General features: G+C 40.9%; 2 protein-coding genes across 2 annotated transcripts; one reads left to right on the forward strand and one right to left on the reverse strand.

The window, feature by feature from the left end:
• Positions 1 to 818: 818 nt before the first annotated feature.
• Positions 819 to 25,123, forward strand: LOC146324132 (cortexin-1-like). Its single transcript, XM_084722260.1, has 2 exons — positions 819 to 953; positions 22,481 to 25,123. The coding sequence occupies exon 2, from the start codon at positions 23,588 to 23,590 to the stop codon at positions 23,966 to 23,968; it is 381 nt and encodes a 126-aa protein (XP_084578386.1). The 5' UTR covers positions 819 to 953; positions 22,481 to 23,587; the 3' UTR covers positions 23,969 to 25,123.
• A 1,010-nt stretch (positions 25,124 to 26,133) lies between these two features.
• fbn3 (fibrillin 3) lies at positions 26,134 to 113,147 on the reverse strand. The gene is made up of 65 exons (XM_084723422.1): positions 113,015 to 113,147; positions 108,283 to 108,607; positions 97,655 to 97,737; positions 97,388 to 97,489; positions 87,373 to 87,468; positions 86,331 to 86,426; positions 73,528 to 73,725; positions 68,317 to 68,442; positions 61,749 to 61,874; positions 55,180 to 55,332; positions 53,390 to 53,620; positions 52,973 to 53,116; positions 52,594 to 52,713; positions 51,668 to 51,793; positions 51,453 to 51,575; positions 50,198 to 50,473; positions 50,007 to 50,060; positions 49,799 to 49,924; positions 48,477 to 48,602; positions 48,080 to 48,199; positions 46,844 to 46,981; positions 46,592 to 46,642; positions 46,265 to 46,390; positions 45,936 to 46,163; positions 45,530 to 45,655; positions 45,286 to 45,414; positions 45,018 to 45,143; positions 44,700 to 44,825; positions 44,412 to 44,534; positions 44,173 to 44,298; positions 43,330 to 43,455; positions 42,809 to 42,931; positions 42,421 to 42,543; positions 42,209 to 42,334; positions 41,985 to 42,107; positions 41,606 to 41,728; positions 40,927 to 41,088; positions 40,707 to 40,775; positions 40,478 to 40,603; positions 40,236 to 40,361; positions 39,965 to 40,114; positions 39,775 to 39,846; positions 39,546 to 39,671; positions 38,760 to 38,885; positions 38,083 to 38,208; positions 37,823 to 37,939; positions 37,350 to 37,478; positions 36,818 to 36,937; positions 36,496 to 36,621; positions 36,163 to 36,315; positions 35,985 to 36,050; positions 35,438 to 35,563; positions 34,985 to 35,104; positions 34,778 to 34,900; positions 34,086 to 34,217; positions 33,859 to 33,984; positions 33,505 to 33,711; positions 32,533 to 32,658; positions 32,294 to 32,416; positions 31,904 to 32,020; positions 31,638 to 31,766; positions 30,911 to 31,030; positions 29,668 to 29,899; positions 29,353 to 29,509; positions 26,134 to 28,980 (listed from the first exon to the last, which is right to left on the reverse strand). Exons 2-65 carry the CDS (start codon positions 108,459 to 108,461, stop codon positions 28,603 to 28,605), a joined length of 8,658 nt encoding a protein of 2,885 aa, XP_084579548.1. The 5' UTR covers positions 108,462 to 108,607; positions 113,015 to 113,147; the 3' UTR covers positions 26,134 to 28,602.
• Positions 113,148 to 144,179: the final 31,032 nt, after the last annotated feature.

Here is a 144,179-nt window from a genome sequence, read left to right on the forward strand (position 1 = left end):
AATAATCATGCACCCTTTTTAACTATTCCAGTACAATCATAGAGCTGATTTTCTGCAAATAATACTGAACAACACAGACGAAATATCTGTTTCAATTGCCGTATTTTTGCTTTCCCGAATAATTTGACTTTGGGTTCATCCCTGCTAGTTACATCATATAGTTAATGGTAGCGAAACATTAGCTAACTAGCCAGCTAATCTACAAAAATAATTAGCTAGCTAGTTCATGTTAATTAGTCAGCTAATCTACATAAATTGATCTTTTGATAAAGTTAATTGAGGTTTTGCTGGGTACCAAGCTCACTGAACTGAACTGTTACCCCGAGAAGCACCTGCTATTTGTGTGTCTGTGAAGGGCAGGTGACCTTTTTCACAGCAGCCATCTTGACAGGAAATAGTAAGGTGAACACAGGTGTCAACAATTACACTAATAAAGGTTTCATTCTATCAGGTCAAACAGAGCCCAGTATGTTGGTTGACTGGAAAGGCTCAGGGATGGAACAGGACAGTAATTGTATCACTGGTAACACCTGTGTTTACTCTAATATTTCATATCAATATGGCTGCCATGAAAAAGGTCTATATTGAGACAGGCAGTTCTATAGTGACAGACAAATATTTGTTTAATATCATGCAAAATTTGCCACAGGCTTTGTGCAGATGTTTGGGTGACAATAAGCGGGCAAGTGTGTTATGTATCATTTATTTATGTATTGTTGTGGTGAGGGCACCTTTATGATTGGCTGTGCGCCCTGGGGGAGGCCGGAGTGGGTGGGGAGCTTTAAGAGTCTCTGCCTGCGTCCCGTCGCGTCTCCCAGCAAACCACCGCTCAGCAGCAACAGCAGCAGCAGCAGCAGCGGAGCAGCAGCAGCAGGAGGAGGAGGAGGACAGACGACAGAGCGCATCACAAAGTTTGAGGCTGCAGCGGACACACGTACGGGACACCTTATCAGGTTTGTGCCATATCCTGACCAGTATTTGCAGTCTCGCCGCTTATAATGCATGCCTTTTTTTAAAAAATCAGCACAATGAAAGCAAGATAAGTCAGCATCTGACAGGATTTTTAGGACATTGCGATGCGAAATACTGTAGAGAATGACTTGCATGTCTTTTAGTGCTGTTTAGGATGCTGTATTGTAAGTTTAAAGCTTCGTCAGCGATTGATGGGTCGCAGAAATTGGTGCAACTCCGGTTTTAATTGTCAAACTTTCGAAGTTATCCTCTCGCTACAGATGCTTTATTGTCTTTGCAGTCCAGTGCATACCGAGCCAATTTAAATTAATGCAAAACCACAGCTGATCACAGGAGTCCTATTGCCAAAGAGCAGCAGTAAATGCTTCTGTTTATTGGTCTGGAAATGAAACAGGAGAGCTAGAGATGAGACAAACTTAAAAGTCCAAATAAAAATGCCAGAGCACCTTTAAATTTTTTACCAAGAGGAGTCAAGTAGGCATATTTTCCCTGTTGCAAATCTTGTAGCCTATAATAAATGTTATATCATGCTGATTAGAGCTGCAACTAATGGTTATTTTCATCATCAATTAGTCTGTGGATCAATTTCTTAATTAACCAATTAGTTGATTGGTCTATAAATATTAGAAAATAGTGGAAAAAATTGCTTCCCAAAGCTCAATGTGACATCCTTAAATATTTTGTCTTGTCCCCAACCTAAAGAAATTCAATTTACCACAACCACAAACCACAAAATATTCACATTTAAGAAGATGAAATCAGAGATCTTTGACATTTTTTCTTGAAAAAAAAAAAAGACTCAAAATCATCTGTTGTTTATCAAAATAGCTGGTGATTAATGTTTGTTGCCAACTAATTAATTGACTAATTGATGCAGCTCTAATGCTGATTATTTGTCACAGTTTAAAGAGGTACTAGCAAAAAATTCACATTCACTTCCTGACATGGGTACATCCTGCTTACTTTGATTTATTTGAAACCACCAGGTTACCACATTATGGACCAATGTGCCATGAAATTACTATGGCAGTGCTTGTGTGGCAAGACAGAATTCCTTCTCCCCTTTTAGCCCCAAGCAAGGCGCCTCCAGGAAATGTGGATTGAATTATCATGCTGAGATAAAGTGTACGAATGAACCCCCCACAGGTCAGTAGGATAGCACAGATGCATACATCCTAAACAGCTGGTGAATATAATTTAGATCTGTCACTCAGAGTAAAAATCTAATTTTCCTGAGTAATGTGTTTTGAATTTGCGCTTTCAGGTTTGCAATTGATGCTGATAGGGAAAAACTCTATAAGCACTGTATTGTCAGTGCATCTATGATTGACTCCTGTCCATTATTGTGTAATTTGATCCAGTTCCTGGCCATGGAGGTGTGGGCTCTGGCCCTGTCCTCCACCCTTATCATTTACCCCACAGGACTCTGAAATCTGTGCCAGGCGTTGGACGCAGCCCTCCTGCCTTTTCCATCCGTATAGTCTCACATTACCGTGACAACTGCTGAATAATTAACCACGTGTTGTTAACAGTAATGAGTAATCTGAGTTTTTGCTATCTGGAATCTGATGGGGGTCGTCGAGCAGAGGACAGTGGGACAGTGTTGTTCTTAGACCCAGTTTGAGCTTTCAGATTAAAATGTAAGAGATACCCCGAGTAGAGAGCAGCTCGACTGTCTCAGCTTGAATGAAAAGTAGGGATGCTCACCCAAGTATGTACAGTATACTGCTGAGGGCTACATTTCAATAAGGTGAAGTAGCTGCACACTGTGTTCTCATTTTCATGAGCTTTCATTAAAACAAAACTGCAAAAGACAGACTTCACAAGCATGTTTCATTAATTCTGTCTTTTATTTTGTCCTGATCAAAGCTATTTGCTTAAATGCTACTGATACTGTAATATCCCATTGCCACTCATTACAAACACATGCTGTGCATTTTAACATTGTTCAAACCCATAAAACCCAACCCAAACTCAAAATTCTTAAAGACATAATATGCAAAATTTTCTGGGGGAAAAACACAAAACACGTAGACAATGCATGGAAACATAATGCCTCTAAATCAACACTTATGTGTGTGCTGGAGTTTGTATCTGCAGAGAAGCTGCCCTCTGCCTCTGTTTTCTTATTTTCTCATGTTTTGCTCCACTCAGGTTGCCTTTGGGCTTCAGCCTCTTTGACAGCAGTGTGTAGCCCCCAGCGTGCAGGTTGAGGTCGGAACACTATAAAAGCATAGCAACCCATGTAGGACCTGACCAGTAGATTTTGGGGGTAATGCCAATATTATGGAGTAAAAAAAAATCTGATATTGATATAGTGTCTGATATTCTTCTTCTTTAGAATAAAGTATACATAATATAGCATTTATACATGAGCACAAATTCTTTCTAATGATCCCTCAAAAGTGATTAACACTTGTAATGATGGCAGGATATTTTACAGTTTAATAATAAATTTTATTGTCCAAAAGTATATCAATGCACAGAAACAGTAAGTTTTCACCAGTATTTTTAACAATTATAGCTGTGACAGACAAATATCAGCCCAGTAACTATCAGTTGACCTATGGGGCTCCAGGGAACAGTTGGTGTTCTCTGTCTGTGAGAGCTGCAGAGAGAGTTTTACACACACACACACACACACACACACACACACACACACACACACACACACACACACACACACACACACACACACACAAGCAGAGCAGGGTGAGGATTATTTCGACTGCATTCATACAGAATCCTGTGTTGTGTGCAGGTATGGGCCTGTTTGTTTGTGCTTTAGAAAGAAATCACTTTGAAACAATCAGAAAAGAATATTTTACTTCACTGCTTCACTTCTTTTCTCCCATTTGCTCTCCTAAGGGGCCAACTTTGAATAGTGCATTTACAAACAGTATTGCAGATTCTACCTTTAACTTCCAAGATTTTTTAGAACCTCAAAATTTAGATACCAAATATGTCACGCTGAATTTTGGGGACAGTATGCATGAAATTACCCAAATGAGAAAATCTAGTATATTCTCAGTTAAGGGAACAGTCTTGGATTTTAATTTTCTCTCGGTTTAAAAGAGGAAAAGAAGGAAGAGTCGAAATCTTCTGTACATGTGATACTGTCACAAGAAGTAAAACAAGGGTGGGGGTCAGGGGTATACATTAGGCGTTTGATAAATAAACATGAAAATGAGAGTATACAGCGGTTTGTGGCTACTTTACTTTATTGACCACTCTCATTTTACCACTTCTGATAAATGCACGGCACGGTAACGCTGATCGGCAGGAAGCTGTCGATGTCATCATGTAATGACCTGTAATGAGAGGAGAGATGGAAAAGAAAGAGAAAACCTGAGTGGGTTTACCCACAAAGCCATCCTAACACCCTTTCAGGATATACAGTATTACACGGAGCACATTAGTGAATCAGGTTCTCCAGCACACAGCTGTCTCACTGTGTCACTGCCAGTCTGTGTTATTGGTTTGATATCTTATATCATTTATTCTCTGTTGCTTTATTACATTGTTCAGGTTGGTTGACAGCAGCTGAGTGAGGTGGTAAAGTCACTAAAGTGTCTTTGCGGCATCGTTCTGATAGCCAGAATAAAAATTGCATGCTGTAGTGCGGTTCAGCTCAGAAATGACTTTTTCACACTGAAGCATAGAGCAAGAAATCACCTGAGCATTTTGTGGCACTTGAGTGTATTGCCCCTGAAATAATAGCAATGTCACACTGCGCCTGATTCAATTTGGCTGTATGTAATGTGGCAACATAGCACATAGTGGGTCATAAACATCCTATTTGCTCTCGCGTAAAGAGCCACCTCCTGCTCACACGAGCACCAGCTGGAAGGTGGAGCGGCTTCTGTTAAAAACGACTTGTGTCTCAGTGCGGCGGAGACGCAACAGAGTCATCGAGACTGACAGAGCAGGTTTTGATTTTCTGTCGAAGATCGGCCATCAAATATTCATCAGGCCCATAATCTATAGCCCTTTGATAACCAACACAGAGATTTATTATCCCTGCTCCACCTGAGCTCAAAGCCCCCAGGACCCCAGAGCAGCTCCCAGTCTATTAAAGGAACAGTTCATTATAATTGAATTGGGGTTGTATGTGGTATTTGTCGATGGTCAGTTTATTACCTACAGTAAATGGAAGTCGGCATGCCACCAGTTTGGAGAAGCACCACTTTACTTTGGCATCAGACAACCTTTTCAGATGGGAAACCATGGTTATATAAACCAAACACCACTTTCTCCAAACCAACTAGACTCCATTGATGAAATCAGTCATTTTGCCTTGCAGAACATGAGAGTTGCTGGTCCACTGCTGCCTTGATCTGTTAGTTTGTTTTTATTACTGTCAGACTTAAGTGTATCTGACATATACTTTAAAAACACCAAAGTTCACACAATAACACAAACAAACTTACAGATCAATGCAACTCCTGTGTTCTGCAAGGTGAAATTACTGATTTCATCTACGCAGTTTGGTTTGTTTGGAGAGAGTGATATTTGGCTTGTATAATGATGGCTGTGCATCTGAAAAGGCTGTGTGACAGTAAGGTAAACCAGTGAAAATATTCTAAATATAGCATGCATTTAATCTGATATTGATTATTTTAACTGGACCTTTTTAAAGTGTTTGTACCTTTTTTAATGTGTTGTTGCTGACCCTGTGCACAGCAGTACATTGCCTAGTTTTCATATTGTTACTCCTCTCTGCTTCTCCTAACTGCATCTACCGTATGTAGATACCGACTATGGATAAGTAGCTCACACAACCCCACTTCAAATAATTCAAACTATCCCTTTAACTCATCTGGTAATACGAGAAGAGAGCCAATTCACCTATCGGAATGAAATCTGCTGATGGACCGTGAAGTAAAATGGGCAGTTAAGCTCTCCTTTCTTCTGCCCTAGATGCATTTGGCCTTTCATTTTCTGGTCCATCCTTCTATCTCCACCCTGCTGTGAGCTCAGTAATCAAATCAGCTGTGAACAGGCTACCTTCACTTCAGCAAGGTGATATGCCCATGTCTTTGCGGTGACTTCTCTTCTGTGTTTAATCCGTGCTTAAGAGTCCAACTGGTGGCTTCAATTGTCAGTGGGGATCAGAGCACTGAGCAGCGCCCTGCTGAGCAAAGTTATTTCAGCTTCGCTGTTTGAGTCAGCACTTTGCCATTGTCGAGTATTTAAAGCTCCTCTTTTTCTTAAAAGGTGGGCCGGATTTGCCGGACATTGCACCCTGATCTTGTAATTTTCACATTCCTGGGTGTGGGCCGTGTGTGTGTTCTTGCATTGCTGACTGAAATGTATTGTTTTACATCCTGGCTCACAGTTGCTCTGACGTCTCAGGTCATTTCTTTTTACCGTCGCAGGGGTGTCAAACTCATTACAGCCAAATTCCATCTCAACAGAACTGGATCAGTAAAACCACTGCATACGGAGAAAAGTGCACTCAGTAGAGAGCAGATCTCCACCAGACAACCCGAAAAGGATATTTGGATGGAACCCCTTTGTAATCACCAACATGTCGATTAATAACTGCAATTTAATCCCATATTGTTTTTTCACAGTAACTGTAATGGATTGCAATTACATTTGTTTTGTAATTTAATTACATGTAACTAGTTACATATAAGTAGAAGTAGGTAAAATCCTATTAGACATTTATTTGCAATGTGTTCATCATTAGCAGATGAACTCTTTTTGGCCATAAATTATGGCCATAAATGTGTTTCCTGAGGTAACATTGACCTTTGACCACCAAAATTTAATGACTTCATCTTTAAGTTCAAGTTGTCATTTGTACCAATCTTGAAGAAATTGCCTCAAGGCATTCTTGAGATATCACCTTCATAAGAAAGGGATGATCTGAAAACATAAGCTGTGGCATGGAGCCATAAGAAAAGGTTTTCCAAGGTTTTTCAAAAATTGTGAATGACAGAGGTTTTTCAACATACAGTCATGAATGTGCCCAAAAAGTAGGCAGAGATAATGACCTAATTTTTTTATTTTTTTTAATACAATTTATTCTGAAGTGACATCTCCTCTTTTAAATGTCTCTGCCCATTCCTACCCCTACCCCATCCGAGGTCATTGTGCATACATGTACAGGTACATGTAAGTTTAACAAACATTACATCTGAACAGTGGTAATTATATATGTAAATTGCATAAATCATATAAATTGCTACATGACCCACTGCAGCTTTCAAATTGCAAAAGGGTGCAACGCTCATCAAAGACAAAATGCATGTCAAAACACTACTGCAAGTTAAATATGACCACACTGAAAATGGCAGCGATGGGGTTGGAGCATTTTTCCCTTTGTTTTAGTGTAATGACATATAACTACATTCTGAAAACATTCACAATTAATTAATTATCCATTTACAAAACAGATGATGAAAGCCAGAGATGTCTTAAGAAGATATCAGCAATTTCATATCTCAGTTTTTTTTCTCAGTGACTGCATTCCACTCCTGTGTAGTAATGCCATCGTCACCACACAACAGCAGGTGGAAGCTAGTGAGGAAGAAAGTTACTTATCTCCTGTCAGAAGCAACAGGATTCCACCAATATTATGTCAAAATAAAGGTCTAATCCAGATTATTTTCAACTGAATCTGGCAACTGACAATATTTTGCATGATGTTTAATATCGTTAAATATGTATATAACTGTGGTCTGGTCTGGAATTAGCCATTGCTCTGCAATTTTTATTTTGCAAAGTCATCCAGAGGGCTGGATCAGAGCCTTTGATGGGATGGTTCTGTCCCACAGGCCGTATGTTTGACACCCCTGGTCTACAACAAAGTTTCTGACTTTTCCAATGCTGACTCTAAGCCCGGACACCTTGGTTTTGAGCAAGTGTTGTGTGGACAGGGCATGTAATATATATGGCCTTCATCGTGGCTGGCACAGGCTCTGCTCTGTCCCTGTGGACGTGACAGAATGGCTGCCTGATGGAAGGAAAGTGCTGTCCTCTGACTTTAAGAGTGCTGACATCTCCATACTGCCCCACACCCACACTCATCCCCAAATCTCATCTCTGTTTTTTTCCTTCCTCCTGTTTTTTTTTTTTTTTCTCTTCCTCCTCGTCCATATGTATCTGATTGATGCCACCCAGCCCTCAGCTCTCCCTGGGCAGCACTAGACCTCTGCTCTGTCTGAATGCAGATGTGAATCATAGGGATTACCGTTTTGCTCTCCACCTTTCTCTCGGTCTGTCGGTGCTCCTCTTCTGCCTTACCTCATCGTTCATCTGACATCCTCTCACCTCACCACCAGGTCCCTCCCAGTGGTGTGTGTTCGCTGTGACAGCAGCATTGGGTCTATTCAGTCTGAATTACAGGGTTAGATTGGCCTTGTCACCTGCTCTCATGCTCACTTACACCCTCACACTGTCCTCTCTATTGACCTTTTTTTTCCCTCTTTAATATAGAATAATTCAAAACTTTACCTTCACTTTCTGACTCACTCATCATGATGCACTCATCCACCCATTCATGACCTCTCAGCTAACACATAAAGTTCCCTTAACATTCTCAGAACGTTCCTTACAGGTTTCTGTTTTATATCCCTCCCACAACATTCTAAGAATTTTGTGCAAATGTTGTTGTTCAGCTTAACATTCCCAAAATATTCTAATGACCCTTGAACATTCAGTTAGCCTTCCCAGAACATTCTGGAAACGTTACCAAAATATTAGTGTAATGGAAGGCAAACCTACAAGCATAACTTCGACGTAACTTTAAGGGGAAACGTTCAAATAACCTTCTAGGAACATTTAGCTTCCAGGAATGTTGCAATTTTAACTTTTAGGGAATGTAATTGGGAATGTTCAAGTAACCTTCCTGTAACAATCAGGTAACATTTTTGGGTATGTTCTAACGATAAAGTATAGCATAGTTTTAACAACTAGGGAACATCATGGGGAAATGTGCTATTTTAGTAACCTTTCCAGAATGATCTAGAAATTTTACCAGACTGTTTTGTGTCAGGCAAACTTACCATTATACCTTTGAGGAAACATAAAGGGGAAATCTTCAAGTAACCTTCCTGAAACATTCAACTAACCTTCCCAGAACATACTAGGAACACAACAATAATGTTGCTTCTACATCAGATTTTTTTTTTAATATCCAGGGAACATTTTGCAGGAATGTAATGCCAGAAATGTTTCCAGAACCTAGAAGGTATGGTTTTTTTTTAGCAAAGGAGAACATTCTGGGCAGGTCAAGGGACTGTTTAAGGGGACCCTTTCCAGAACATTCAACTAACCCTCCCAGATGTTCTTGAAACATTACTTAAATGTTTTAGCTAACTGACGATTATACCCCTGAAGGAACATTAAGGGGAAATATTCAAGTAACCTTCTTAGAACATTCAGATAACCTCCCAAAAATGTTCTAAAAATACGACAGTAACAATGGTTTTACATAATAAAAACTTGCCTTTAAGAATTTTCAAGCAGCCTCCCTGTAACATTCAGCTAACCTTTCAGGAATGTTCTAATAATCTAACAATAACAGTGGTTTACGTCGGCAAAACTCGCCGTTTTAACTTTCTAATGTTAAAGTAATCTTCTGGAACATTCAACTAACTTTATGAGAACATTCTCAGAGTGCAACTAGAGAGAGAAACTAGCCATTTTCATATGCAGATAACGTTCAATCAATGTTCCAGGAACCAAAAACAAATGTTCCCAGAATGTCTTTGGAACCAAATTTTTCTAGCTGGGCTGTCACCACCTGTGGACAAGTAACCCTCCGTCCTCATTACTGCGTGAATATTTTATGACTGTAATTTAAATGAGAGTTAAATGTAGGATGTAGGTGGATATGGTTGGGCTGACATTTATTCAGCCTGACTTAGAGGAGATTTTTGGAGAAAGAAGGAGGATTGGGGGGGGGGGGGGGTGTTCAAAAAGGGAAGCAGGTGACAGCAGAGGGATTGATGGGAATGATGGTCAGATATGACAGAGTTGATTAAAGTGGTGAACAGGCAGGAAAAGGTAGTTTCTTTTGCTGCCTGTCAGCATGCCAGGTTCAGTGAGTTAGATGGCTGGAAGCGACAAATATGTTTCTGGAGTCTCTCCTGCCTTTGAGTCAGTCCCTGAGGTGCTTCATAACGGCAAAAAAAAAAAATCACATTTAGAGCTTATAGAGTCATGACTGGGTGATATAAAATTCACAAATAGATTCGCTCTGTGAGAGTGTGCATTTAGTCTTTTTTATTATATTTTTTATTGCCATTTTTTGCGACTTGCCCACTTTATTGAACAGGGCGCAGCAGAGCCAGTGAATATTGGACATGATGTTCTTAGATTTCAAATAAAGGGCCTTTGAGTCTGAGAAATGAATCGTTTTAAACCTGTGCTTTTTAGATTTGTGATATGAATGAATCATAGAAACAAATTATTTGAACCTTTAGGTGACACAAAATTGATTGAGATATAAACTGCAAACTGTTTCTAGTATTTAAAAACAAATTTAAAGCAGGGAAATAATTATAGGTTTTATGTTTTAACATCATACCTTTGTTTTAGCTCTTTATAACAAATATCTTTTTGGATATCTTGAAGCATGTTTTTCATGAGAATTGAAATACAATACAAAGAGCTCTACATATACCAGATATACACACATATATAGAACATACTGTATTTTATAGTCAGACACCTATATAATGTACAGCGTGTGTACATGCATATACTAGACATGAACCACCTACTGTATGTATAGAAAGTAACTAATTACATCACAATACAGTATTAATTACAGCACTCTTTGTACTACTTGTATTCTGTTACAGTTTGAGTTGATATTGCATGTTGCTGTTTATTCTTGTTTAAGCTCAGTCTGGTTCTGAGACATCAATTAAATTAAATGGCTATGTCAGATTTTGAATGAAATATCATTGGCACATGTTGTGAGTCAGTGGTCTACTCATGCATGTACACACTCATACATACAGGTTTGCATCTGAACATCTTTCTATGTACGGTATGTTTGTCTTTAGGAGTGACAAGTTGGAAAAACTCAAGTTTTAGTAGTTCTGATCTGTCCAGCATCCACTAGGGATGAGGGGGAAAGTTGATATATCATAGTATTGCAATATTTTGTGTGGTAATACTGTAGCCACACACAGATGACAAGTACCGATCATTTAATATATAATGTAATTCAACATTTTGGAATTAGAATGATAAAACCAATGCTGAGGTTTTTTCTGGTGGTCATCAGGATTGGTAGGTTTTTATGACAGTGTTGTAAAGTCTGTCTGCTTGACAATCCCATTTTGCTGCAATAAAAACAACTGAAGTGAGATGAGCAGACTGAAATCTTCGTGGCAGATGCTATTAGCACCCAGCTGTCACTAGCCAACAATGCTATTTGCAGCTGGGGTGTAAGTAGCCAATGCAGCTATTTACACCCACATGGCGGGGATAAACTTCCTAGACTTAACAAAGTGGTTTTGGTGCCTAAACCTAACCAAAACTGAGACTGAAAACTACAATAAAACAAAACGAAATGAAAATAATAAATCAGCTAAGTCTGAAAATGAAAAGTTAACACTCACTTCTAGTTTCACATGGGATTCAAAGCCCATTCTCCCAGGGGAGAGTCATGTGTATAATCCCTTCATCCACTAGAACCTCCTCTTATCACAGACTTTGTCTTTCTTTATAGCGAATCTGCGTGGCTGTGTGTAAATAGCCAAATAGCTGCATCGTGACTTTTCTCACCAGGGTGCAAACTGACGTTCTCAAACTTCAAATTATTAAAATTACAAAATGTTTCAAAATAACAGTAATATTGTATATCATGGTTTATATATCATGATGATATCGTATCGTGGCACCTCTCTTGATTTGCCCGCCGAGCATCCAGCCCTGCTTCTCCACAGAGATATTGAACTGGCTCCCTCAGAGCGTTCCCCTGGTCGCACTCAGACACACCGGTTCTTCAGGCTGTCAGAGAGAGTGACACAAACAACCCGGAGAGAGGACGGACCAGATTGGAGACTAAATAGAGGGGAGCTTCTCCCCCCACCACCACCCCAACCCCAACCTCCTCCTCCTCCTGCCTGATGTCTAGAGATCTGATCCCGCTTGGCATTTTTGGGGGAGGAAACCTGCAGTCCGTCATGCAGCAGATGACCCTATCAGAGGAGACTGCTTAGCAGCTGTATCTAAATCAGGCCTCATTGTGTTTAGGTGAAACAGAATGCTCGTCTTGTACAAAATGAATACCGATCTGGAATCTTTGAATACTTTGAATATTGATGCAGGAGTGACCTTGAAAACCCTAAATATGCTGATAGAGAAAATAGACTGCGTGTTCATCTGGGCTGGTGATAAAATGATAGATTGTAGGCAGCTTGGAAGATGGAATTGCTCAGCTGCATTGAGAATCAAAGAGGGCTTGTTTTTTTCCTTTTGCTCCTTCATCTGTGTACAACTCCATTTGTCTTTCTCTCTGTATTTCCATCCCTTGTTCATTTCTCCTGCTTCACTACAATATAAGTTTCTCTGGGAGCTGATGTGAACAGTTTTTTTTTTTAACAGTTTTTCCCCTGGCAGTAAGATCCATACTTCAAACTGATGAGGAGTGAGTCGTGGGAACATACGCGTGCTTATGACAATGGACAGCTTCTTGAAGAATACATCAATATAAAGTGTACTGCCCTCACTGTTGTGTCGCTGTACCATTTTTGTTTTAAAAGGTCAGCAGTCTTGAGTGCTTTTCTCATTTGCATGTACGCTCAGTGAAAGAACAGGGTGCTCTCTCCCTCACTGTGTCTTTATATCTGTCTCTCACACGCAAATACACACCTTTTTGTGCATAAGCAAGTATATGTGTGTGAGGAGCTCAATGGCTGGCTGTGTTGGAACAGCAGAATATTTAATTGCCCGACTTTATCACCATTACTGTAGCTACTGAGTGTCTGCCAGCCTAATTATGACGGGGGCTATCTGAGGAGCTGGCTGATCGTGAGCTGAGCTGCAAGCCAAGTGTAAAGAGAAACGACTCCACAGACACTTTGTCCCGCTCAGGTACTAAAAATACCTTTAAGACGGGCATTTTTTGGTCTGTGAATTTGAGTGTCTGCTTTTGTGTAAATGCGTGTGAATCCCTCCTTACCAAAAGTGTATTAAAAAAAAGGCAGATACTATTTGCATCTAGGGTGGAATTGCCAATGTGGCTATTTGCACCTAGGGTGGAATAGCTAATGTGGCTATCTGCACCTAGAGTACAAAAGCCAATGTGCCTAATTACACCCAGGGTAGAAAAGTCAATGTGGATATTTGCACCCAGGGTGGAATAGCTAATGTGGCTATTTGCACCTGGGGTGGAATATTCAATGTGACTATTTTACCAAGGGTAAAATGGCCAATGTGGCTATTTACACCCATGTATATATAGCGTAGCATGCCAGAGGCAAGCACCCAGCCAACAATGCTATTTGCAGTCAAATGTAAATAGACTATGTGGCTATTTGCACCTGGGGTAGAAAAAACAATGTGGCTATATACAAGCAGTTGGAATAGCCAATGTATCTATTTGCACCCAGGGTGGAACAACTAATTGGCTATTTACCACTGGGCTGGAATAGCTGATGAGGCTATTTGCACCCGGGATGGAATAGTCAATGTGGCTATTTGCACCCAGGATGGAATAACTAATGTGGCTATTTAGGGCCTGGCTGGAATAGGTAATGTGGCTATTTATACCCAGGATGAATTGGCCAATGTGCCTATTTGCACGCAGGGGGGAATAACTAATGTGGCTATTTGGACTCAGGGTAGAAAAGCCAATGTGGCTATATACACCTGAGCTGGAATAGCTAATGTGGCTATTTGTATCCAGGGAGGAGTAGACAATGTTTATATTTACGCATATGTGTATGTAACCTAGCATGGCAGATACAAGCACCCAGCCAACAATGCTATTTGCGCCTGAGTGTAAATAGACAATGTGGCTATTTGCACCCATGTGGCAGAGAAGAACCATGATCTTTTTTATCCAAACTGCCACTGAAAACTGAAAAATGATAATATAAAAAATATAATAAAAAATAAATAAATAAAGTCTTGTGTTTTACTTGTTCATCCACTATAACTTCCTACCATAGCAATTTTTAAATGCTATTTATAGCTAAATCAATTGTGTTGGTTATGAAGAGCCAAACAGCTGCCTGGATTTTCACCTGGGTGTGAAAAGAGACACTATAAAAAAACAAAAAGCAAGCTTTAAACTACACATGTTAAAGTCAGATAAAGTTGGTATTTGGAGATCGTTTGTTGTTGCACACATATCAAGGTGACCTGGTCCCCAACGTCCTCATTAGCCACAGGCACACAGCAGGAATCAGCTCCCCGAGGTGACGAATGAACCCAGACAAACACCCACAGATCACAGCAAAAAAAGAAAATCAAAGGTTTCAATATGGCTTAATGATGGATGGTATCAATACATTCTCCCGTGCCCCCCACCATTTGACAATACGTGTGTTTATGTGCGCGTGCAGTTCATGCTGTATCCTGCAATGCTGTATATGTTTGATTTGAAAACTGATGTGAAGGGGGATGCCCACCTGAGCTCGTGGCTCTCATGCTGCTCCCCCTTGCCTTTTTTTCAGGTCCACTTTATCTTTATAAGTAGCAAATTGGAAAGGGTTAATTCAATTCCCAGCAGGCTGTGGCTGAGACTGGGAACATTTACCATCTCTCTCTTTCTCTCTCTCTCTCTCTCTCTCTCTCTCTCTCTCTCTCTCTCTCTCTCTCTCTCTCTCTCTCTCTCTATCTCTTCTCCCTTTCTCGTTGTTTCTGAAGTCTAATTACTTTTAGAGAGTGGCTTTACTCGGGCTATAAATAATGACAAATCAAGGCTGTCTCTGTGCTGAACCCTGTGGAGGAGGCTGGCTCGGTTGGCTATCTGTGTGCTTGGAAGGGGGGAGGACAGGACAGCGGTGGTCTGTGGTTTCCCTGTTGAAAAGATCACACTTGTCCTTTTTTGATGTGGAACTTGAATGACTTTGGATATTTGTGTGGGTGCATGAGAGACAAGAGAGCGAGCAGACACCCAAAAGGAGCCAAACAGCTAGGAAAACAAGTAGTGAGGCCAACTGGCAAGAATATTTCATACTTTTGTTCCCAAAGGTGCATGTGTTCTTTATTTGTGACTGCTTTGAAACCATAACTTGGAACAGAAACCACAACAACAAAAAAAATAAACATAAACTTTACTTGGCTTCAAAATTCAGTATTCATTCATTTGCATCTCACATTTGGGAGCCACAAGAATGTTTTGGTGTTTTGGAAAATACTTTAATTTAAAGGTATAGTTCACCCCAAAATCAAAAATTTCTCTTACCTCAAAGTGCACAGGTGCAGACAAGCTCAAGCCTGGACCTGACTGAGGGAAAATATGAGGAAATAAATAACCACACACTTCTAGTACTGTACTTTACATTGTCCTCAGGACAATGCTGCATAGTATTCATTTAAAGTAAAGTGTTACCAAAGTTTTCAAACCTGCACTGCAGCTGTGGAGTAATTTAACTTGATTGTAGAGGGTAAAGCACTGACTCTGTGTGTGGGTGTGTGTGTGCGTGTGTGTGTGATAGTGGGAGGTGGATAGAGGAGGTAAAAGGTGACACTCTGGTCACCTGAGAGGTAACTAAATTATTTTCAGCTCTCTTCATTTCATTTACCCTGATGAGTTCTGTCAACGTTAGCTTGACCGATGGCTCTGTGAGGAGGTGATGAAAGTGGTGCTTTGCGTTTGTGTGTGTGTGTGTGTGTGTGTGTGTGTGTGTGTGTGTGTGTGTGTGTGTGTGTGTGTGTAAGTGAACCTCCCTCCGTCTATGTACTGTAAGCAAATGAGCCTAACTGTGCCTACTTTTGCATCCATTCCATTGTGTGTGTGTGTGTGTGTGTGTGTGTGTGTGTGTATGCGTATGAGACAGGTGTCCATTTAAGGGCTTTTCGATGAAGACTGACGAGTGTCCGCTTCACTTGCCTTCATCTCAGGGGTCTTGCCGGTGCTTTGAGGAAGTGTCCTGGCGGAGAAATGGAGTGGGCGAGAACTAATGCGAGTCGAGCGAGACGAGGCTGATGGACGACAGTGTGTGCATGTGCGTGGTTGTGTATGTGTGTGAGTGTGAGGCTGATGGAGGGTGATGGTGGGAGTGAGACTTAACGAGGAGGAAAATAAGCTGAGCAATCTCTGTCTGTCCTCCCCTCTACCTCCCATGACTTATTCACACACATACACACACACACACTCACACTTACACACACACCTTGGGAGCCCACAGCTGAACTATTTGACCACTAAGGCTTGTTGCAAAGGCAGAAAATACAGTATCTTTGCCATTTTAGGTGCTGTGTACAACAGTTTAACACCCAAAGCTCTTCATGACTACACCAAATGGCTTAAATAAATCAATATATAATATGCAGAAATAATAGTATATCTGTTGTTTTAAATATGATCAATTTCACTATTTCAAAGGGAACAGATGCTTTGTCACTCCCTCAGTCTATTCATCACCCTCTGCCTCTCAGTGATGAATTAGTGAGAGTTAATGGAGAAACAAGTGATTACAGGGTGTACAGGATCAGATGAGGAGGTGATGTTTCTACCTTTTACATTCAAAATGGAAATTATCCCTGTGTGTGGGTTTCATCTGCAGTTTTCTTTTTTGCATGTGTTTTTGCACCCACTTGTTGGCCTATTTCAAGTGTGAGTGTGCGTGATTATGTGTGTTAAATGCCAGTGTGTGTGTCTGTGTGAGTGTGTCTCTTTATGAGCGGGACACAACAGGAACAGACCAATCGTGTGTTTTTACATGTTACAGTAGAGTTTTTCCTTTACAGTGACCATCTGTCCAGAGCATGACTTGGTGTTGAACCTCAATATTTTTTGAGCATAGATTAAAAGCAGTTAAGTATCATATTTTTGGCCAGATTAATAGTTGTACTGACATATTCTTTGATCAGTACACATGCCTGACACTTATTTGCCTGATGTGACCTCTTCTCTGAACAGACTGTGTCAGACTGACATTTCTCTGACCCGTCTATTAGTGCTGTTGCACCTGTTAGTGATGGAAGTTATCCTTTTATAATGCTTATTATCTCTGCCAGGCATAAGCTGGGAAATCATAATAATAATCTTTATTGTCCACAAATGTGGAAACTTGCCCTTGGCTTCACTGGTTTATTAACAACACATCACATTAATTTACAATACACAGAATAATAACAGAACATGTACGGTGCAGACAGCAATAATGGGCACAGTTCCAGTCTGAATCATGTTTATGAGTTTAGCAAAGTTAATGCATTTGGTTTGAAAGAGTTTTAAGAAATGTTCTTGGTTGCTGCAGCGGCTCTATAAAGTCTTCCTGAGGGCAGTTTTATGAATAAAGACCTCTTGTGGTTACGGTAATTCACATTTGAAAAACTTATATAAAATCTATATATAACCTGTGGTGACTGCTGACTCCTCACTAATTAATCATCCCGTAGAGGCCATAAGTCATCAACAACTGCAACGGTAAAAATAAGCCTTACATAGTCTGTTACAGACCACAGGCTCAAGAACTGACATCCATAGACATCCATGGTTTCATTTCATCTTAAACTGGTGCATCTGCAGATTCATTCCATACCTGATATGTTATAGCCCACTAAAGTTAGGCATGGTACAAGATTAATACTAATAAATCCCCGCCATTTTGACTATACCTCATTATCCACTGCTGTATTTCAACACTATGAATTTGCACAGTCACCATATTCAAGAGTTCACTGTCTGCTAGTAAGCAACTTACAGATGGAGACTTCACTGCAAAATCAACTATAAAACACTTGATTTTGAAATGACTTTTCATGAAATTTGGTTTGTTGTGAACCTGAAATTTATGCAGGCTGAGACTCTTGAATCCTTGAATAGGCGACCTTCAGGGCAAATTATTTAGAATTTCACCATTTTACATTCCTCTGAACATATAGATTTCTATATCTACTGTTATAAAGCTGCCTGGTTTCTTGACATGTTCTGAATACATATCAAAAACACATAACATTTGCATACATCAAGACAAGAAAATACTATAATATATTTTAAAAAATCATATTACAGCATGACGCTCCAACTTCAGTCTGACCACTAGTCCAAATTAACCACACATTTGTGGGTGTGCAGAGTCTTTAACTGCATTTAATTTAAGAAAAAGTTTTGTATCACTGCTCATATTGGTACGCTACATTAAACAATGACGCACTGAGAAGTTTGACATATTTTAAATTAAATTAAAAAAGGGAAAGAAAACCATTTACATCCCTCAACAGTGTTGAGAAACAAGTTGCAGCAACACAGCCCTACATCCTGGATCACATGGTCCTGCTGGTATTGACTGACTTTTCCATTGATCAGTTTTACAAAGACCTAGCTTATCTTAAACAAACCTCACGACAACTTGGCAATTAGCAGATCTTTCTTAATGCCACTGGCAACTTTAACAACCCAAAGGAATAGTGTTAGAATAACAACATTATCCCATATAAGTCTAAACATTTGGTATAAGCTGTAAGTGTGGTTAGAAACCAATCAATAAAATTGTCTCCCAGCACTCTATAACCGTTGGAAAGCTTTTCTGATCTGGAGCTGCAGATGTGTGACAGTGTCTGTCGTAATAATGTCCTTGAAAACAGTTTCAAGGTTTCTCACCTATTTTTGGGTTTTGCAGTGAGCTGCACACACACACACACACACACAAACACAGGTCTGTTTGTACACACACAGAAATGCACATTGATTCACAGTGTGAGAGCCACCTCCCAGGTGTGTCGTCCTGCTGCCAGCCCGAGTCTGGTGTACCAACCACCCTGGAGACAGCGGCTGATGAAGTAGCAGATAGAAAACCTTTGAACTGAAAGCGACAGACACACAGAGGGAGAGTATATGGAAAAGGCATTTTGCCATGGTCATGCAGAGGAAAGTCAGCCCAGTTTGTGCCAGCAAACCTCTCGTCTCTCCTCTGTACTGCTGCCCGTTTACCACTGGAACGTCTGCTCTATTCATCCTCTTTACCTCCTCTATCAATCTTCATAATTTGCTTTTCATCTTCCCCTGTTTTCTGTTCACCCTACCTTACTATTTCTATCTGGATACACTGAGTCACTCATCTGTCTGTCTTTATCTCTCTGTCCTTTAATGCTCTCTCCACAGGGACAATAACTAAATCACTCTAAATTTATCAAAAATTCAAATCTAATCTCTGCACCTCTGTTCATTGTCTCAGCTTAATACATTAACTTTAAGATTTAAAAACACGTCACCTCTTCTAAAGTTAAATTACAAGCACTTTTCAAGACTTTTTAAGGTGTAGTTTCAAGCTTTACCACCTTGTGGTAAATACATACATATTGTACATACACAAAATATTTTTTTCACTTCTCCTTCACATTAAGTTAGCAATTACTGGGATAAAAAGACAAAATTATGTTTTGTGACAGCATTTTATAGAAGGATGACATCTGTTATCTGTTAGTACAAATGGACATGTTGCGCCTGCGCCAAAGTTTTGAGCCATCCTCTACGTGGCTGCATGCCCAACCAGCAGAGTGTCAGAAGAAGAGCATTTTGCCTGCCTGACTATGTTCACTGGCTAAGATTTAGTTGATTTTGTCCTCTTTACTTGATTGTTGTACTACTACCAGGCTACACAGTTAAAAAAAAAAAAAAAGTCTGTTTTTATGATCATGACTCTGCATGTGGTGTTTCATTTTGAAAATTGTCTGGTCACTGCCAGCTTCCCTTCCACTCAATCTGCTATGTGCAGCTTGATGCAGCATCCATGGTAGAATAACAAGTGTTGTGTAGAATAGCCACAATCGGCTTGAGTGGACATGGTGCAGCCGTAATGCAACGCAGCTGTCCCCGGTTGCATCAAATCATAACTGATAACACTGTCATTTTAAGGTAATGTTAGCTTATAGATCTCATATTCCATAAATAAACGTGCCATAATTTTCATACAATTATCGTACTGCTATTTTGCATCAACCTCAGTCCCTGTAACATTCGGGTTTTCATCATGTCATTTCCTGTTTTATTTTGTAACTCTACCTCTTGTGTCTTTTCAGTTTCCTGTGTTTTCCCGCCTCTCATCAACCACACCTGAGGCCACTTACTCACCTGTCCCTGATTACCCTCCTTGCCTTCCCTGTGTATTTATACCCCCACCAGCTCCACATGTCTTTGCCAGATTGTCTTTGTTGTCAGTGGTGCTGCTTCTTGTTTTGCTGTGTTTGGCTCCATGACTTTGTTTGGACTTTGCCTTTTTATGGGATTCTAGTTTTGTGCCCTTTTTCCTGTCTGTTTTTGTTTGGCTTTTGAACTCTAGTAAAGACAGTGATTTTTATTTGAACCTCACTTTGCCTCCTGTGTGTTCTCTGCGCCTGAGTCTCAACCTTCCAGAGCTGTTACAGTCCCTCCTATAAATCGTCTAACATCCAGCCAACTTTAGTGTAACATTAGCTAAATCAAATATTCCCTACTATGGCTTACGTGGCTCCAAAGCACAGACTCTCCTGTGGTGAAAATGTGTATGTAATTTTTGCAGACTTTTTTAATGAGGCTTCTTGTTTTTACCATGATTTGTATTTCAACACTCAGTGAAACTACAACCTTGTGGCATGTTGCTGTCTGTCATCACTAACTGTTCCATCAGAGGTCACACAACAAAAAACCTGGGAAATGAGCCTCAAGCAGAGTTTTCCTCATTTTGTGCAAAAGCAGTTAAGCAATCAGGGTCCCTCTGGCTTATTTTTATTCCTATATCTAAAAAGTGAACTATTCAGTCACATAGCAATTTATTATGAAAGTAATGCAATCACAATTTTAAGCAGCACACTTTATCCACAATACAAGCAGTTTTCAAACCATGAAAACACTACATTAAAATTCAAGCATTTTTCAAGGACTTCTAGCACCCGTACGGACGCTGCTATTAAAGTCTCTTAATGTTTCCAACCATCTCTCTTTGTCCCTGTTCATCCTGCCGTCTTTGTCTCTCATAAGTACCCCCCTACACACACACACACACACACACACACACACACACACACACACACACACAGTGCACTACATATCTCTCGGTATCACGTTTGTCGAAGCAAATAGTCCAGTCACCGCTCTATTCAGATGGGTGAGCAAGTAAAAATGGTTTGCGTATCGCGTGTCCTCCATGATTTGAAACCTGGTCCACCGCAGGAGATGTGATTTTAGATTATTAATGAGGCTCCACAACACTTTGTCTTTCCTTCCATCATGTGAGCAAATGAATGACGGGGGTCAACAAGTGAACAAATGGCCCGCTGTAACACTGCACTGACAAATGAGGGTGATGTAATGCAGTATCAGTGTTTATAATCTTGCATTCATTACTGCTAATGTGGCCCTAATGACACCATAATCAGCTTGCTAATTGAGTGTCATTACAGGGGGATGCTGGTGCTGTGTTCTCCCCACAGATGCCTAATGTTACTGTCACTGTTACTTATTGAGTAAAGGGCGGTAATAATCACGTCTTATGATGAAATTAGAAAGGAATGACTTAATATGCTCCTTATGCTCCACATTAGAAACTATCAGTCCTAATGGAAAAGTTGCACAATGTTTTATTTCGAGGGATTTGACTGTATATGGATATACAGACTAAAAGTCCTCATTAGAGGTTTATTAGTGACATTTTTAGACAATTATATCAATGCTTTTCTTTCCAGGTGCCTCTTCTTTCTTTCTTTCTTTTTCTTTTTTTTTTTTTAAGTCACTCCAACTTGAAATAACTATGTTTACTTTTAGTTTCACGCAGGACTTTCATCTTGGCCCCCTGGGTGAAAGCCCTGTGCTTGTTTGAGCCATCCATCCGGCCCACGTCCTTCAAATGTGGACTTTCTCGCTCCTTGTATTTCTCCTGTTATACTGACTGTGTCCACTCGGGAGTGCTGCCTAACAATAAGTGGGCAGATCAGTCGGAATAAGCTGCGTGCATATTTAGCCAACTTGCACGTTTTTCTGGTGAGGATGGACTGTTTCCAATGGAGACTCATAAAACTCAGATGAAACTGTGATCAAGGTTATGATACCACATTACCTATTTCTCACCTAAAATGTTTTCAGACATTTTCGTGCAATGGTTAGCTGTAATATGAGAAAGGCCACAATGTTAAAAAACAGATGTACACGCAAGTGCACACTCATGCACACGCACAAACACGTGCTGCTGTCCTGGTTAAACAAAGGAGCTTGGATAACAACACACTGAGAGGAAGTGTGACATCATTCTCTGCTCAGGATGCCATTACTCCATTATATCTTTACATAGTAAATAGTTGTTTGTTGACATGCAGTGAAGCTGAATGTTGCATATTGCACGTTTAAAAACTCAAACTCTTTTCTTTCTTTCTTGTTTCTTTCTTTCAGGTGGTGAGTTAAAAGGGGTTGCAGCTGGTTGCTCGCCACAAACCACGAACATCCGATGACGCCACGTCTGTACCGACCCTTTGTCATGTCTACTGAAGACTGCTGGAACAGCTTGTAAACAGATCCTGCGCTCAGTAGACTGAAGATCAAACTGGATGAAGCAACTTTTCGTTTAAGATTTATTAACAAACACAAACTCCTCTTTGCAAAACTCATTTCTACCTCTTGTTGCTGCTGTGCTTGTCACAAGAGACGGTTTTTGAAGTGATCATCCCGACTTATTTGAACACTTGACAGCTCTGACCTACTTTCATTTAGCAGGCAACAGCAACAAAGGTGATGCACTGTTTTATATTCAAGGCCATTGATCCACTGACCTATTAGCCACACACGGACACACACCTGGTGTTGCTTGCCCCTGCAGATGCTTCAAATAGTCTTACGTGTTTAACACCTCGGCCTGGCTCACACAGTCGAAGAGCTCTTCCCAATTGGGTGTCAGAAGTCCATCTGCACACCATTAACTCCCATCGAGAGCACCGACCTTGACTGCAATCAGACGCGTGTTTGCGTGTTTGTGTTCACAGGAGGCCGTGTCACGTCCTGTCTGCTCTGATTGAGAGCGAGAATGAGAGCTGATGTGGCAGAGCGGCCCTGATAAATACTCTAAAAACGTTACCGCCTGAGGGTCGACCGCTCAAATAAGAACGCCATTGAGCTTCATTACACTGTTTAGTCAGTTCCTCAAAATGCGTGACACTGAAAAGTAGTCCATATTAATTGAAAAGTGTGTGCATGTGTGTCTGACACATTGTCAGAACAGATTAGGGCCAGGCCTTTCTGGGTCATGTCACTTTGACTGACCTAGATTTGACAAAATCAACTGGCCAGCTGAGGAAGACGTGTGTTGAAGTCCTGGAGTGACACACACTTCATCACACTCTCTGACCTTGAGATTGCTCTGTAGTCTTATTACTTGTGAACTACCTGCTAACTTGGGTGACCGAACTTAATGCTCTTCACCCAACAGCCAGGGTCTACAATACAACCCTTGTAAACCGCCTTCTTATTAAGCCTCGTAGTCAGTTTCCTTCCACACCACCCCTCATGAACACCTTTCCGTCCTTCTCCACACCTCCTCCAAATACACCAACCATCCAGTCAGTGTGTAAGCCGTGCCTTCGGGCCCCTTGGAGGATGAACGATGTGCCCACACTTGACTACGAGTTGCTGCTGTCCCCGGCCAGCTCCTCGCTCCCCGGCAGCCCTGGCGGGGGCAGCAGCAGCCCCCCTCTGGCTTTGGTTGGGGTGGACAATGAGCAGCGCACCGCCTTGGCCTTCGTAGGCCTCCTCATGCTCTTCCTGGTCTTCCTGCTGGTCAGGTGCTTCAGGATCCTGCTGGACCCCTACAGCCGCATGCCTGCATCATCCTGGACTGACCACAAGGAGGGGCTGGAGAGGGGCCAGTTTGATTATGCACTGGTGTAAAGAGGGGGTCATTGCACAGAGGCGGAATCTTTAAGAGCATTGGCAAGATGTGGGAATGGACTGCACCAATGCACTCTTAGAGGGGGTTTGCCTGATGTTGGAGTATGCCCGGTATGTATTAGTGTATTACAGCCTGTGTACTGGTGTAAATATTAGGCTGCAGGATGCTATGTAAACATAAAAAGTCTGGTCCCTGTGAGCCAAACACTCACCCAAACCCAGATGTTGGACCATAAAGGACAGAAATATCGAGCTGCACAGCTGCCTTAACCTTACTTACTGTACTAGTCAAACATGCTACCACATCACATCACTTTAGGGCTAGGTTTTCCAAACCCCAGAGCTTGCCAGTATTAAAACACAATGATGATTTTTTTTTTTTTGGAAAGACCACTTCATTTCACTCACAGCATAGTTAGGCTCATTTTTGATGAGAACACAGGCTAAATGAAGGAGTTTACACTTACGCAGACGGCCCTTTAATGAACCAACATCCATTGTAAAGCATCCAAGTGTTAAGTGCTGATCAAGGAGCACAAAGTCTCACATTTTCTTTCATTTTGGACACCAGTCCTCGAGCAGCACTGCAGTTTCAGATGCTTTCTAAAGCCCCAGCAGGTAGTTTGTGTCTCCATAAAGTTTTGTCTGTGTACGTTTTGTGTGTTACTGTGTCTATAACTGAGAAGCCATATTGAAACTATATAATCTCTTATTACTGCGAGTAGAGTTTGTGTTCACTGGTTGTGTCCTTTGCTTTAGTCAGCCTGCCAAGTGTGGTGATGAAGCAAACAGCAACCTTTAGGCAAAAGAAAGCTTTATTTTTCTATTCTCGACTCAAGTTTGGGAGTCTCCTTTTTGCTATCTTTCTGTCTTCTTCCTCTTACTGTATTGATCTTTAGACTGTGGATTTTTGAGGTAGTCATGCAGCCACGTCTTAGGAGGCAAAGCAGGTAGCTTTGCTTTTTTGTGTGTTTTTTAATTACATATTTTTCTGACTGATCTGCTTTGTTTTGATACACTGGGTTGAATCAGTGAAAATTGAAAGAAAAAGGGTTTTTGTTCTTCAGTTACTCTTCTAAATTTCCACTGATAGCTGGACTGGGTGGGAAGTCCACATTGTTCATGTTGGAGATGAAATAAAACGATTACTACGTATATGTCACCATGTGTCACTTTTGTTAACAGCGGACATTTACATGCCAGCTTAAATAGCTACTGCATGGTTTAAAGTGTTTTTAAGCTGTAAACTACATTATGACTGTACTGTGATGAAACACATCAATGCTAGTTTCTTACCAAATTTTTAAAAAATCTGCATTTAATCTATTGTTTCAAATTATTCTGAACCTTGCAAGGCCAATGCTGACATATAGCTGAGCGCTTAGGACTAATTAATGTAGAAAAAAAAGAAAAGAAAAGAAATGTTTAAGTCCTCAAATCACAGGTAGGTGGTCCACCTGGGCAACTCCTGCCTCACACAACCACCCCGCCTCCCTCCTCAGTCCCTTGACCACCTTTTTTACTTAGATTTTAACATTGTAACTTGTAAAGTGTGCTCACTAGCTAGCCCTATTTTGTACCACCACTTTGTACCTCAACAGGCAATGCCCACAGACCATTGGTGGGAGAAGTTCACCTTCAAGGCTGTCTGACAGAAAGATATTCTTGATTGAGTTTAGGGGGAGGAAAAAAATCATTGTTGGGTTAAAACAGCAAGATTTCTGCCAGAAAGGGCTTTCTCCTCCCATATGCCCTCAGTCCAACATGAGAGGATGAAGAAGTAGTGATGTGTTGAGGGTAAGAAACCACATTTGTCATCAGAGAAAGAAGTGATAGAAGAGCATTACTTTCCAGTTTCATACTGAACATGTACCATTTCATCTAGACTGGTAAGTAAACAGCTGTTAATGCTGTTTAATGCTGGACCCAGTGTTTGGTTTGTCTGTTCTGGGCTACCGTAGAAGCATGGTGGGAGAGGACCTGTGCCCTCAGTAAATGTAATACTCACTATAAGGTAAGAAAAACTCAGTGACTCTTATTTTCATGTGATACACTACTGAAAACATATGAATTAATATTATGCTCTATTTCTGCCGCATTCTGTCAATAAACTACTGGAAATCTTAAACACTGGTGAGAGAAAATGAAGACTCAGGACACAAGAATTAAAAATATAACCCACAATACTTTATTGCCATTAATGTCACTGGACAAAAGTTTACAATATTATGTGAATCACTCTAATTTTACAGACTGCCATTTGGTGTCATAAATCTTTGGTTTTTGTCTTTGCACAAAGATGATGATCATTTAGCAAATTAAAAGATGTTCCATGATGGCTGATTTATTTACCAATGTGGTGTAACTGGATGATTGTCATTTCAGCTTTCAGCTGGACTCTGGTAGCAACAAGTGTTAGGCTTATGGTGAACATTCGAACAAGTGAAACAGGCTCCTTATTTCTTTAAGTATAAAGCACATATTTCAATGCAAGCAGATGATGATTACAGTATTGTTTCAAGTTTGACACTGAAGCTGAGATACAGTACGCACACGCAACACACTGCCTTTTTTTTTAAACATAGTGGCAAATAAAAGACAAATTACAAACTGACAATAAAGATAAAAAGTATACAAAGGTTCCCAGGTTAGAAAAATGGTTATGTATTATAAACATTGCCTAGGCTGTGGTACAGTACAGCAACCTCGACTGTTGAGAGAAAAATCGTTAAGCACCATAGATCCTAGCTGGAGATGGTCGAGTTTGCATTGATCCTTATGGCATTGTACAGACAGTGTAAGGTTGTATGAGATAATAGATGATGGGAATGTTAATTATCTTTACATCTGTTTTGATTTCTTTTTGCTAATGGCTAATTTGACAGTGGTTTCAAACAATGCAGTCAGTAATCAACAAATACAACGCTCCATTTGCTTTTCGCGGGGGGTTTGCTTCTTTCTTTTTTTCTCCACAAAACAAAGTCAACAGCACTTAAGGCCTTCAATTTTGGGTTTACTGTGAGTATTTGTTTTGGCAGCCTTGACATTTAAAAAAAAACATCTACATTTCACTTAAAAATATACAATTTAATTTTCAAGAAGCAAGTTTGGTAATATTGGTTTTTCAGCACTGAGACAATACAAAAGACAGACATACACAACAACAATAAATCCTAGCAAAAAAAAAAAAAAAAAAAAAGTCACTTTTGCAATCCAGATTCAAGACTGCACTTTCTTTGTACAGCGAAAGAGATGGTATTATCTAGCACCTTTTTTCTCTTTGAGAGAAAAAAATTATGAGAAATGAAAGATGACCTGACATATTTGTGTTATTTCTTTGTGAGGTTTCGTGTTCACCTGTGCGTGTAAAACACTACCTTTAGTTACAGCTCAGGTAATGTTAACGTGTCATGTACCTTTTGAGACTGTGTGTGTCTTTTTACGTTGTAAACGAGGCTCAGACCTCAGACATCGAGCTCATGGTCAAGTCAAAAAGAAGTCAGGTTCAGAAGTCAGCTTATTGTCAAATTCAGCCTCCCGACGAGGGAAACAGACTTCGGACTTAATGAAAAAAGCTGGCTCTCAGGTCCAAAATCAGTGCACCTGAAGTCTTAAGATAAATAAAAACATGACCTGATCTTCTTTGAAGTCTAACTAACTGGTGTACTCCCTGCTCATGACGGATGCTGAGCAACACTAGCACCCTCTTTTGTTTTAACGCCCGCATCACAGCATGATGTCCGTACTCGGTGAGAGGCACTGAGGTAACCAAACATGACAGCACACACACGCAAACACGCGAATCCCTGCTTGCCGCTGCCCGCAGACAGGACAAAAGTCAGTCACATCAGAGCAGAACACAGCTTACTGTTTTCTCATCTGAAAGAAAGTTGGTTGGCATCCAGCTATAATAAGACAGACCGCCGCTATGGACTAAAGAACCTGAAATGCTGTGTAAATGTTGCAGTCCTTCGTGTTATAACATTATTCAAACAGCACAAATACATTAAATGACACTACAATACTGAGAGGGGCAGACGTGATAAACCTTGTTCCCCAGTGTTGTGATTTTTTTTACCAAGATCACAGAGAGGTGAGGAAGCCCTTGGACCACCATGATGGTACCCAGCCCCTCATCTTCATCATTTCTTTATGAAACTAAACAAAAAGGCGCCACTGTGATTTAAATACTACCATACACGCTGCATAAAAAGCACTTAGTTTCCAATAAAAACTAAAAAACTAAAAGTGCTTCATGGACTTGTGAACCAGCCGTCTGCCTGTTTGTCTTTATTAGGGGGGTGATGGTCCAAGCACTGCGTCACCTCTCTGCCACCTCCTCCACTGGCGCTCTCAGTGGAGAATGAGTGCTGGGTCGGGTACAAGTGGAGGGGCGCGAGAGGAAGAAGTGTAGTCAGGGTAAAAAAAAACAAAAAAAAAAAAACACAAAACATGAACATATAATAACATAAACAGTAACAAAGTGGTGGTAGAGTTGGGCTGATTGACTCAGTCTTTCGTAGCCCTTGATGACCCCCTGTTGGTGGGGATAATCCTGGAGGGGAGGAGTTACTGGATAAAAGGGCAGGTTAAAACTCAAAGGCTTTAGGAATCAGTCCAAGCGCACTCTGAGCTCAGTGCAGGTGGATGTTGAGCTTGATGCGCAAGGCGTCTCCTATTTCCCCTTGTAGGTAGTCAATGTCGTGCTGCTCCTCCAGCTGGTGTAGTCTTCTGGGCCCGAACAGTCGCAGGCTGGCGATCTCCACCCGGTAGGCTCCCGGTGGAGGCGGCCTCTTGCCGAGCCGGAGCACACTCTTTCCATCGCGGCGTTCCAGCAGGCGGAAGTGTTCATTAGAGTTGCCGTGGGTGATGACGTAGCGTACGTGGTTCTCCAGGGGCTGCAAGGCAGGCAGGAGCTCCAGTAGAGGCTCCTTGTTGAGCAGTGAGGACAGAGAAATGTTCAGGGGGATGGTGTCCTGGGTGTCCACACTGGCCATGCTCACGGCTGAATCCTGTAGAGAGGGTGAGGACAGAGGGAGGGACGTGAAAAATGAGGGAGCAGAAACTTTACTCACTTAAATGTCATGTAGACTTTGCAATCATACCACTTATCAGGGATGTACATAGCCTTAACAAAGCTTTCAAAAAGTGGAAACAGCTGCAGAGATTAAAATGAAAGCGTATCTGTATGCAAGTAAAAACAGCTTCTGAGATGCTTGCAGTCTAGACATGCGCCGGGTTGATGGGAATAACTGAAACATCTTTCCAGGCTCTTTAGACCCCCTACTTCTAACATCCCTGGATCTCAACAGATTATTTTTTATTACAGCATTACACACTGAGTGACCCAGTCCTGACCCGAATCAACTTGTCACCACACGTACCTGATTGATCTCATTTTCGTCTGCATTGCGTCTGTGTCGTGCCTTCTTTCCTCCTCCTCCATTGATCTTACACTCGTAGCAGGCCTCAGGAGACAGACTGTCTTCGTCGTCACCTTCTCCAAACTGGCCGGGGAAACCCGAGCCTGTTATACAGTGACTGGAAGGAAACAACAAGAGAGGTTAGCATGCTGAGTAATAATATATTGACAAATACTCTCAGCACGTGAAACAGTCAAATATTTTGCTGATGACACTACTTCTCTTTTTAGAAACGTCAGTCATTCAAGCCAGATCTGTCATTAAGTGTTCCCTCACCCCTGTCCGGCTCTGTAGAAACCTCCAGGACAGCCACACAGGTAGCCTCCGTCAGTGTTGGAGCAGCCGTAGATACAGGGGTTGTTGCCTGTGCTACATTCGTTCACATCTTGGCAGCCACCAGCGTTCTGCTCAAAGTCAAAGCCAGAGGGACACACACACTTGAAGCTGCCCAGTGTGTTGTAGCAGGAGGCCGAGCCACACACCGTTCCTGCCTGACACTCGTTCTCGTCTGCAGAGGAAGGAGAAGGTGAGTGTGTTAGGAGGTGATGCAGGATGGTGCAATGCCTAGAAACTCTTGTTTTGCATGTTAAGGATGATATCAATGGCCAATATTGTCATTATGTGCAGTACTTCAGAGGAGTATCAAGTTTTACAAATATAGTCACCCTGACATGTATTTCTTTTATTGCTCACATCAACAATATAGAGCATAGTGATATCACTTTCTGCAAAACAGTAAACTCGTATGGCTATGGTTAATATAATGATTATGATCATTCTACTTTTTAAATGGTCTTTGTTGGCATTTTGTACAAATAAAGTAACACAGTACAGTACATACAAACCGCTGCACACTTACATGCACACGTGTAAAAACAAAGTACAGTAACACCAATATAAGAGACATAAATAAGAGAAAAAAGAGGGAGGGAAGCATTGGAAGATGGAAATAATAATTTAAAAAAGGTCATGACACATTTTTATATATGATATATGTCAAAAATGGCATCAGTGTCAAAATAAAATTTGACATCATTATCAGTTTCCAGTCTCCCTACTTGACCACTCTTTGTTTCTCTTAAGAAGAAAGTGGTTTCTGTAGATTCTACGGCAGAAAGAAAGTAGTTCCTACAGGAAACTGCTCACAACAAAGTCTGTGGATTATTTTGAGCTACCCGGTCATGATTTCTGGGAAGAGACATCGCTGTTGTTGTTTTTCAGATGTATTTTTTGGTGCTTTGAGCCCCACATGACTTGTGCCATTTAGTTCCATTATATTGGAGAGAAGGCAGAAATATCAATAGCTGATATCTCCAAAACTTGGCAACTCACACCAGAACAGTATAGATGGATAAAAAGCACTACAGGTATTTTTGATTTTGGGGTGAACTGCACCTTTACCGTGTTGTTGCAATAATAACACCAGAAATCAACACATGACCATAATGACTATACTACTGTGTACTGATACTTTTAATGTTCATTACAGTCGTTCGCAGACAGAGTCAGTGTAACTCACCCACGCACTGGTTCCACTGGTAGTGCTGCACGTAGCCCTGCGGACAGCCACAGCGGTAACCTCCCAGCATGTTCTGACAGCCGTGCTGACAGCGGTGGTTACTGCCACATTCATCCACATCTGAGGGGAAAAAAAAAGACACGGGTTGTTGTATTGTCAAAATAATACAAAGACCTCCTCCTCTAAATCCATCCTGTCAGCGCGGACAGACGCTGGTTTCATTAGTATACAAGTTTTGCAACTTTCCAAGTATCGTTAATTATTGATCTATTTAAAACAGACAAAAAGACAAAGTTTATAGAGAGAAAGCAGCTATGATGGCACTGTCGAACCATATAGTATGACACTTTGTTAGCATGACCAATCAATGAGATTAACTTAAAACAGAAACACCCACCAGCCAACTTAACTGCTGACAGATGTGATGAAGAAAAAAAGTTTTCACTGATAGGAAAGTTGGACATGTTCTGTTTGATATTGTAACCTTTTATAGACTGTTTCAGTAAAATAAACCCATGAATGGTAATCGATAGCATGGTGATATCTGTGAAATCATTTTTTTGTTCTTGTTTGAGTTTGGAGAGGGGGGTTATTTTCCTGTGTTTGATCTTTTTTATTTCTTCTTTGCACAAATAAATAAGCAAAATATAAGTGCATATAAGATATGTAATGTTTTCAAAAACACCTAATATGCAGAAGTTTTAAAACAGTTACTGTGTCTGCTCACCTTCACACTCGATGCCTGTGCTGTCCAAGGAGAAACCTTTAGAGCATTCACAGTTGAAGCTACCAGGCGTGTTGACACAAGAAGCCCGGGAACCACATGCACTGTTCTGGGCTGCACATTCATTGTTGTCTGAGAGAGAAGAGAAACTGATTATTGAGATTTTATTTGAATTAAAGATGTTTTTTTTTTCCTGTTTTTGTTCTTCATTAAGACAAAACATTTTCTCAGTGCAGGCTAACACTGATCTTCTCCTGTCTGGTACTCACCGATACAGGCAGTCTGGTGCTGAGTGAAGCCTGGGGGACACTTGCAGGTGAAGCCTCCGATGGTGTTGACGCACAGGAACTGGCAGTTATGCTGCTTAGTCGAACATTCATCCAGATCTTAGAGGGAAAAAAGAAAACACTTAATGTCCATCAAACCAAATTACAAACAGGGATGAAACCTCAAAGACATGAAGTTTGTTTCTGAAAGTGATATGAGAGCAATATTCAATTATATACAATAATAATAATTATTAACATTATAAATATAATGCAAAACTGGCAGTGTGTTGAGGGCAACAATATTATTAACATGTTTAAACATCCAAAAGAGCATTAAACGGTATCTTGTGTTTTTTATGAAATAAACAAAGAAATGAAGAGTCTACCTACCTTTGCAAGTCTTTCCATCAGGCTGCAGGCTGTATCCTCTGGGGCAGGAGCAGAGGTAGCTGCCCTCAGTGTTTTTACACAGGAAGTTGCAGGGCTTCGGAGACAGAGCGCACTCATCCATATCTGGAATATGCAGACGGGGAAAATGAGGAATACAGGCAGGGATGCTGTGGAAAATGTTTGTACACTGACACCAGTGTTATATTCAGTATCTATAACACATGACAGGTGAGCCATACCAACGCAGGAGGTTGCAGTGAAGTCAGTCTTGTAGCCCACGTTACAGTGACAGCGGAAGGATCCGATGGTGTTGATGCACTGACCGTTCTTGCACAGATCTGGCATCACCTGGCACTCGTTGATGTCTGGAAGTACAGAGACATTTTAGAGAGCGATCTGGATTAGAGCGGCGTTTACACTGCCAAACGCATAATTCAATAAGTGCTTCCTGTCTTATTAAGATTCTTTATGACAGTGTGAGCTCTGTTTCTTGTAGCTGCAACTTGATGCACCTCAACTTGCTTGGTTTTCTTCCCAAATTTAAATTTAAATAATTTTTATTTAGGTATTGTAACTACAACTACGATTGTGCCGATTAAGTTAAATTAAAACAAGAGAAATAAAATTGAGCTATTGTGTGTCTGCTATACTTTATAACAGGGATTGTCAACTGGTGGTCACAACATTTCCTACTCCTGCAAGACTTAAAAGGAACAAGAAGCAGTAGCAACAATGAGCTGTTGGATGCAGAGCTGCAGTTGACAGGTAGCACACCTACAACTATCTTCTCAGCGATGTAAAAACTCCTTTCACTGCTGTCAGACTCATGCTGTGTGTAGAATAAACTCACAGTCACGTAATGTAGCTCACATAATGATGGGAAGAGGCCAGTTATTACCTGACCTCTTTATTAAAGTTTGTTTTGCTGCCCCCAGAATCCTGAGATCTGTACTATTAAAACACACTTGCTGTTACCACCAGGTGTCACATAATAAAGGTGCAAATGCATAATAAAGTTGATTGATATTTCCCACCAAGCTGCATTCTACAATTACATTTCTGGTATTAGGCCAAAATAAAGGTAATTTGTTTTATTTGAATGTCTGGCTCCCACAGTGTCTGCTTCTGAAAAAGATTGTGGCCTGTGTGATAAATATAGTTGAACAGCCCTGCTTTATAATGTCACTCAGTCTTATTGCTGTGTTACTCACCTCTACCGTCTGTGGTGTAGCCAGGTCCGAGTGGGCACATCTTCTTGTACTGTACGGTGCCAGGCAGCGGGCAGAGCTCACACTGTGATCCCCAGCCTCGGCCGGTGTTGCAGCAGCACTCGGACTTGGTCACACTGTTCCTGTTGGTGGAAGACTGCTGGCACATCGTCTGCAGGACCTCTGTGTAACAGTAGCCCTTTCTGTTGTCTGAAGGAAAGGAGGAGGACATGATGTGTGTTTGTTGTTAGAGATTTAGGAACTTGTTGCTGAGCTAAAGCAGCATGGAATTTAAAACACGAGTATAAACACGATTTCAGTGCGTGACAATATGTTCTTCAGCAGCGGTGATCTTACCAATACATTCAGTTCCAGTGGAGCTCGGCTCAAAACCATCGTTGCACTCACAGCGGTAGCTTCCCACTGTGTTGACACAGCGGCCGTTCTTACAGATGCCAGGCTTGGCACGGCACTCGTTCAGGTCTGCCAGTATACAGAGCAAAATGATGGGAGGATGACGAGATTGAAGAGGCAGATACATCCAGTCGAAACAGCGGATACTGTCTGAAACATTTCTTACTCACCCATACATCCCTCTCCATCTGGTCTGCGCTGCATGCCAGTAGGACAGATACACATGAAGGTGCCGATCAGGTTCTTGCAGGTCATACCCTTTGAGTCACAATCGTCCAGACCCTCAGAGCACTCGTCCTGGTCTGGTGAGGGACAATGAGAGATGGCCAATTAGCAAAACTACAACAACCAGTGATTTCAAAGAACAGCAGACAAAAGAAGATAAAAGTGACATAAATGTGCATTTTGTAAAACAGAGACAGAAACAACTGAACATCTTATGATCTCTTGTAATGTGTCTAATTTGTTTTGGGTGAGGATTTGCACAATTATGTGTTGAATAATAAAAAGATTTTACCAGCCCTGACCCTATATTGGTAATATTTCCTTTGATCTCATTAAAACTGGTTAGATTGAGGAAAGCCCTATTTCTATGTGGATTTTTCTCACTTGTATCATTTAACTGGACCCTGGGCAGAAGACAAAATATATTTAGTTTGCATTGCAATTTATTTTATGTATTTTATTTTTTCTGTTTTCTTACTTTATGATTTTTGCATTTGTACATGTTAATCCTTTCTCTTGACTGTATTTGTTTGATCTTGAATTGTATTTGTCTTGGAAGTTATCATGCTGGTTAAGTTTGCATTTTGCAAGAAAGAATGGAAAAAAAGATAAAAGACACTTGACTGTGCCCTCTCACCTCTGCACATGCGTTGGTCGTCTCGCAGAACGTAGCCAGAAGGACACATACACTCATAAGAACCGAAGGTGTTGACGCACCGGAAGGCGCACAGCAGAGGATTCTGGGAGCACTCATTAATGTCTGGAGTCAAGAAGAGAGAGTCTAATTAACTGTCCTTTTAAATAAGAATACCTGTGCAAATGTGTTACTGTGTGAATGACCGACCTTCACAGGTCATCATGGGTCCAGGTTCGAAGCCCTCCTGGCACGAACACTCGAAGCCTCCCACCACGTTGGTGCAGGTTCCATTTCCACACGGGTTTCCTATGGAGCACTCGTCAGTGTCTGGAGAAGAGCAGGAAAACAGAGAACAGAGCAATTAAAACCAATGAAATGTTAATACAAAAATAGATAAGGCTGTAATGCACTTTGGTGCCACTGGTGCCAGTAAAATGAGCTCAGACCTGGAGGATAATAAAGATCTCAGAGGTCATAGTTCATAAAAAGTCGTCCTGCAGCCATTGATTTTTCTCTGTTTGCTCAACTGCTGCTGTTTCATGATAAATATTCAAAATACTGAGTTCTTCTTCTATAACTCCCGGGCTCATTTGGCTATTAAGCATATAAAGAATTATAAGAAAATGTTGCAGATTTTTTTAGCTTAAATTTCAATCTCACCAACACAGGTGACTCCAGTGTAATCCAGGTTGTATCCGAAGGGACATTCACAGCGGAACGAGCCATCTGTGTTGATGCAGATACCGTTGTGACAGACTCCAGGGTTATCCAGACATTCATTTGTATCTGCAGAGCAAGAGAAATTTTATTTTTAAAAAAATATACAAGACCTGCCCACTAAATTCAAGAGATTAGACAATAATAATAATAATAATAACTTTATGTAGCACCTTCAAAAAGAGAGTTTACAAAGTGCTTTAGCAGACAGATCCGGATACCCAGGAGGCAATATAACAACAGAAAGTCAAAACAGTAAAGCCAGATGAATGCAGGTCGAATTAAAAAACAAAGCAAAAGATGCAAAAACATAACAGAAAGCAGACCAAATGATAAAAGAGATAAGATCGAGAAAAGCAAGAAAAAAACATTACAGGATAAATAAATAGAAGAAGACAAATAAAGACAATGTCAAATAAAAGCAAGTCTATAAAAATGGGTTTTAAGAAGTCATTTAAAAGATGTCTAAGACCTACACTGTAGAACTCACCTTCACGAGTGTCTCCTGCTCCAGGCACGGCTCCGTGGCCGTAGGGACACAGAGTGTCAAAAGCAGCTAGAGACGCAAGAAAAAAGGTCAGCTTCATTATTTTACAAATTTCTTTCTTGTGCATGTCTTAATTAAAGCTGTGTGCATGTGTGTGTGTGGATGTGTGTGTGTTACATACCCTCGGTCTCCCGTGGGCACAGTTCACAGGGGAGTCCCCAGCCCTCTCCAGCCATCTTGCTGCAACAGCACTTGGCCTTGGTGGTATTTAAAGCTTTGGGGACGGAGCATTTTCCTGCCTCGAACTTGGTGAAACAGAAGCTTTCTCTGGTATCTGTCAGACAAAAAAATTCATTAAATCTTCTCTTTTATTGTTGATGGACAGTTATTTGTGGGCTAAACAAAGTCCTCCACCACTTGAGTGATGGAGATAAAATATGTCAGATCACCACATTCACTCCAGATCGTCAGCGCTGTCTGCTGTGTCCTACTGTTAATTAATAGCTTCTCTCACCGTAGCAGCGCCGTTTGTTGTCAGAGAGGACGAAGCCCGGCTGGCAGGTGCACTGGAAGCTGCCAGGGGTGTTGGTGCAGGTGCCAAACTGGCAGATGTTGGGCTCCACCTCGCACTCGTTGATATCTGGGAAGGGAGGATAAAAGTGTGCAGGGAGGAGGAGAGGAGGTGAGAAGATTTGTGAATGTGTGTGTGCTCGAGCAGATGGCTCAGTCGCCCTCGCTGGTCTCAGTATATGTGAAGCATTTAGTCTGTACTTAAGTGTGTCTGTGTGTGTGTGTGTGTGTGTGTGTGTGTGTGTGTGTGTGCGCGAGTGTCTTACCTATACACTGGTCATTTTGCACTTCATATCCTGGAGGGCAGATACATCTGAAAGATCCATCCAGGTTCTGACAGGTTCCTGGAGAGCAGGTGCCAGGCAGACTCACACACTCATTGATATCTGCGGAAAATGGGACAATGTATAAATTAGAGAATGTGTGTTTATGTGTGTGTGTATGCCAGACAAACTGTACTGCCATAAAGTCTATAAATACCGCACAGTGTTATTACTTTTCTTGCATATTATTTAATAGCGTTGCAGTACTCAGTCATGGTCTCAAGAACATTTTTTGAATGTCTCATCTTGGAACTGACTGCATTTTTACTCTGTCTTGTCTCTGTCTCAGACAAAGAGGACTCTGGGCAATACCACAAATGCGGGGATTTCACAAATTTACAGGACTTGCAGTGTGCGCTGTGTATCCGGTGTGTCACCACGACTTGTTCTGATCCTCTCGATACCCTCTGGTCTTGCGCATGTCTTGGTCTCAGTTTAGGTGGTCTTATACAACACTATAAAATCAATGACTTACCAACACAGTTCTTCCCATCCGCAGTATTCTCATAACCCTCGTGGCAGAGACACTGGAAGGAACCGAGTCCATTGATACACTGTCCGTTCCTGCACACTTGGCCCTGAAGAGCACTGCACTCATCTATGTCTGTAAGGTAAACATTGAGAGGATAATGACTTTTAAGAAAAAAATCATGTTTTTTCCTGGCATCATGAGTTTCTTAAAAGGCTGACTTGTATATCATTTTTCTTGTTACACAGCCCAAGTTCAAATGTATTTCCCTATAAAGCCAAAGAATAAACTGTCAAATTTACGACTTAATTTTATTTCATGTCTGTCCAAATCTAATACTTCTGCCGAAAAGGTCAGCTTGTTTTTATTGGAATTTATAGGTTTAATCTTTAACGGCATGACATGTAAACCTGTGTCAAGACTTTGACCTTTGAAACAGCTGTTGACCTTTGCAGAGCATATCAGTAAGTGATTCTCACCCATGCAGTCATTGTTGTGTGTGAGCTCAAATCCAGGGAAGCAGAGGCAGTTGTAGGATCCCACTGTGTTTTTACAGGTACCGTTACCACACGGCTGTCTGTCACACTCGTCGATGTCTAAAACAGACACAAACAGAACAACATTTAGAATGAGAGAGACAGTAAAAACATTCAAATATATAAAAAATATGAAGACTATTGACTTATTCTGCAGGTTTACATGCAACACACTGAGTATTAGTTGAGTTTTAGATTCTCACCCATGCACATAGTGTGGTCAGCAGTGGCCTTGAAGCCGTTGTGGCAGAGACAGCGATAGCTTCCCTGAGTATCAATACACTCTCCATGGCTACACACATTAGGAATCTCCTGGCACTCATTACGGTCTGAAAGAGAAAGAGAAGGCAAATAATTATTTTGAGGTAGAATGCTATTTGCACCCAGGCCAGTCTGACTATTTGCATCCAGAGCCCCATAGCCAATGTGGCTAGTTGCACTCAGGTGTATATAGGCAAACATGGCAGAGACAAGCATCCAGGAGTCTGTAGCCAACTATGTGTTTCAGCTCTAATATCCAACTTTATATACAGTCCATGCCATTTGCACCTTGTGTGTTTGTTTTATTTCATTTGTTTCTGCACCTTGTATTGAATGTGTTTTTCATTTTGTAAATATCTGGACATGTGTTATGTCTAAGTAGTTTATGACAGAGTCAAGCCAGACATAAACTACTGTTGTGTTTAATCTAAGACTGGAGTCAATTAACATGCTTCAGCAGATTTTCCCTTATAATAACTTTCCCTCAACAGTGGACGTCCATGTTTTACATTTGCCTCACGTCACCAACACAATCAATCCATCTGTCCACCCCCCCCCCCCCCCCGGTGTTTTAAGATGGGAAACCCCCGGTCAGACCTGTCAGACAGGCTGGACTCACCCAAGCAGGCCCCACTAGGGGACAGTTTGAAGCCTGGCGAGCACTCGCAGCGGTAGCTGCCTGGAATGTTGATACAGTTGGCGTTGCGTTGGCACAGGTTGTCCCCGCTGTTACACTCATCGATATCTACACAGGAGGAAGAAAGAGAGAAACAGTGGGCATCAATCACAGGCTCCATGACTGTCTGGTCAGTGCAGGTAGTCAGCTTGTGGACAGCGGGAGAGAAAACACAGTGGCTCCATTTTGGCTCAAGTACAGTTCAGCCAGCTTCTGGATGATTGAAGGTCCAGGCAGGTGCTCCATTCAGAGCCACTAGACTTGTCTTTACAAGGACATAATTCATGTGGGAAAAGGCAGCATTAACTCCCCTGAGCGGACTGCTGTAAAAGTGCCTCGCAGACACTGGGTAAGTGTAACTGTATGTATGTGTGTGTGTGTGTGTGTGTGTGTGTGTTCCTGGTTCTTATATCCCTTTAGGGACTTTAACCTGAATACACAGTAACCATGGCGACTTGAGGTCCCCATGGGTACGGGCTGCTTCCTGAGGGTAAAGACTTAGTACCTTGAGGTAAGGTAAAAGTGCATGTGCCTACTTTTTGTGTGTACAGAGTGACAGAGAGACAGTAAACAAAACAAGCAAAAGAGCAGGAAACCTATGCAACACCACCCTGTGCATGTTATCTCATAATAAATGGCTTTCAAATCATAGGTAGTTACCTTTTTGCAACATATACAGTAGAAGGAATACAAAAAGTGAGACAGCAGAAAGAGAGGCCTGAGTTTTACCTTCACAAATGAGCAGAATGTTGTTGTAGCTGAAGCCCATCGGACATTCACAGCGGAAGCTCCCGATCTGGTTGATACAAACTCCACTGGCACAGATACCAGGGATCTCCCTGCACTCATCAATATCTGCACAAAACAACACCACAAAATGTTAGAATGTAAAGTGGACTTTGCACCAGCACCTCTTTTGCACAGCGCTGCACCAGCTTTGACCTCGCAATGTCCTTACCAATGGGTTTGCCGGTGTGGATGTCAATGATGAAGCCAGGAGCCTGGTTACCACACAGTAATTGGTACTCAGCTGAAAAAGACAGGACAGGACACACTCAGTGATAAAATCAGCTCATATAGCAATGTGTTCACAGTTGTTTTCAGAGTATGTTTCAGTCTATTTTTTGTTTTATTTTGTTGACACTCACAAGTAGCGGGAGTTGGACAGGCCTCACATGGCTTGTTCCAGGCTTTACCCACGTTGTAGGCGCAGCAGCACATCTTCTTGGTCATGTTGAAGGACAGCTCGTTCTCACACGTGTCATTGAAGTTACGGTAACACACACTCTTCCTCATGTCTGCAGGAGGAAGATAGTCGACACGTTTAATCCAAAAGGTAAAAGCACTCAAAAATGTTTGCGTTCTCAAACTGTCTTTTTAGAAGACATGATGAGAGTAAATATTTTCTCTCCCACTCACCCATGCAGTTGTTTCCTCCATTGACCTGCATGTATTCAGGAGGACACACACAGGTGTAGTTGCCCAGAGTGTTGTAGCAAGTACCAGGTCCACAGATCCCAATGTGGGTGGTGCACTCATCGATATCTGCACGCAAAAATATGATGGCACATAATAAAAAAATCCATCTATATAATGTAACTGGATGGCAAAAACATGGCATAAACATGTTTGTCAGTAATGTATTTCTCAGTTCTTCTTACCCTCACAGATGCGAGTCTCCTCATTGAGATAATATCCTGCTGGACACTCACACTGGAAGCTACCAAAGGTGTTCACACAGTTTCCACCCTGGCAGAGACCTGGCAGCTCCTGGCACTCATCAATATCTAGACAATAATTCACATTGTTAGATTTGATCTCATGTTACATTTAATTTTTTTTAAAATCTGAAATAAAAGCCAAAGTTAAATGTTTTGCTGGATGGTTTACCTTCCAGGATAACAGTGATGGGGTTGGGTCTGAATCCCTCTCCTCCAGGACAAAGAGTCTTATATTCCGCTACAGACAAGATAGAAAAACAAACAGAAAGTTAATGTGGCTTTTCATGTCATGGTAGGAAAAAACAGTAATAAAACACTTTTGTTATGACATAAGTTTATGTGGATGTGCATTTTGCAGTAAACAATAAGTCATCAGCTGAGGTGCATACTGGAGTTGGGCGCAGGGCACAGTTCACAGGGGTTTCCCCAGGCTCCTCCCAGGGAGCAGCAACATGAAGCTCGGGTCACGCCCACTCCAATCTCGGCACTGCAGGAGATTCCTCCATCACCACGTGCGAGGATATCCAGGAAGCAGTTGCCAACACGGGTATCTGAGAAAGACACAAATTCACTTAAGAATACACAGTCTTCACTTTCATCCAACAGGACAATGAGTGAGTGTATGAAATCAAGTGTCCTCAGACTTATATGCAATCAAATATATATAACTTGAATTGTTATTTGTCATCTGTCAACAATGGCTCCATTTTGGAGGAGTCTTGTCAGTACGTCCTCTGATTAACAATAATGCATTTTGTCCGTATTTGATAATCAAACTGGTGTGGGTGCTGTAAGTAAAGGACACAATTTTAAACTCACAAAAGATGCTAATTTGCCTCATGAGGATGCCTAAGTCTTTTTTTCTTATTTGATTGGATGTCTATAAGCCAATCACAGCATTGTACATCATCTAAAGTGGATTGCAGTGGAGCCAAAACCCCCTTTTCCTTGATATATTATAAGAATTGTCTAATTATAAGTCACCAAAGTTTTTTTTTCATTAAAACCTACTAATTTTTAAAGGGTTTGTCCTATTTAAGCTTTGCTGCAGCTTTGCGTGCAACTCACCCACGCAGCCCACTCCTGTGGGGTTGAGCTCAAAGTCAGCAGGGCAGTTGCACAGGTAGCTCCCTGGAGTGTTCACACACAGCCCGTTGATGCAGTTTACTGGGTCGGCACACTCGTTGATGTCTGAGGTACAAAGAGACACACACAAGCTCAGCAACAGACGACAGACATCTTTCTGACATGTATGAACTTGTGTTTACATGCTGCTGTAAATACAGAAACCAGGGATGCTTTGTTTATCTTGAATATCTTTTGGTGAAATAATTTTGAATGGTAACACCATGCATGAATGAAGGCTGTTATTGTTGCGGAAACTCAGCTGAGCTCTGTGAGTCTGTTCTGTGTCTAAACTCAGTGGTTTTAGGCAAGTGACACTCACCAGTGCAGTTTCCTCCACTGCGGTCCAGTTCGTAACCATCATCACACACGCAGCGGAACATCCCTGGAAGGTTCTGGCACGTTCCAAACACACAGATGTTCTGGAAATTACACTCATCGATGTCTGCGGCAAAGACGACAGCGAGAGAAGAGAGAAAATGTTAGTTACACCACCTGAACGGCGAAGAGAAGAGAGAATAAGATGTGACAGAATGAGTGCGGCACCTTGACAGGCCTTGCTGTCTTCTGTGGGAGTGAAGCCCATCTCACACTCGCAGCGGTATCCACCTGGAGCGTTCAGACACTGGCCGTTCTCACATAGGTTCACGTTGTCTGCACACTCATCCATGTCTGGAACAGAAGGGACCAGTGTGTTATAAACCTACTGTACTGTAGCAGGTATTCAACTAAGATTTATCTAGTTTCAGTCGTCTTACCAGAGCAGGAGAATCCATCTCCATTAAAACCTTCCTTGCAGGTACACCTGTAGGATCCTGGTGTGTTGACGCAGTCTGCGTTGGGGTTACAGTTGTGGTCCTCCGCAGAGCACTCATCCTGATCTGCAGGAAGAGAAAGAAAAAGCGTGAGAAAAAAGAACTGGGTTGCAGAACTCAATAAAAACAGTCCAAAAAAACAAATATTCTCTTCATTTATTCTCATAAATGACAAAGAAAAGCGGCAAATCCTCACATTTATGAAGCTGGAACCAGCAAATGTAATCAATTATCAAAATAGTTGGCAACTAATTTTCTTTTTATCAACTGATCGATTAATCGACTAATCGCTGCAGCTACAAACCACATCACAGCTGAGACATGTACTCACCCACACACTTGATGCCGTCTCCAATCCAGCCATCCCGACAGCGACATTTGAAGCTTCCAGGAACGTTGATGCAGGCAGCGTGCATGTCGCAGTTATGAGCCCCGATCTCACACTCATCAACGTCTGGAGAGATATGGAGATCAGTTAGCCAAAGAACAGGCAGTAACAGACATTTTTGTACTGCCTATTTCTCTTTGAACATTAAACAAAAAAAAATAAAGAGTAAAATGCTCCTGTATTAATGGTATGCAAGAAGTATGCGACATTTTGCTTTTTGCTTAGTTTTTAAGTCTATAAGTAGTGAGTCATGAATAAATTATAATTTTTAAAACTGTAGACCTGCTGGAACTACTGTATGCATGGGTGAACTGTCCGAACTCTCGACTCAGATGTGGACACACACAGGCCCAGACGTCCCAGCAAGAGCTCAGCCCCTGATGTGTGTGAGTGCGTGTGTGTGTGTGTGTGTGTGTGTGTGTGTGTGTGTGTGTGTGTGTGTGTGTGTGTGTGTGTGTGTGTACCTGTGCAGCCTGTGGATCCCTTCTTGACAAAGTATCCCAGCTGACAGTGGCAGATGAAGGAGCCTTTGGTGTTCTCGCAGTCGCCGTGGAGGCAGATGTTTGGGTTCAAGTCACACTCGTTCACATCTGGGGCAGACAGGGATGGACAGACGCAGATAACATGTGAGCGTTGTGGTCTTAAGAGATTAGAGAGACGGAAAATAAGACTGACAGAGGAAAGTCCCCGAGATCAGGTCGGAGAGGCTGAATGAATAAATTAATGTGGCAGAAAGAGTTGTTAACAAAAAACACAAGTGAGGTTAAAAGACTCAAAAGTAACACATTACAGTTTTAAAAGGGTTTAAGTTTAGTTTTGTTTATTTGATTTATGAATGAACTAAACTAACTGCTAACTAATATGTTGTTCTAACCTGATTACTTATGATGTTACAACTTGATAACTTCTGTTGTTATAACCTGATAACTGATGTTGTTATAACCTGGTAATTGATGTTGTTATAACCTCATAACATATTTTTAAAGGTTATATTATAACAATAATTGTAAATGTGAAACATAACAAGCCATTATAACATTATAACATTGTTTTTTACTTTATATCAGAAAATGTTTCATATTAAAACAAGACAAGTTTCTTGTTATAATGTTATAAGTTTGTATGTTGTAATAACATGAAAACATCTTATTATAATGATAAACATTTTATGTTTTAACATGATACTGATCTGTTTGCCTTTTTCTGGCATGGAAGCAACATGCTTCCGTATAAATAATAGATACATGTGCAAAATTAGAGAAACTGTAACATGTTTGGCAAAATGTAAGTATTGTTTTTCCCCTCACCGATACATGTCCTCATGTCCATCGAAGCCATGAAGCCATCGTAACACAAACAGCGATATTCCCCAGGAATGTTGGTACACTGGCCTCCGTCACAGATGTCTGGAGTCTCCTCACACTCATCAATATCTGATGAAAAGAGCAGAAGCTCATTTCAGAGTGTGATAGGTGAAGAGCACCAGACAGAAAAAGGATCTTTTTTATTTTTACAGATATGCTGCATATATCCTGTGTTTTATTACCTGCACAGGTCCTGAGGTCAGGCATAAGAGCGTAGCCCTCACTGCAGCTGCACTCATAGCTGCCCTCTGAGTTGGTGCAGTGGGTCTCACAGCCTCCGTTCATGATGGTACATTCATCAATATCTGCAAAGAAAGGTCACAATTACAGTTAAGCATCTAAGTCTCATTAGACTGGAATTACTAAAGTGAGTGCAAATAAGTCACTCAGACTTTGCACAAAAAGATCAATGCATCTAATTTCCTCCTTCCTAATTATCCTACACTGGAGTAAATTTGTTTTCCACTCACCAACGCAGCCCTGTCGGTCTGGTGTAGCTTGGTAACCGGTGTCACAGGAGCACTGGTAGGTTCCCGGCATGTTCACACACTGGCCGTTCTTACACAAGTTGTCACTCAGCTGACACTCATTCACATCTGACAGGAACAGACATCAAGGATGCACAATTAGCCATTACACAGTATGCAGTTTATTGTACCTCAGGTTATGAATAACAATTATAACACTACTGTAAAGAAAATAAGTTTTACTGTTCTTTTTTCAGAACGTTACTGAGTTTTCAAGTGCACTAGCTTGTGTGTGTGTGTGCTGTATGATGTATGACCGACCTTCACAGGCAGATCCATCAGTGCTGAGCGAGTGTCCAGTGGGACATTCACACTCATAACTCCCTTCAGTGTTCAGGCAAGTTCCTCCACGACACAGCAGGGGGTTCCTCTCACACTCATCAATGTCTGCCAGCAGAGAAGAGGAGAGGGAGGGAAGAAGAGGAAGGAAAGAATAAGAAAGAACATGGAAGTAATGGAAAGATTACATTGTGGAAATTGCAACATTTGAAATTGTTTATTTGCGTGTATGAATTTGTTTCTAACTTACCCATGCAGTTCTTCATCATCATGAAGCCGCTCTCGTAGCCCTCGAAACATTCACACTCGAAGCTGCCGGGTGTGTTGACACAGGTACCGTGACCGCACAGGTCCGGGGAGATGCGGCACTCATCGATGTCTGAAACACAAAGTCATTTAAAAAAAAAGAACACTCACTAACTGCTTTACTAATCGTGATAGAAATGTTTCATCCAAACGTAATAAATCCGACACCCTCTGCCTCTCTCCCGTACCTGTGCAGTTCCTCTCTTCTGCAGTCAGAGCGAAGCCACTGTTGCAGCGACACTTGAAACTGCCGATGGTGTTTCGGCAATTTCCATGAGTACAAAGACCCTGGAACACCTTACACTCATTCACATCTGGGGAGAAAGACATACATTTAAAATATTGTTAATATGACAAACAAATTTGATGCAGTTGTGATGTTCATGGGTGGCCTAGGCAAGAAAAAAAATTCAATTAGGATAGACAGCTCTAGAGTTCTACCAGTAGCTAATATTTCAACATATCAATGACAAACTATCTATTTCAAGTCACTACTGTTTTGCTTTTGCACCATGAAAGCCCTCATGGCAGCCTGACATGGTCACTTTGGTGATTCAGGGTGCACATTCATGGTGCCACACGGCCCTCTGGTACCTTTGTAGAATGGTCTGCCGGTCAGAATATCTCCTCTGTTGGCGAAGCCGGGACCTCTGGGACAGATGGCTCTATATTCATTAGAGCCCGGTTTGGGACACTCCTCACAGTCGATACCCCAGGCGGCACCCACTGAACAGCAGCACATGTCCACACGGTACCTCCCTGGCAGTGGTGCACCGCACTCATCCTCGTGCCACTTCATGTAGCACTGCTCACTGCGCATGTCTGGGAAAAACATGTTATAAAATCAGGTTTTGGCCACTGTAGTGAAATAATAAACACTGGAAATAACAGTTTCACTGGATGTTGTTGTGCTGTCCTCTTACCCACACATGTGCGTCCAGTGCTGTCCAAGGTGAGACCCTCGGCACACTCACAGCGGAACGAGCCCTGTGTGTTCACACACCGGCCGTTTGTACACACCCCGGGGAATACCTCACACTCATTAATGTCTGCAGGGACGGGGACATTTTAAGGACCATGATCACAAGGTGAAACACACACAAACATGCACGCATTTTTTTCACAAGAAATCTGCAGGGAAAACATTAGGGAACGTTACAAGGACACAAAGATACAATGATTTAATGTGTGTTGGATGAAGGGAACGCTGCAGGCTTGTCACCATTCATTAAGTTATCAAATGTTCTTACCTTCACAGACAAGGCCCTTCATACGAGCAAAACCTCGAGAGCAAGCAGTGTCTGAGGAGACATGAGAAGATTGAGAGATGTGATAAAGACACTCGATGCGTGTACAGCACACAGTTTCAGACGCTTCTCTACTCAAGTCAAGAGGACTCCTGAAACTATGGCAAGTTTTAGTCTAAAAATGATCAGAATTACAAACATCAAACACTGCTGGCCCCAAAAAAATTAGCAGCTTCTGCTTGTGTGTGAACTGACCGATTTCGCAGGGTTCACAGGGGCTGCCCCAGGCGGCTCCCAGTGTGGAGCAGCACTCAGACTTCAGCGTGGCTCCGTTGATGTTGACCTCACAGCGGTTGTCTTGTATCGTCAGCCAGCACGTACTCTTCATACTGTCTGTGGAGCCGAAGTAACAACAGGGAAGACCTGATTATAGATACCACCTGGGGTTCTTTTGCAAACACAGTTAACGCTGAGAGAAAATGTGTGCTTTCTTCAGGCCCATGAAATGTGTTGGGTTCAGCTCCCTCATCATAAAATGTTGAATTTTCCTTGCGCACGTGCTACTAGAGTGAAAAATGCAAACAAAACAGTTATCTCCTCATTCAAACATTACCCCACAGTACCACTAGTGGTCAAAATCTCCACGGGGTACATTTCACTACGGCAACAAAATGCCCCACAAAAACAATCAGTATGTCACCTTCAGATCCACTGCCATAAAACTTGTGTCTTTGGCTCCACGCTGAGCTTAGTAAACCCCATGCATCATTACATTTAATCCAATGCTACTGCATTCCTAATGAACTGAAAGAGCGTACAGTCATAACAGTGACACCTTTCCTCCAAAACCACATGGCCACCCAAACACCGAACCACAATTTACTTTCCTTTTCTTCCCCTGCTGAGTGATGGGCTCTGAAACATAAAACAGAACCAAACCAGAGGAATTTGTAGCCCTCTGAAGGAGCCAGCTCATGCAATATGTATGAGTATTTATTTAATGACTCACTCTCCCTTCCAGTTACAATAACATCTGTATTCTGTATTAGCATGTAGCTTTCTCAGAATGATTTCCCAAAAGAAACAAACCTCCAAACAAGTGGAAGATTTAACCTCAGTAGAGTCTTACATACCACATGTCATTCTGAATCTGCGGCCGATCTCTACGAAGTAAAGCAATCTCCATGAGAACCAAGGCCGTGCGTGCAAATATTTATCTAATAAATCATCTGTGTGTGCCATTTTGCCCAACATCTGAGGATGATAATGTGTCTGGATGGCTCCTGGAAATATGAACCACCTAAGTGTTTGTTTACAACATTGGACCGTAAACCTTGATTAGAATGATTAGACAAAAATGCGCTCGCACTAATTATTTCCCATTGACACTCGTGTCTCAGTGTGTAATCATTATCTCGCGCAAGCTGTTTCTGGGACCCTGCGGTGCTGCACTAATTTGCGTCAGGCACTTGGGGAGGACGGATATCTTACCCACGCAGATGGTGTTGGTGGAGTCCAGCTTGCTGCCGTGTGTGCATTCGCAGTTGAAGGACCCGGCCACGTTTCGACACACTCCGTTGATGCACGGGCTGGAGAGGCACTCGTTGATATCTGAAACATGTGCGAACACACACCTGAGGTCAGGGCTGAGAGACTGATTCAAATGGATCATCATCACTGTTTGGCAGTCACGAACACAATGTGTGTGTCTTCTTTCCATGAGCCACATATTTACTGGAAACTAAAGGCAACACATCTGGTAATAATGTCACCTCACAATGACCTTGATTGTTGGTAAAAAAAAAAACGACAAAACACATGTGGGTGCGAGGCTGCGCAAACAAGAGTGTGTTTGTGTGTCAGAGAGATTTTGTGTGTGAGCACTCACCTTCGCAGGTCTCGGAGTCGGGTTTGAAGACATATCCCTTGGGACAGGAGCAGGTGTAGGAACCGGGAGTGTTTCTGCACAGACCGTTGTCACACAGCAGACGGTTCACCAGACACTCGTTGATGTCTACAAGGAGACGAGACAAGGAAGTGGTTAGAAAAAAAAGCAATACCAAGGCTTTTTTTAACTTGGTCATGGTTTCAGTTTAATACAGATGGATCAGATCCTCCATGAAATCAGATGAAACAAGCCCGTGTTTACATTTTCCCAGCCAAAGTTAAAAGGGAAGAATTTTACTTTTGAAGTTATACTTTGTGGTTATAGTGATGAAAACACTGCTGCTTTTGTCCACAGGGGGCTCCAAAATCAACACAATATGAATGTTTCTTGTAGTAACTTTAAGGTTTTTGATTAATTTCAGATTGGAGGGCTATCGAGCACATCAACTGTTGTGCCCTTTACAGAGAGATAATGTAACTTCTGACAAAAGAAATAATTCACTCACAAAATCAATAAGCAATGTAACACACTTCCTTAGTTCAATACATTCATTTTTGCTATTGCAGCAGTTACTTGGTCTGGTTTGACCAGTCACTTGTGGTGGCTATGTTAGCAAACTTGCCATACAATTTAATAATTCTCGCTGTTACACTGTGTGGAGCTAATTTCCTGCAAAAACTTAACAAACAAACCAAAACATGTTTTACAAATGCCCCACGATTAACACTAACAAACACAGTGTGGTTTGCAAAATGAAAACAAAGGTTTCAACAAGTTTACAAGTTTTCAATCACAGCTGAAAAACTGTGCCAAAACCCTCTTTCTTTTGTCTTTGTAGAATATTTTTTGTACTTCCAAGACATGCTGTATTTGTTTCTGAAGCATCATCAACAAGTAAGTACTGTTGCACGTAGTATACACACAGTTGAGACATGCTACTTCGTTATAATATGACATACATCCGTTGCAGTCCGTAGCATGAAATTTGAAGTAAAAGAAAAAGTATGCGATTTGGAAGGCAGTTTTCGTCTGTCTGTGCTCACTCAGTGGCTCAGTCAATGTGATGTATCTTCTGCTGCAGAGAAGATTGTGGGTCAGAAGAGCCAGAAACGCATGCTGACTCACAGATGGCAAAATGCGACTGAATGCAGGAGGACATCTGAGTATTTTGGCATACAGCATTTGACATACTATGTAATGAGACATACTAAATCTTTTTTCTGGCACACTAAAAGTGGCTGCTAATAACAGAAAAGTGCATAGTTTCACTGTAAGACAGAAACATGACAAACTGAGTAAAAATGTGAAAATAATCCACTCACCAACACAGTTTTTGCCGCTGGAGTCAGACTCGTAGCCGATGTTACAGATGCAGCGGTAGCTTCCTCTCAGGTTCTCACAGATGCCGTTCTGGCAAATGTCCGGGTCCAGGGCACACTCATTGATGTCTGTGAAAGGACACATATTATGTAGATGAATATTCATATGAGTGTTTCTAAACTCAGTCACAATCATGAACAACATGCTCACCTCTTCCATCAGTTGTAATGCCAATACCACTGCTGCACACAGCCTGGAACTCAGCTGAAAGATTCATAAGGAAAAAAAACAAACAAATGAGATGAGATAACGTTTCTTTTCTTCTCTTTGTAACTTTAACAAGATGAAATATAATTTCCATGACCTGAAATAAAGAGTGTAAAGCAAATCAAAGATTTTACCTGAGTTTCTGGAGGGACAGGGATGGCAAGGCTCTCCAAAGCCGTGTTCAGGATTGGCACAGCAGCACTCAGACTTGGTCACTGCACCAGGGAACGGTCGCGAGCAGGTGCCCATCTTTATGGCACCGTAGCACGTGGTCCTCATGTGTGTGTCCACACACACTCTCCCATCCACATCGATGGCCAGGCCTGGTGGGCACTCGCAGCGGAAGGAGCCCTCGGAGTTGATGCAGCGGCCGTTCATACAAATACCAGGCGTCTGACACTCATCGATGTCTGCAAAGAAAAGAGAGGGAACATTATATGTCACACGTCAGCTTCAGTTTATGTACAAAATGGTCTATTTCAGTTGGTAAGTTGTCTAAAAAAACAAATTTTAACCTTCTTGGATTGTGTAAGTAAGTAGAAGTAGTTCAAAGGATTACATTTTCATTTATCTCACAGCTATCTCATGAGCAACACCATAAAATAAAAGGAGAAAAGACTAATAGAATAACAATCATAAATAAAATAAGTACCATAAAATTTTCCATCAGTCCATCGAGTTCATGCTTTCCTCTGTCAATTCATTTATAATGCTCTAATTAAAGGGATAGTTCAGATTATTTTAAGTGTGGCTGTTTGAAATAGTCAATAGTCACAGTTATCCCACCCCCACCCCCAATGTGAAAAAGCAGCCGTGGACAGGGTCAGCAACAACATGTATTTTAGACACCTGAAAAAGGTCTACCTAAAAACATCCATCACAGTTTAAGTGTAAGCTATGTTTTATTTTCACTGCTTTACTTTGCCATCAGAAAACCTTTTTTTATAGGAAACTCCCTATTATCACACTTGAAAACCAACCAAACTCCATCTCTATGTAATCACATGACCTCAGAGATCATGGCGAGCTTGATGAGGAGTCGGGTCACGGGGAGTTATCTAGGTTAATATGTGCTGCATTTGGGATATGCACCTGTGCTGTCTGTGTTATGGTGTGACTGCAATGGAATGGCTGCTACTCTTGAAGCTTCCAGACAAAATCTCTCAACAGACTCATAAATTTATCGATCGATCGGTCTATTTCTGGAATGTGCATAATAGCACGTTGGGAACATTTCAAAAAGTTCTTCTGAAACAAAACGCTGCACAAATGGGCTCAAAAGGCATCTGCAAGATTTCAATGAACACTCCATCTGTCAACACTGTTTTAAAGCTGCCTGTTTGGCTCAAGACGAGAGGTCTCTGTTTGTACTTTATAAATCATTCATACCGGTGCAGTAGCGTCCGTTAGGCGCTAAAGTGAAGCCCGGCTTGCAGATACACTTAAAGCTGCCGTCCTCATTGATGCACATGCCGTTGAGGCACATGTTGGTGGTGGCGCACTCGTCGTGATCTGCAGTGAGAGAGAGGAGGAGAATTCAGGTCAAGGTTATAAAGGTGACAGGTTCATGTGAAGTTCGAACTGTTTCTGTTTTGGCTCCTTACCAATGCAGTTCTTTCCATCCGGCGTGATCTCAAAACCAGCGTTGCAGATACACTGAAAGCTTCCCTCTGTGTTGACACAGCGGCCGTTGCGACACATCAGTCCATTCACAATACACTCATCAATGTCTAAAGAGACGGAGAGGAGGAAGAGGGAAGATGGATGTGACTGAGTTTATTGTTCATACCTGTCATCATTTAGATTTTAAAATTAAAAAGTTTGTTAATATGCTTAAGTTTAAGTTTACTGTACTTAACTAGAATTTGGTTTTAATGCATTTGAGGAGAATTATTGATAATATTTATTTTGCATCATTGTGCGCCACCTTCAAGACTGATTTAAACCTACATGGATGGATGATTCCTTAATGTATCCATGAGTGCATATCACACACAACAAGCATAACAAGACAACACAAGATGACAAAAGACAAGATGAAAAAAATCACGTAATGTAACAGGACAAAAACGACAAAATAAGATATAACAAGACAGAAACGATGTAAAAGACGGAACAAGACGAAAAAGATACAAAAGACATAACAAGACATAATCTACAAAATAAGATGTAGGAAGACAAAAACAATATAAAAGATGTAGCAAGACAAAAACCACGTAATGTAAATGACATGAAAGACACAACAGACAGACTTTTTATGTCTATACTTTGAGTACATTTCAGAGCCTGTATTTATTCACTTTTACTACAGAAGTTGAATCAGTAATTTTATTCTTTTCCAGTCTTTTTTTTTTACACCACCATTTGTACTTCTTTTCGAGTTGAGTATTCGCAAAGTTTTGCCACCTCTGTCAGGTATCACTTACTATCCAGGACTTTTGACAATGGAAAAGCAAAAAATAGTAGAGTCGATATGAGCTGTGCCATGCAGTGGAAACATGGCATAATCTAGTTTGACAGTCAGACATACCAATGCAGGCTTGTTTGGTGGAGGTTCCCTGGTAGCCCTCATGGCACTTGCAGTGGTAGGATCCAGGTGTGTTGACACAGTCTCCATTGATACAGGGATTACTCACACACTCGTCCACATCTGGGTAAAAGAAAGCAAACAAAAAAAACAGGGATTGAACGAGATATCCTGACTGTAAATGGGATTAAATATCAAACACATTTGAGCAGATTTCTCAGATGCAAGCATCAACCTACACTTGCATTAAGTTCCTTAAATCGGCAGAAGATGGCAGTGCAGTGCATGTAATTAACTGTGTCACACAGTCACTCTGTCTGCCTATATGGTTCAGGGAGAACTGATCATAATGCACGCATCAGTGTGTGAACATGTTTCCTACCGATACACTCCCCACGAACATCCTGTCTGTAGCCCATGTTGCACTCGCAGCGGTAGCTTGTGGGTGTGGGAATGCAGCGTCCGTTCAGACACAGGTTGGTGAAATGTTTGCACACGTCGATGGAGTCATTCACAGAAACCGTGCCTGAGAACACAGAATGGACACATTAACAAAAGAAACAGAACTTAGTCCGATCTTCCATCTCCAGCCCCTTTACAGAATATTATGTTATGTATGTATGAAAGTTATTTTACACTAGAAAGACTCCACAAGATAAAGAAATCAATTTCAGATTTTTGCCCTAGATGCCAAAACAAACATTTCAAGTGTATCCCCCTGTAGACTGCTGTGTGTTTAGGAAAAATGTTTTATCCAGTACCATTTAACAGACTCATTCAAAGCCACAGTGTGACTCACTGATTCGTTGGTGGGTCAGAAGTCCTCCTCCATTGCCCCCAAAGCCTCCTCCGTTGCCGCCGAAGCTTCCTCCTCCATTGCCACCGATGCCTCCTCCGTTACCGTTGCCATTTGGTGGGAACTTGTATCCATAGTTGAAGCCGTTGCCGTTGGTGTTGGGGAAGTGTCCGTTAGGGTAGACATTAGGGAGGCCTTGGGGAACACCAACAATGCACAGACGCCTGAACTCATCTGCAAGAGAAGCAGAGATCACAAGGAACAAGTCAGTGGATGTAGATGAAAGTGAGGAAGAATATTTCTTCATCTCACTCTCTCAAGTTGTGCCAACACAGATTCTGTGTTTAAACAGTTTATGCGGATCATTACAGTCTTCCAGACTCACAAGCACTTTGGATCAGCCCGAGCAATTAAGTGTACACACTTGAAATGTACTCACTGTTTCCTGGAATTGCAGATTTCAAACAGGCCGATGCTCTTTGCAATAAATTTTGATGTTCTTTTGTTGAAGTTTGTTGTTAAATCGACCGTCTAACTGTACAAGTATCGCTGGTTTCAGATATGCTTTGACTGGAGAAAAGCCTGACCAAGTAATGAGCAAAAAATGTGCACTTAGAATGATCCACTCTTCTCTGCATTGGCATGTAGCTACACCAAGTCCAGTGTAGAGGAGTACAGGGTTGGGTATAATCAGCCCAGATCACATTTGACTATAGTTACATTGTCAAGGATTACTTGATTAAATTTTTGAATACATCTTTGGTTTACCGTGTACTGTCATATTTGTGCACTTATTTCATCACATGCCCAGAGAGAAAGTCTAAACATTTTCTTCTTACTGTATGCAACAGTGCCATTTAGGGTGACCGCATAAAATTCAGGAGAGGGAGCTAAGGTGGGCATCTCATGATGTCAGAAGGTTTAAAACAGATTCATTTACACTTACATAATTTGTTATTAATATTATGAAGATAATATATTCAATCTATAACATGTTTTTTATAATCCAATAGATTATATTACTTTTTGCAAAAACTTCCATGTAATTTGTTTTCAGTAACTGAGTACATTTCAAAGTAATGTGACCCAAACCTGTGTATGTATGCATGTATGTCTATGTGTGTATGTTGCATTTACAGCCCTGTATGTTTGTGTGTCTGCATGTTTTTTCGATTTTGATAGATTTTCAGTTTGATAGTTACAATAAATGAAACACACACACACATACACACACATCTTATTTTGGCGGTGCCCGTGAAAGCAGATCAGTAACAGATCAGTTATGGATCACACGGTCTCACGCAGGGGAAGAGTTTTCTGAATTCCAGCTCGACTGAGGAGATGATGGGTCATTATCCCTGCACAAATCTCTTCCAGCTTTCTCTGTTTGGTTTGCGCTCATGACATCATGCTCATCAGCTTGAGTGGAGGCTCTTCCCTCTCTGTCTCACACACACACACACACACACACACACACACACACACACACACACACGCACACACACAAACTCAAAGCTCCCTCTCTAACGGCGTCAGTCTTGTCTAGTTTAACATTATTGTGTTAAACTCATTTGGCTTGTGAAACATTTACTCTGTCATGGCTTTATTTACTGCCAGAGCTTGTGCCAAGTCAGAGACAATCTGTTGTGGAGACTGCCAGTGTTTTTGTCAGCAGAGGAAGGAGGTGATGGATGTTCTGTCCTGGTTTCAAGCTCATATCCATCTCTTTGTTGTTGAAGCCATGTGTGGTTTGATTTGCATGTTCTGTGTGTCTTGTTTTCGTGTGTACTCACCAGACCCCCTGACAGGACACATCTCGGGGATCTGTCCCAAAGCCCAGCAGCGTCCCGTGTCACAGCAGCACTGCATCTTGGTGAACTGACCGGTCAGCTCTGCAGCACAGCGGCCATTTGCCAGAGCAGAGAAACAGGTGCCCACACGCTGATCTGGAGGAAAATGACACACATTAACAGGATTAATCAAAGGAGCAGGCAGTAATATAAGTTTAAAGCCTCTGCCACCTAAAAATAAGCTTTTCTTGTTATTCCTATAGTTGGATGATTGAGCTTCACTGTGCAGAATGATGTACGCACAGCGCCTGACACTAGACGGATGCTTTCACATTTATCTACTGAAAGTGTAAAGTTTCTCTGTGCTCATTGCAAATCTGATTTAAAGGGGTGGGGTCTTTGAGCATGATAAGTGACATCAGAAATAGTTTGGAAACCAATCCTGGTCCAATTTGCAATTCGCACACATTATTGTTCCAAGCAAACTATTTGTACATACATTATGTCTTAGTGAATGTCTGGAGAAATAAAAACAAAGATGTCTTATATTATTTTTTATGTATTTTTGAAAGACTCATTTCCCTTCATACACATCAAAGATAAGGCTACAATTTTGCAATTCAAGATGTACATGTTCTATTTTATGGGCATTTGAAGGCATTAAATAATATGCAAAGCTGGAAAATACCACAGTAAATTTTCTCATCATCTTAAATATATTTCTGAATGCCATTTAGAATTGTTAGACCAAATACAACATCACACAGGTTATCTAAAATAATCTTAATATTCAAAATGAGTCATGAAGATGAGATATTTTTCTACACCTGAAGCCAAATGCAGTCTTACACGGCTGGTGTTTAGGATTTAGTGGCATCTAGTGGTCAGCTTGCAGACTATAAAAACTTGGCCACTTGTAGGAGGCACTCGAAACTCGAAGGCCACATCTAAAGCCAGTGTTTGCTTTGTCTGTTCTGGGCCACGGTAGAAACATCGTGGGACAATGTGGTAGACTGTGGAAGAGGACCCATGTCCTCTGTAGATATAATCATCTCATTCTAAGGTAAAGAAAACACAATGATTCTTATTTTGAGGTGATAATACACTAATGAACACATACAAATTCATTACACTAATGAATATTTAATTTATGCCATGTTTTGCTAATAGATCCCTGTAAAACATACACACTGGTCCTGTAAAGTGCAAGTTAACAGAAGCAGAAATGTCCTGTTTTTGCTGCTCTACATTTTTTTTAACTTCTCTACATCAGTAGTGATGTAGCAGTGTACTGTGACATCACTGTTAGGTGTGGCTACAGGTGCAACAGAGCACACTAAACACCTACCATCAGTGCCGCTGAGTCGGTTGTACTTATGCGACTGGAACATTTTAACCAGAGAGGGCAGTGAAACTCTGCTTCTCAGACTGGTGTTAAGTTATTCAGAGCTTCAGATAACAACTTAAGTCCTAATTCCACCAGTGACACTCCATTATATGTGGGAAAAGGTTACAGGTAATCGCCGCTCTCACAACAGCGGTGCTGTAAGTCAGAGGGGCCGGCTTGGCCTTTTCCATGGTGGCTGTGGAGGAAGCTTCTTTATGGGCTGGCAGTGGGAAAGGTTGCCTGGGGTCTCAACTAACTGCAGGAATCCGAAGGGCCTCCAAAAGAGGGTCTTTATTTGTTACAGTTTTCCAGGTCAGGGTCAATGGGGCAGGAGAGGGGGCTGGGGTTCAAAGAGCGTGTGTGAGGAGTAAATGGAGAAGAAGACAGGAGGGTTTTCTGGGTATTTAAGGCAGGATACCAAGAGAAGGAAAAAGGCTGAGTGAGGAGGTGTTATTTTAGAAAGTCAACAACATATGTGAGAGAGAATTTTAACTGCATCTACAGAAAGAAGGGGGAGAAAAAAGGAAAGCCAGAATGAAGAATGAAGAAGGGGGGAGGAGGGAGGAGCACAAGTCGATTAACTCACTAATGAGCCAGCAGTCTGGAATTAATCAGTTCCATGTGGAGCAATTCTTGCCAATTAGATAGAACATGAGGGGCTGCGCTGTGTCTGGGAGCACATACAGTACAGTACACACACATTTACATGCATTACACACACAGATACGCATTCCCATACATATCCACAGACACAGACACAAAACATGCATGAATGCACATGCATATTCTTGCATACATTCACGCATAAAAATGCACAAATAAAAGAGCAAACATCCCATAGGACCGACTGAGCTGGAGACCGGGTGGAGGAGAAAGGGGAGCGGAGGAGGAGGGGGTTTGCTGATGAGGATGATGATGACTTAAATTGGATCCAGACCGTGGTTTACTCGCTAGTGTTGCTCCACTACACAAAGCATATGCTTTCATTTGGTGAGGTGTTTTTACAGACTGACTGGCTGGACAGGTATTCGTTGTTTTTTTTTGTTTGTTTTGTTTTTTTTCCAAGCTTCCACCGTGTGACAGGGCATTAGGCTCTGATTACTGTCAGGCACCCCCAACTGCTCCCACTGGCCTACTTCACCACAGGACAGTACATCCCACACAACACAGGCCAGCACACCTAACCCTGTTTCAGAGAGCAGGTTTAACAAACTCTAACTCAGCCTAATTCTGAACTCAGAGTTGACTCAGGGAGGTTTTCAGTTCCAGCCCAACAAACACAGTATGTCCCTGCAACGGTGCAAGTGGGACGAATCATTTGTGACATTTTAACGATGTTACTGCAACATCATCATTACTTTAGTTGCTCCTATGTTGTTGAACGTTACAACATAACAGGTATTCAGTGGTATTTTTGCAAAAAAATATTGTTCAGGAATCTGTATTGAAGTCAAGGTATTGCTACCGGTACCGTTTTGTGAACGATACCCAGCCCTACCGATGGAGTTGGGGCGACATCCATCTTAAAATCCAGGAGTGGTGAGAAGAGTCAAGAAGTTATGATTTACTATTATATTTAATTCATTGTCGTCCACTCGTTCATTAGAAAATGCTGGAATTTTATCAGCTGCAACGTGACGAGAACAAAATGCAGGTAACAGCAACTGAAGATGTAAATATGAATCAAATAGTTTACTGTACTTTACTCTTTTTTCTTAACTCTCATTCTTAAGTCATAGTCCAGCCCACTAATAATGATCCTGCAGGTTCAAAGTGACTGTAAAGTTACAGACACCTATTTTAGTCACTAACTGTATAACTGAGGAAATATCATGACAGCTCCTTCAGGTTCAGCAGGAGGTTAGGAGTAACTTTGGCCCTGAACTATTCATTCTGCTACTATAACATGAAGCCAAGTGTGCAAGAAATCAGCCCTGCAAAACCAATATACTCGGTTTAATTCACCACAAAAAAACAGAGATCTGATGGCATGGGAAATTTAATCAAAGTGTGTTGTCATGTAAAGACAACAGATACAAGTGTGGCTTTGGATGATGTTTAAAATATCTAAAAAACGGACTGAAGCTGACCTGGTCTAGTCTGGTTTTGTTTGGGTTTATCTGTGTCTCCTCCTGATCGTCTTGTCCATTTTGGAAGTGGGATAGAGACGGAGGAAGGATATATGGTGGTTGTGTCTGGCACCTGTTTTATTTGCTCTCTCTTTTTTTCCCCTCTTTCCCTCCAGCGGGCTGCAGAAAATCAGCCACAACTGGAGGAAGCAAGGCGCAGGATCCAGATGTGAGAGGATGGGATTAAAAAAAGTTCCAGGAGGAAATGATAAGAAAGATAAGGAGGAGGAGAGGGCGAGAATGCTTCAGTTTGAGAGATAAACAGTTAAAAAAAAAAAGGAAAAAACAAATCAGCCAGAGGGGATGGAGCGAAAGAAAAGAGAAAATCCTGATGGAAATGGAAACATGCATGTCCAGAATAAATAGAGAGAGCTTCTAATGTAAATCACTGAACTGTTAGCTGAGAGAATGAGCTCTAGTGTGATCCAGAGAGACAGAGAGAAATACAGACGGAGAGGGAGAGAAACATTTCTCTTCAGGGCAAAGAAGAAGAAAGGGGATGACAGTGGAAAGGGAAAAAAAGAAATATATGGACACGCATAAAAGCAGACAGATGGAGAGCTTTTGGGTGATTGGAGCAGTGTGTCAGTGTGTGATCCACTTTATCACACACACTCGCACACACATATCAGCACAGGCTGTATTTACTGCATCATGATCCTGATTGTCTTTCACTCCTCCCTCCAGTGCTTCACCTGCTTGTTTATCTTCCATCACCTCTTCATCCTTTTGCCTCTCTTTTTCTCACTTTTTTCCTCCTCCTGTGACATTTTTGCTTTTCTGTGTTCCCTTGCTCTCTTTTCTTCCCCTTGTCCAGTGCCTCCAAATATATGCAGATACTCGTGTCTGCATATTTGCGCATTTGAGGGGCTATTATTCATGGTTTGGGTTGGGCAACCTAAGGACATTCTTAAAGCTTTAGCATAGAATTATAGTTTGCTCCCAACTTTGTGGGTCAGTAGAAGGCCCTTTCCTGTTTTAACGTGACAATAATAAAATGCCACGTCCATACAGAAATTGCATATCTGCATAGAAGTGCAGAATCTTTTGTTGGCAGTAGGGATTGACCTTTTTTTCAGGACTGATATTGATACTGATTATTAATAATCAAGGAGACTGATAACCGATATAAAAATCTTGGTGTCAGAATTAAGAATAACACAAACTCAACAGAGCTGCTCCAGTCTGCAAGTTTGCAAATGTGTTCTTCTCTGCCCGATTGCCTGTCCATGTCATGGTTTTCGTTTCTGTTGGACACTTCCTGTTTTATTTTGTAGGATTGGTTCTCCCTCATGTGACTTTGTTATTTTTACTTCCTGTCTTTGTCTGTTTTCCCGCCCTTTTGATTGTCATGTGTTTCACCTGTTTTCCCTCCTGTGTCTTGTTAGTTCCCTCTATTTAGTCCAGTGTCTTTGTCAGTTCGTGCTTGTTTTTCATGTCAGTCAGCCTGCTTCCCGTTTGTCTCCCTTCCGTGTGTCTGCCGTGGTTTTTCCCCTGAACTGTGTTTTGAGTTTGCCTTTTGTGGATTCTGTTTTTCCTTGGACTCCTTGGATTTTTACCTCCCCTGCATTCCATGTAAATCTTTGTTTCATTGTTTTATTTACTGTAATAATTCAACAAAAGGAGGACCCGAATGCAGACACCAGGAAGAGTACCAGTTCAAAAAGGGTTTAACAAAATAAAACAACAAAACAAAGGCTTACATGGAATGCAGGGGAGGTAAAAATCTGATATCCGCTGGCTCTGCAGGGAGCCCCAAAACACTGGCCGCTGCTTCCAGATGCTAACTCATCATCAGCAACTTAATCGGCCCACATAAAACCATAACCTCAACCCCATCCAATAACTGTGGGATGAATTTTATCGCTGACAGCCAACCAGGCCTCATCAAACACCTGAAGTCATTAATGCTCTTGTAGTTGAATATGAGAAATCCTTCCAGCCAGGTTATAATATCTTGTGGAAAGTCTGATGCTGAACAGGCCCATAGTGTGATAAATTGGCTTTAATTAGTTATTTGCTGTTATAAAACTTGGGTTTCATGTCATGATTGACAGCTGAGTTCCGCTCATATCCAGGATATTTTTGTTTCATTCTTATACAGGGGGAGGAAGTGGAAACATGTCGTCCATCTTTATTTACAGTCAATGGTTTTACCATGTTGAGCTTAGTGGTCCCATCTTTTGTTTTCCTTTCCTTTCTCTTAAACAACACCATATGCCTGTTACACTGAAGCTAAACAACCAATTGACAGGCCAGCTCACACACTACCTGTGAGATCAGCCCCCACCCTGTTTATATATGTGCACGTGTGGGTACATGTGAGACTCTGGGAACTGTTCTTGGTATTTTTCGACCCATTTCCCCTGAGCTTTTTTCCCCCAAAGTAAAAACAGAGAAGCTCGTTATTTTACACAGATGACTCAGGGTGGATTGCATGGAAACTAGAAAATAACCTAAGTAGCGGAGAGAATTTACAATAAAGTTCACAATGAAAGATGTAACTGGGAGGAAACATGTATTGAATTAGAGCAATCCAGAGGTTTAACTTTATTACAGGAGCTTTTATTGAAGGAGAGTTCGGCTGAGCCTGTGATGCTGATAGGGTTAAACAGATGGACCCTGAGCTGTCTGTTTTGGGGCTAAATCTTGAAATAATATATTAACACCTGTTTGTGTTTCTCTGTGGCTGCCATGAGGGGTGAGGATTGCAGGAATAGATTAACACCTGGTAGTGTTTCATGGGACATGTCAGTGAAGTATGCAGCGTGTGTGTGTCAGCGTGTGTGTGCGTGAATGAGTCAGAGGGGCACTAACATTAGAGTAGATTAAAGCTGTCAAGGCCAAATAGTGCGTGCAAGTGTGTTTGTCTGCACATGGTGACCACAGGTCTGTACTGCAGGCCAGCTTGACTCATCAGAACTCCACTCACAGGAAGCAGTCATGGAGGGAGAGGAGTTAGCGGCCAGATGTGAAGCTTTCGGCCAGCCGGGGGGCGAGGAAACACACAACGAGATGTGTTGGAAACGTGTCGTCTATGTGTGTGTGAGACTCACCCACACATCTGGAGCCGTCTGTGCTGGAGATGTAGCCTCGTGGACAGGTGCACACATAGCTACCAGCGGTGTTGGTGCACTCGCCTCCATCACACACGCCGGGGATGGTGCTGCATTCATCGATATCTGAAACACACAAAAAACATGCAGTCGCATCATAAACACCTCAGATCAACACATCGCAGGACACATCTGTCGAGTACACACCGCACGCCAGCGCTGACGAAAATTTCAGTGTTGAAAATTTCTTTGTTTGGAGAGATGCAGTAGCTCACTGCAGTAAAAGTTTATTGCACTGGAGTAACTGTTTCTCCCCAAGGATAAATTAAGAAAACCAAACAGATCTGCAGTCTACCACAATGGAATTACTTCACTTCTGGTGTGTTCTGTTCAGGCTACAACTCATCACAGAGACAATCCAACAATATAAACTGTGAAGCTCAGTGAGACAAGAACAGCAGCAGCAGCACAAACTAATGAGTATGAGTCATCAGAGTCTTGTTAACTTGGACACTGATCAAATATCTGCAGATTTTTTTAATATATATGTAGCCAATTTTAGATTTATTATATTTAAACCTGCCACAAGTAGTTTTTAACTGGGTATAAAATGGTCTCAATTTAATACAGATGAGTCTATATGACGAACAAGATCATCAGCAAGAATATTGGCTATTTATAGTTATTCTACGTACCTGTCGCCAGGTCAGATTCACCTTGAAATCAGATGAAAGAATATGAACAATACATTTTCCCAGGCAAAGTTACACTGAGTGGTACGTTAATCAGAACCAGGGGGAGATTTTTCTTCAGATAATTTTGTTTTTGATGTTATATGTTGTGGTTGTGGCAGTGGAAACACTACCACTTTAGCCCCAGGGGCCTCCAGAGTCAACACAGTATGAAGTAGCTTGAACTTTTGGAGTGCTTGTTGGGATTAGGCAACATCTGACAAATTAAAAGTTTGGTTTCGTTTGTTTCTCTTCCTCAGAGTGATGTATCAAAAGACACTCAAGCATCATATCAGTCTAGTATCAAAGCATTTTGAATGATACCCAGCCCTATCAACATTTGTAAGAGAAAAGAGAAAAATTATAAGGAGACATTAATACTGAAAGGACAAGTTGTTGTACGATAAGATAAGACAACAAGGCAATCTCAAGAAGAACTCGTATGTGGGCAGAAATTAAAAATATGTGTGCAGGAAAATACTTCCATACAAAAGGAATCCTGCAGTACAAAACATACACATGTATACCACTCATCGGTATCATAAAATGAACATTTCTGCCGATATGACAGGGCGATAAGATGACATTTTAATTATGCACATGCAATGCATGTAAGTCTGAGCCCACTACAAGAGAGACTTGATGCTCTCTTGTAGATAAATTTTTAAAAAAATATGTGCCTCTATCAGTATTTGCATCTGTCAAAATAAGTTGGAAACATCATCATACTGGGTGTCAGCAAAAATCCAATATGTGCATATGCAATGTGCATCCCTACTATCTACAGCTGCTTCCAATCTACAAAATGGCAACTAAATTGAAAGAAATGCCTGCACCAAAAGAACCAAAACTGCCCAGGTTATAGTGAATAAGCTGACCTTATTTAAACGGTTGTCTGAGAGTACCTGGGCACACTGCTTGGCAGGGCCCACCTTGGTGTGGTGCAGCACTTTATGATGGCATTAAATTGTATTATTCAGTGAGATGAGGCCTCAGTGCTCCATGACGGGGGGAACCCAAAGTGAAGTTCCAGAAGGTATTGGGTTTTTATGATGTGTCACGCTTATTTATACGTATGCGTAATTACTGCACCACTGCGGGGCATAATTACAGCGGCATTAGCGCAGACGTGGTGCGTGTGCCCTTCACGTTTAGTTGGAAAAGCAAAGGGTGTGTAAGTGTTTGTCTTTTGGGAGTAACTTATACCCATGTGCGTTTTCCTGTGTGCGTGTCTGTGTCTCGGCGTGGATGTGCGTAGTAACGCCTGCCGTGGGAAGCTAAGAGGCCGTTATTCCCCTGCTGACTCCTGTCTGACAGCAGTGGCAGAAGGCCTAGGTGAGGCTGTAAAAACGCAGCCAAATAAACTTTGTGTCAGCAGCAGCAACAGCACGCCAGACATTACACTGCACACAGACGAAGCGCTGTGGGACTGGCTGAGGGAAATGCGTGTCACCTGGATAAATGTCTACAACTGAGGCGTCAAATCTGCCATGTTTAACTGTGTTTACATATCCATAACACTCGTGAATATGTGAAAAACTTTCGATGAAGTATGAGCAGAATTTGTCCAGTTTGTGTTATTTTATCTAATCTAAAATTGGACGTGTGAAACTGTCTCTGTGTGTGTGTTTGTACAGAGCGAGTGCGTGAGAATCCGTGAGCGTCAGAGCAACGGGGAGGTCTGTGTGTGTAATGAGAACGTCTCCCAGATGCCGTAAGTGTTTCTTTGTTCAGCACTAACAGCTGGTTTTAAGCCAAACGACTGTATTTATGGAAGGAAAATGGAAGGAGAAGCAAAAAAAGCAGAAAGAGGAGGAGGAGGAGGAGGAGGAGGAGGAGGAGGAGGAGGAGGAGGAGGAGGAGGAGGAGGAGGAGGGGAAAACAGAGAGACTGTTAAGCACAGTCTGAACTCAAAGTGGGCCATAAAACCAGGTGCCTTGTTGTGCCCAAAACGATCAGACACCCATGACATCTTAACTGCAGTTCATCTTAACTGCTCCAAAACCTCACTAATTTCCCTGTGAAAGCTCTCAGGGAGGCTGTTTGTGCATTAGCTAGAAGAGCAGTTCAATAAAAAAAATAAAACTTGCCCCAAAGGAGCTGCTCTGATTGTTTGTGAGATTTCACTAAACATGCGTTTCCTGCCGATCCATGACTTCAGATACACGTCACAACTGTTCTTTTGTTTTTACGAGCTTTACAAACACTGAACTCTTTCTCCTCTTGCTCTGCATTGGTCAAATGACAAAACTGCAACAATAACAGATCAGTTTAAAAAACGTCACAGAAACAATGAACGTGCCTTATGATTTAACAAACATAATAATGCAAATGATCCCCATAATTCTGACGACTGATTTGCTGAATTGAGAAATTTAAATTTTAGTCCATGTGTGGTCTCTTTTTTGACAAAGGCTATATTTGAAATTTAAAATGGTACATGAGGTTCATACTCACTGGACACTATATAACATAATACTATGCAGTAGTGATGACAAGAACATGGCAGACAAAGGCAGACAGTGACCACGGCGGTTTAAATGTAAGTCTGATTTCATTTGGAACAAAAGAATATAATTTTAAATCAGTTCATCGTGGGCATGGATTAGGTGTGATACGCACTGAACAGTACGTCTGAAAAGAGTAGTATTTTGAAAAATAGTACACATTTTAGGTATGTAGTGTGTAGTATGTTATTTCCAATGCAGTGAGTGTCACAAGCAGTGAGGCTAAAAACCTACTCAAAAGGTCATCTCTTGTCACACCAGTTGTATTATCCTGTTTACTGATGATAAAACCGTTTTTTTAATGAATGTGTAGTAGTAGTTTAGAGTAGTAAAACATGAGGATTTTTTGTCTACTTCATATTACTGTTTTTAGACAAAATCTGAATTTTGAGTCTCATCGATGATAATGGGATACTATAAAAGACATTCTTTACTTTTTCCTTCAATTCACAGATCAAACGTTTTAATTTGAAAGCAGGATGTCCACATGTATGAATGAAAGACTTTTTATTGCCAAAATTTAATAGGGCCAATTTTGTAATAAAAAAGCACCTAATGTGAAACTATTAGTGTACTCTTCAGAGTAAATACATTGCTCAGTTCAACATTATAAGTAAGGCAAAATGACAACAACACATTTATTAGCAAAAACCTAAAAGAGTGCAACAGGATAGCAGAGATGTTCAATAATTAAATATTTAAGACCTTCCAAAACAGCTTGAGGTTATTTAATATTTTTTAAGGACCCACCCTGGAAAGTAACTGAGAGATTAATTAAGGATGAAAATAATCATTAGTTGCGGCTGTAGTCCTGCTCTAACCAGAAAATAGAGTTAACACCGTGTATAAAGTGGTGGAAAGAGGCTGATTGTGTGTAATTTAAGGTTCAAATGTCTCACCACCAAGCAACCCTCAGCTCCAAAAATCATCAGGGTTTTCTCTCTCGCTCTTTATTTCTCATCGGTCACCACACAGTTATTCGTTGCCAGTTTGTTCAATATAGCAAAGTATTAAGAACTAAACTAAATAACTTTTTGACCAGGGAGTTGGGTATGAAGGTTACAGGACTTTCTAATCCTGAGCTCCCGCTGTGTCTCTACCTTGTCTCAGAGTGTCCTTGAGACAGCGTATGATATAACTTCTCAATCCTCTCTGTGCTGTTTGGTCCCAGCTGGAATGTAACATCCACACCCAAATCTAAATCTCTGTGCGCTGAGCTTAGCATCTCTCTGGAAGTCCTCACTCTCTCCTTACTGTGAGTCCTGAACCGGCGGTGGCGTCCACCCAAAACCACAACTGAAACTGGGACTCTGGTGAATTTAGTGAAGTCATCCTCCTCATTTCCTCCTTCATCCACTGCGACGTAAATCACTTTTTATGTTTGTCATGGTAATTGCTTCTCATGAACCTGAAGGTGGAGAGGCTTGTTTGTTTTGGTAAACAAGTTGTATTCTTCCTGTTTCTCGTGCGCCTCTGAGCCATGCTACAAGTTAATAAAAGGAGAATTTAGACAATAATTCATGCACTGATACGGCAGGTTCAGCCAGGTCCTGCTCAGTAGAATAGATGTCATCTGGCTGGAACAGTTTAAGAGCTCTCTGTAATCCTCCCAAAAGACTAGGAACACATCGGCGTCAGTCCAAGAGACACAACCCCATGCCTGGCTAAGTATCAGACTGTTTAGCCTGGGCATTGTTTAAATTCCACACAATCAACACGTTGTAATGTGAATCCACTCTGCGTGTGTGTTTCCATGTGTGCGCGTGTGTGTTTATGTGCACATGTCCAGACTTCTTTAACTCTGAACATGTCATCGCTTTTAAACGGCCCGTCGAGATTTGCCAACCGATCCCAGCAAACCCCAAGGTTATCGTAAAGTGCACGGTGCATGACCGCCTCGCCATTAACTCAACGACATCTCACTGAAGACGAAAAAACGTAGGGACTCCTGCATTGGATCACATGTACTGTTCGTAATATAAAAATGACAAATCAGGTGCTCTTCAAATATAGAGCCTGCACTTAGATATAAATAAAACAAATAACAACTGTCAAGCTTACTAATCATCAAAGTCCAAAGTATTGTTTGGCAGTCTAGTAAAAATCAGAGGAATTCTGATTGTGAATATAAAAATCCACGTTTAAACTCACAGTCTTCATCAGGGCACGAGGTTCCCTCTCATAAGCTAGACAGTCACTGGTTGTTTTATTTTCATAAAATCTAATTAAAGTTTCACCATCTTTTTTTTGGATTAGCGAACTTAAGTTTCATAGTGCTTTGTTGATTATTAGTAGGTATTTTTGTGATCAACTTTTTTTTTTTTTAATTTTAAAACCAACAACAGACAAACCACACAGCATTTTAAACGGGAATAAAAAAAAAATAATAATCAAGTAATTAGCTGTAGTAATAAATGCAAGTAAAAGGCAGATATTCTCAAGTAAAATACAAATGACAGTCGACTGAAAAGAAAAGGGAAAAAATAAAAAAAAAATCCGTGCGGTACAATCATTGATTTGCACTAACTTTAATGCTTACCATGTCTTATATTACTGGGTGTGGAGGAGTGTGGGATTTGCAATATTAAAGGGAATTAAACATTTTTAAAATCAATATTTTCATTTTCACTGAAAAACAAAAGGATTATGGTGTGACTTTGCAGGGATCTTTACCAAAAAAGTTTTATTAAGCCTCTAGAATATGATGTGCAAGCCAGGACATCTTATGTAATTTAGAAAGGTATTTTGGCAAACATTTCGCTTTTAACAAATATTGCATGTCCTGTGATTTCAAAATCGCAGCAAATAAAAATGTAATTAATTGTTCAGCCCCAGTCTGGGAGATGGGATTATTTGGGATTATTAGATTTTTTCGAAAACAGTTTGTAGTTATTATGCTTTATCTCAGTTAATAACGAAGTTTGTCGCTTCAAAATGTTAACATTAGCTTGGTTTTCTTTGCTTTATTTCAGTATGTTCAGCAGCGTTGTTTAGGTTAAGACTTTACAATAAGATAAAACATTTAATTTTGAAAAAAAAAGACCGAAGCTGTACCCGTAACTGTCTCCTTGCTTACAACAACTGTCTCTTCTTGTAAGCAGTGTGTTTGAAACTGCGTTGCTTTATCTACCTCATTAATATTTCCCCTGTAACTCTTCACCTGGCATTTTAGACAACAACAGCAGCACATCAAGATACCTGCTTATCCTGGTCTGTTTATTGATCAGAGTTACACATTTTTATATGATGACATTATAATTTTGGTCCTAGTGATAAAGTGTTCTTTCGTAATCGTTGAACATGTCTTCTACTACTGCTACTCAGACTCACCTTCACATTTGTGGGTGGTTTCACTCTGACGGTGGCCGGCGGGACATTTACACTCGTAGGATCCCACGGTGTTGATGCAGTTACCTCCGGCACAAAGACCCGGTACAGCCTGACACTCGTCCACATCTAAGAGAAGGAAAGAAAGACACAGAAACTGGTGAGAAGAAGCAGATAATAATGGGGGCTATAATGACTACTGGCATCTGCAGAGCATTCTGGACATGAAACTTCATATATCTGTAATACACCAAAAACCATAAAAAAAGGAATCTGACAAACTTCAAACAATGTGTATTCTAATAAAAGTTTATAATAATTAACTGAGGTTCAAAGCATATTTTGGAGGATGTTTCTGGCATAGGTTCTATCACTAAAACACTGTTCTTCATAATCCTGCTTGTTTGCAAAGGGAACGAGTAGTAACTTGGCGCTGGCAGTGATGCCTAAGACCACTTCCAGAAAGACCCACTCCAGCTCATGTTAGAACAGGAAATGGCTTTTTAAATGTACGTTTTTCCCAGCATTCAACGTGAGTCACTTTTACCAGTATTGGGGATATGTCAGTGGGCGGGTTCCTGTAAGAAACTGTGGATTCCCTGGAAAACACACACACACACAGTGGGTTTATGTTCACCTCAGCGACAGTCACTAAGCAAAGTCCACATGGACGGATTACGAAACACCGGTTCCCTGGGCTCAGAGATGTAAAACATCCTGCTCCTTTGAGGGAGCACACACAGATTGAAAGAGACACAGTGTCTATTTGTAGTCATTTTGTTTCTCTTTGTAGTTGTTTTGTGTCTCGTTGTGTTACTTTTGTATCTTTGTGGTCACTTTGAAGTCATATAATTGACTTTTGGAAGGAACGGTAACTTCAAATAGACTTTCTGTCCCAGAGGTTTCCTGACACCTTAGACCCCTGAGTGTTTTTATGCCCTGATTTAGATAGGACAGCTGAAGATAACACAGGAAAGGGCGAGAGAGAGTCGGGGGATGACATGAAGCAAACGGCCGCAGGCAGGAAATGACCCCACCGCTGCTGCTGAGGACTTTCCAACTGAGCTACCTGGCTAAATTTATTTATTTATTAACTTAATCTGTGCCACGAAAACTTTCTCCCAGACAAGAATTCACATTAAGATCTAAAACTTAACAATACTTGCAGATCATGTGTAAAAATGTGTTATTATGGTCACCTTTGTTTTAAAATATCTTTTTTATGTTGGTTATTTTTTAATTTTTAAATGTTGGCCCTTTAAAAGTGGGAATGCTGCTAAAGTACTGGTAGATTTTCTGTTTTTTTTTGATAAGATCATTGATCAGATGTCTCTCATAACATAACTCTGTAGCCCTCCTAAAACTAATTAAGAATTATGGTTTAAAAATGTGCATTTTGATTAGCATTAAGAGAACTTTAGCTACTTTAAAAAATAAAATTAATAATAGATTAATCACTACGACTATGCTGTGAAATCAACTCCGTAAGATGTCAACTCGGTCAGATTTTCCATCTGATCAAATTGATGCCTATGTTTAATAAAAAATTTAATCACAAGGAGGCTGACCAGTTTGGATAAGAGTTTGATCTTTTAAAATATGTTTTCCCAGCACAACTGAGAAGTAAAAATTGAAACCCCAACTACCCAAAATCTGATTTTGTGACAATGCTCCAGAATGAGTGATGTACATGCCTGCACGCTCACATACACAACCACATACATATACAGAACACTTGTACAGCCTGTTTCTAATAATCTGAATACAGTCAGTTTCTGCTTCTTTTTAAGAAAGGCAGAAAATACTGTGTTGTGTTGAGGAACTCTCTCTGCTGAAGGCTGAGAAAGAAAGAAAGAAAGAAAGAGAGCATCGGGCAGCCAACATCCTGATGTGGAGCCTGGAGTTCAATCCTTACATTTGGACTGATGGTCAGGTGTTCTTTGTACTGCTGCCAGCAGGACGTTGCTCGAGGCTCTCTGGCGATTAGGTGTCTTTGGTGTGTGTGTGTGTGTGTGTAAGTAGAAAGAGAGCGGACCGTTAGAAAGAGGGGAGAAAAGACAGAAAAAGAGACTCTGAGAGAAGGGGAAGCACAGTCAGACAAAGAAAAAGAGAGTAAGAGAGGAGGTATGTGAGTCACACAGAGATGAGCGATCGTCTCACACTGGCATACTTCTAACATATGAGCAGCCTGGCAGCCACGTCCAAAGACAGGAAGTTGTGGAGCTAAATACAAACCAGCTACTGATCCCAGATGTATTACCTTCTTGAGTTACCCTCATAAATAACATACACAGACTAATGCATATAGCTGGTGGATTGTGCTTTTACTGTATCTTCTGGTGAACTGTGTTACACACGATTGCTATGTTTTAACACATGTCTATCTCTTCGCCAGGCATATGTACATCAATACAGTATATTTTCTAGCCTCTCTAGCTGTTTTACCTAACTACTAACATCATTGCCCTGCATTTGTTATAGTTTTCAATACAATAGATAACTGTTATGAATGAAATTAGTGTGGAAAAGGTTGAACAAAGGTAAGAATAAACTGACTTTTTGAGCTTTTGAGAGATTATTTAACATTTTGAGGATATCATATGCATTACAATGAAAGGGTTCTGATACTTCATTCATCTAACTCAATTTGCATACCTTCCCAGAATAAAATACTGCATGTAGGGCCCAAAATAAGTATCCAGGAGCAGTTGATGAAAAGGTGAACGTGATTTTGGACAGGTCTGTGTCTTCACCCTCGGTATAACTAAGGCCAAGAAAATGACTGGCTTTCATGGTAATATAAGGACCCAGAATTATCTGCATAAACACAACTGGGACACTCCACCCAGGTCTGCATGAGTAGGCGCATGCACATAAAGACGGACTCGGTCCTGACAAGAATAAACATCAATGCGACTGTATGTGCTCTGCCACAAGCTTTGTGAAGACTACCTCAATGTGATACACAAACTGAATGGCCATTTTGTTTCATTTAATTTGTTCATTATTTGAGTCGCTGACTGAATGCGACATGTGGGCAGAGATCTGGATGCCTGGAACCTGACTTTTTACACGTCAGCATTAAAATTACAATGTCCAAGGCCACATCAAGCAATTTGTGCAAATGTAAACAACACTTGAGTTCGCTATAATCCCCAACTTCTCAGCATAAATACATGAACTTAATGTCCTTAGCTGTGATACTGTTGAAGTGTGTCCAGGTGCTTTGATCAGTAGAAAAACACATCCTCCCTCTGTGACGGCTTCAGCTAGACATCAACCATCACAATCTGCCCAGGGTGGTGCTGGGTGTGTCCATGTGAGACGAGCTGGACTGAGGCGACAAAGAGCCTAGCCGGGCTCATTTAACACGGGACACGACCTCCACATGTGTCATATATTGATGCAGTCATATTGCTTAGTCTGGTCAGGGCTATAGGTTATTAGAGAGGCATGCAGAAAGAGTCTGGGCTGGTCTGAAGGGGTTCTGGGACACCAGCAGCAGGAATGTTGATGAAAGAAGGTCAATCTCAGTTCATATTTCCCTCAAATTCTCTGTTATAATCTCCATATTTAACTCTTTTGGACCCATTTAACAGATACAGACCGACTGTATCTGTTGCAAATTGGTTAAATGTTATTTTTGTGAGTGAATACTGTGTATAAAATGAATGCTTACAGTATATTTGCTGTGCCTCATACATGCACATTAATATTCTGCTTGATTTGGTGACAGTATGCTCCTGCACCCTGCTCTCATTACTTGTGGTGTACCTCAGGGATCCGTCCTTGGGACATTATTATTTATAATTTCTATTCATGATTTATGTAATGTTTCAGAGTTCTGTTCATTTTATGTTATTTTTCTGGCCAGGGAATGTTGACCTGTCTCTGCAAATAAAAATTGACAATACTATTGTTGATCAAGTGCAGTCAACATGATTTCTGGGTGTACAATTAGATGAGTCTTTATCCTGGAAACAGATTAGTACTGGTACAACAAAACTTGCAAAAAGTGTTGGTATCTGGGAAAAATCTGATCACCTCTGATCTCTGTTTGGGTGAGTACTCATCCCAATAAACTTGTTTCTGTTTTTTGTCTCCAGAAATGAGGTTTAAGTATCATCAACTGTGTACATAAAACTCATTTATCTCAACCATTATTTTTTAGTCAGGCATCATCGCTGTTTATCAAGTCAACCAGCTACAAGTTGCTCTAATAGTATACTTTGCTTTACAGAGGACTCTTCCTCCATGTTTTCATGATTTGTATTCTTTCAATCATCAGTTCCTCAATTCCCTAGTTATTCCACTCAAAATGAGTATAAACTCCTATTTGCCGAACACCTCAATTACAATTTGTTTTAAATTTAAGAGGTTCAGATATATGGAATGCCCTACCATGTCATTTTTTAAACTCAGCACCAGCACAATTCATGAAAGACATTAAAAGGTTGTTTTGTTATCTCCATGATTTTTTCCTTATGGATAAGCTTTGCAAACTGCAGTGTAATAATAAGTAATTCTAATTCTATTTAATTACTTTGAATGTCTGCTAGTTTGTGCAATCTTATCTTTTATCTTAACTTTTCCTTTCATCCTCTGTCTTTTTCTTTTTCTTTTCTATTCATTTAATATTTTTTGTCTTTTCTACTGAATTCATGTATGCACTGGAGAGTGCCCTCATCAAGCCCCTCTTAGCGTTTTTTGGACCTTTCCATCAAATTTAGGTATATATCTAGTTGTACTTTTTATATATGCCTGAACAAATAAAATCAAAATCAAAAATCAAATCAACTGTGTATGCACTAACAAGTTTAAGGAATGTGAGGAGAAGTTCACATTTTGACTTTAAGAAATTTGCCTTGGACCTGATGACAGTTACAGAGATACTGACACATAAATAAAAACACCTGAAACCATTCACTGTTTACAGTTTTTGCAGACTATGCAGGGAATGGAGCTGCATGCACGCAACTTCAGATGAATAAGACCTTAATAGGAAAACACAAGCTAGTATCCAGCCAACTGTGTACATGTAAACACTCGTGTTGTTGTTAACACAGGTTCGAGGATGTTGTGAGCAGGGCTCGCGGCTGAGATGATGACGGATAAAGTAAAGGTTGCAGTGTTTATTGTGGTGATCGTGTGTGGCTATGCATGTCACTGTTAAAAAGAAGATCTGTCAGGCTTTTCTACGAGCTCCAAACTGACCTTGACATGCTCCGGTACGAATGTTGGGGATGAAGCCTCGCCTGCAGGGGTGCGGCTGGGCAGGGCACTGCTCACAAGGGTGACCCCACGCTCGACCAATGGTGGCGCAGCAGAGGGTTTTGGTGCACACGATTCCACTGAGCTGACCCTGACACATCTGGTTGTTCACCTGGGTGAAACATGGCCCAGTCCTGTAGTCTGTGGAGGGAAAGAGGCAAGAATCCTTTGTTAGTTAGTAACTGATTTAACAATTGATTTACTAAGCGATAAAACAGTGATTCATTTCCTTGAATACATCTGGTGCAGCTTTAAATGAAACCAGACTGCATAGATGAGAAATGTCAAAATAACGGAGAAGGCAATTTTCCTGTAAAATCCAACTGACTGACTCAGAGATCTTTTTCTTCATTTCTCTGAATCAACAAATAGAGGAATGGATGTGGAAATGATTTGGCACAGCATTAGAAGATGATTTTAGAGAGATGACTCACTGGACCTTTAAACACGTCCTCAGAGTTTAATTATTTCAAGTGTTTAGTCTCTGAATCAACAATCAGCTTACATAAAGGAGCATTTACAAGTAGCAGGTTTTATGAGAGGTGGTAGCAGCATAATGAATCATGTTAGGACACGTGATTTCAGGCATTTTCTTATTAAACCTGCCCGGATTAAACTGCAAAACACACTGTTTCATTTAGCAGGGACTTAGCAATAGGATTGGAATGGCTGCTATGTATTTAGTCTCTGTGATAATAAGTTAACCCAGTGGACTGACATACTGACGCACATTCCTTCTTAAACCAGGAGTCAGTGGTGTGTTGAACAGTGGTAGTTTGTCTCCATCAGTGTGATAGTACAACAAACTAATAGCAGAGTGATGGTCAACAACAATCACCCCATGACAAGCATTCACTCTGAAAATGAATGTGACATTTTACGTAACACATCCATGCGTAATCTTTGGGACACTGCACCTTTGTTTAGACTCACAAGTCTCTAAACGCTTCACTCAGTAGAGACTGAGGACTGTCTCCCAACTCTCATTGTTACAAATGGGTGGAAGCAACTGGAGAGTGTTTATAAAAAAAAACCTGCATTTGAGAACTAAACCAAAGAGAGATGTTATTATCTGTATGTGTACAGTATCTGTTCTGCCAACAATACCATCTGTATCTGTATTCCGATAGAAGACCAGAAATGCATGTGGTTTGTATCAAAAGTCATGTTGAATCAGGGAAATGTTATATTTTCCACCCTTACATTTATTGGCAATTAGGGTTGGGTATTGTTTACGTTTTTTTCCAATACTGGTGCTAAAACAAAACCTTTACAGCTGAAACAGTGCCTCTTTCTGTTTCTTGATGTTTTAATTTTACTGCCGTTCACAGTACTAGAATATTATACATATTTCATAATATATTATAATGTTTTACATTTTTATATTTTAATGGTTGTTACATTTTGGAGATTATTTTTTCCACAAATAATAATGAGCAACTTCGGGTGGAACAAATATCTGTTTTCACTGGACTATAACATATTCAGATGTATCTCTACCCCCCTCATGTTGGGGCGGTGATGTGCAGTAGTCGTTTACTTACTACTGGGGAGAATCAGGGAGAGCATTGTTCCAGTAGGGTGTGTTCTTGAAAAAATGTAAGGGATGCATGTTTGTTGGCGGTTGTACTCTTTCTCGTTCAAGCAACTGCCTTTTCCTCAGTTGGCAGGAAGTTCTCAGATTGTCTGGTGTTGCTAGACGTTTGTGCAACTTTGCAAAAACACACAGCAGTCAGAAAACATCTGTTGCCAGTAACGCAGAAGTAACACAAGTATCTCATGGAAGTCAGACAGATGTGTTAAAATTGCACATCTTATCTTTTGGTAACAACAGTGTAGATAAGGGTAAGTAAATCCACTCAGCCATTGAAACACATGTTGCAAGCAAACCCATTATGAGAACAAAATGTCCTTATCTTCAGCGATCACCTTGCTCCCTCGCTGCACTGCTGTTTGCCAGTGAAACTATGGCATAATCTCGTTAAATGCACTTCACAAATCAGGCACAATGACCTCATGCTGAAACCATTTCAGCAATACGGTGTTCGTCTTTTCAGTCACATGCAGTACAGCCTAATGATGGTTTCCCTTGTGGGAGAAACCCTTATTAAGTTCTCTACAGTGGCGCCAAACTTAATATAGCATTCATTAAAAAAGTTGATTGTTAGATTGTCACAGCGGAGATGAAAGACAAACTTCATGGTTGGCTAGCCAAGGCTGTGACAGCAAGATGTGGAGAAAGGAGAGCGGTTCACTCAACTCTGAAGAACAGAATGAGATGGAAAGATAGAAATCAGTGGTGGTGTCTGCTGGGAGTCCCTCTTCAGACTTATTGGTTCCTTGTGCTACATGAAAGGGGATCACAGAGAATGGGGCAAAGAGTAGGAGACACAGAGAGAAGGAAAAAAGAGAACGAAGAGAGAGGAAAATAAAGTAGGTCAAACTGAGCATGCAGAGTGCAGGTTGGGGCTCACGCCAGCTCTCCCTCTCATCCATCTGTCTTCGTTTCTCTTTGCCCACTTTAGGTCCTTCCTGTCTGTCTGTCTTCTACTCTGCCTATCAGCCGCGTTTTGATCTTCAATCTTCATGTGGTCTGGCTGCACAGTGGAGCAGCACCCATACACCACATACATTTACTCATATTCTCCATAAACACCTGTACACAAATACACACAGACATAAAATACTCCGTATTTACTACACTACAAATTTACATTTCAAGAAGTAATATATAAGACCCTAGTGTTAAAAAATGAGTGCAAAAAATGCAGTCCAAATAGCAAGTTGGAGCTGTAAATCATATATTTGATAGGTTGAATCTCTATTTAATATGCAATATATGGCTGAAATGAGTTGTGTCCGACCATCACCTCCTCCTGAGAGTTGAAGCTCAGGCTGCAGGCTGCAGGGACAATAAAAATCTACACTGTAGGTTGATCAGCTGTTTATAATTATCAGTTGGTCAAAGTAAAGTTAAGAATGTTATCGAGAAAACAAAATCACACTGCTCCAAAAATACACACTCTGGAATTAGATTCAGTGACTGCCTGCCAAACACCATAAACATATTGCTCAATTTAATTGTTATAAACATCTACTCCTTCTAAAAACTATTAATGATTTCTCATGACTCATACAGGCACTCATTTAGTGAACATTCTGCATTAATTTGAAATCTAATTAATGTGAAACAGGAAAACAAAACTAGACGATCCTGACAGGAATGGAAATTTCAGAGGAGAACATGCTGGCTATCGTGTTTCTGTTGAAATCAGTATTTGAATGCTGCATGTTTCCTTGATCTCTGATGACAAATGATGGTAATTTTATAATTTACTAGTGATTCTCTAAAAGTCAATTACAGTGCAAACCGTCATGGCAATGAAGATGACATGTCAGCCAGTACAATGATGTGGCTTAATGATGTGTTTTTAGTAGTTTTAGTCTAGGCAGTCTTGTTTTAGGACTAGTTTGGGGATCACCAACCTGCAGCTCTGGAGCCACAAGCACCTCTTTTGCCCATCTCCACTGGCTCCATGCGGCTTTGACAAAAAACATAACAGTCCTTTTTTTAACATTTATTTCTATCCATTCTATACACTGAATTAAAGCAAATGTTTAAAATAAATGGTTTTATATTTTGTCAAGTAAAAACCCTCATTTACAGATCAGCGCTTTTTCCTCAAAATTTTGCCGGTGGCTAGACTTGAATCTCCCTCGGCTAACTACGGATGCCAAATCCAAAAAAAGGAAAGTCTCAGAGGAAAATAAAGAATTTAACAGATGCAGCTTCAGACAGGTTTTGGGGTTTTGTTCTTTTTTGGCCAGAAATATCCCTTTTGATACATGTAGTCGAGGTTACCGACCCCTAGACTAGCTGATTGACAAATTAAACTGAAAACAGTTCCAAAGGAGAGCGAATATGTTGAAAGAACAAATAAGAAGGAAGAACACCAAAGTAGAAAAAAGTAATGGTGCTTCCAACCCTTTAGTCTTTGATTGTAAGAAAAATCAGCAGCCCAACAGCATCAGGACTCTCCCACACTCTGATCATCCAGCAACACTAGACAGTCGCACACAGCAGCCAAGTTCAACAGTGTGTACATGTGCACTAAATTAAATATATATGCATACACATGCTTTCCCAAACACTTCTCTCTCTCTTACACGCACATGTACACACAAGTATGTAGCCGACATACATTTTTGTGTAAATACACACGCCTGAAGGAAAACACAGCATCTGTCTGAGCCGCAGCGTCGAGCCAAACAAAAGACTGGAGCAGCAATAAAAGTGAAGAAAGGCTGCCTATCTCACAATGTCCCAGTCAGCCTCCATATGTTCAGGCTTTTTTTTGCCCTATGCTGTAATGTGTGTATGGTATGCACATCTGAATGTAAATTCTGTGGACACGTGCGAGCATGGGCGCGGGCAAGATAGGACAAGGGGGCAATCCAACATCCTGACTCAGTCCCGCTGACAACATTCGGAAGTAATTTTATCTAATTAGTGCTCAAATTGCTCAATAGATCAGAAACATTCACCAGATCCTCTCGTCTATCCTCCATCCACCCCTAAATCCACTGTTAGCAAGTCTGTCCCTCATCCAGACGTCTCCGGTTTCATTCATAACCTCTATCATCATAACCAGCATCCATCACAATGAATAAAGCCCTTTTCCTATGATAATAACAACGTGTCCACTTTGTTAGACTCAATGGAGTCTTCTCATTCTTACTAGTTTATAAAGCTTTTATTTTATAAACATCAACACTCTAATAAAAGTTTCCAGGAACTGGTGCTGGTCGTTGCCCAGTCCGGAGTTTGCTTAAAGCCGCAGATGTACTAAGAACCTTTCACCTAAATCATTCCACATAGATTAGCCAGACCGTCACATCAGATGACATAAATGGGATCTGACCGTTCACATATGATGACAGTGAAGCCAACCACATGAGAATCTGGTACTAAAAAAAAAAAAATCACTCATCAAAGGCTATTGCACTGAGGGACGTTGGATTACAGGGAGATAAAATACTGCAAAGGCTGAGGTGAGAAAATATTTAATCCTGTCTGGAACTAAAAGCTTTCTAGGAAACCATTTTCCCATCAACCCTGTCTAGTTGTGGGATTGCGGGAGGATGGGACAGAGCATTGACCTGAGCACTACAAGGAAAACGCATGGAAAGAGAAATTGCACAAGAGAAGAGCAAAAAAAAAATCCCATTTCAGAATCATTAATAACTGCTGCAGTATTTATAAAAGTCCCAGGAGGGGAAGTCTGGGGGAGATAAGACAGTTGAAATATGAGCTGATCACATGGAAATGAAGCCATCATCGTTTATGCATGCCTTCCAATGACAAGAGGTCAACGAGTCAAATGAATAAAGAGGAGAAATATACACAGAGTACACACTTGCCTTTGGGTGTGCGTGTGTGTGTGTGTGTGTAAGCATGCATGTGTTTTCAAACCGGATGTCCTCTCTAGACTTTATACAGCTGGAAGATTTGCTCTGAGCCTAAACGTCATGCTGTTACTCACCTGTTGAGAAATGGAGAAATTTTCTAATTATCCTCCGTGTGTGTGTGTGTGTGTGTGTGTGTGTGTGTGTGTGTGTGTGTGTGTGTGTATGTGTGTGTGTGTGTGTGTGTGTGTGAGAGTGTGTGTGTGAGTGTGTGTTCATGTGCAGACTTAGCACATGTCTGGCGGGTTTTGTGGAATTTCTGATTGCAGTGCATTGTTTGTGTCCGTGTGTCCTTTTGCTGATGTGGATATAAATAAATGATTCAAATGTGTGGGCTTGTTTGTTTGTGTGTGTGTGTGTGTGTGTGTGTGTGTATGTCCGGGTGTTTGGGAGGTTTATCCTCATTATAGCCAACCATAGCAGCCTCTGTTAGTCTTATCAGCGCCATTATCAACAAGCTTGAAATCACGCTTTTCATTCATCCCTGATCTTTCCTCAAGGACTCTGCTCCTTTCATTTCTTCCACACCAAAAGCAGTCACCCAAACGTGACTAACTGTTTAATACAGTACAAACACACACACGCACAAATACAGGGAATAACAACTGGGAGAATGGCAGCGGGGGAGATAAGCCCTCTGCAATCTACAGAGATCTGAGAGTCTGAAGCCTCAGACTAACGGCTGTGTTTCAACTACACTGTACACATGACTACATGGAAAACTCTGTAACACTTTCTTTGAAGGGGTGTGCATGAGACTGTCATTACACTGCCATAAGTATGTCATGACACCTGTCACGAACATGAAGGAGTCTTCATAAATGTTTATGACTGCTGTCATTATGCGTCATTTAGTCAATTATGTCATTTTTAATGTAAAATTTACATTTTTAAACCCTTTCTTTAATTTTAAAGTCTTCTGGGTGCAGCCTGGGCTGAGTCAGATAATTATGCAGTTAGCTCCACAGCTAACCAAGCTCATTAGCTAACGCCAGCTAACAGTGGTTAGCCTACTTAAGTAACAAGTAAACTAGCTAACCGCTGTCTGTCCATCAGCTAGATCATCTTGGTACTGTCATCAAATTGGCCTTATAACATTTAATGACATCTTTATGACAGGTGTAAATGGTACCACTTTACTCGAAGAACAGGAAATTATTCATGACAGCATTACAAAAGTATTTGACAGTGTTATAAAACTTACTGACAAGGTCAAGGAAAATATTCATGACACACTTATAATGGTCTCATGACAGCCAGTGTCATAACCAACCACATATGAAAGTCTAATGAAATATTAAAACATAAAGCTTAACAGTGTCCTTGAGTTTGATAACGGCAAGTTGCCATAGCAAAGACATAGACAGGTTATGTTGTCTTGGTTAATGTCAAGTTGTCATGACAAAGGTATCTCAAACAATGTTAACTTTGCATTGAAAATGACATAACCAGCCCAATGCTCCAACAGTCATAAACATTCATAAAGACTCCTTCATGTTCATGACATGGTTGTGACAGTGTAATTACAGTTTTATGCACATCCCTTCAAAAAAAAGTTTTAAAACATTTAAACAAAATTGTATTAAAATTTAGTAATACTCAGGCATTTTTTTAATCACACTAACTTTGCGTAGGTATACTTGTTGGAACCATGATGTCATATCTCGTGGCATCCAGTCATTCCACTGGCATTGTTTCTATACCTCACCCATTGTGCTGTAAAATCTATCTTGACTTCTGCAGCTATTTTCGTCTGTTTTGGGAAATGTCCCGTCACAATACTGTCCAGAGGGTGGAACAATAATTCAGACTCTATTGAATGCAGACACCGCCAGGCAAAAACACAGTCGGGCAAGTGGGCTCCAGACTCCATCAACAACCACCACTCATGGGACATGTTACTTATTCAGTGGGGCGGAAGTCTTTGTAGTGCTTTCTTAACTGCAGCGAGAGTGAATCGGTCCATTTTTCATCAGGCCAGATCAAAGACGGCCTTCACCACCGTCCCGTGAGGCCACTCAAATATTGATTCGAACAAACCAGAGCCTTTAAATTCGGCCTGTGCACTGGTGAATAATTTCCTCAACTTTTTGTTTATGAGATGGATCATCAAACTTTAGTGCCGCCCTGAAAAGCAGACACTAAAATCAGCTTGTGAAAAATGACGCCCCTAATTACAGTTAATACACAACATGATGATTTAATTCAGAGCATATAATCATACATAGTGTCTGGATGAAGCACAGGGCTCATTACTGTATGTTAGCCCAGTGAGACACATTTCCAGACGTGGATTAAAACAAAATTTAAAACTCTCTTAGCCAGTTCTTATGACTCTTAGTTTATATTTTCTCATTTGTAGCTTGATAGGCTTCATTGTGTGACTTGCAGCAGAAAGTTTTGCATATGGAAACACACATATGGGCTCTACATTATGAGGCAATGTCATGCTGCATTAGGATATAATTTACAGACTTGCTGTGAATCAAATTTAGCATGGCTCCAAACTGGCTGCCTCAAACTAAATTGTCACTGGGAATATTTTCCACAGAGTGACCTGTGCCTGCCCCTCAGTGCAGCCATCCTGCCCAGCCATGTTCTGTCCACTCTTATCCAGAGTCAATAGAGCAGAAATAGCACAACTTCCTGCACTTCCAGCACCTTAAAAATGCTCTTTACGTCACTGCCTGCTGGGGGGCAAAATTGCTCCTCTGCGGCTATCGGTGTGTTTACTCTGGACCAAGCCACAGGCTGACCACTTAGGCTGAATAGGTCCACTGAAACAGACTGGACTGAGCAGAGTTGGTGCTGGAGCAGAGCCAGTTTAATGGGCCAAAGCTCTGCGGACACACATCAGCACCACTCCCTGTTAGTGCACAAGCAGGTGAAACAATGCACACACTTAATGTTGCATATAGTAAAACAAGTCTAAGAGTCTACAGACATGCTAATAGCTCTGTGAGGCTGCAGATAGACACTGTGGTGCTTCGAGCTGAATGCTTACATCACTGTTTGCATGTTTTCATGATCTTAGTTTTTTGTTTTAACTTGCCAACATTAGCTAACTAGCACTAAAAACAAAGTACAGCTGAGGCTGATGGGAATGTCATTAGAGTTGCAACTATTTGGTTTCAAAACAAAGTATTAACGGTTCCTTAAAGGTCGAGTGTGTAAGATTTAGGTGGATTTTTTGGCAGAATATGGCAGAAATGGAATAATAACAGTGGATAATTTTTTGGCATGACAACCCGTGTGAAATGACTCATTTCACTATCAGAATTTGATCCTTCCAGTCTCATAACATTTAGAAAGTCTAGAAGAGCCACATGATTAAATAATTTTATCCCATTCAAGTTAGTTGACTTCACACACCACTGAGCAGAGGCCGACCTCCAACGCCATATTCAGTACTCTATAATACATCCATGCTCCATACATGCTTAGAAGTGGAGATTGAGACGAGATGCCTGCAATCTGCAAGCTCCTGCTAGTTGCCACTAAATCCTACACACTGCTCCTTTAAAACCATAAGCGTTAGTCTCATGGTGGCACTAGAGGTCAAGTCAGTGGATCACCAAAGTCAGTAGGATTCATCTACAGTACCTGGACACTGTGCCCTGGTCCAGTTGAAAAGGTGGTCTGGAGTACAGTTCAGTGCACTGAGGCACTATTTGATCTTATGATTTTCAGGCTTTTCTACACTATAACAACAAAAAAAACAGTGAATAGATGATGATGCAGGCATGCTCCGGTACAAAACAACATTTGAAAGCTGAGCCAGCCCATTAAGTCGATGTTGACATATTTTCTGAATGAGTGAAAACATGGTCAGGAACATGGATGTCTGAACCAAATATCTTTGCAATCCACCCAGTAGTTTTGGTCTGGACCAAAGCAGTGCATCAACAGACAGACTTGCATTACCACAGACACACACTGCTAGCATGGTTATGAACAAACTAACATAAAGTTATGAATACAAGTGTCCATGCATGCACATATATGTAGAAACAAAACAGAGATGACACACACATATAACTGTTGCACAATGACAGGGTACTCATGGTGGAGGCGGTGGGAATCTTTTCTGATTTAAGGGGGAATGACTAACTCTCTATCTTCTGCTACCCCCAACCAAAGTCAGCAAGCCGCACACACAACCGCACATGCACACACACCCCCAGACACGCAAACATGCACGGGTTTCCCATGACTCCAACCCTTACCCTTACTGGTTAACTTTCACTGCCTTCATAATCACAGTTCATCAGCTGTCTTCTCGCTGAATCACACTGTAAATCTACTGAATCATCAACTCAGTTACACAAACTCTTAAACCACAAAATGCAACAGAGCCACGAGAGCACCAAAGGTTACACCAGGGATGCTCAGTCCCTCTTTCCAAGCCAAACCCAATGTTAAAGAAATGCACTGATCATTTATCACAATTATTGGATATCTTAGAGGATATTTAGCCTCAAATTTGAGAATGATTCTTTGGTCAGTGCTCTAACATTTCTTCTCAAGGACACATGTTTAAATTTCCTTAGTGGCCTGCTTGCTAGAGATGCAGTCACAAGTTCTTAATTAAGTATATTATAGCTGATTAAATTCATTGTTGAGATCAGTCTTTCAATTTTTATACCCAACACAAAGTAGCTTGAATCATTTTCATCTCTGTGGCTGCTATTTCTTATGAATCATGCAGTTAATTTGACAAATTAAGCCCATCTCCTCTTTCTCTCTGAAGGATATTTGGCACAAAAAACACACACAAACAAAGATTTACAAGTGTTTCCCCTGTGACTACCTGCAGGTCCCCATTCCTCCAGCATGGAGAGTGTTTGTACTCCCCTCCACCAGGCTTTGTGTACACAGCTGGGGAGTCCATTTTCATTTTCACCCCTGTCCCTCCCTTATTCTTCCCCTCCATCCCTCTCTTTCTCTCTCACTCTGTGTCCTCCGTACCTTGCTCCACTTCTCATCAGGAAATGTCCACGATCACTTCACAAAGAAAGTCTATTCTGTCAGTCCTGTGGGGATGTTGGGGGGGGACGGGGGAGGGGGGTATTTATTGCCAGATGTCTTTAAGGCTTGCTCAACCCCTGAAATGTTGTATTTTCCAAGAAAACAAGACCCCGGAGTTTCATGAAGAAATAAGGCAAGAGACAGAGAGAAAGAGGAAGGCGAGAAAACTTACAGAATTGGATTAAATGGTAGCCTCAGTTAAAAGTTTAGGGAAGAAACCAAGAACACAGAATAGTACTTGAAGAAAACAGATGATGAGTGTTTATGGATGTCTTTTCCACAAGCATTCATATACAGGGGCCTATAGGTAGGAAAAAGGAATGCAGAAGGAAAGCTGAGATGAATGAGGTGAGTTAAATTACAGGCCGAGAACTTTCCTCGGCATCATTGAAGGTAACAGCAGGGGGAAGAGGTGGGAGGTGGAGGGTGAGGGTCACAGAAAGGTGAGTTTAGTGACAAAGAATATCTAAAGGTGCAAAGGTTCCTCTCCTTCTCGGAAAAGGTGAACTGAGGTGAACAGAAATTAGGCGCAGCCATCAATTCAGGTATGTTTTTCAGCTGCCACAGGACCGTACCACCTACTTCCGACACCCTGCCATCACTTCCCGCCGCACACATACCTCAGGCTTCTGTTCAAAGCTCAGGAGACGAACACCCACTGTCTGTCTGAGCTCACTGTATGAAGTCATACACTTCAGGAGAGCCTGAACTCACCAAGCGCAAGACTAATGAACTAACAGAGTGTGTCTGGACTGATAGGACTGCACGGCACATCAAAGCCTTCCCGGTTCAATATCTTCCTTTCACATTAGAGTAAGTGAGTGGGTGGAGGCTGCACTGATAAAACCACCTTTCACTCCTCCACTCTAACTGTTTGGCCTCCAACTCCAGGCCAGTCAGATCCTGGCTCGGTTGACTCCCGAGCTTGATGAAGGCTATTTTAGTCACCAACCTAACTTTTATTTTCATGCAGCAGTAGCGGTCATTATTTATCAGTTCTAATAACATTTTAAAACTCGAGTTAACTGCAGACAGTAGCAGGACAAGGAATGTAAGCAGTCACACAAGCTGTAAACAAATGCTCACTTTAGCCATCTAAACCATATATTTGGAGGTAAAAACAGCTTACAGAAGATTGCAATTATAATCCTTCATTGCAGAGGATAAAACTGTTTATACGCCCCAACTATGTTAAGTATAATTGGTCAAAGTTACCAGTAAGTTGGTCTGCAAAATCAAATGGATCAGTTTAAATAGCTACAATGTTTGTTTTCTCTCCCAAAAAGTTGTGTGATTGGCTGATCGTCTGACCCGTCATACTGCTTTCCCACATTCTCAAAACACTGGTGAATGTAATATTTATATAATTCACAAGAATTAATACAAAAATGACAATATACAACCCAGACTGTAAAAAATTTCGATCCCCCTGTATATTGTTTCAGCATCCTTTGGTTTTCCCACTAAAGCCGCATTTCTAGAACATGGTCCAGCTTGACTCAACTCACTTTTTTGGTTTTCCATTTCAGATAGTACATGGTATGTTCTTTTAGTATTAGCTCTGTTGAGGTTTCAAGTGAACCGAGCCGAGCAGGTGATATGAAAACCCTGCAGATTATGCGATATGGGACATTCTGCACAAACCCGGCATTTTTAAATAGCCAACACAATACCACAATTTTCTTTTCTTCACTTAATAATGGCAGCCTGCAAAACCACACCATGGTTTATTGATGAAGTGCAGACATATCAAGAATGCCTTGAATGCCTTTATGTCTTCTGTTATAAGAGTAGCATAGCTGCTTTTAACGTGTGTATTGAGTGTGTGGTTGAGGAAGAGAGAAAGTGCCCACAGAGTGACGGTGAATGCAGCAGGGCAGAGAAAAAGGTGAGTAGTGAAGCTGTCACTCTGGCAGTAAATGTACAGTGCAGGTTACAGTTAGTCATTGACTGAAGACTCCAGGTTCTCCAGACCAAAGCACAGGCGTGTTTGTGTTGTTTTCATCAACTGCTGAAATTGTGTCGCTATGAGGATCATCTCCGCCTACACTGAGAGGATAGTATCTGCAGTGGGAAATGAAGCAGAAGTGCCAAAAGCAAGTAGGGTTGAGCTGAGCCACACCACGTAGTGGAAATGCTGCTTAAAGGAGGACGAGTACCAGCAGGCCAGGTCTATATAAACTGAGCTGAAAGTAAGACAGCGGTGAATCATAACACATTGTATCAACAAAGAAAAGAGGACGAGCTCTCACCTCTCTCGCACTGCGGGCCAGTGAAACCGTAGACACAGGCACATCTGTTGGGTCCGATGCAGCGCCCACCGTTCTGGCAGCCATTCTCACACACAGCTACAGCAGACAGAGGAAAAGACAGAAAGTCACAGAGAGTCACACACTTTGCACGAGCTCTCCCCGTCTTCCTTTCTTTCACAGAAACAGATCCTTCATAAAGCCTCAAATGACTTCACTGGCTTTTAATTACTTACATCAGCAACAGATAAACACATACTGTATTGTATATTTGTATTGTAAACATGTGTGAGAATTTTCCTTGATGACATCAGTTCTTAAGCCAATAACTCTCTTCACTTCATGGGACAATTTAAACAACAACAATACTTTTTTGTTGGACCATATTTTTGGCAATAAGTATACTAAAGTAATAAACTTTGTTCAACGCTGCATACACATTAAAGGTTGAGCGTTTAAGATTTACAGGGATTTATTGGCAGGATATGGCAAAAATTTAATAAAATATTCATTAGTATGTTTTCCTTAGTGTATAATCACCTGAAAATAAGAATCACAGTGTTTTTGTTACCTTAGAGAGCTGTTCATATCTACAGAGGGAAAAGGCCCTCTTTCATGGAGGCCACTGTGTTTCAGCATCATGTTTCTATAGTGGCCCAGAACAGGCAAACCAAAAAAACTGGCTCGAGTTTTGCAGCCATCGTAGGTTCTTCTATACGCTTGGTGGGGAAAGGTGAGATGCAAAGTGCAAGGTCACTGCTACTAAATCCTACAAACTGGTCCTCTAATTAAGTCTATTAAAGTGTGGACAATTTGCCAACCTTTTTGAACCGTCTGTCTTATTCTTTCTTTTACTTAAACCATAACTTCTTGGAGCCAGTCTACTATAATACATGTCGGTCCTGTGTGTGTGTGCAATGAAAAATAACAAAAGAGTGTAAAAACTGAATTTCTCCAATGAAGATTTACTGTGATGAAGTATTAAATTTAAATTTAAATTTAAATATATTGCTGGTGTGCTGACTGTGCAGCAGTTTTCACTCACGCTGTCCACAGTGGCTGCCTGTGTAGCCCTTCGGGCAGGAGCACGTATCCTCTGAGCAGCTGCCGCCATTCATACACCTGACGTTACAGGACTGAACTGTAGGAGAGAGGAAGCGAGGGGGGTGGGGGGGGGGTGGGGTGGAGTGGAGGGACACAAAAAAAGATGGAAAGTATTAACAGATCAAGTTCAACAATGATCAGGCCGTCACATCCCCTGTTGTATCAAATAACACAGACTGCAACATCACCACAAAATAAATAAGACCGGGAACACTGAGCATGTGCTTTGATTCAATTATTACTTCATTAAAAAGGTTTTCTTCATCCATATCTTCAGGAAATCTACAAAATAAGAAAACACTGGGATGATATATGGGTAGAGTTAAAAGTGAATTACCAAAGACATTTGAGGTTTTATATCTAGGCAATCTGACAGGGGATAATGTTCAACGTGAGGACTGATATATGTGGTTAAACTCTGTTGGCTGCGTCCAAGAAGTTAATCACCAGAAAATGGTGCAAAGAGGACCCTCCTACTCTGAGACACTGGCTGGACGCTGTTGAGAAGATATTTGATATGGAAAGACTCACATGTACTGAGAATACACCAATTGGATTATTGAGAAATGGGACAAAGGGACATCTTATCATACTCTTCACAGAGAAATAACTAAAGCTCCTAATTACTCCCGTGGTCACTAAAGGAAAAAATAACAAAATCTGAGTTTAAAAAAAGGTTTTATTCAAACGCTTTCACTGGTATTATCAATCAAATCTAGACTTTTGAGAATTGAGCATTAGTCGGTTGACTGGTTAGATGGCTTCATTAGATTACTGCCCGATCAAAAAGCACATTAGGAGTAGTTTCCAAACACCTGACAGTTAAATAACCATGCTCACTTTAACACATTAAGAGGCTTTTCCACCTCACTTGCATTCACACAACGCTGGTGTTTCTTTGGCAGCTTTAGATGAGCAGACAAGGCTCAAAAGCCCCGAGGCCACAAAACCAGAGCTAATCAAGCAGACTGGGGGTAGGCAATAAGTCGATCCAGCTGTATGCTACAGTCAGTCAGTCAGTCAGGAATTTGCTGAGAGGAGAGGGGAAACTGGGTGAGGGGGAAGAGAAGTACGATAGCAAAAAAAAAAATCCAAACAGGATGCGCAGACATAGGAGCAAATGTAATTGAAAGAAGACTTTGAATGCTGGGTAAAGAAACCAAAAGTCCTGCAGTGGTACAGGTATTATGGATGTGAAGCAGGATCCTCCTTGCTGGCAGAGTGCTTTAGCAGGCAGTGAGAGGGCCAATCTGACAGTCTCAAACACGTAGCAGCAGCTCTCATAAGGGAAACTAATTGGTGTTCCCGGCAGACAGGCACCTTTCTGCTGAGCTAGCCTTTTACCGCACACAAGAGGAGAGAATACACCTACAGAGAGAGAACTGTATCCTCTTAATGTTTCCTTGCATCGTCTTCTTTTCTTTCATCTTGCTCAAGAGGATATTTTATTGTCCTTTAGTCTGCCTTTATTTTCCTTCCTTCCTCCACTTTTGTCTATTCCCTCAGCGCCTTTCCTGCTCTTCTGTCTATATCTTAATCGCAAGTTCAACATTAATTTCCTCCCTCTCTCGCTCCATCTGCCTGTTTGTGTCTCTTACTCTCTTTAAAATTTGTGGCATGCAGCGCTGTGGAGCAGAGGGGAAATGACTGAGCTTCCCCGTTGCTGAGTTTGTCTAATGAGACTCTCTGAGTTTGCACACTTGCCAACAGGAGGCATTTCAGCCACTATAATCCACCCACTTACTCTGACTGTACCCAAACACACTAAATATGACTTTGTGAGTCATGATGACTGAATATGCTCTTAGGTAGCTTTTCACTGTGATCACCCACGCCTGTTACTGGCAGCTCACACGGGAGAGACTTAGTTACATGAGTCGTAGCACACTATCTTGGATGTGGACCCTGTGAACTTTCAGTAAATTCAATTCCCTTTTGGAATCTTAATCAACTTTCTCCTCTCCTGTTTCTTGTAGATATGCTATGTGATATATTGAAAAGACATACATATTACACACTTTATTTTACTCTGATTGGCTAGTATTTGTTGGTTGGGGTAAGTTATGTCTAGGTTTAGGCATGAGGAATGTGACTGGGTAGGGTTAAGGTAAGAAGGGTAAGCCAATCAGAGGCAGTGTGGGGTGGGACATCCGTTCGCCATCCTAAGAAGAAGAATGCATATTGCAATGCATACTGTTTACATATCGTCACATCTTAAGTTGAAAAATTTAGGGAAACCCTATCTAACTAGCTAGCTATTTTCTGTCAGCTGTCAGCTAGCTAGTGCTTTGCTCTGTAGTAAAATCCTAGCTAACAAGATAGCTAATCTACATCAATCATTAATTCACTAGATAGCCTACTTCTGACAGTTAACGTTAGTAAAACACTAGGTAACTAGCTAGCTATGTCGCTGCCCGGCTGTGCCAGCTGCTGATGCACGCACATACGCATCCAAAAGCCAGTGCATGTGCAGAATGTTTGGTTTGGTTAGGTTAGGTTAGGTTTGCACATTTCCAGAAGGAATCAGGCAGCTGGCACAGATCAGGTAATGACAAGCTAGTCTACATCAAGAGCTGGCCAGTTAATCAGCATTTCACTTTTTGTAGTCCTGTCTGAATGTGTAGTGAAAATTATTAGACCCTATACCTTCTTTTTTTGTGAGTAAAAAAGTAAGTAACTGTACAGTACAGTAAGTAACTGTACTTCTGACAGTTAACGTTAGTAAAACACTAGGTAACTAGCTAGCTATGTCGCTGCCCGGCTGTGCCAGCTGCTGATGCACGCACATACGCATCCAAAAGCCAGTGCATGTGCAGAATGTTTGGTTTGGTTAGGTTAGGTTAGGTTTGCACATTTCCAGAAGGAATCAGGCAGCTGGCACAGATCAGGTAATGACAAGCTAGTCTACATCAAGAGCTGGCCAGTTAATCAGCATTTCACTTTTTGTAGTCCTGTCTGAATGTGTAGTGAAAATTATTAGACCCTATACCTTCTTTTTTTGTGAGAAATTGCTAGACAATGAGTAGGGATTAATGAATGAGTGAGTGATTTAAGACACAAACTACATATGTCACTTTAACAGGTCCCCTAGCAACATCTTTTAACCATCTCCAAAATTCTTTTCAACAAAGACGAACCTAGCATAAAAGGAAATAGGAAAAGAAATATAGACCGAGATTTGTTTAACCGCTGTTGGAGCACAAGGCAAAAGGGGTGGGACTTTGGAAAGGTCAATTGTCAAGAAAGGTTTTCTTTGCGTATATGTATTTAATGCATCTAAAGTCTAGAAGGAATTCCAGTAAACTTTTTCCTGTGAAACACTTGGCAGTCTATGTGTACAGATTTGGCAGAAACTACTTTATGTCTGGATTGTGTCTCATGGCAACATATGGTGATAAACTAAAGCAAATAGTTTGGGACTCTAGGGCAGGCTGGGTTTATGGGTCAGTGGACTAGTGTGTGCTGCTGTCTCTCTCTCTCTCTCCCTTCTTCTCAGGGGAGAGGGGTCGAGTCTTCTTCCTCTCGGGTTTCAACCTCAACCTACAGTATGTTTAAGACATGAGGTTAAAGTTGCACAGTCTATTGACGCCCTCTCTTCTCTCCAGGCCAACAACTGGAGCATTGATGTGAAACATGAATAATGATTGCAGTGAGTGATTTCAGTTTTCCCTGCCATGGAACGAACCATGGAGAAAACTGTTCCAACGTGCTGCAATGCAGACTCCTCCAAAGCTGAGAGCAGCTTGGGTAAACGCTTCCATTTTTCAACCCCCCACCCAACAAAAACTGTTTCTAAATAGGTCAAGAACTTATGGAGAAAGATTGTTGGCTAGGGCTTGTGGGACAGGAGATGGAGCAGTAAGGGCTATAGTTCCTGAACTCTCTGCCCTCAGGAGCAGAGGATGATGGGACAGGTGCTGATGAGATGGAGGTGTTTTTTTTTTCTGTAACAGGAACTAAATGGGTGAAGGAGGAGGAGGAGAAGGAAGCAAACAAGCACATTTGGAGGCAGAAGGAGATGATCTCACTGGTTAACTTCGCCTCTCACTCCCCCTCCTCGTGGCACTTCATCCCCCACAGGTGGAGAGAGATGGTCTGCCCCAGTGACCCGTGCCTGGAAAGCTGCACGTGCAGAGCGACAGGGTGGGGGGATATGCGTGTGTGTGTGTGAGTCTTCCAGACGTTAAGCAAAAGGAGTTGGGTGTAGCTTTGCAGCACCACAATGTACCTCTGTATTCTGGTAGTGTCGTCGGTGAGCCGCTCACATCTGGGTGTTTTTTACGAGGGGCTGCGAAACACAGGAAGTCCAGGCTCGTGTGTTGAGTGTGTGCGCGGGTACATGTGTGTCTGATGGAAAACTGAGGAGCTTTACAGTTGTGTTTTGTCCTGATTTACACACACCCCAGGGACCAGTGACAAGTCAGCCCATTTCGGCATGGATGGGTGATGTAGTGAAACACAAAGCTGCATGAGACGCTGTCAAAGGAAGTTGAAAGTCAAACACAAAAATGTGTTTCCATTCCAGGAAACTCACAGTCCTCCACCTGGTTTTCAGTGAAGTCTGTGCTGCACACATATCATCAATTTTCTGGTAAATTAGACCAATTTATTTGCTTACATACCTCATACCAGAGGCAGGACCAAGTTACAAGTCGGCTAAGTCCCAAGTCAAGTCCTAAGTCCTAAACTTTGTGTTTCCCATCATAAACAGGTCAGAATCTAACAGACTTTCCAGCCTTGTTGATTTACAAAGTTACTTAGCATTATCTCTCTAACTGTGTTAATATTAGACTGGATTTGCTGTTCTTCGTACAACTTCAAATGTCAAATGAAATTGGAAGTTGTTGCATCTCCCTGCACAAAAGTACAGTACTCGTTAGCAGCTGAAAGAGACACACCGGGCTGTAATCGATTTAAATGTAAATCCATTGCATATACATACATATATCTGGTGCATCAGTACGTGACACCCAGAGGTGGTGACAAAACAGATGCGATGAGAAAGGGTTGAGAATTAATAGCGTTAACGTTAGTTGACTCAAGGAATACAGGGAAATTAATTAATTTGACTTGACTTTTTAAATAACATTTTTAGTTTTAAACTAGTTTTGAATATTTGGACTTGGTGTAGAGTATCAAGCATTTTCAAGTCAAAAGGCTCAAGTCACTGGTGTTAAAGTCTATTTTTTTATTTTTTTTTTTATTTTGTCAAGTTGAGTCTAAAGTCATCAAATGTGTGACTCGAGTCCACACCGCTGCCTCATACGTAACAGGACACCCTGAAGCAGCATGGCTTCTAATTAAAAAGGCCTCTCTCTGCTTTCCCAGGACTCACCAGTTCTCCTTGTCAATAACCAATGGAAGCCCGTCAGTGTAAAGACAGCTGTTTCTCAGCATTAGCGCAAGAACGCCTGTGGTAATGATTTTGTAATTATGGTTATGGGAAGACAAGGTTATAAAGATGGCCCAGCTGCTCTGCCCTAAACTGTCAGCAGGTTTATTACAAGGGTGACTTACAGCGTGAACCCTTGTCGTCTGGGAACTGACATGTCACAGCTCTAGCTTATCAGTAAAGTGATTTGTTCAGTTACAAAGCCGCCATTTTCCTTTTCTAATTCTGGAAATATGTACATTTCTAGAGTTCTGCCAGGCTATCCATAGAAACATATGCTTGTATTGTTCATTGGCAAACAGCAAAGATTCCAGGAAGAGTCATAAAAAAAATCATAGACAACCATCTGTGTGGACACAACAATAATCACACACACGTGGATTATATGAAGAAAATCACAAATGTGTTGCTGATTTATTTAAACCTCTGCATTCCACAGGCGAGATGTGAGACATAAAGATGCTATCTATATCCCAGCGAACCAGGGTGCTAGAATCAGCCTGTATAATTACAGCTGAGGAAATTGGCGTTTCCAAACGGATCTCCATGGAGCTGCAATTTGTTTCCAACTGCACTGAATTATCCTGTTAAATGGTGGACGCTCTCCAAAAGCTGAATTTGGGAGTTAGCACATTTGGGGAGACAAGATCTACGATGAGGAGTGCTTGCCTTCCCTTGGCACGGCCTGGAGCCTCCGAGACTGATAAATGCTGTGAAAACAGTTTTCAACTTAGTAATATGTTAAACACACCTCAAACAGTGAGTATGGCTCTGTGGGAATTCGAATAAAAACAACTGGAAACATCTAACCCAAATATAACAAAGATTTAGTCAGATTTTGGGATTAGTTATATGCAGGTCGGTGAGGGAATTTATAGTTGCTTTAGTACAATTATACCTTCATGTTTGAGACCAAATAGCGTTTACCAAATAAGGTGATCTCCACGGTTACCCGGGGTCACTCCACAGCATTCTGCATTCACTGATGGCCGTTATGTTAATCTCAGGTCATAAAGCTGTTTGACCTCTGACTTTAACGAAAGCTGCCAGGAAGGCCAGAGAGGGTCATTCACAGTGATACAATCTTAAAGGAATAGTTCAGATTATTCAAAGTGGGGTAGTATGAGGTACTTAACCATAGCTAGTATATTACAAGGTTCAATGTTAATGTTGCACGCCCATGTACAAATTGGCATATTTATTAGCAGTTATCAGATATCAGCAAAGACTGAAGTTAATTGTCATGTTTGATCTAGGGCTGCAAATATCCATCCCGGTTGCTCAAAATCCAAGGTGACTTAAATCTCTTGTTTTGTCAGTCCATAACTGGGGATATTCAGTTTAATATGATAATAAATAGAGAAAAGCAGGACATTTTCTTATTTGAGATGCTGAAAACAGCATTTTCTGTCATTTTTGCATGAAGATTACTTTAATGATTAGGCTGAATGATGTGAATCAAAATAACTATTTTTTTACAACTTGCCCTGTAAGGCAAGTTAGCTGGCTTGGCTGACATGGCATTTTACTTGCCCTGGGTAAGTGGGCAATCCTTATTGCTGAGCCTTTCATTACCTACAGTAGAAGGCAGTCAACATGCCCCCAGTTTTGAGAAGCAGCAGGAGTAGGAAACTAGGCAATGCTGTGAACAGGGTGAGCAGAACGCCATATTGTTGCCACCAAAAAAAGACCAACCTAAAAGATATCAGTTTAAATGTATGCTATACATAGAATATTTTAACCGCTTTAACTTGCTCTCAGATAGCCTTTTCCAATGGGAATCCACAATTATATAAGCAAAATCCTGGTGTACCACTGCCTTGATCAGTTAGTTCATTTGTGTTATTGTCTGACTTCAGATATTTAAAGGGTTAGTTCAGCTTCACCAAAGTCACACAATAACACAAACAAACTAATCGATTGAGGCAGCTTTAGACCAGCAACACTTGTGTTCTGCAAGTTAAAATTGATGATTTTGCCATGGCGTCTGGTTGGTTTGGTGAAGGTGACACTTGCCCTATATAAACATGGTTTCCCATTTGAAAAGGCTGTCTGATGGCAAGGTAAAGCCGTTTTCCTGCTGACCCTGTACATTGCTTAGCTTCCTGCCTCTACAAACTGGGGGTGTACTGGCCCCAACCTACTGTAAATAACACTGACTATTGGTAAGTACCTTATTTAACCCCACTTAAAATAGTCTGAAGTTTCCCTTTAACAGCACTCTAAAACATATTCGCCATTTATTAATCACAGAACAATAAAACTGTCTCTGGTTGTTCAGATCATACACTATCTCAGTAGTTTCTTCCCAGTGTCTCCACTGCCTGTAAACCTGCACAAAAGCCACCATAAATCCCTGCTGGGGAAGGCTGAGAATCTCAGACTCTGACTATCATTTTGGTCCAGCTCTGCTAAGCTCTCACTCTAATTTATCACCTTGCTTTCTCGCGCCATTCCTGCCCCTCAGGAATATGACTTCATAGCTCTCGCCAAAGCACTGACTCTGCAGGAGATCTGTGCGTATCCTGCCATACAGGTCAGGGGCTGTTTTTCTCCACCCCACCCTCCATGCCCTTCCTCTAAGGGTCGACCTTACTTATGGCTGGAACAGATCCTGTTTTACACTTCTGGGTCACAGCCAACTGATGCTCGCTGAGTGTGTCTTTTTGTATAAGAGCATGAGTGTCTGTGTATATCCGTGAGTCAAAACGTGTGTGTTAGTGGGCTCAATGGAATGTGAGCATGTGTAAAGGGTCTGGCAGGGCCCAGGCGTGACTGACGAGCTGATTTTGGCCCGACTGAAGCAGTGAAGCTGAACATATTGCACGCTACTTAATACACACATCGACACATACTTCACATGCTCCCAAAGTGCCGCTTAACGACAGTGTTTTCTGCATGTCCGGCACATATTAACTTCATATTTAAACCCTGCACACACTGCACTAATCTCACTAAGACAAACGTGATTTCACACACTCTGGGGGTGCAGTTAAACACCTTGCTCCACTCCAAACTCACACACACACACACACATCCTGAGTGGTCTGTAACTAAGCCCAGCAGACTGAGCTGGAGCAGCCAGACTCCCTGCTTTAATCCTGACAAACCCTGTGACCTGCAGGCTGCAGAGCAGGCCTGGGACTCTATATGCTACTATTACACTGACTACAGTCCTGCTCTGGCTCCCATGAGAGGAGGGTGGAACCATTACATTTGGAAAATAGACAAGCAATTGGAAAACTTGGAACTGAAACTGCTCAGTGTAACAAGCGATATCATTTAATCAGTAGTTTGGGCCACTTTGCAGAATCACACAGTAAAGTGAAGTCAGGCTCAAGGTCAGTCAGAAGAATAACAATACTGTTGTACAGTAAGGAATCAAATAATTTGACCGATTGGCCAAATGCTTCAGTCTGGGTCTCTATAACAACTATGCAGTCCTGCTGCTTGAGGTGTCTACAGGATTCAGAAATTGGTCTTACATTGATGGAAAAAGGAGTCTTGTGTTTCGGAATTTCATTATTGTCTGTCTGAATTTCACAAGACTGATGAGTATCTGCTGCAGCTCAGGTCGTTAGAGAAAGTTGGCTTTTAGAACAGTAGTTTTTCTTGGAAACACGCTTGTTCACTTTCTGGTAGAGAGTTAGATTAAAAGCTCAATACCACTCTTGTATCTGTCCAGCAAAAATAAAGCTACAGCCAGTTAGCTTAGCTTAGCACAAAGACTGGAAAGAGGGGGTGGGGGGGGCAGTTAATGTGGCTCTGTCTAGATGAGCTTTAAAGCTCATTAATTAACACATTAAATCTCTTTTGTTCCACTCAAACAAAAACCAAAGTGTAGAAACTACAATTCACCATTTTATGAAGAGTTATGTACCAGACTATTTTTTGGCTAGGAGCAGTTGCCAGGCAACAAGCAAAGTCTCCAGGAAGTTGCTGCTCCCAGCCATTTAGAGGTGCTGGTAGACACCTTTGCTATCTTTGGACAGAGCCAGACTAGCTGTTTCTCCCTGTTTCCAGTCTTTATGCTGAATTGAGCTAGCAGGCTGTTGGTTGGAGCCTTATATTTAAAGTCAAGATTAAATGAAAAATGCCACTTTAACCCTTTAAGATCACATCTCCGGTCATATTGTGTATCTATTTATCAATATATGCCAAAAAAAAAAAATCCATTCATGTTTTCATCCTGTAAAACAAAATATGAATCAAATTCCTCTCAAACTTAAAGCTAGGTACTCTTGACATGCCATTTCATCTGGACTAATGCAAATACAACCTTAGATGCTGATACTGGGGACTATTTGGTGTTTTTGCTGGAAAAATAACTCTACATGTTTGGTGTCGATTGACTAATCAAATAACTGACCAACTGTTTCAGCCCCTGTAGGGTTGGTGGACTGATCCCCAAAAGTCAATGTCCTTGAACAAAAAACCGTCATATAAATGTCTTGTAATGGATCAAATAGCTTTTGTCTTGCTTTAATTCCATTTGTCTGTCCCAACCTTATTAATGGGGTTTGATGAAGCTTCACTGTTTACTGTATGTAAATATGTTACTGACCTCCTCCTCCTGTTCCACAGCTGGGAGAGAGCTGGCCACTTGAACAGGTACACATGTTGGGTCTGGAACAGAAGCCATCGCCACATGAATTCCTGCAGATTGCTGGAGAGAACAAAAGGAAAGAATTTATTTGGCTCATTCATTTTCATGTCTTCTGCCATACACGATGAAACAAACAGAATTATCCCACGCCTATTTGTTTTCTTTTCCACTGGGCAGTATCATGTGGTATCACACTAAAGAGGATTAAAGGGTGGAGGGACTTACGGACGATACACTGGTTCCCTCCTGGCAGGGTCTTCCAGCCCGGACAGCAGTATGAATGGAAGCGAGAGCCACACACATTGGGTCTGACAGAGACAAGAAAGAAAGAACAAACAAACTCAGTGCTCACCCAGACCTCCCAAACATATTTTAGCAAAATCCCTAAACAAATACACAAAGATATAAGTTATTTTCCAAGCTGCCCGGGACCTGCATGGCCTCTGCTTTCAGAATAAACAAAACAAACTTTGATACAAAGCCTCCTCGAGTGATGGATGGAGGTATTTTCAGAGAGAAGAGGAGGAGGGGAAGGAAATGCGAGGGGGCCTACAACATGAAGAGGAGCATTTTTGTTTTCATTCAAGGCGGACAGGATGTATAAAGTCCTCCTTTCTCCCAAATTCCATGCCTGGCTGTCCTGTTTTCTGGCAAATATCCAGCGCTGCCCCCCCTCCCTCCATCTCTTTCTCAGCTCTGACTCTTATTGGTGGAGCGCCTGCAGCGACCTCTGACCCCGCCTGACAGATGTAAGAGTCATCACAGCTTATAGAGTGCTTGATTGGCCTGACAGGTTAGCCACAAAGTTTTCCTCTGAGGAGATGGCTTAACCACATCTAGAGATGCCTGGCTGCTGCACGCACACGAACAAACACACAAAAACATGCAGCAGGACCGAGGTCTGCAGCTGCCCTCCGAGCTAATGCAAAGAACACTTCAGTTTTTATCTTCCGTGAATAATTACACACCTACTTATAACTCAGTTTAGTTAGAAATTGAGTAAAAAAAACAACATGCATCAATCAAAAAACTTGAGGAAGGGTGCGTGAGTCAGTGTGTGCACCCCAAGACGCTGCATAAAGCTGTTTAACAAGCTGAAGGGTTTCCAACAATGCAATGTGGTGGCGCTAATGATATCCTTGGTGACCTTTCAAAGCGTATGATGACGGGTATATCCATGATCATCTGCGTTGGTGGTTTGTTTCTTGCATTTGCTGATGGCATGACTAAGACTCAAGGGACCACAGCTTGGTAAATTGGGATAAATCCTGATCCACATGCTCATGGTAAAGTCATTTGCCACAGGGATCACATCTCTTTAGTCTAGACCATTTTTGCCCTCAGGACGTAATTTATGACTGTTTAACGTAACGCTAGATTACGCGGTGTTTTTCTACAGTGACCAAGGACTAGTAAAATTAGACAACATCTCATCAAGCCATGGACACACCAGGGATTTGTATTTGCACTTAAAGTTTAGAGACATGCAAGAGACAAATTTTGCTGAGCTGAGAGTGTGACATTTCCCATGATGCAACTCATTAGCCTGTTTCATTATACTAACTCTGCCTTTTAAAAGCCCTCATCTTTCAAACTGTGACCTCACAAATTTTCTATTTGTAATTTATAGGGTTTTTATAGGTTTTCTGTCAAATATTCAAATCTGATGATATCACTATGACATCATCTGTTTTTTTTAACTTTCTGAACTCCCTCCAGAGCCAAAGAGGAGATTTTACAACTGTTTTCAAAGGCTGAGTGGTACGCCTCAACTGATCTTTATTACATTTCAATTTTGATTCGTTTTCCTAAAATATTACACTGTGGGGGCAAAAGCTGACACAACTTCACCTCAGTTTCCCTAAAACTGCATGTAATTTTTAGTCACCTCCCATGATTTTTTCCAGCTAATTGTTAATATATAATGACTAAAATAGTGGATACTGCTGGTCACAATTTTTCAGAGTTAACAGTGAGATCTCTACATTGCTAAGTTAATCCATTTCCATTTCCGGGCTGGAATCAGCGGCTGTTTTGTATTTTTGCTTGTTGAATGACTTAAAGGAATAATCTGACATGTTAGGGAAAATGCTCATTATTTTTTTTTTTTTATCCAATACATGTAGCAGGAACCAGAAGCCAGTTAGCTTAGTTCAGCTTAGTTTAGCTTAGCATAAAGACTAGGACTGGGGTAAAAACTTAGCCTGGGGTCTCTAAAGGTAACAAATTAATATTTTCTATTTTGTTTGTTTTGTTTGAAGTGTAAAAATGAAACTCACCATTTTACAGGACTTTGTGTGACTGACTTTCTTAACTGTGACTATTTGCCAGACAACCAGCAGAGACTCCACAAAGTCATTATTCCTGTAGTGTTGAACTACTCCCTTAATTAATTAACCCTGTCAATATTGTTTTCAGTACATTTTCTGTGGATTAAGAGATTAAATGAGCAATATGTAAGAACCAAGCATTTAAAAATGAGTACTGTTGTCGAAATCACGAGCCATAAACGGAATTTGAATGAATGAATGAACTTAAACAAGCGCAAGACGAGTTATAACATTATATTTTGACACTGACAAGCGACCACGAGTCCTACACTGTACGATGATCAGGTGTTTTTAACTGTCAGTTATGTGTAAATGTAAAGTTAAGCCAGAAAACAAAAGAACCACTGCAGTTATAAGCAGCTACTCCTTCTACAAGAATATTAATGATTTCTTACAACTCATAAACAGACAGTAACTCCTTCAATGAACATTCGTTATTAATTTGAGCTCTATGTAAAGAGAATTAACATAAAACAGGCAGTGTGACCAAAACAAAAACCAGAATGGAAATTTCAGAGGAGAACATGCTGGCTGTAGTGTTGTTGATGGAGAAGTTGGTATTTCAACTTAGCATGTTTCCTTGATCTCTGATAAAAATATGGTCATTTTATGATTTAGCACAGTAAATATATGACATATTTCTCCTTTAATTGATTAATCATTTTAGTGCTGCAGTGAAATCAAAAGAAATACATCTAGAGGGCTAAAGTAAGAAAAATTCAACATGAAATTTTTGCTTGCCAACAAACTAGAACAGATATATGCATCTTTTAGTCGGTTAAGCAGTGTAAACCAAGAGATTAGAAGACCAGAGCTTAAGTTGGAAATTAAGTGTTAGTTCTGATGAACTTCTCAAGTTCCTCCTGCATGAAACAGATGACCTTCCTCTCCTCCTCACCAGACGGTATCCGTAGTAACCCCAGGCTGTCACCAGGGAGATGACAGCTGGGGTTTGAATCTCTGATGGATGGAGAGCAAGAGCACACCTCCAAACACATTACCAGATGGCACAGGGAGACAGAGAGACAGACAAACAGGTGGGCAGGCAGACGAGAGATATTTACGTAGGTAGAATTGGTGGTCAGACAAAAAAGGAAGACAAAAATAAAACAGGAAGTGGAGAAAAGACAAGTGCAGTGGATTCTTTTGGGGGAAACTGAAACATGAGGGTTTTACAGAGAAAGTGTGAAGGGAGAGTGAGAGGAATGGCGAACGGGACGGTGGGAAAGGAACAGGGGATCAGTGGGAGGGAAAACAAAACAAGTTTATGTTGAGAAGAGGAGGAAGCAGGAGGAGGAGTGGGAGCGGAAAAAAGAGATATGGAAACAAAGGAGAAAGCAGCATAAGCAAGAAGAGGCCAGACCCTTGGTGGGGGTTGAATTTCTGGGGAAAACATACAAACCAAAGAGAAAAAATGCAGAAATGCATCGAGCGAGACATCGGCATTCCAACGCCTAATGAGCAGTGAGCCCGACTTCTTCCCTGATCTGTTTCTCCACAAAGCGTTAAAGATTTTCCACTGTTACAGACCTTAGGGATGTCAATATAAGAAGGATTATAGGGTCTGACCCTGAGGTGCTCTGGTTTGTTATTCTTCCTCTAACTCTCTCTCTGTCTTTCCTCCAGGTCAGGGCCTGCTCTCCTATCACAGAGAGGAGGCTTTAGAGGATGAACTGAAGTAAAACAGAATGAAAGACAGCCATAAAAAAAAAAAGGAGTTTACGCCCCAGGGGTTTTCCTCAATATTGAAATGTCCTACTGTTCTCAGGGCTCAATCTAAAGGAGATTAACTCTTTGAAGTTGCCTCCCGGGCCGCAGATCGCTCGTTAACTGCCATTAATAGTAATAAAAGGAAAATGGCTGCCACCTCATCTAAGGGGAAATATGAAGAATGAAGGGAAGTCGGATACTGTAGTCAGAGTTCAAAGTTGAAAGGGGAGGCAGTTTCATAGAGATTCTTGGACGTGGAAGAGGCCAAATAGCTACATGGTATGTGTGGTACCACAATCTGCTTATCTTGTGGTTTCAAGAACTCAGCCAATTAGTTTTCCAGTTGAAACAATTAATCCATCTATGGAAAATTGATCTACACTAAACTATTTTGAGAATTAATTAATTGCTTTGTCATTTTTTTTTTCAGTAAATATGCCAAATGTTCCCTGGTTTCACCTTTTTAAATGTGCTTGTTTTTGTCATATAAGATAGTAAAGTGAAGATTTTTGGGTTTTGAACTGTTGCAATACAAACACATCGGCCTCTGGGGAATTTTAATTGCTATTTTTCACTCTTGTCTGTCATTTTAGGGACAAAACAGTATTGTTTTTAACTAATTAAACTGTTGTGCCATTCTTTTTTTGTAGAGCTGCAACGAATGATGAATGAAATAATCGATAAATTGTGAACTACTGAAAAAAACTGTTGATGATCTCTGAGAGTTACCGAACATAAATCAGAAACATATCAATCAATCAATTAATCATGAAAATATACAGCAGACACATTTTCTTCATAGATTCTTTGTCATTCTGTATTGAAGTATTTGAGGGGTTTTTTTTTGTTCTTTGAGTTTTTAAAAAAGAGTTTGTGTTATAAATTTAGAAACTGCAAAATCATCAACTTATACAGCTGTAGCCTGAGGGTCCTCTTCTCTCGCAGGAATCCACAGGGTCAAAGGTTAAAGCAGTTCAGAGCAGCCGGCCTCCACTGACCTACAAGGAAGGGCAGCAGCGGGCAGGCATGGAAAATGACGACAGACGGTCTGTTTCCATAAAGATGCAGACCTTAAGTTCACAGTTGCTAAGGCCCCAGGTCAGGTGTCTGTGTCCATATGTGTGTCAGTGTGCTGGTCATAGGTCAAAGGTCATCTGCCCGCTATCTGACCCCCCTCAGCAAAGCTCTTACGTATTGCTGCCTCTAGCTACACCTGGGCCTGTTGCTCCACTATCAGATCTAGGGGTGGGGATGATAAGGGAATGTAGCGTATAGAAACTGACCCAAAACAGAAACAGAGGGAGGAGAGAAAAGAAATTGTGAAAGCAGGGAGGAGAGACAGAAGAAGAGAAAAGGGAGATATAGGTGGAAATGCCTGCCTTTAAAGACCTGAAATTGAATTGTACTGAGAAACAGAGATAAAGAGGGAATGAGTGAGAGATTGTTGGCAGTGTAACAGGGACGGGCACTTACAAAACTACAGTAAATCACTGAATACTGAAGGGGTGTGGTGTGATGAGAGCTGTATAGCACAGAAACTTAAACTGTGGTCTACCACGCAACCCCAGAGGGGATGTTTGTTTATTGTTCTGTTTAAATGTACTACATGGAGTTTTTTTTAACTGCTTAGGATGAAACAATTTGCCACTGATGTGTCTATATGACATACATAAGCAAACAAGACCATCAGCGAGAAGAATGGCTATTTCTATATGTCTGCCATCAGATCGGATTCTCCTTGAAATCAGGTCATATGCAGACTGGAAGAACCTATGTCCTACACTATAAGTCGATCAGCTGTTTATAACTCTGTCAGTTGTCCGTAAATGTAAAGTTAAGCCCGTTATCCTGAAAACAAAAGCCCACTGCTCCAAAAATATGCACTCTGGAGTGGGAGTTCAGTGACCTCCTGCCAGACTTTATTAACAAATTGCTTGATTTAACCGTTATAAACATCTGCTCCTTCTAAAAGATTATTAATCATTTCTTACGAGTCACAAACAAACATTTACTCATTCTGCGAACATTTGGCATTCATTTGAACCCTAATAAACATCATGAAACATGAAAAATAGAAACAGACGTTCCAGACCTGAATGGAAATTTCAGAGGAGAACATTCTGGCTGTAGCGTTGTTGTGGGAGAAGCAAGTATTTCAACTTAGTATGTTTCCCTAATCTCTGATGACATATCAAGGTCATTTTATGATTTAGTACAGTTTATATTTTACAGATTTCTCTTTTAACCTGATTGATTTGCGGCAAAGCTAATATTGTTTGTGATCAGCTATAATGACGTGTCCTTTAGACGTAGTAGTAAGAAATTGTAAATCAAATACAGCCCTGCACAAGAATAAGCTCATGACTTTATGTGTGTGATTTCAAAATCTGTGTGTGTATGTCGATATGTGCGGAGATGTTCAATGTAGTAAATAAAACGATGGTGGACTCTTTTCATACGGGCTGACGTTAAGTAGAAAGCACTTTATGAACAGACCACATGCCAATCAGCTGTCCCAGATAATCCCGTCTTTACAGCTCAGTCTTAGCCTGCACATACAGTAGGTATAAAATGCAGACACATAAAAACCTAAAATGGGACCTAAAATGGCACATAAAACTGAAAGGGAAACTGGCAATTGTTCACTCATCCCGAATATAAATTCTTCTCCAGCTTTATTCCTTCCTCTGTCCTCTCAAATTCTGTTGGTCTGAGGTAAAGATGTTTGCCCTGTGACTTCCAAAATGGGGAAATTCTCTTATTCTCCTTCAAATTCGGCAGACAGCAAATAAAGAACCCCATCCAGGCCATCAGGGTGGTATTGACATTATCCTGGAAGGGACTTCAGGAGGCTGAATGTAATTCTCTGCTTTGGGCCGGGGCTGACTGTCTGCCAACTTCGCCAGCATCCAAGGCGTCTCCCCTCGGCAGAGCTGGGTAAAGCTGGGCCAAGCTGGAGTAAGTTAATAAGGTGGGTGGCTACTAAAAAAAAAACGAATTTGGCTGGATTCTTTAACTCTAACATACAAGAGATCTTATTAAACTATAAATATTCAACTCTTTGAAAGCATGAGAGAGAAATCAAAAGCAAAGACTCTCTGTCTCTGTCTAACACTATCCTTCTTTCATTCTACCGACCAGACGGTCAATCACCCACCGAGTGAAGCAGACCTGCCAGCTAGCCATCCAGCCAACCTAAAGGTCTGATCAGATACCGCCTTTGAGTGGACCGATGCCAGGCTGCAGTGGGAGCCAATAAATCAGAGTCAGTCAGCATCAGACCCAGCGCTACCAGAGACAGACCAGGGGATATGGAGCTGTAGCCAGCAAATAAACACTGCGCCCCAGCCCAAGGCCAGCGTAATGACCATCATTATACTAACCTCCCTCCATCTCCCACACAGAGAATCTGTGAAACCCATACGGACTTACTAACAGTCCACAGTGATTGCTGCAATTCTTTGATGAAACCATTTCGATACAGTAAGACGCAAGCTTTGGGTTGCATGTATTGTAGTTTGTTGGCGTGAATGAGTTGTAGTAAAACTCCTGTGTGTGAAACATTTGGCCGTCATTACACAAAGCCTTGTCAACGGCCAAAACACTTACTCAGTCATCACAAATGTGATTTCTTCACCCTACGGCTTCTGTCCAGAGGGGGTTAGATGTAACATGACCACATGTAGATGACTAATTTTACCCGAACTCCGAGGTACTATGATTGTTTTTATCCAGGAATACTCAAACAGTAACTGAAAATAAAGTCAACACATTAGACCTATTTGTTTTGGCCAGCCTGTCTCAGCACATGTGAGGCACTAAAACATTTCAAGTGACAGTTACCAGGCAACACCTAGAAATCTAATAAAAATAATCAAAAAGATGTCGAACATTTTGTCAAATAAGTCTGGTTTGTGGTACTCATGCTGGCCTGAAGCCCAGCATGCAAACAGAGCTTTTTAGCCTTAACATGCCCTGTCTTTCAGAGATGCTCTATAATGTCATTACCTATTTACTTCAATACATAGAGCTATCACTACATGGGCCTTTCATTCCTAACACAGTAGTGTTTCCAGAACTTTAACAATGTAATGGAAAAAGTCTGCAGGCTTTTGTTGCATGTTCTCATGAAATCACACACTATTCGATGGGAATAATAAGCTATTGTGCAAGGCCTCCTGCTTTCTTCACTCTCTCCTCTGGCTGTTAGACAAACTGTGAATGTGAATTATTGTTCAGTCCGATCAGATATTTAATGTGTTGTAGTTCAGTGCCAGTCATCTGATTTGTGGTTCAATGAACACTTGATACATGAAACGGGACACGTCTGTCGTAGTGGCTGTGGTCAGAGTTGGGACCAAGTCACTGTTTTGCAAGACACGAATAAGTCTGAAGTCTTTGCGCGCAAGTCAACAGTTAAGACTGGCAAGTCCCAAGTCTTAGACTTTGAGTTTAAAGTCATAAACAGATCATAAAGTAAAGCTTGGCATAGACTGTACAGCGTGAGCCCATTGCTGACTCATTTTAGGGTCGGACCAAATTTCAGCTTCATTACGTGTTGTTTGCTGCGCAGCGTACAGGGGGAGTGACGACCAATCAACTGCTCCCAAATGGCCGTTCAATGTTCAGATGAATTTCTGACATGTTAGACATTTTGGTCAGCCGTTGTCAGGCTCTTGCACAGTACTTTGGAGCGTTCGAACAAATCTTTATTGACAACTGCTATTAAACATAATGGTCTGCAGGGGCTGACAAGCTGTTTATTTTATATTTTACACATACAGTGATATCACTCAGGTTGTGGCTTGATGACTGGACTGTTCAGTGTGAACGCATACATTGTGAGCTTTGGCTTTACATCACACAGAATGAGTTGGAATTAAACAACGACATTTCTAAAGTCCGAAGGAGGTTGGAAGTTCTGTCCTGCACGTTTTGAATACTGCAATTCTTTTCTTGTTGAGCACCACATAGTTTTAGTATGCAAACAAAATTATTTTTGAAATTATTTTTTCCAGCTGGACATCAGTAATGTAACATTCTTCGTGGTTCTCTGCTTGGATTGCGTGCTGTCGGATTGGTTCAGACAGAGTGGATGTGGAGTCTGATCTGGAGAATTAAGTGTCATCATTCTGGGAATGAATAGTGTTAACATTAGTTGATTCGGGAAATGAACTGATTCACGGCACGCTCATTAAATAACATACTTTTGAATCTCTGGGTTTGGGGGAAGGTTTCAAGTATTTTCTAGTGAAAAGGCTCAAGTCCAAGTGAAGTCACGAGTCATTGGTGTTAAAAGACCAAGTCGGGTTGGAAGTCTTTTTTGATTCAGTCTGAAGCCATCAAATGTGTGACATGAGTTTGACTTGAGCCCAAGTCATGTGACCCGAGTCCAAACCTCTGGCTGTGAGCAGTACAATGGACAACAGAGTCGAAACATTAAAGGACTAGAATGCTCGCTCAAACTGTATGTATAAAATGTCTCCTTTTTAATATGTCTACATGCAGAGGGGGCACGATTTTCTTTATTTAACTTGTAGTAATGCCTTCCATATTAACCAAGATGAGTGACAAGCCAGACAAATCTATTTCTATTACGCAGCAGGAGCCATCGCTGAATATGTTTTTAAAGAAAACACCAGTTCTGTGACGCCATGTGAGCTTTACCCTGTTCTATTAATAAGCCACAAGTGAATACAGTTCAGTTTAGTTACTTCTCTCTATCTCTCTCACTATTTCTTCTCCACCTCATCTTTCTTTCCCTCATGATCTCTTTCTTTCATACTTTCCCTGTTATTCCTTGTGCTGCTTTGTCACCTACAGCAGTGAAACAAATGCCCCTTTTCATACCCCCCTCGGGTGATACGAATACCTCATTTCCTGTGGCTTGGCACTGAGGGAACCATAAGCTGGGACAGATGGGAGTCTGATTGGAATAACTGATGCAGACACTGAAAACAGTCCCCAACAAAACATCCTTTGTTTTTCAAGAAATGGCATAAAAAAACAGTGAAACTCTTCTTGGCTGCGCTGACATACACCGCACACCCAGATTTGTGGTGTTTAGGTAACAAAGCGAAAGTTTAACTGTATGAGTGCGAACACGCAGGGGGATGAGGAGGAGGGGGGGTTGCAGCTGGTGAGAGGTGATGTGATCTCTGAAGTTCATTACACTGGATACTCCCCACATACGGACACTCAAATGAACAGCACCTTTAAAAACACACACATATGCATGCATGTATGTTCATATACGTACCCCCACACACCGGTTTCCCTGTTGGCTGCCTCAACTTAAAACAATCTCCCCACAGCAGTCCTGAACTACTTTCTCCAGCTTAACTAATACTCTCAGGGGAATTTAGGTCATGTTTTTCACTCATCATCCCCGCATGAGATGTATAGAAAGCTGCTTTTTCCTGCCTTTCCCATGAAAATGTCAATTTGCTGTAAATACACTTGGGGATTTCAGTCTAGCAAGCAGCCTGTTAAGGTCGAACATGTGCTGTTTTTGAGAAAACAATGTGGTAGTATTCAGCAGCATAATTTGGTATAAGGCGAGCTTGGCCTCAGCCCAGAAAGCACAGCAGTTGAAAGAGAGCTGCCAGGAAAGCAGAGAGGGGGAAAGCCATTTATATTTTAAACCTTCTCCAGATACAGCTACAAATGTTCTGAGTTGCAAACTTAATGTACTTTTCTTCGGCACTCCTTTTGTGAATGTTTCTACAGTCTACATGAATAAAATCAGAACCAAACTGTATTATGCATTGCTGCACCAGCGACAGTGACTCACACACAAATACTCATCCCTACCCTCTCAGTGTCTCCTGGCCACGGCGTCGAACCCGCTGCACCTCTCTCTGGTCCACAGTGCCGGTGAATCGGCTAGCTTGGAATGGTCCATCCCCAGTTTGACTGCTGGCCGCATGGACCACCGAAAGACACACCGCTGCCCATCCCAGCAGCACCCGAGCCAGCTTCCGTGATCCCATTGGTCGGTCTGGCTATCCCTCCAACCGTAGCACTTCCGTTTTACTGCTCACTTCCTGATTCTCTGATCGCCGTATGGACCCAGGATGAGCAGAGGGATCTAGACCTGGATCCAGACCAAGTCCTGATGTGCACTCCAGAGTAGGGGCTGGACAGAGAAAGAAAGAAGATGAAAGCTAAGAAACACGTGAAACCTAAAGGGATTGATCAAAATTACTATATAAATTCATACAAGTCAAAACTGGAGAGGTGAGGTCCCCCTCATCAGCACCACTTGTCATGTTTCAAGTGTGATCAGTTTAAATGATTATAAACCGTTAAATCATCAGTATTTAGGTTGTTTTGGTCCAGTTTGCATTTTAGGCTGGATGTTTTTTTAATTCAAAGATAATTTTTGGGGCATTTTGCCTTTTTTTGCCTTGAGACAGCTAAAGATATGACAGGAAAAGGGGTAGAGAGAGAGAGGGGATGACACACAGCAAATGGGCCACAAGTGAGAGTCAAACCAGACTCAGCACACGGGGCACAAGCTCTACCAACTGAGGTGTTGGGGCGCTCCAAGGCTTGACGTTTTTTAATGTTTCCATTACTTTTAGCTAACACTAGCTGACTACTTCAATCATTTGCCTATTACTGTTTATCTATTACTTTTTGCTAACCTCTTCATCTCTTCATTTATTATCTTTAGCTCCATATTTCAACTGTTTTTCATTAGGCTACTTTTAGCTACATATTTCAGCTGTTAATGTATTACTTTGAGGGAACTATTTCAATAACAATTATCAATTGTAGCTAACAATTTCAAAGATTATTTATGACTCTTAGCTTTGTATTCCAACTGCTTATCAGTTACTTTACTATTTCAACAGTTTAGGTAGCTATTTCAACTATTTTTCATCATTTAGCAAACTATTTCAGCTGACTTCACAAGGTTGTATATTTGTAAAAATTTCCTAGAACCAAAAGAAGCAATTTAAAAATACATGTCAACACAATATCTACGGGCAGAGGGGGAACCATGGGGCCAGTGGAAGAAACACTAATGTGCATATTCAATGGGGTGCATACTGCTGAAGTACAGCTGGAGGCAACAAAACTTTCTTGGTGTATGTGCCAGGGAAGCCGGTCTTATTAAGGTGCCATCTTTGCGTCTGGAATCCTGTTCATAATATATACATCCATGGCTTATACCCACTGTTTACATCCAGTGAATCAGACTACTGACTCAGTGACTAGTTTTCATGCACTCTCAATCTGCAAAACATGATGCAATGTGTTACAACTGACTCAATTTACTGGTTATTGTAACTTAACTAGTCAATTAGTTGAGCTTTCCTCATACCTCCTGGAACCACAGGAGTATCCCCTGGGGTACAAGTTCCACTGGTTGGGAATCATTAAACTAACAGACCAAAACAATTTTACCCTTAAATCATTCTCATACATGTTCCAACCTTAGAAACATTGCGAACAGGACACCGTACAACTCTCCATGAAAATGGTCTGTGATGGAATTACCCACTGATTTGATTTTTTTGTTTGTGACATGCTTGGTGGTTATATCAAGAAAAGAGAAAACATATGAGGTTGAGGGTGAATAAAGAAGAATATGCAAGGAAATAGAAAAGACACTTAAATCCTGGCTTCTAGCAATCTGTTTTCACTATACTGCACTTCAAAGCAGCCTCATGAGTGGTTTATCACTCCACAGACACCAAATACTGTATGTACTGACTGCAGACTACACAGAGGAAACTCATAAACTGATTAGAGAGACATGTTCAGAGTCAAAGATCTAGCGCTGTTGAATATTAAATGTTTATTGTGATTGAAGGGTATGTTTATAAGGATTAGTATCATATAAAGTCAAAGAAACTGTTTAAATAGTGATTTTGTTCTTGTCCTGTGGACCACTGCACAATAAAGAAGCCTCTTTACCACAATAAGACTGAAGTGCTTTAAGCACAATGGCTGTGCGTCCCTAAAAATTTTGCAAGATATATATTATCAATTTAGGAAATAAGAAAAAACATGGAAAACATGAATTTGCTGCACAAGTTATCCTTAGCTTTTCTGACTTTTCTCTTTAACTTTACTTTTTACTGTGGAAATCCTGCATACATGTATGTCTTTAGTTCTGTAGATACTACTTATGTTTAAAAGTTCGAAGAGGGGAACATCACTAGTATTTCATACATGCAAACTGTGACAAGGGGTCATAAATAGATGTTGCTTCGTTTTAGAGGTCACAAGCCAAAAGGTTAGGAATCACTACTGCTCTAAATCATAGCCTTGTGCCTAGAGGGAGCCAGAGAGACAGAGTAGGGGGAGGTTGGTGGAAAAGAGGTGTATGGTGAGGTAAAGATGATCAATCAACTCCAAATGTACTTTCTCTATCACACATACCACAATCTGAGCAAAGAGTGGGGACATTAAAATGCTAAGAAAGACCAATTACTCATCCATTAAGGCACAAAATTAAATTACTCCAATTATTTTTCATTATGTGATTTATGGAGTCTGGATGTCTTAATCAAATTACTTTGGATTTGCGAACCCTCGAACATATAGTCTTACAAGCCTGTTCTAAATGCATTAGGGTATATTAAACTGAATCATCCAGAGTCCAACTGAATTGGACAGCCGTGGGGTTTATTTTCTCTTCTCCACCTCATTATAGACCACAGGTTTAAGAGTGAACTGTGGGCCCCTGGTGATATATAACCTCAGCAGACCCAGTCTCCCGGAGCCCTCCAGCCAGGAGTCCAACCACATTATAGATCTGGCCTGGACAAAGGCAAGAAAATAAATATGGCTCAGCATCCCACTGACTCAGATAAATTTTAATGGATGATGAGAGATGGATGAGCAGTGCACGCACTCAGGCATGCAGAGAAAAGTGGTTGGCAAGACAGGGACTAGACAGGAAGTCACAGAAATGAAGAGATACTGGTGTTAATATAATCACCCGTTGGATAATTATTCCAAATTTTATAGTGTTCAAGGGCTACGCAATATGGAATATCAAATATCATGATATTTTCACTTAATACCTCAATGTCAATATTTATCAATATTGCAACAATATTGTAGAAATGACTGTTTGTGAATTCACAAAATGTGAACACATCAAATTACATCACATTAGTGTAATGTAGTGTAAAAACAACACTAATGTCAGATCACAGGATAGCAATATCTGAAATCTAAGCTATCTCATCTCATATCATGACATTGATATAATACCGATATATTGCCCAACCCTATAATGTTCTTTTTTTAGGTGTAGACACAAAAGTATTATGTGCCTGATATATTTACCTGTAACAACTACTTTCTGGTGGCCTATCATAACTCCTATGTAAAAATGCAACAATTAACCGATTAAGTCTATTTTGATAATTGATTAATAGGAAAAACAACTCAAAATTCTCTGATTCCAGACTCTAAACCTGATCTTGGGTTTTGGGAGACCCTGATTGACATTTTTCACCATTTTCTGTCACTTTATAGACCAAACAACTAATAGATCAACAATGAAAATAACTGTTACAGCCTTACTTCAGTGTTAAACTAATATCAATAAACTTAATAGTTCAAAAGATTTTTTTCCACTTAAACTGGCCCAAAAAAAAAAAAAAAAGTTGCTTCCAGCTGCTTTGCAGTAAGAGAAGTGACTGGAGGCGGGATCAATGCCGAACAAAAGAAATGCTTGATCAATTACCGAGTGTGAGCTTTGCTGAGCTCTTCTCCAACCGTGCTGTCAAAATAAGGCAGGTAAAGCATCCATCCTGCTTTGTTAATGAATCATTTCATAATCAAAGCGCAACATGTCCTTTAAGTCTGGCTCTACATGGCAGCATTTTTATTCTAATAGATTTGAGGGGTAAAACATCAAAGCACAACTTTATATTCCTAGAGAAATGTTACTGTAAGTGATGCAAAAGTAGATAAGTTTACTGAAAATCACCGCAGACACACGTCAGGTCCACGAGAGATACGCAAAAAGTTGCATCTGCCAGGCTTAAAAAGCCTCTGAAGCAGCCTGTTGCATGTTGACAGAAAGACAAATATAGTTTTTTCACGTTATTGCAGCACTCATGTCACCGCAACTTTATGAATGGAGAAAAAAAACGCAACATCAGCTCCTGTCCGCTCAACACAAGTTAATCCCACATGGGGAAACAGCCTTTTTATTCCACTTTGCTTGCCAGGAAAACTTATCCCCACGTATGAAAATTCAAACAGAGCGACCAATCAAACTGTAAAAACGTGACTACCCTGTCGGACTTTTTTTTTTTTTTTCCCCTTGCAGATTCTCAAAAAGCCGGTAAAAAGTGCAACTCCCGACCTTCACCCGTTTAAAAGCAACTGTTAAACCTTTAATCCCCGTTTCTGCATTTTAATCTTGAGATTTTATCCCTAACCATCAGACAGACGTGCATAAAGAGATAATCCCCCCGTGAAACAACGGGCTTCTCCAACAATAGTCACAATCAAAGGCATTGATAACTTGATGGTACTGCAGTCAAGAGATCACTAATGCACACAATACCTTGCAACAGTCGGAGCGCCTTGGCGTCGAGGAGCCCAGAGTCGGAATTTGAGACAGGATATGTGCCCCAGAATGGAATATTGAACTATAGCCTTGTGAGAAAAAGAGAAAAGTTAGGGAAATGCCCTGTTTGGGAGAGGGGAGGGGACACAAGAGTGAGGCAGAGACAGAGGGAGAGAGGGGGTAGTAACGGACTGCAGGACAAACCCACATTCCTCAAGACTCCTGTTATAACAGGGGCCAAGCAGCTAAACCTTCACACTGTGGCCAACATGGCTTCACTATCATCACTCTGCAAAAAAAAAAAAAGCACTCCTTCGGGCTAAACCTCAGTGATGAGATAAGAGTCTCACCAGAGTAAATAATCTTTGATGACTGCTGAGCAACATTTGCATTAACAGTAAGGTGGAAAATGAGCCAACACTGACAGATCAATGGTATAACTAAAGAGCTCATGATAGATCATAATTAAAGTTAGCCTACAGAAAAAAAAAAGTATTAAATAGACTGTGCAGAAAGAGCATGTTGCTTTGCCCCAGTGTGTCAAATTTACACCTGCTATTCAAATAGTGTCCCTGCTATTTACTGCCGCAGCCCACTGGTGCTTGTGATTGACACATCCTTGTGCTTTGTTGCCACAAGTGCTGATAGGAAGTTAACATTGAGAGAGTGGCCATCTGGGTGGTATATTGGTGAGGACAGCTGAGCACATCTCAAGCGTTTCTACCCACTGATTCCAACACTCAACAAAAAAGGTTCAATGGAGCTCCAGAAAGGTTTGAGTAAACTGAGAAAACACGAGGAGGCTGTTCTCAGTGCAAGTTCATTGTTACAGTTAGTAACAGAGTTAATGAGTCAGTAAAAAGACCAAATAATGTGCTCAAATAATTAATTTAATATGAATAGTCTTAATCTGTCTATAACCACTCTATTGCACATTCAGGGTGATGTCCATCGATACATTTGAGTCACTTTCCTCAAGAAAGTCCCATTACTTTTCACAGGACATGAACATTTGTGCTTTGATGACAAATCTGAGAAAAATGAGAAATGAGAAAAATCTGACAAGGAGGAGATAAAGGTTCAAGACCTTGACATGGCAACGTGTCCTTTTGTAATGTATCCTGTGAAAAAGGAGATCTAGACTAGTATCACTTTATTAGCAAAACTGTTTTAATGCCCTGTCTTTGACCCTACAAATGTTTCTATTAAAATCATAAACCTCTCCATATATCCATATATCCTCTATGAAATACCTTAAAACCCTGTTAGGCTTTCCATGGGTTCATCACTGATACAAGCTGGATTATGTTTTTAGAGGGCAGTGGTTGAAAGATTTTCACTACACAGAGGTCTTAAGCCATGTTTCAAAAAAAAAAGAAAAAGAGGAAATACAAAAAATGTGTGTTTCAATCAACCAGTTTGGAGCAAATATACAGGGCTATGTAAAGCTTAGTTTCATTGAGGTTGTAAACTAGAAACCAAACATTTACTACCAACAACTAAAAATCCCCAGAGAAGAAGAAGAAGAAAAAAAAAAACAGTTGCCTTGGCCATCTGCGAGATAAAAGTGTAGTAAAGTAATTATTCTTTCATGTGACAGTCAGGGCCAACAGCAGAAACAGGGACATGTCGAGAAGAGAATGCGTGTGAAACGCTTGCATAATTTCTATACAATGTTTTTAACACATGACAACACTGTGATTAAACTCTGGGAAGGTTTAGGGACAAAAAACACTTGAAAAGATAATGGTTTGGGTTAAAATGATAACTCTGGGCTGTTCTTTCGTGGATCTCAGGTTCCCTGACTAACTGACTAACTGGATACAGCTTCTTCCTCTTCTTCTTCTCTTGGAGCGGAAACAGCTGATCAGTCACATGACTTCAATTCACTACATCAGAACATACTTGGACAAAGTATATCCATCTTCTGTTAAGTGCAATGAATCTTTTTAAAAAAAAAAGTTAAAAACATCTCGAGCAAGCAGAAAAGCTTTTTACTAAACTAAGGATGTTTTTTTTTTTTTAATGTAATATTTAACGTACATTGATATGGTTATAGTTTCTTCATTGAAAACATTATAGTTAACCCCTCTGAAAAATAACAGTTTGCTAGCAAAAGGAGCAGCTAATGATTCTTCCAGTAGAAGCAAAGAAACATTCAAAAGTTTTAAGTTGTTCTTCAGACAGTGATGAACAGTGATAAACCCTCAAAGGTCCTCTAAAGGACCACTTCTTATCAGAGTGGAGGGACCTTGTTTGTCACTCTTTGGGGGACAACAAGCAGAGTCAGTGTTTGCCAGGGACAGCAACGCTCAAGTCGTCTCCTGTGTGTGTTCACGCGCACACAGGTTTCGTAAGGGTCATAAATACTCTTTTAAACAATGGGGTATTATGTAGACCTGAAGGCTACCTGGCAGTACTCTTATTTATTTTCTCCGACGTCCTCTGGTGAGCCTGAAAGGACTAAGATGTTTTGTTGTAATGTCTCCGGCCAGTTTTCAAGACAAAGATTAACAAAGTTGGGTAATTACAACCATGTGCATATGCTGTTTGTCTGCAGGACTTGGCGTGATCTAAATTTACCAGACTGAATGTGGGGGAAGTAGGATTAAGAACTAGGTTTTCTGGAGATGATGTAAAACCACTTTTAATTATCGGGGGATGTATTTAAATTTTAGTTGAAAACATGAACATTTCCACATTGTGTTCACTGATGAATGAATGTTCAGTGCTGTTGCCACAGCGTGATTTAAACAACAGCAAAGCTAACCAGGGACATTCCAGTTAAATCAGATGTAGGCATTGCTGCATGCTCCTGGACACAGACATGCACGCTTCCTCATACATCAAAATGAAACTCACTGCACGTTTGTACCTCCGCACACGTCTCCCTGTTGAACATGGCAGCTCATTGTAATGGGGAACATGCAGCGAGCTGTAGGACCAGCCTTCAACATGCAGTGGAATCATGCTGGATGATTTGTAGTGTGCTGCAGAAGCTCTTAGGGAGTCTCACAGTCTCACACTGACACCACGAAAGACTGGGATAGATGAGAACAAAGAATTAGACCCTCGAGGAGTTTAGAGCTCATTTATGTGTGTGTATGTGTGTGTGTCCCCCCCTTTCTCTGACTTTCCTCCCAGTCCCTCCCTCTCCCCTCTAAATAGAACCACATTTCGCCAAGCAGTGATCTGGCCACAGTGAAAACACACCACTGTCTGTGTGTATTGTACTTTCAGAGCCTGGGGAAATACTTTTACTAGCACTCCCCTTCCCCTCTTTCTCCCGACTCACTTGTCTCCCCATCTTTTTCTCTGTATACACGTATGTAAACCCTCTCACACACAGGCTCAGCATATGTCGACCTAAGGTAAATACGTATGGCTTAAGGAGCAGGCTGCCGAAACTACCCAAGATCAGCTTGTGATGTCACAGATTTTCCGATCGCGGTCATCAAAGTAGACGAGAAGACATTTTTGTTTGTGCGCTGGATTCATGTTTAGAGGTTTGACTTTGAAGGCGCTCAACAGTGCAAACACTGGTGGACTGAAGGGGGGTGGCAAGGAGGACGATTGTCTCCCCTGGTGCCCCCGTGTCTGAAAAGATGACATAAAAGTTCCCTCTTTGATGCCCCCATGGTAGATGAAACGTGATGAAGTTCTCTTCCAGAGGACAAAATATGATAAAGCGCCCTCTAGAGAGCTCTTCCAGTGGAGAAAACACAAAGAGCACATGAACATGCCTGCAGACAAACACTGGAAACACTGGAGCTTAGACAGTCACTAGAAGCACATTTGTGGCCCTATTTCAAAAACATGCATGTAAAACACGTGATACTTGGCACTCCAAAAAGATGTTTCCCCCCCAGACTTACATTGTGAAAGAAGCAGCTGTAAAATATCAGATCTTTTTTTTTTTCGTAAAGCATATATGCCTTATTATTTATCCCATTCAAATGATCAGATGCTAAACAGGAAGTTAGCCACTTAGCTCAAGTAAGACTCTACTGCACACAATGTGGCTTCATGGGACAGCGAGTAGCTCTCGTAGGACTGACAGGAGGCCCACCTCCAATGCTGTATCCAGTTTTCTCTAGTATATCTATGGTGGTTGTGTGTGTCAGTATATAGACATAGCCCTGCTGTTTATCATGGGATCATCATCATGGAAACAAATGCAGTCTAGTGGAGCTACTATAACTGTCAACAGTCACAAAATTAAAAATATTTAGTAGAGGGTTAGCAAAATTTAATGAAATGATAATTAGTCTCCATCAGCATCTATTTGAAAATGAGCATTGTTTCACAGACTCCCACTTAATAGTGGAGGCTTGGGGAGGTGGGCCGCCCAACTCTCATTAGAGGGCGTTAACCTTATTTTTAAAATATAAATCTCATGACATAGAGCAGTCCTAGACAGCCCAGTCTATGTCAACACTGGCCTCAGAAGACTCGTGATGATTTAAAACTGAAGGTGGCGTATTTAGCCGTTTTAAACCCATGAAATGCAGATTTTTAGGAATTTGTTCAGGAATATCAATATTAACACCAGAACTGACGTGTTTCATCACAGTACAGTGATGTAATTTATTTTCAAGCTCAAAAACTGTATGCAGTACCTCTTAAATTCGAATTGTAGGCCTGCTCAGTAACTAATATGATTTAAAAAGTAGATTACATAATGTAATGCATACTTAAGAATAAAATTAGATTTGAAAAAATATTCATAAAAGTACAAGTACCCCCCAGAAATGACTTTACAGTAATTTAGTAGTTATTTGTTACATCCACCCTTCATGAACACGCTGCTTTCAAGATAGGAAGCTGTCCTGTCAGGTTTAATACGTTATTCAATGGAAGAAAAGAAAAGTGGTCCTCGTGAGACTTGTGGTGAGCATTGTGGTGACTATATGTGCTCACGTTGATAAAAACAAGCCATTTGTTTTACATGGACCAGACTGACTTATTATTACATGTCCTAGTTCAGTAGGAGCAGGAATGTTGCTCCTTCGTTGTTGCGGTCCCGAGCTTGGGCTCCCTCTTGTAGCTGCGATAGTATAAAAGACGACAAGCCAGTACAGAAACCAGATGAGGACTGCACTGTCCTCACATAAACACATAGTTACAAACTTACACATATTCACATACATACATTAAACCCGTCCACCCTTAACTCTGATTCCTTGTGTGTCAACTTTGATTATCAGTATTTTTCAAGTTGTGACACAACTGTGTCTTCTTTGTCTTTGCATGTGAGCGTGTGCAAACTGATGTGTATTTGTGTCTACACTTATTCTTGCATATTAGTCAAATTCTTGAAGCGATGCCTGATCTCTCCCAGCGCTGAAAGAAAGAACCATGAGAGACCACCGGAGCCTGATGGGGGCTTTCAGACTGTCTTTAGCTCAGCCAGGAGAGCCGTCACTGAGCCTCTCTGCAGGGAGAGATTCATGGCCAGAATTAGTCATACTGTACTGCTGTCCATAGGGGTGAACCGGTGCGTTTGTAGGTCATCGCAGGCAGAACTTTGCCGGAGGAGTTTATTTTAAAGGATTTACTGTAAACTTGTTTCCATTAGTTGTTTTTTATATAGTCATGTATTACAGCTCCAGTTGTCCCTGAGGAGGAAACAAAAATGACCTACATGCACAACGCTTTATTCTCCTTCGTGGTGAAAAATATAATTCAGCTTCAACAGCCATTATTCATTCTGTATAGAGGTTCCCACAGGCATATAAACTTCGATAAAATTCTGTCTTTAGAAAGAGTTTTGACAAACATGAAAAAATATTTTGACCACGAGGTTGAACCCTCTAAAAAAGATGGAAAATGATATGAATGCACAGAATACTTGTGCTTTTATGAGGTGTTCAAATGTGCAATAACTCTAAAATGCCTTGCCTCACGTCTGATGCAAGTTATTCCATATTAACCTTTTGGAAATCACACATCTTTGCACGAGTGCTGAAGCTGGATACTCACCAAGGAAATTATGTTTCAGCTAATAGCCTAGTGTTAGCCTGTAGTTGTATTTGATCGTGTGACATTAGCTGTCAAGAGACCTTATGCACATTTGAGGTTTAGTGTATTTATACCAAGAAGATATATAATGAAGTGTAAAGTAAAAAAAAAAGGTTGAGGGTTTAGTCAAGAATTCAAAAAATGTTTGGGTAGGAGTGCTTCATCCATTCAAAAAACTCTCTTTAAAAATAATGAAAATGCCTATATTGTCAGAGCATGGTCATGTTGGACCTCAAAACAAACCAACTTTTCGACATGCAAACTTTCATCAGGGAGTCTCCGAGAGGATTGTTTGAATCTGCACGATTAAAGAAAAGGACATTGGAGGAAATAGGGGATTGTTCTGAGGATCTCTTTTCATTCTTTATATGCTGTATGCCAAAGGTGTGGACTCAAAAAAAAAATCGAATCAAAAAAGACTTGGAACTCAACTTGGACTTTAACACACATGACTCATGAAAATGTGTGAAACTCGTGAAAAACAGTAAAAGGGCATGTTTTTAAAAAAGTCTGCCCCGCCTCAATTTATGTCCTTCCATTTCCTGAATCAACTGTTTTTTAATGCTATATATTCCGAGTCAAGGTTAATATCAACATAGTAGGCAAATGCTTACCTAACAATGGGGCTGGAAAATCACTGTTACATTGTGAATTGTTTAGTCCTCGATACTCAAAGTTTAGGACTTGCAAAACAATGATTTGGTCCAACCTCTGCTGAGCAAGTCAAATGATGCAATGATGCTTACGCTCACTGGAGCCCTCAAATGAACATCACTGACTGTCACGTTTTCCATTTTCCAGATTGAATGTTTTCACTCTCTGTCTCTCTGGCTCGTAGCATGTTTTGGCAGAGGGTAACCTTAAGGTCATGGGAGCGTGGAGGTGTGTGTGTGCATATGAAGTGTGTGTGCGTGTGGTAAGGTGGGGTTGAGGGATTAGAGGTTGCTTTCGTAGTGTCATCATGGTCTTGGGGTTTGTGGTTGGAGCCTTTGGGGTCAGGGTGGAGTGTGACTGGGTCTAGAGATGATCCCAGCTGGGAATCCTGTGGTCCGCTGGTGGTTTTTCCCTGGGTGGATGAAAATATGATTGCTGCACCACACACACATACAGACACATAAAAACACATTTACTCAAAACAAACACATGCAAACTCACATCAAGTGGAAAACCACACACATTTGAAGATCTATAGATAGATAGATAGATAGATAGATAGATAGATAGATAGATAGATAAGTTCCAACTTCATTCAGCATTGGAACTTGCAAAAAAAACTCACTGGAGGTTAATATTAACACGTGACGCTAATAATAAGCTTAGATTAAAAGCTAATGTTATACACAAGTTATTTAGATTTTCTTTAGTTCTTTGCAGCAGGCAGGAAATTATTAAATGAGAGGATCAAGTCACGCTATGATTTACGTATTTGTTGTAAATCATATCCTTGCGTGCGGCGCACAGGAACAACCCACAACCTCTTCCTTTTTCTCAGCCTCCTATTCCAATTTTTCCCTCTCAATCCCTTCTCCTGTCCCACTCTTCTTCCATTTTTCTTTTCATCATTTGCTTCCGCGGCAGGCATTTCTTGCCTCACCTTACCCGGAGCGTTGCTCTGCTTGGCTCTGTAAAGACCTGGCCTTGTGCAGCTGTGCTGCCCCAGTGATGCAGTGAGAGAGGAATGTAGAACTTCAAAGTATAACACGAGCAGAGACAAAGAATGGCAGTGTTCAGGGGGGATGAGAATATGTGATCTCATAAAACAGCACACAAACACATTGGTCCATTTATGCGAGGTTAGGCTGCAGAGGATGATGAGGAGGAGGGAAGACCTGCCTCACATGTCCTCTGCCCGCTATGTGGGAACCAGAAGAGGAAGAGGCGGGTAGGGTATACACGTGATGTTATTCCCCAGAGATAGAGCACATTGTAGCTCTGCACAGCTCGTTCGTCCACGGTTAAATGACTGTTAAAACATACAGCGGGGAGAGGGATGGAGAGAGGCTGATGTGTATGATACGACTTTGGTTTAAGTGGGCTATGAAGTGAAACTTTCTGGATCAGAGTTTTGAAATTCCATAACCCTTGTAACTGCAAAAGACAGAGGTTGGGGCCCCTGACAAAAAGAAAGAAATGAAAAGAGAAAGGAGGCAAAAAGAGAAATGTAGCGAGATTCCAAGAGAGCGGAAAGAATCCTCAGACTGCTTGCTAACAGTTTGAGGGGCTAATGGCTTTCAGATGTGCGCGACGTCTTTTGTATTTTCAAAGGAGCATAAAACATTCCCTCTCAGAGGAATCCAAACAACGGCTGGAATTCACAGACTGAAAATTCACAACAGAGGTTAGAACAAAATGTTTATCTCGTGTTTGCTCATGTTAAAAGTCGTATGTGTTTTACATCCACAGACAGGACTCTATTTTTTTTTTTAAATTAAACCTTTCATTTTTGGGTTCCACGCTTTTCTCTAATGTTGATGTTCTCTCATTGGGAGTGCTGTAATGGGTGCATGGAGCTGGGTGGGGGTGGTGTTCTCCCTGCTTCCTGTTCAAACTTTGGGGGAGCTGCCTGGGACTTGGACGAGGTGAGGTCATTTCTCGCTCCAACTGTAAAGTTGACTGGAGGAGGGGGAGGCAGTGGGCCGCTGCGGTTTCCCTGTCCACACTCAGTCACATGCACATTATGGCTGCTGTGTGACAGACCAGAGCCTCCATTTATTAGACAGTTTATTCCACTATTATATTGTCATTTCAGTCAATAACATGTACTGTAAAAGTACAAAAACATGTTCGACATTTTGGGAAACACGCTTACCGTATTCACTTAGATAAAGCCAATGCCTATCTTGTCCATTAAATATAAGGCTGCAGCCACCAGCTTAGTTTAGTGGAAACAGCTACAAAATCCACCTACCAGCACCTCTTAAACTCCCTAATTAATACATTACATGCATTTGTTTAATCCGTACAAAAACAGAAGTATGAAAGCCGACAATTTGCCATTGTATGTGCTGGACTATTTCTTGGCTAAGACCAGTAACTTCCTGGAATCTCTCCTGGTTGCCTGGCAACCAGCAACTGGCAACTGACAAATGACCTCACCTCGTCCAGGCCCCAGCTTTCCCCAGCCCCGTTTGGGACACTGCATAAATGTGAAGCATAAATCAGACCTTTGTGTTGCTTGTCGAGGTTTGTTTTTGAGTGTGGAGGAGGGGCTCATTGTTGCCCCTTCTGGCTGCTAAAACAGACCTGGACAAGCGATGCTAAGTTTAGATTTATGTTTAATCATGAGTATTGTCACCCAAGGTGTGAACAGGTAATAAGGACAACACCACCATAACCCTGTTCAGCTGACGGATACGAGAGTGGAACTGTCTTTATTTTATCTCACTCTCTGACAGAAAGTGAATAAGTACATTTCCCAAAATGTAAGTTGACAGAGAACATGTGCATGAACAGCCACTGACAGGCGATATTAGCCTTCATCCCTAAAACTTACATATATTCTCTGACAGACTCAGTCATTTTCAACTTAAAATACCTCCTCCATGCGTCCTTACCTTGCCACTTCCCCCTCTCTTCTAATCACACATATTGATTCAAAGCCCAGAAGTTCTTAACTTATGGTTCAAAAGTCTAATCAGATTAATGTAAAATCAATAATACGCAGGGAGGACAAAAACATCCATATTGTATACATATGCATTCAAATTTGCTTGCAGTTGTAAGACATACGGCAACATTTGGAATGAATCAGGATGGCGTGTAACCTACTTTACTGTAATTCTATTCAATAAATAACTGCAACTCAATTTTTTTTCTACAATTTCCAATAAACCTCTTGCAAGAATTTTCCCCAGCCCAGCCTCTGCGGTGAGTTTGAGGCAGTCCATACTGAGGTGTGGTCCCCCAAAATGACTTATGCCACTGAGCTGCAAAGGAAAAGGGTGAAAAATGAAGCCTAATCCTTTTTCTCCCCGTCGTTGACTCCTGGAGGTCAGGAGGGTGGGGGTTGAAGGGGCAGCAGCGCCATAGGAAATGATGTCTGGATTTTGAAACTTGAGTATAACAACTTTGATATCTCCTTCCTCCCCTCCACTTAAAATGTTTTCACTTAAGAGTGCCATAAACTTGTCATCTCCATTCCAGTAGAGCTGTAATTTGCCCAATGCAGAAACTACATACATACATATGTACCCATATACCTGTATGGACCAAAATGTACTGTAGCCTTAAAGACTTACATTTGCATTAAAATTTTAAAAATCAGGATTTACTCTTGAAGGATTCTTGGGGATAACATTGTAAGTCCAAGTCCATTTTAAGTCCAAGAGTATGTTCTGTGACCTGTGATAAAGTATTGGATTAGCCCTTTAAACTGTTGCTCAGGGTTTTACTCTACAATTCCTTGGGGCTTTGCATGCTCAAGAACATAAAGACCCCCGTCCCCGTTTATATACTATTACAATAAATAACCCATTATGTTATTTTGTGATGAAACGTTGTAAGTCATTTACTCTGTTAAGTACTGGTTTCCTACATTTTCCAGAGCGCCCTTTGACAATCCTCAGAGAACATGGCTCAACTTGCTCCATTTGACTGCAAATTATTGCTATGTGCAAGAACACCTAGTGATACCATTAATGGTAATAATAATAATAAGAGTAAGACAACATTTGCAAGAGTTTCCAGAAAAAGTGAGTCATGCTCTGCGGTCAAAACTTAGCATGCATTTGTTTTACATTGGGGTGTGTTACTGGTAAGGACTCAAGTGTAACTTCAATGGATTGTAGTTGCATCAAAATTGTTAACATGAATAACACAGACATTTTCCAGTTGTTTCTTAGAAACATTACATTTGCACCCTGCTGCACCCTCTGGATTTTATGTTTTTGAGCCTAAAGGACCCAGCACAACTTTTACCTGCGCTATTTGACCTAAACTCCTGTGTTGGTGTGCACTGCAGGGCCTTAAATTTGCAATAATGCATTATACTTTTAAGTACCATACAATAGGGTTTATTTAAGACATTCACACTGGCTACACGTACCTGTCCGTGATGGCTACCTCAGTGAACTGCTGCCGCTGGCACGTCTGACGGTGTTTCCATTGATGGTGCCAGTCCTATCTTTCTACGTTTCAGAACAGTTTTGAAGAGCTCGTTCAGAAAGAGAGTGAGAGGGAGGGAGAGAGAAAGAAAGGAGAGAAACAAAGAGAGAGCACTGAGAAAATACTGCCTTCACTGTTTTTTTTTCAGCTCTGTGACATATTCTACAGATATAGACATGAAACTGTGAGATGTACAATGTCTGTAGTTAACCCATGAGAGCTCATACTCTGGATGTGTGGCTGCTCTAACCTGTAAATATTGGTGCCAAAATTAAAACCAACAGAATCCATGATGCACATGTGCTGCTCAAGCTGCCGGTGTGTCCCAGCTGTCTGAAGGTCTGCTTCTGTGATTTCATAAGCTATATGTCTGTATGTGTTATTTATTCTCTGGTTGAAGTATTTAAGTAAAGTTTTAAGTATTGATCATGTGGATTCTCAGATGGTCGGGTTGTTTTCCTCTGCTTTGTCTGCCTCCCCTTCTACTGCACCATCTATACGTATAAATATAAATAACCAACCCAGTCTCATCCCAACTCATCACATATCCTCATCATTTTGTTACTGAGCCTCAGAGTCTCATACTGATGAACAAGATATCCTTTAGCAGCTGTATGAGACGCTTCCAGAAAGTCTTTTTAAAACGTGGTTAACACGGTGAAACAGTCACCGTTTGGGTCGGTTTAGGCGCAAAATGACCACCAAGTACCTTAGAACTTTTAATTATGTTTATGTTTTCACATGGGACACAGCCCCAGCTCTCCTGAGTGAAAGTCCTTAGTTTGTTCAATCCATCCAACCCACCTTCTCCATATGTGGACTTTCTCGCTCTTTATACTAGATGGAAACCCCAGTGCTTCTCATACAACCACAGATGGGTTTACATTCAAGTCAAACGAAAGCCTGGCGCATCTCTTTCAGCAGCTTACAGGTACTGTCCACATCTGTATGAGTTACTGAGAGGCTGTGATAAAGCATCAGTATTTGATGAGTCGAGAATAAGAGCAGGCTGAAATAATCATCAGCTCTTATGTCATTACAAGCATCTCTTATATTTACGGCAATAGTTAATACCAAGGAAACACACCATTCAAAGTTGGGAGAGTGGATGGAGAGATGGAGCCATGTTAGCAAGAACAAATCAGTTAATCAGAAAAGTGATACATTATTTTCTAATTGTTTTACAGTGGGTTTTGTGTGTGTGTGTGTGTGTGTGTGTGTGTGTGTGTGTGTGTGTGTGTGTGTGTGTGTGTGTGTGTGTGTAGCTCAGCCCCACCCATGGTCACACATGCAGCCTTGCAGCTCTTTATACATCCAGACAAAGACAGAGAGCTGAGGAGAAAGATGGAAACCGTAAAATAAACAGCCACATATTGTAGTAATGCAACATAAAATCAGCTCACTTTGATACAGATTTGTCAATAAACTGCTGAATGAGTTCCAGCAGTGACACTGGATTCTCAGCATTATCAAAGCTGGAACTGGCAGCTCTTGGACACTCACAAAAGTTGGCACCTCAAAATATTGAAGCAGTCAATCAGAGTAAAGTTTCAGTCAAAACACATCACTCTTACAATAAGTGCAGGCAAAACTGGCCAATTTGCTCCATCTGGATGCTGGACGTCTCCCATTACAAACACGTTTCAATCTCTGTCAGCAAAGAATAAATGTTTATCCATAAATGTTAGCTCGCCTTCTGCACAACAGGTGAAGATAAAGGCGGGAAATCTGACCATCAAAGCCAAAGGATTTAATATAATATGATTTCCCTCAAGCAGTTTGAACCATGTTCTCATTTTTAGTGTCATTCCAACCCACTGAGACAATCTATAATTTATAATCAGGTCAAATAGCTTGAACGTTGGCTGAGCACAAGAACACACCAGCAGGCATCTGTACATCCACTTGTGTACGTTAGCTTGTGTACGTGCGGAGGCGAGTTTATGCGCATACATGTAGAAGCTCGAGTGTGTGTCCTTGTGTTGTCAGTGTGTGGGTTGGAAAAGCCACAAAAAGCCTTTTATGAGTGTGAAACTCTTGTAAAGCAGGTGTACTTGGGACAAATGGGAGAACAGGACGTCCAGCTAGCAGGCAACCTGCAGCCCGCTCTGCCCCGCTGTACTGCTGCTGCTGCACCACGATCATTAGAGGTTTGGACAACAGATGCTAAGATACTTGGAACATCCTCTTAACCTACCTGCCTATCAGCATTCCTTCCACCTTTCATCCGTCCCTCTCGTCCTTCCTGCCGCTGTCTCACGCTCGCTTCATGTTCGGCTGCAGCTGTTTTTACAGAGAATCACAGAGGTGAAGACGAAAGCGGAGGAGGTGCAGAGCTGTAATGTACAGGTTTGGGAAGTAATCAATTACATATAACAGGATTACATAATTAAGATACAAAAAAAGGTACAGATACATTTTGTAAAAATTGGGATAATTTGCAGGATTACAATTATAAAAACATTTTAAAAAATTAAAAGAAAGAACAACCAGCTAATCTGACAGTAAATTCATTATTATGTCCTCTAGTCAAAACAGGCATCACTGGAAATTTCAGCAGAGGGACAACATCACAGTACGGTGACGGTGTGAAACTGACTGCAGAGCTGCAAACTATTATGAAGCTGTAACTGTTAATTAATAATGAATCAATTATGAATTTTTGATAATCAATTAATCAGTTTGAGCAAAAAACACAAATTCTCTGATTTAAGCTTCTTAAAAGTGAATACTTTCTGGTTTCTTTACTCCTTTTGACAGTAAACTGAATATCTTTGGGTTATGGACAAAACAAGACATTTGAGAACATGATCCTGAGCTTTTGGAAACACTAGTCGACATTTTTCACTAATATTAGCTACACAGAAATCCTGTAAGCTAAATACTACTACTGCTAAAAAATATTGCAGGACTGATGCTGGTGACCAGAATGGTGTGAATAAGTTTGTTGGTTTATTTGAAGTTTGAGTGTGAAGTTAAAGGTAAAATAGAGAGCAACAAACACAGCCAAATAATGAGAAAATAAGAAAGTATAGGTAGAGTTAAATTATGCCTTTAACAAAGTACATTGAAATGTACATTATTAATCTTAATATGCATTCACACATAATAAGGAAGGAATATCTGGAGAAAAGATTAATAAACCAACAGTGAACACGGCTAAACCAAAAGTAACAGAAAGTAATCAAGTTACATTACTTTACCATTGTGATACTTGGATTATGTTAACAGTTGGTAATTAGTAATTGTATCAGAATCCATTTTTAAAGTAACCCTGGTAATGTGAGTGTGTGTTGAGGAAGAGACAACAAAAACAAGAAGGGGAGATAAATAAATATGTTAAGATTCTCAGAAGAAATCATCACTTTGCGCTGTAATAAAACAAAACATATACTGTGCAAGTTCTAATAAAACAAATCAAGAAAATGCTTCTGTTATTCTCTTTATGGGAAACTGAAGTCATGTCCCCCTGTCAATACAAACAGATCCTGGTTTTCCCTGCGACTGTCTGTGACACATTTGTTTAGGGTCAAACCTCTTTTGCTGTAAGACACGCATATGTTCTGAGGCCTATTAAAGCCGCGTATCAATGGACCACCCAAGACTTTTACACAAACCTAAAAAAAAGGCAGAAGGAGGGGGGGTGGTTTAGTCTAGAAACACAGGGCAGAGCATATGTAGTGACAAGAGGGAAGATCTAAAGAGATAATGAGTCGATTTTCACGCTCTGAACTGCTAATGTATACAAATGGCTCCATCACATATGCTTGTACGCGCACACACACACACACACACACACGCAAGCCTGAGTGGCCACTAGCACTGAAGGTCAGTTTGGGTTGAAAGCATCAGGTGGCCAGCTGTGTTTGTTACATTATGATACTACGGCCCATTTCTTCCTCCCTACCTCATGTACAAATTATTTTTTAGCTCATTTATCTAATTTAGTAGGTCACAGATCTTGTTGTTGTTCTGAAGGAAAAATGTATTCATCCACAGCCGTGTTTACTCAAACACCCGGTCGGTTTTCATACCACTTTCATACATCAGGTCTCCTGGAAAAAGAGTGAGTCAATTTTGCTCCACCCCACTGATTAAATGCTATGTTTTAAAACAGTACAAATCAAATTGATTACTATGAAAGTATGATCTTCAACCATTTTTTTTTTAAATCGTACATAATCTGCATGCAAAATAGGTCAACCCAACCAGCGGGAAATAAAATCATCCTGTGGCAATACTTCAAAAGTAGCCCAATTCCACAGGGAAAAAAAATGCTAATCTGGCAACCCTGGGAAAAATGATCTTTGTAGTTCTCTGGAACTTGCTATGCTAAAGCTAATGTTGTTAGCTGCTACACCAAGGTATAAAAAGCTAAATCTTCCCTCCAGCAATTTGGCTGTTATATACAGAAATTTGTTCCATGATGACTTTCTTTAACCTGTTTTTCAGATTTTTCTCTGTGGGCGGGAACTCGAAACGCGTGTCTCCAACAGTGGTTACTCCTGCACAGACTCCAAATGACATCACCAGCGCAAGATGGCAGCGCTTGCATCCGAAACATTTTTGATTCAGTTTCGTGGGAGGAAGTGGAGAAGTGTTGTTGATCTTTTATCTATGTTAATGGCAGCAGCTTCATGTAGCCAGCCAGAAGAAGACAGGTTACCACCAAACAAAGTACAGTATCACGGCAGTAAAGTAGGAACAATTAATTATTGTAGTTTTAAACTTTTCCCCATAACATGTCTGTATGAAAAGACCCCTAATGAACACTGAAAGCTGATTACCTGATTACTGAAATTATCGAAACAGCATTAGTATAAGAATGATTCTGTCCCAAGCTTTTTGATCCATATAAGCGGCTCATACCTGTAACTTAGATACTATAAGAGGTTTCCACTGTAGTTTCACAATTTGGGAAAGGCACATATTTACTGTCTTGACATGTGATTGATGAGAAGCCACTCTGGTTACAACCAGGAGTTGATTAGCTTAGCTTAGCATAAAGACTGGGAGCAGGAGGAAATGGCCCATCTGGCTCAGGCCAAAGGTAGATTAAAAATGCCCTACCAACATTTCTAACTAATTAACACGTATCTGCTTTGTTGAATTCATACAAAAACAGAAGTGTAAAAATGACAAGTTGTTGTATTATACGTAATATTTCTTTATTCATATCATGTTTAGTGACATTTACCCACTTCTTTCCTCACTGAAGTCTGTGTTTTCCTGTAAGATATACAAACTAGTGGCCAGCAGGAAACACACTATTACCTTGAATAAATTATGGATTTCTTTGGGTTTCACTACTGCTGGAAACATTTGGGATGAAAGTACACAACTAAACAAAATACACAATGTAGGTCTAGTGTTTTAAGACGTTTTAATATGGAAATGTTACGTACTATAGCTTTAAGAATGCATTCATGAACATTTGTTTCTATTTTATTCAGATATTAAAATAAAACTTTATGCCAAAGTCTGTAAACCTGGATACATATCCCCGTTAAAACCTGCTTTCCCTTTTCAGACAATGGGATTTAGAATAATTTGGTTTGCAGCTGGATTTCTGCTGGTAAAACCAGATTATTCTGCCAAGTATATTAAAGCTTTTGCACGTGTGCATGAAGAAACCTCAGATTTGGAAGTAACGTTACACTAAAGGAATGCTTTATAGCATTTCCTTTTGGCAATAATCAATAAACAACACAAAGGAGGATACAAAAGCTGATGATGATGTCATGACTTTTTTTGATGGTTTGATAAACACAGGTCACAGATGCATTTCCTGCCTCATCGTGATTACTCACAGTAATCTGTGTTTTTATGTGCTCGAGTCTGTTTCACTCAGTCAGAACCAGAAGTCGCTAACACCCAGTCTCCAACATGTGTTTGCTTGGCACTGACAAGTGCGATCCTGCTCAGCTGGGCTGTGGCTGCTTGTCACCCCACTGAAGCTCCCACACGGGGTGCTTTGAAGTGTCGAGGGGCCCCCCACATGGAGAAAGCAGTACTGTAGGTGTATGAGCAGACAGGGGCCTGGAAGGTGGGAAGGGGGGTTTTGTCAGGATGAAAGGCGGTGCTATAGCAGTCCAGCTGTTTGCTCTGCCAACCCAACACCAAGGAAAGACACAGGATCTAGAAGAGTCAATATTTGTTGCTCTGAGTGTCTGGTTGAGTCGCGGTACACTCAGTGACCTCTTCAAGGAGACACGAGCTGAGCTGCCAGTTCATCATTTTTGTGGTTCTTTGAATTCTTGCCTCTCCAAAGCTGTTAAAAACATTTTTAAAATTAAGAACAAACTTGGCCATCAATTTCCCTGAGACATAATGTTAACTTGGAAGTGAGCTGAAATGTGACTGTGAAGGTGTGTGGTCTCTCTGAGGAAGTGTGTGTAAGCCTTTCTATAACATGCTCGCCCGCATCTGGTACGAGTTGAAGGCTGGTGGTTTGAATGCGCTCTGAGTTGAAAGTCTCTGCTGCGTCAGTGCACTGTTCGACTCGATTAGCTTACTTTACTCGATTCTGCATCACACAGATATTGCAGAGCTGTGCAACAGACAATGACTGTTAGCGCACATTTGTCAGCAGCAGCTACCTTTTGATTTTCCAACATGATTTCTCCATTTAGAGAGGAACAACTAAGTGCAAGAAAGAGTGTCACTGCTCTCAGCTTCCTTCTCTCCTTCTGGGGCCTGTTTCATGTTGTGATAAGCACACGCCCAGCACACTCAGGCATGTTTGTGTCCTTTTGAATGTGTGGAACAGAGTCGGGAAGAAACTATGTACAAGTATAATTAGCAGTTTTCAGGTACTTTACTTGAGGATTTATTTTTCTGACTGCTTTTTACTCTTACTGGTTGATTCAGCGGGGCATGGCATGAATGTGCCATGGTTTTGATCCGTCTTCCACATGGCTGCATGCCACCACCAGCAGCGTTTCAGCAACAGAGCGTTTTGCCCACCTGATTATGTTTACTTGTTCAGATTTTGTTGATTTCTTTCCTCTACCATGGATAAATAGGTTACGTAGTTGAATAGTTTCTTTTCTGTCTGCCTTCAAGATTGCAAACCTGCACAGGGTCTGTTGTTTAGAAAATTGACCTCTCTTCTTTGAATAGAGTCTCTCTTCTTTTTCTGTGTCTGACTCCGTGCCCGCTCAATCTGCTCTGTGTAAATCAACATGGCATCTGTGAAAAATAGACTCATGCATGGCACTGCCGGTGGAATAACAAGCATTGTGTAGAATGGCAGCGATCACCCACTGCTGACATAGCACAGCCATAACACAACAGAGCTATGCTTGGTGGAATCTATCAATTACTCCCTCTATTTCTTAACGCAAGCATCTCTAATTTCTGTGCCTTTCATTTTCAAAAGAAGCTTGTTACTTTAGCTTTTAGGGCAGTGTATCAGCAGTAATCTAGCAATATGGTTATGATTCAATATACTGTGAAACAATGCAAAACAGTAAGCAAAATGATTTTTTAAGGTCTAATTTTAGGAAAACTGTTGTGTATGACATTTGATTTTAAAAAAAAGTTTGTTTTTTTGTATTGGGAAGAAAAAAAATGCATCAGAACAGTTATGATCAAGACCGATTCCAACAGGATGGGACTATAACACATAGAAAAGTAGACTCCATCCATGGATATAAAGTCTGGCAGGTTTAACAAGACAAAAACTAATGTGAATGATGTAAGAAGATGAAACAGACGGAGAAGGAGACTCAGCCACAGAGAAAAGGTGAGGCTCAGTTAGCTTTTTACAGAAACAGCCGGTACAAGTGTCCTTTAAAGGGTTATTTTTCACATTTATACTTTGAGTACATTCCACAGCCTTTACTTTTTCACTGCATGAGTTCAGAAGTTAAATCAGTACTTTGTCTTTATTTTCTTAAGTATATCTACTTCTACTTGAGTAAAGAATGTGTTTCTGGTGTGGAAACGGGAGGGTTAAGGGTAAGATCTGAAGAGGTTTGTGATTTAAGTTAGTTTAAAAGTAGGATTTTGTTCAAATTGAAATAAGAAATAATGTTGCATTAGGTTATGATAAGGGTTTGAGATTGGTGAGCTTGTGTGATCACTATAATTGGAGGACTAGTCTGAGGAATGCAGTTCGCTCTGTCAGCTCTTTCTCCAGCCCGTCCATCTTCATTATGGCCGTTCCCACATACTGGTCATGTGATTTACAGCTACGGGCCCCAACTCTGGTGATATAGGGCAAATTCCTGACCGGGATCAGTCAAGTTTCATACAAACAGCAGGGGTCAGGAGCCTAGAAGAGAGGAGGAATGAAGCGAGAGAAGATGAGGAGATAACGAGCTGGAAAACAAAGGAAAGGAAAGACCTAATGCGCCTTTGGTTTTGTCAGATTAAATCAGGAGATATATAATTTTTTTTATTGCAACAATCAAAGACTTTATGGGGGGAGAAAGAGTAAAAACTGACGGGAGGTTAACAGAATGAGACAGGACGAGGAAAAACCACTCAGAGCAAGAGTCATTTCCAAGTGCAGGGTTTTCTCTGAGAGGCGCGAGGTTTTACAGTGTTTAAAATCCCCAAAGTCTTGTTGACATAAGACCTCAGCAGAGATCACAGGGCGCTTCGGGGAAGCAGCCAGCTGAGCACCTCTGCTGTATACTGTGGAGGCAGTGATCAGATTAAAATGTAACATATGCCACTCATGTATGCAGTTTGGCTTTTATGTTTAACAGTATATTTTCACCATGGGAAGCAACATTAGAGCCAAACCCCAGTCATTATACAGATTTACAGAGCTTTACACATGTAACTGGTTTTATCCCAAACACGTGCATAAGCAGAAAAACAATGCACATAATAGGTTGGGGCTACAACACATTCCCAGCTGTAATTGCTGATGCTAGATAAGAGTGCTGCTCTGTGTGGAGTGATCATTCCTATCATTGTGAGTGGTCAGCGCAGCCCACTGTGAAAACAACACAGTCATTATTACCCACTCGAACAAAGAGCTGGCCCTGTAGCACGTGAGATAATGCAAAAGGCGTGATATGTAATTGCCTCAAACCACTTCAAAACCAAGAGGACACGTAAGTGGAAGGAAGAATCAAAGCAGCAGCTGCGGAGATAAGCAGCAGCCAAAAAGGTGATATGTCTTGTTGTACGAACAGCAGGTAATAATAATGAGATGATAATAAAATTGATTATTATTTACAAGCAGGACGCGGTAATGATAAGGGAAGGGCAGGTTCAGGTGGCAAATTCTGGCACAACTTTTCCATAGCAGTTGGCTGCAGCGTTTTTCCACTGGCGTCCAAAATATGCTCCTGTAACACCACCACCCCTCCAGTCTCCTTCATCCTCCATCCCACATGCCTCATCACCACCCAAAACCAGCCTCTCCTCCTACACTCTTGTTATCAGTGGTGGAAGAAGCAGTCAGAGCCTTTATTTAACAAAAAATACTACTACTCTGTGGAAAAAAAAATTAAGTAAGTAATTAGTACTGCAGTCCAAATATCAAGTTGAAGCTATAAACGGTATATTAAATTGGTTAAAATCCTATGTAATATATAGTTGAAGTGATTTGTTTCCCCGTTGCTCATCCTCCCCACTCTTGACAAGTTCAGGCAGGAACATGGCAGGAGTGCAAGACAAATGCAACATTATAATCTGACAATAACAAGCAACAATAAGTCCTACACTGTGGATTGATCAGCTGTTTACGACTGTCAAGTGTCTGTCTATGTAAAGTTAATCCTGTTTTCCTCAACACAAAAGCCCACTGCTCTTAAAAATACATACTCTGCAGTTTAGTGAGTTCCTGTCTTACTGCCTGCCAGACTCCATTAACATAATGGGCAATTTAACCGCTATAAACATCAATTCCTTCTAAAAGATTATTAATGATTTCTTACGACTCATAAAAAGATACTAACTTATTCTGCAAATATTCTATGACGATGTGTAAGTGAACCATTATCATTAATTTAAAATCTTACTTTAAGTGAAAGCACAGAACAAAAGTGAAAGTACTCTTCTACAAATTATATATAATTAGATTAGGAACATTATTTCATGTTATTAGATTATTAATACTGATGAAACAATGTGCTACTATAGGGATCAGTACAAATACCTCATAAAGGGAAGTTCTGTAGTTTAGTTCAGTAATTGCCAATCTACTTACCGTCAAAAGGGTCGCAAGATAAATTTAAGGGGTCGTGAAATTGTTAATGGGAGAGGAGAACAAGAAAAAAAAAGTTCTTCTGTATAAATTTCTATTACTAATTTGGATATTTTCTTTTTGATTTTTTGTGAAATATTGGAGAACCATTCTGAAAAGTTCATTCTGTTTTAATTTTCAACTATTTTTAACTATAAATGTTTCATTTGAAAGGTAACTAGTATGAACAGCTGTCAAATGTAGAGTAAAAACTGCAACGTGTTTCTCTGAGATGTAGTGGAGTAAAAGTATAAAGTAGCACAAAATGTGGATACTCAAGTACCTCCAAATTGTACATAAGTAGAATACTTGAGTAAAGTTACTTCCCATCACTGACTATTATATATATGATGTTTTCGATTTAATATTACTGCTGCAGTAATGTATGTATGGTTTCAACTACTTTATATACTGTTTGGTAGCTTAATCTACTGTGATGCACCATATTATATAAGATGTTCATGTTTGTGGTGTTCCTGTCCTGTGTGAACCATGTAACTCCAAAAAGTCACGAAAAGCTTTTTGTGAGCTCAGAAAATCAGTCCTGTTTTCTGCTTTATGACAATGCATATTCCAACTAATCCAAGAGGGTTTTTAATGGTTTATTTCGATTAAGAAGTTGGAGAATTTTCTCAATCCATAAAGGGACACTCAATCCTTCAGTTTATTAGAAACATTCACATTCAGAATGACCAAACCTGGTGTTAAATGACTTTCACTGGACAGGAGGGATATGAAAAATTGGAATCTGCAAACTAGTAACTAAAGCATCATTGTTTGCCTGTGAGATGTAGAGTAGAAGTATGAAGTGATGTAAAATGGAAATACTCAACTAAAGTAGTGTGTTTTTGAGTAAAAGTACTTAGTTACATTCCACTGCTGCCTGTTAGATGTAGACGTCTTTTTTATCTCCTGTCTGGGGGGACGGCAGCCAAATATGATGCAGTTGGAGAGACCTTAGCGGAGGTATGATAATGATAATCATTACTGAAATGATGATGAAAGATGTGTTGCTGTGAGTAATTCAGTGATGTCATTGGAAGACAATGAGAGGCTGAGGTGGGGAGAGGCAGCTGTGCGCGTCCCGACCTGTAAAGCAAACGGACGGGGCTGGGGGCAGCTGGAATGAAGGTGGACTCTCGAGACAGAAGAACTACAGAGGAGCTGATTAAAGCGGGCATCTTCTTAAATATTTATCCAGACAATAATGTCATCAGGATGAGCTCTGGTGCTCTGCCAGCTGTTGAAGGACGCGTTACAGAACGAGCGGGTAAAAAGGTAGAGGTTGCTGGGAGAGCAGCGGGGAATGTTCTGAGGATGAGGGCACATTTTTATTTGAAAACACTGACAAAACTGCAACACAATGAAGCTCATCTGGGAATTAGAGCTAAAGAGAACAATGTGTGCAAATGTAACATGGCAAGCAGCGATGGTTTCCATTTGACTTTGGAGTCTTAGTTCTCTGGATTCCAGATCTGGGCTAGAGTTTTTCTTGTTTCCAAATATTAGTTTGATTGCACTAAACAACATGAACGACACGTGAACACACACAATTGTTGAGGCTGGAAAAAATGTATTCTATTCTATATTTATCTTATTACCAACAAATCCCACAAAAAGACTGAAATCAACAATGAAATCATCACTGCTAACAAGTATTTCCTGTGTAGCCAAAGCCTCACACGACTCAGTCTGCTCTCCAAAAACACAGTACAAACAGTGAGCCACAACTTTGGGTGACATGTTGTGACGTTTAAAATGAACATGGACACTAGAGATGGTTTAGTTAATCAATGCCTGAAAATAGTCTCCAGTAAATTCACTGTTTATTCCTGTCTGACAGATGTTTCTCAAAAGCTACAGTGCCCAGCTGCGACAGGAAATTACTGAGCCTTTTTTACAAGTTAAATTATATATCTGTGGTCAGTTTTTAAAGACCCGTGTCTTCGGTAACAGATTGGTTTGTGTCTGAGTGCCACAGAGAGAGCAGGGTAGTCAGGAAAAAAAAGATAAGAAGCCAAAGGATGCATCGTTGGTCTCAGTGTTTTCATGGGATTTGTGTTGTCAAAGTCAGGTGACATAGTATAAAGAGCAAAAGTCTGCATAAAGAGGGTGGATTGATGAGAAATTAACACAGGACATTCATCCAGGAGACTGAGGTTGGTGTCCTGTGTGAAACCAATTATCAACATTACGAAACTTATTTAACATTACAGTATGTTATGTAAGTTATTTTAACCCAAACCATGATATTTTCCTGAAGAATCACAAGCAAGGTTGGTATGAGGTTCACCACTGTGTGAAAAACCGTGTGGCCAAATAGTCCAACAGTTTCAGAGCGATGTTTCTCAACAGTTTCAAGAAATTCCAATCCATAATATGAACATTAAACAAATCAGGAGAAACCTCTTCACTTAAGTGACGAGGCTTTACATCCATCACAGTCTGTTGATCAAAATTTTAAGTAAAAAGAAAAAGTATGCAGTTTACAATGCAACTAATGGGCTGTTTATCTGTCTGTGTTCTCTTGGCAGCTCAGTTGATGTGATGCAACTTCCACTGTGCAGAGGATTGTGGGTCGGAATATCCAGAAAAACATGCTGACCCGCATACAGCAAATGCAGTAGGACATGTATTGGGACATACTAAATCTTTCTCTGGCATACTGAATAGTATAGTAGTATGGGTACTGGAAACAACAGGGCTATTTGACAAGCAAGGGTGAAAATGTGTTGACCAGCCGTATCCTTTTAATTAACTGGTACAAACTACTTGGAAATATGAAATAAGAATCTAGTTGACTCACAGTATTTTCAGTCAGAAACATCCTTTTTCTGCCTACAGCTGTGTACCACTTTTTCACTTCAGTAGAAGTCGGAGGTCTCTCAGGCCTCCATTTATCGTTCCTACTGTCTAATAAAGTCTGTGAAAATGTCAAAATGATGGTGGATGACCCACAAATGTCACGCTCTCAATCTGTCAGTCTTATCATTTTGTTGAACAGTAGATGTTTTCTTGAGTTTTTCTAAATCAGTCTTCCACTGAAAGGTGATTAGAGAAGCACTGCATGAAGAATTAAATCTTGAAATATATTGAATTTGAGAATTTTTTACAAGAAAATCAGCCATAATTGCGTAGGTGAAGAAACAGGTCAGCAGTCAGCGCAAAGGAATGTTACGAAACGAACCAGTTCCTGAGAATACCTGTGACCTTTGCCCCGAACAAAAGTAGCTGAACACCAGCTGGACGTAATAGCAGGTCATTAGCAAGGTGTACCGTTAGCAGGGGAAAGAGGCGACGGCTGATAGCAATGATTTAACACTCAGCTTCACCTGGTTTCTCTTTCCAGACTTTTGGGAGCAGTTGGACTGAAAACGCAGGTACAAGTTAAGCATGAAGGTGAGAGTCAGCGCTCCTCTGTAATCTCCCCGGACTCTTTATCTCAGCATCCAAATATTAGAAAATACAAACCTGGGTCAAGTATTACGATGCCAATTCAAAAAAAAAAGCTGTGTAAAAAGTAATTAAAAACAGAATGCAATGATTTACATCTACTTTATGACTTGAATTCAATTTAATACAGTACAAAGACAATATATTTAATGTTCAAACTGATAAACTTAACTGTTTTTGTAAATATACACTTCTAAATTTGATGCCTGCAACAAATAAAAAAAAAAAAAGTCCCAAAAAGCACCTGTTTGAAACATTCAAAAGGTAAACAGGTGAACTGGTGACAGGTGATGGTATCATGATTGGGTGTTAAAGGTTCATCCTCGAAAGGCTCAGTTGTTGTTGTTCACCACTTTGTGAAAAACAGCAAAGGCAAATAGTCCAGCAGTTTAGCAGCAATGTTTGTGATGCAATGTCTCAACACAAAACTGCAAGGAATTTAGGGAGTTCACCATCTACAATCCTTAATATCATGAAAAGATTCAGAGAATCCAGAGAAATATCTGCACATAAAAGGCAATGCCAGAAACCAACACTTAATGCCTGGGACCTTTGAACCCTCAGGCCTCAGGCGTCACTGCGTTAGAGGATAGTACATGGGCTCAGGAAAACTTTGGAAAACCGTTTGTTGCTGCATCTACAAATGCAAGTCAAGACTCAACGATGCAAAGCAGAAGCCATGAAGGAACAACATCCAGAAATGCTGCAGACTTCTCTGGGGCCCAAGCTCATCTGAGATGGACTGACACCAGTAATGTTTAAAGGTACATACAGGTTTTGGAGCAACATGTGCTGCCACTCAGACGATGGTTTTTTCAGAGACGTCCCTGCTTATTTCAGCGAGACGATGCCAAGACACACTCTACATGAGTTACAACACTGTGGCTTTGTTATAAAAGAGTTCAGGTACCAGACTGACCCGCCTGCAGTCCAGACCTGCCTCCCACTGAAAATGTGTGACGCATTATGAAGCAAAAAATAAAACAACAGAGGTCCCAGACTGTTGAGCACCTGAAGTCGTATATCAAGTCAGAATGGGAAAGAATTTCACTCTAAAAACTTCAACAGTTAGTGTCCTCAGTTCCTAAATGTTTACATGATGTAGTAAACGTGCCCCTGTTTTTTCTTTTTTTTTTGGAACATGTTTTTTGGAACATGTTTTTTGGAACATGTTGCAGGAATCAAATTCAGAATGAGTGCATATTTACCAAAAACAATAAAGTTCATCAGTTTGAACATTAAATATGTTGTCTTTGTACTGTATTCAATTGAATATAGGTCCAAAAGTCTTTGAAAATCATTGTTCTCTGTTTTTATTTACATTTTACACAAAACATCCCAACTTTTAGAATTGGGCTTGTATTTGTGTGAGCACACATTGGTCCCGATGAGAGACTTTTACCACAAAAATAATTAAGTGAAATAACAAAATGTGTGTCAAATCACAAGGAAGTATTACAGACTTCTGGCTTTGTCCACCTCGCCTTAGACTCGTCCTGGTGTACTCAACCCTCAGCCATCTGTGTTTCATGTTTCCTGAAATAAACAACACTAAGTATTTGCAAATGTAATACATGACTCAGGTTTGTTCATTTCTTTGCCGTTAGTCTTAATATAGTTATGTTTGGAAGGAATTTCCATCTCACTCCATGTTCTTGTTTGTCCTTTATGGAAATATGGTTCAAATTATATACAGAACATTTTGTATCAGGTTGAACTTTTGATTAATTGAAATTTTTTTTTGTTTTGTTTGAGAAGTTGAGACTTGTTTTTCTCAACTGCTTGCTTTTCTATTCTATTGATCTCAGTGGTCGACACTGTTTCTGTTTACTCTGACGTTAAGAACACACCTGCACATACAATTAAAATGAACAATTTGACCTTTATAAACATTAATTAGATTAAACAAAATTAAACTTGTGCTGTGTTTATTTGTTTCTTTTTTCTGTTTATAAGAATAATAATCTCTGAAACTGTGTCCCATTATTGTCAAACAATGACGCCAGCGCTCAGCGTTGGTTAGTTCTCAGGGAGGTTGTGTCTTATGACCTCAGGGTCTCTTAAATACTTCCAGAGTGAAGCAATGAGAGTCTGACCCCCGGCCTGACACGACTGATGACATAGCCTCCATCTGACTTGGAGTTTGCCTGTTAATTAAGGCTGTAAACAGGTGGGTGCAAGAGGCTTTGTAGCTGACTTTATACTTGACAATCAAACTTCCTCACTTGAAGTTTAATGATGTTTACCTCCTCGGGTCCCATTGAAGGAGGGAAATGCACCTTTCACTGAGCACATAAACACACAAACACACAAACACTCGTCTGTACGCAGACAGAGAAATACCCATACAGCTGCTTGTTGTATTAGGTCAAGTGTTCTTGCTTCTTAATTGCTTCCACAGCAGAAATTCATTAACAAAAATACTTCCATGGTTCTCTTGGCACGCATAATGCACCTGAAAATTATATTGCTTATTTTACAGTTACCAGGCGACCTCTTGAAATGTTTTTTATTGTTTTCCCTGGAAATTAATTGGAGGATGTGGTGTATTTTGTCAGTAACAAAGGACATAAAGTCATAGCTTTTTGTAATGACAGTAAATATCACACAGCTTTATACTATGTCTCATTTTGACAGAAAAATGTAAACGTTTTGATTAAGACTTGCGATAAATTAAAAATTCTGAGAGCAAACATAAATTCAGTATAAGAAACTGGAAAAGGCTGCGTTTTCTGAAGAGAATACGTGTGTGCGTACACTAGCTGAAATGTGGTGCTTCAAGCCACTGTGAGACACAGATATAAAATGTGTGTAGACTTCTTCTGTAGAATTAAGGGATTAAGGAGAAGCTTTAAATAAAAAGGGGAAGCACCTTCAGTTTGGAAATCTATGAGAGTTTGATAGAGATCTCCCCATCAATTAAAGCTTAGAGCTCCAAAACTGTAACCCCTGTAGGTTACAGCTTTACATTGTGACAGAAAGGATGCTTTGTGCTTTTTATGTTCGCCTGAAGATGTGAAGATTGAATACTGAGAAGAAATTTTCCTATTCTAAAAACCAAACCAAACTAAAACATGATCAACTGATCATTTTTCATATTAAAGTGAAGTTTTCAGGTGAAAGTATATGGGACTAGTAGTGGCGGAAGAGGGACCCAGATCCTTACAGCTGTTTTGGAGACCCCTGTGGACAAAAGCAGTAGTGTATCCATCACCATTAACACAAAGTATAACATCAAAAATAAAAATATAGCCGCAAGCGGCAATTTGCGGGTTCTAACCTGTTCCGCCCCAAACCAGCCACCGTGACCCTCATCTGCCGTAGTGCAAGACGTTCCCCACCCTGTCCCTGAAAGCTCCAAGCAACACATACTCTTTCCAAGTCACACGTTTCTTGAAATCGGCTTTTCAGCCAGCCTGCACGCTAGTGACATTTGTGGTAAACTTTCACACAGAGACTCCATTTGAACATCAAAACATACATTGAAATTGTACCTATCGATGTGTATTTCAAAGTTTCAATAGGTATTTTAATGTTTAAAGCAATCACAGTTCCACGATCATGATCATTTTGGGAGAAATGTGGAGATAATAATGGTTGTGTATGGGAGAGGCTGTAAAATAAAGACACAGATGTGAGTGTACTATTATGATTTGACCTAAATGAAGGTAAGTGAAAGTTCAGACAGGAAGACCATCTCTTTACTTAAGTATACCTCCATTATTTAAATTTGACCGTGCCATTGCCAACCGGCGATTGGCTTAATCAACTCCAGCCGTTTGGCCAATCGTCTGTGTGTCACAGCACGGTCAAATTTAAATACACCGAGAAAAGGCAGAAACTGAGCCAAAAGTTCCTCTCAAACTCCAACTGTTTAATGAAAAACCGTAAGTGCTACTGCTACAAAAAGCACACCGTCGGCGAGAGGACGGGATGCGGATCGCAAAGGTGTAAATTTCATTTCTGTGGTGTGAAAAATGAGGCCAGAGCCGCGATGGACATAACTGGAACGGTCTGCTTTCTTCCAGAAATTTGGGCTCTCCCTTAACATGGGAGCGAATGGGGCAGGTGGTCGGACTTGTCGTCGTTTCAGACCACCTGCGGCCAAAACCCTAAATCCGTTTTCTTCAGCGGTCGCACCTCTGCGACCGGAACGGCTTTTCCTACAATTTGGTGTACAATTTGTGTATGTAGAGTGAACGATGCGGCCGCACCGGCGAGTTTAAGAGAAAATTTCTTGAGGATTTCAGAGGTGCTGTGCACTCTAGCGATGACATCACCCACTCTAAGTTGCAACATTCCACGCAATACACACCCATTATAAATTCTGAGAAGGGCTGAAAACTTCATGATTTTTAAACAGCTGGTGTAGAAAAACTAAAAGAGATATGGAAAATACGAATTGGTCACTGAAAGTCGACGGCGATGTCAACGTTTCAGAGTTGGAATGGAGTTTCTACGTGAATGTATGAGTTGGTGAAGCGTGGGTGAAGATGAGTGAGTTTGAAGGATTTTCTCATCCACTTCCATTATAACCAAGTTTCAGAAAACACTGAATATTTTGGAAAGTTTGAATGGTATTGAAAAGTTGAATCACATGTGAAAAGTCAAGGAATTGCTGAACATTTTCCAGTTGGAATGGAGTTTCTAGCTGAAAGTATGAATCGGTAGTTACCGTTTGAAAAAAGGTGATTTTTGAAGATTCCCTCATTCATTTTCAATGGGAAAACGGTTTGGGGAAAAATGGGATATATCTGGGAATGGCGGTGGCGCCCCCTATGTGCCAATCTCAAAATCTTTTTTAGCGTGTGCTTCGAAGTCTCATTGTGGACCTACCGACCGAGATTGGTGAGGATAGGTCAAAGGGTGTGGGAGTTATGACCAATCGATTCTAAGCTCCGCCCACAGCGAAGATTCATTGGTCCGTGGCGGCCGTGTTTTTTGACCAATCTGGCTCATTTGTAATAGAAATGTGTCTGGTCATCCCCCAAAGCCGTGTCCCAAATTTGGTGTCGATGCAATCAAAACTGTAAAAGTTTATGTCATTTTACTGTTTTTAACATTATTAAAATTAGCAAAAATTCTGTAAGGGCGGCATTCATGGTGCAAGAGGCTTTTTTGTAGAGGATAATCGGGAGGATGTGTGTGTAAAATTTCAAGTCAATAGCACTTGCGGTGCGGCGGGCAGAGCCTTTCAAACTTAAACTCTATGTTATAGCGCCCCCATGAGGCCGATTGGGACCAATTTTTTTGAGCAATATTTGGATGTCATTTATAGTCCATGTACCAAGTTTCATGTCCCTAGGTCCTTCCGGACGGTTAATGACGTATAGGCCACGCCCACTTGCACCTATCAACATAGCACTCAAGATATTGGTTAATAGCCACCCCTAGAGCATGCATACCAAATTTGGTGAAATTCCATCCAACGGTCTTTGAGATACAGATGTGTGGCTTTATAGCGCCCCCTATGGGCTGAGCTCAAAATGCTTTGGTAGGCAGCTGCCAAGTCTCATTGTGGACCTATCCACCGAGTTTGGTGACGATAGGTCAAAGGGTGTGGGAGTTATGGCCAATCAATTCTAAGCTCCGCCCACAGCGAAGATTCATTGGTCCGTGGCGGCCGTGTTTTTTGGTCAATCTGGCTCATTTGTAATAGAAATGTGTCTGGTCATCCCCCAAAGCTCTGTACCAAATTTGGTGTTGATGGAGTCAAAATTGTAAAAGTTTATGTCATTTTACTGTTTTTCAAATTATGCAAATTAGCAAAAAATCTAGTATGACGGACCTTCATGGTCCTAGAGGCTTTTTTTTAGAGGACATTGAGCTGGACATGTGTGTCAAATTTCAAGTCAATCAGACTTATGGTGTGAGGGGCGTGGCCTCCCCAAAAAGTCATTTTTAAGCCTTAATTACAGCGCCACCATGTGGCCGACTGGGCTCATATTTTAATAAAAGTTGATGCACATCATTTCCAATCATTGGGCCAATTTTCAGGTTTCTGGCTCATTCCAGCTCACGGGAATTTTAGCTCAAGCGGCAGACAACAAAAAATAATAATAATAATAATAAACCGGTACAATCTTAGAAGGGTTCTACCCCTTCGGGGTTAGAACCCTAATTATCTAAAGAAAATTGTCCTCCTTCTTCGTTTCAGGCTAACATACTAATCACTGTGACATTGCCTGGGAAAAATTAAAACACAGGCTCATTTCATCTGATTTTTCAATTGAACCCAGTGGAAGGACTTAAGAATAACTTAACTAATAGAAAAAGCCATGTATTTTCTCTGATGGTCTCGTTTGCTTATGTAGGTCATATGAAGGCATCAGTATTAAAATGAGACTGTTTCACTGGAGTTGACAGTAAAAGTATTTG

This window comes from Lutjanus erythropterus, chromosome 7, assembly GCF_056507025.1.
Source record: "Lutjanus erythropterus isolate fLutEry1 chromosome 7, fLutEry1.hap2, whole genome shotgun sequence".
NCBI lineage: Eukaryota > Metazoa > Chordata > Actinopteri > Lutjaniformes > Lutjanidae > Lutjanus > Lutjanus erythropterus.

Bases quoted from the DNA above. Each gene is read 5' to 3' on its own strand.
- LOC146324132 (XM_084722260.1), top strand. From the start codon at position 23,588: ATGAACACCTTTCCGTCCTTCTCCACACCTCCTCCAAATACACCAACC.
- fbn3 (XM_084723422.1), bottom strand. From the start codon at position 108,461: ATGGGATCACGGAAGCTGGCTCGGGTGCTGCTGGGATGGGCAGCGGTG. The intron at 46,164-46,264 runs GTAAGAGGACAG...TGTTTTTCCCAG, and splicing joins CACTGGACGCACATGTGTGG to ACATGCGCAGTGAGCAGTGC. The intron at 44,535-44,699 runs GTGAGTGGAAAA...CTTTCTTTGCAG, and splicing joins AGACCGACAGGGCTGCGTTG to ATATTGATGAATGTACCATC.